This window comes from Aptenodytes patagonicus, chromosome 1, assembly GCF_965638725.1.
Source record: "Aptenodytes patagonicus chromosome 1, bAptPat1.pri.cur, whole genome shotgun sequence".
Classification (NCBI taxonomy): Eukaryota; Metazoa; Chordata; class Aves; order Sphenisciformes; family Spheniscidae; genus Aptenodytes; species Aptenodytes patagonicus.
In genome coordinates this window covers 35,638,988-35,783,166 of record NC_134949.1, presented here as the reverse complement: position 1 = coordinate 35,783,166, position 144,179 = coordinate 35,638,988, and the positions used below count along the sequence as shown (strand labels likewise).

At 40.2% G+C, this 144,179-nt stretch overlaps 1 protein-coding gene across 1 annotated transcript; it reads left to right on the top strand.

Annotated features, from left to right (window-relative positions):
* The first annotated feature begins 93,484 nt into the window (after window positions 1-93,484).
* On the top strand, window positions 93,485-136,997 carry LRIG3 (leucine rich repeats and immunoglobulin like domains 3). Its single transcript, XM_076331911.1, has 19 exons — window positions 93,485-93,735; window positions 101,147-101,218; window positions 101,478-101,552; window positions 115,591-115,725; window positions 116,410-116,553; window positions 118,941-119,084; window positions 119,411-119,554; window positions 119,975-120,118; window positions 121,482-121,562; window positions 122,232-122,303; window positions 122,673-122,744; window positions 125,349-125,512; window positions 129,116-129,436; window positions 129,976-130,257; window positions 130,830-131,282; window positions 131,494-131,652; window positions 132,741-132,884; window positions 132,979-133,254; window positions 136,584-136,997. Exons 1-19 carry the CDS (start codon window positions 93,542-93,544, stop codon window positions 136,826-136,828), a joined length of 3,321 nt encoding a protein of 1,106 aa, XP_076188026.1. The 5' UTR covers window positions 93,485-93,541; the 3' UTR covers window positions 136,829-136,997.
* The last annotated feature ends 7,182 nt before the right edge of the window (window positions 136,998-144,179 follow it).

The following is a 144,179-nucleotide window of genomic DNA, read 5'->3' as shown; positions in this document are numbered from 1 at the left end:
GTCAACCTGGAGGTTGACAGTCTAATGTAATGAGGGAGTGAGGCGCTGAGCATTTGTTGTGGTCATACAGATGTGGTGTTCTGAGAGCAGCAGCCAATATCCACGGACTTGCGTGTTGTCTGGTTACCAAGAAAAAGAAATAATGTATAAGCATTATAGACATCAGGCTCCTCCCTTTCAGTGAAGTCAGTGATTTAGATAATTAAAAAAAATTCCAAATCTCTGAGCCAGCATATCCCTGTTCTCCAATGGGCTGTGAATATTTGATTTTTATGCATTTCCAATTGATATGAATAGTGGTGAGAGACAAAGAAAGGAAATGAAAATCATCCATTGTTCCTTTTCCAGCGTGGCTATGCTTCAAACAATTGGGAGCTCAGACTGTATTTATGAATCCTATTTGAAAACACTTAATCTGCTGCAAAAAGATAGATCTCCCCAAATGCCACATTCAAAAAGAGGTCTCTCTGAAAACTTATCTAGTAAAGGGGCAATGGCATTTGCAGGCATAAAAAACACTCAGAAGCATTTAAGAAAGTAATTTTTTTAAAGCCATACATACATTGCTGACTTTTCAGAAAGGTTAGAACTTTATGAGATTCAGAATCAAAAACTGATGTGACCTACATAAAAGAATCACTCTGATTTCTTAATTAAACCAAGCTGTAACTGCACACTCAGTTAACAGCCGCCAAAGAAATTATGCAATAAATCTTCTGACTGTCCTCCAAGAATGTGGAGAGGAAGGCAGTGATGAAGAGGACGGTGGTGAGGAAGAACAAGATGAGAATGTTCCATGTTATCCTCTTTAACATCCCCTTGCAGAGGGTCTGAAGCTTCCAGCACATAAGCTAAACAACTGAAATGATCACATCTGTAGCACTAGGTTGGGGGAAGAGCCCAAATATTTTAACAGCTGCTTTTTTCTTTTTTTTTTTTTTTTCCCCTTTACCTCGTTTGCTTCAGGATCTGATTTCTTTCTGAAGGGGTGGGCTTAGTGCCTGCCAGGAGCCCAGCAGGGAATGTTTACTCTGAGACACACAGAGACGTTTCCCTTTCTTCTCAAGTGATTCTTTTTTTTTTTTTTTTTTTTTTAAGGAGGGAGGGTGGGGAATTCTCTCAAGAAAGGTTCTCTTAAAACAAACACACCTTATGAAAATGTGTTAATTCGAAGGTTCTTCTTCTGTCTTATGAAAAATCCATATGAAAAATAAATCAAGGAAAACCACATCACACATTACTGCTGCATAGCTGCCTTTTCTGCCTACTGGACCAGCCTTTGCAAAATGCTTGTCATTTGCAGTGTCTCAGGCAAGGACTTTAACTGCACTGTGGATTTCCTGTGATTTCAGCCTTTGCTTGCTCTTCACCAGGACGGCTGTATCACTGCCAGCCTCTAGCAGAGCCAGACAAAGCTGCTCTGAGCTGTGATTTGCACCAGTACAGCTTACTCCAGTTCCATGCAGATTTCTATTACTAAAACTGGTTTACTCAATATACACCAGATGCAGCTGCACCTATGGTGAATTTACTGAATGGACAAACTCTCCCATACCAAAGTCTAAAATACTGAATGTGGTTCATAGAGATAATAAGCAATGCCAAGACCCTGACAGTGTTTCTATTTTCTTCTCCTCATCCCATAAACAGAGCTTCACTCTTATACTTGAGAGATTTCAAGCCAGTGGATAGACACACAGCATACAGGGAGCAAGTATGTTCAAGTCGTTGATGATAAATGAACAGTGTGACAAGAACAATAGCCTTCGTTCCTTCCCCCAGCCTCCACACAGGCCCACCGTTCACAGCCACATGGGAGAACAAAAATACTTTTTAAAGACAAAAATAAGACTGTCAGCTTAATGCAGTTACCCACAAGGGCATGCTAGGAGTAAAAGAAACAAACAAAAAAACCCAACAACAGCGAAACCTGGCTGACAGTAAGATTTATTAGTCGGGTGGTGATTCCAGTGTAATTTTGCCTTGTCGCTTTGAGATGGCAGAGCTACATGTTCATGTGTGGTCCCAGCATTCAGGGTGTGGTCAGATCTTGAGCTCTGGGAAGGGGTTTTGAAACAGAAATATTATGAACTCCTGGTATTTACTGTTCTCAGTGTCTGCCGGTCCTCACTGCAGTCATCAGTACAGAACAATTATGTTTGCAATGCCCTACTTGTCAGGGATGAAGTCAGATCTTTTCCTGGTTTATTGAATGATAGGTCTCTGATGACAAGTTTTCTTCCCTGTCTGTCTCCAGTTGGGAGTATGGAGAGAAATCTCTTCTCTTTATTCCCTGGTGGCACTTCAAGTCTAGACTATCTTTAGAAAATGTCTCTGCTTACAGAGACCCATTTGCTTGACTTTACTGGATGGAATTTGAGAAATGGCAATCCAAGTAAACTCGTGACTTGCTTCTTGGAGGTTACTACCAAAAGGACAGAGGGAACAAAAGGGACACCAGTCATTTGACAACTGCACCAACTTCCTCACTTCCACATGCTCTACAAAGTGTTGGCTTTGATCTAAAAAACTCTTAGATGTTGCCAACCAGGATTTCGGACAGGTGTCCATTCATCCCATGAACTGAGGCAGCTCAGCATAGTAGACTCTAATCACCTGCGGTGTTAGTCTAGCGTTCACTTCCCTAGGTGCTCTGTAACAGACCCAGTTTGTTGCTTGTAGGCTGAGTCAGTGTAGCCAGACTTAAATCCATGCTGCTGACATGAAGGGCAGTCTTGTCCCTGTTGTTACCTCTGCTGATCCATTCCTGTCCTCCTTCTTCTATCCCAATTGTGACTGGAAACTGTGTAACTATTATAACAACTCTCATCTGAAAACGGAACCTAACAATTCCTGGTGTGCACATATAGGAGGAGGTGGGGCTGCTTTTTTGGATGATAACAATGCCCGGGGTTAGAATCATAGAATCATGTAAGTTGTAAGGGACCTCAGGAGGTCCTACAGTATCAACCCCTGAGCAGTGCCACTTGTAACCAGTTGCCACTTTGACTTTGAACCATTGGCAGCTACCCTTTGAGCCCAAAAAACACAGTCAGCTTTTTCCACCCATCTAAGCCATATTTCCCTAATTTGGCTACAAAGATACTATGGCAGACCTTGTCACAAACTTGGCTAATGTCAAGGTAAATGATAACGTTAAGTCAGTCACAGAACTGCACCTTTGAGCTGTAGCTTACCAAATGCTTTAAGTTAATACGAACTAGCACTGGCACTGAAAGGTCTTCTCCTCCTACCACCACCTGACCAGCATAAATCTGTGTGGTGAGAATCAAATCAGGGTAGCTGCTCTGGCTGGCAATGAATAAAAGACTAAATCTCTACCGTACCGTTTCCTGATTTGATTCCCTGTGAAGCTGCAGAAATGCTTGTGTTAGAACAAAAGATGGAAAGGCAAAAAGCAGAGAAGAGAGGGGCTAAGAACTTAGTGGAGGGGAAACTGCTTCTACACAAGGCAGTATTAGTGCAAGCTGAATTAAAGCGTCTGTCCAGTTGTAAACTTAAGTACTGTGTGAGGGTCACAGTTTTCGGGCAGTTACTTGTTGTTTGCTCTGAATAATAGTGATAGCTTTGTTACATGTTTATATTTCTAAATTGTGTGCCCTAGTTTACTAATAGGGGACATCAAATGAAAGAAAGGTGTAGGAAAATCAGATAATCTCAGTGACACCATTGCAGTCAGTTATGTTCATCTTGCAACAGTAGTAGTGACCAAAGAGCCAAAAATAATGCATGGGCTGAAAGCCTTTTTAGGCAATCTGCAAAGTGGCTTTTGACGTCAGACATCACCAATCAGCTCCTTGCCAACTTTGCAGCAGCTACCACGTCTTTTCCACCTGACAGAGGCCAGCATGAGTAATGGGTACTTGGGATACCTTCTCAGTTGTTGGTCAGCCAAAGCCTGCATAAGGCACGTACAGGTGAGCTCCCACCAGAGACTGCCTGGAGTACCCTCTGCTTGGGATATTTAGTCTCCAGTTCTGCTCCAGCCCTTTGTATGGCAGCTAAAACAGACAAGGGCATGGCTTGACTCAGGCTATCTTCTCTTTCAAGGACAGTGAGACAGACAACACACAGCTTAATATATAGTCCTTGACCTATGGACGGCTGAGAAGAAATGGGGATGGGGAGATCCCCTCTTGACCTGGGGTAAAGGGACCCAAAAACCCAGAAGAGCAGAGGAAATTCTACTCAGTGTGGTGTTAATGGCTTCTCCCATCCTCCCTGCCTTGAACGGAGCCCCAGGGAAGGAGTTTCCTTCCCAGCCTTCTCACACAACCTGAGCTCTTAACCAGTGAAGAGCTCTCTGAAGACAGACCTCCAGAAGCTCTGGACCTTCACCTCACTCTTAGGTTTACACCCACCTCGACTTCCTCAGCTGTCCGGGGTACCATACCTGCAGGCAAAGCAATGGGGCACAGTGAGGGCTGGCTGCTCCCTCAGGGCCAGGAAGTCAGGAGCTGTGGGCAACCCTGGCACCAGCCGTGCCCTCACCCAGGGTTTCCATCCGTCAAGGGCTGACCACAGCAGGCAGAGACAGGGACTGCTAATGGGATCCATTGACAGCCCCAGGTGGGGCAAGCAATAAACCAGGGCTGGGGTCCAGCCAGGAGGTCCAGCCAGAAGGTGGAGATGGGGCAGGAGACAAGCGTCCCTCCAAGGGGTCTGTCCCAGAAAGCAGGTGCCTACCTACCTACCACAAGTGCTGAGGTCCATCTGGGAGGCAGGGCTGGAGATGGGGACAAGAAATAGGGATTCCCTGGGTGGCTGGTCAAGGCCAGACAGGCCTGTGGGTGCCCTCAGCCCCCTCCCCAACACACAGGAAGAAAGAGCCTTAAAATAAACCTCACAGTCAGGGCAGGTAAAGGACACACTGGAGTCTGGAAATAGCTCAGAGTTGTAATGAAAGCAACATCAATGGAACTGCAGTTGCTCAAGAAGCAATTAAATATATCCCTAATGAGAATATTATATGGAAACAACATCTAATGCACATGGTTTGATGAGGAGATCCGAGGTGGTTTTATTAATTGCTCACTCTTATCTTCTCAAGGAAGTGGAGCTGTTGTTAGAAAGCAGTAAGAGCCAGGCTGCTCCCTAAGGAGAAGTGAGCTGGGAGCGGCAGGGGCTGCCCATGGGGGCAGCAGGGCAGGGCCCCGCAGCCAGGGCTTGTCCCATCACCACAGCCAGGAGCAGAGCTACTGAGGGGCACTGGGGTAGCCCCAGCCACTGGGCACCTTCCTGGGGCTAGGGACAGGCTGAGCTCTGCAGGGTCCAGGACAGGGCCGTGGGGAGCTGGAGACCAGCACTGCTGCAGCAGGGACTGATGGCTCAGCGGGGGCTGAAGTGGGGCCCTGGGCCATTGGCAGGGTGGGGGGAGGTGGTCAGGACCAGATAGGTCTGTGGGTGCCCCCGGGGCCCCAGCCGCAGCTTCCCTTCCAGCAAGGTGCCCCCTGCACCTGACAGACCTGAACTCAGAAGGGCCCTGCGGTATAGTGATTTGACTGCAGTGGGGCACCCATGGGCTACTTCAGGGGACAGAGCCAAAGCAGAGACAGCGAACCGGAAAGGGACACGGCATGAGAGACTTAGGGTTGAGTGGGGAGGTTCAGGCCACCATTGACAAAACCCAGAGGGAAGAAGGGGGTCTAAGCTTGCTTTCATAAGCCCTAGAGCATTCTCCTAGAGAAGCTGGCAACTCACGGCTTAGACAGGCGTACTCTTCGCTGGGTCAAAAACTGGCTGGACGGCCGGGCCCAGAGAGTTGTGGTGAATGGAGTTCAATCCAGTGGGTGGCCAGTCATGAGCGGTGTTCCCCAGGGCTCAGTTTTGGGGCCGGTCTTGTTCAATATCTTTATCAATGATCTGGATGAGGGGATTGAGTGCACCCTCAGTGAGTTTGCAGACGACACCAAGTTGGGTGGGAGCGTTGATCTGCTCGAGGGTAGGAAGGCTCTGCAGAGGGACCTGGACAGGCTGGATCGATGGGCCCAGGCCAACTGTATGAGGTTCAACAAGGCCAAGTGCCGGGTCCTGCACTTTGGCCACAACAACCCCATGCAGCGTTACAGGCTTGGGGAAGAGTGGCTGGAAAGCTGCCTGGCGGAAAAGGTCCTGGGGGTGCTGGTTGACAGCCGGCTGAACATGAGCCGGCTGTGTGCCCAGGCGGCCAAGAAGGCCAATGGCATCCTGGCCTGTATCAGAAATAGTGTGGCCAGCAGGAGTAGGGAAGTGATCGTGCCCCTGTACTCGGCACTGGTGAGGCCGCACAGGCTCGAATCCTGTGTTCAGTTTTGGGCCCCTCACTACAAGAAGGACGTTGAGGTGCTGGAGCGTGTGCAGAGAAGGGCAACGAGGCTGGTGAGGGGTCTGGAGAACAAGTCTCATGAGGAGCGGCTGAGGGAACTGGGGTTGTTTAGCCTGGAGAAAAGGAGGCTGAGGGGAGACCTCATCGCTCTCTACAACTACCTGACAGGAGGTTGTAGCGAGGTGGGGGTCGGTCTCTTCTCCCAAGTAACAAGCGATAGGACAAGAGGAAATGGCCTCAAGTTGCGCCAGGGGAGGTTTAGATTGGACACGAGGAAAAATTTCTTTACTGAAAGAGTGGTGAAACATTGGACCAGGCTGCCCAGGGAAGTGGTTGAGTCCCCATCCCTGGAAGTATTTAAAAGACGTGTAGATGTGACGCTTAGGGACATGATTTAGTGGGCATGGTGGTGTTGGGTTGACAGTTGGACTCGATGATCTTAGAGGTCTTTTCCCACCTTAATGATTCTATTCTAGAGGCTGGGCTGGCTAGGCAGGAGAAGAACTCATCTAGGAGCCTAGGACAGGTAAAGGATCAGCACTGTGAGGAGATGAGAGCCCAGGGAAAAACTAGTCCCTCAGGAAGGTTTGTAGGGTCAAGGCCACGCATGGCCAGAAACCAGGCTCCACGGTGCTCAGCTCAGGGCTTGGGGAAGCCTGAGGTAACTTGTTAGGAAGCAGCAAGAGCAAGGCTAGTCCCTAATGGTGGCAGTCACAGAGCTACAGGGGACCCCCAGGCCAGGGTACACAGCAGTCAGGGCACATCCCACAGCTCCTGAGTGAGGAAACAGGACAGACCAGAGGACAGCAGCCAAGTCCAACCAGGAGTCCCGATCATAAGGCAGTATCACACTGATGAGGCAGGTCTGAGGTCAAGCTGGGAAGCCAATTTATAGGTCAGTGTCAGGATCAAGTCCAGGCCAGACAGAGCCATAGCAACAAGACAGGGCCAAAGGCAAACCAGGCAGTCAGTCCATATGCTGAGACACCAATCAGCTAGACCCTACAGCTTAGCAATCACCCAGCATGGCTTATGCTAGTGGTGAAAGCCTTGGGCTGAGCTTAAATAGAGCTCCTGGGCTCATGGGTGTGGGTGCAGGATCCAGATGATGCTGGTCAGGGCCATCAAGACTAATTAGTGCCCTCAGGTCCCTGAAAAATGTATGCAAGTGAAACAGATAATCGCTGGTCATCACATTGTTACTAACTTCATCCTTTATATACTTTAGGTATTAAAGTAGTAAAATCCTGTTTAACCTGTGGTAAAATTATTGTAAATCAGCTGCAAATCATTCTAATATTTATATATTTTTGCCATACAGCAGAGTCCTCAATGGGTGTCATTCTTTGCTAGTCTGAACAAAATAAACCAATTTTTGCTTATTTGTGCATTCATGTTTGGTTTTGTTGCATGACTTTATTCTCCACGGCAATATCTCTACATAAAGTTTGGGATCCAGAAATAAGGGTGAAATACACTCATAGGTTGAAAAAAACATAAAACCATGGGTTTGTCTTAGTATAAATCAAGGTGTCATTTCAAACAGATATGATATATGTGACATACACCATCATCTAGACATCAGAATTCCATGTAAATGGTGGTTTAACTGAAATCTCTTTCCACATAACATGGACAAAACAGGAAGAAAGCAAAGCAAGAAAGTAAACATCTATATTTTCCAAATGTGTGTTCCTTCAGGGCAGAGGGAGAACTTCTTTATCTTAAAGACATATCTTTTTCAACCTACGTTGAAAAAAGCTTTCTATATAGAGGGGACACAAGTATGAATCACCCCCTCTTAAAGAGGAAGAATGCATTTGGATTCAGCAGACTTCAAGGTTAGAAATTTACTGTAGAGTTTACTGTAGTTCAGATGAAAAGCTCACTTTCACATCTTGAGTGAAGGTAATTAAATTTTACTTACCAGTCTGACTCAGCAATAAATGTGTCAGTAATAAAACTGGAATTCAATCAAAGAGCAGCAAACAGGAACAGGTGATCTCATGGTCTATGCCTCACCTACAAGACCTGGGAAGGCTTCTTTACTCTCAGGTCCAGTCAAAGACACGTGATCTGTGTCAGGGGAAGACCTGTATGTGCACGGTCTTTTGCTTTTGCTTTTCCAGAAAAGGAATATTAAATGCATGGATGGGAAGAGAATCACGGCAAACCTTAGCCTGGTCTGAAGCCTGGTTGTGGAGGAAAATCTGATATAGATTAGCATGCAGATTTAGTGCAGTGGTAGTGACTGGCCCATATTTCTTCATCTTCGTACTGCTTTCCTTCAAAAATTCCAGAAATATCTTTAATTTTTTAATTATTTTTTAGAAAAAAGGGAAAAAAAATCACAGAAAATAATGATTGCTTTTTGCCAGCTGTATTCTTAACAAGCCTCTCCTTTCTCAGTGATGCTGTGTGACTTCTTAAACTGAGTGTTGAAAGGCAGTAGAGAACATCCCCTGTGTTATCCAGAAACCAACTGTTGTACTACCTGCAATGCAAACCACTTAGCAGAGTCTCCTGTCCAAATTCTCAGGTTGAGTTTTGAGGACATTCTTAAAGAATATTTTTATTCTCAAAGAAAAATCTGTAAACACTTTCTTCATTAAGCAGGAGTTAGATCACATTCCAGTTCAAATGGAGTAACTTCCACTGGAATGAATGGTGCAGGACTGGTGTAGACCAGAGAAGGAAAATACCTTGAATGCTGTTAGCAGGACACACTAAAGGTGTGCACCATCTTTCCCACTTAGATAAAGCTGACTCATAGTAAAGTACTTTGGAAACATTCTCAATTTTGTAATTTTATTTCATTGCTGTCATTCTTCTGATGAAGATAATCTGACATTTCAATGAAGGAACATCAGCAATAAAAAATTAAGGTTATTTAATAGCTTAGTAATGTTGGTTCCAAATTTACCATAGGATTTACACCCTAACGTCTTTCAAAAAGATAGCTGCTTGACATACAAGGACAGAAATAAGAAAACTCCCCTCCCTTACTCTGGTACTAAAGTGCTCTTTATGTACTCCCATGGCCTAAACATAACAGTTCTATCTGAGCATCTCCCAACATTTGAACTGACATAACACTCACAGTCTCTCACTTTTGTTTCTTTTCAGCCTGGAGAAGATTTATAATCTTCTCTGTCTGGGAGGTGTGTGACTAAGAACGGATGAAGATGCACAAGTGAACCTCTGTGAGTAGTGTACTGAGGAAAATGAAAACAAAAGGATAACACAAGATGTCATCCCATCATCTCAAAGTCAAAAGATTGGATCTTAAGTGACACACAAACTTCATGTGGGGAATTTAGCCACAGGGAAGAAAATGAAGCCTGAGTTGTTATAAATGAGCTTTTGAAAATATTGATACCAGACTATGGAGTCAAGGTATGAGCCTGAAGTGCAATATGCAAGCCACAGCAATCTGTACTTTGAGGAAGAGAATGTATTGCATGTAGAACCTTCATTTCCATATGAGGTTATGGGATTGAATTGAATTTTTGAAAGGTAAACAAACCAAAACAAATGAGAAAGCGTATTGCTTGGACTTGAGTGAGGGAAAAAAATAATTTCAGGTTGATACCTATTCTTTGAACTTTTCTCAATTTCTTGTTTCAATCTTTGTCCAAAAAAACTTTCTCTGCACAATTCCTGGGAATAATTTACTCTGTGAAGGAAGAAGAAGGCAGGAGGAGCTAAGCTCTCCCTATAGACCTCCCTTTCACATCAGTGTCAAATAACAGGGGAGAGGCTGAAGCAGAGCACAGCCCCAGCAGCATGCAGTCATGAATGTGATAGCCAAAACTGCCAAGCATTTCACTGGAACAGGCAAGAAAATCTGTAGTAGGATCTAGAGGATAATTTACTCTCAAGGAGTTTCTTTGTGATACAGTCCTTCCCGTCATCATTATGAGAAGCTGTCCTGCACCTTGATCACTCATAGACTCTTTAAAAGAGTCTTCATTCTTTTTTTTTTAATGTATATATAAACATTTAATTACCATGAGAAACTTGCTATGTTTTTGCTCCATGGAATTTGAGTTTCAAGTTCCACAGACAAAATATGGAAAATCATTTAGATCAGGTTAGGGTCTTAGTATAAGTTATTCAGTCTTCTTTAATAATTAGTAGAGGAATGGGCACCTCCAGGAGGCATTTCATCTCATATTTATATATGTTAAAATGAAAGGAGTAAAATAGCTTCAAGAGGTTCTTCTCTTTCTCTTCTCAAGTTTCTCTCTGCTAAGGAAAAGTTTAGGTGGCTAGTTTGAACTAAAACTGTAACATCAGCCTAGGCGCACATCTTGTCTCCAGTAGCAGATAGCAAAACAGCATGGGAATCAGTACACAGAGACTGATTCTTCCTCCTCTGCCTATAGTGTGATCCCTTCCTGTCAACATCTGGCAGCCAGTGGTTTTGAGACTGCCTGGGCCACAGGCAATACCTGGATCATCCTTCCCAGTAAGCTTGGAAACCTATCCTGAATGTTTGTCTAACTCCTTCTTGAGCCCATGCTCATACACAGTTCATAAGTGATAACCTGTGACAATGAGTTCCACCAGGTAATTATACCTTGTGTTCTTTAAACACAAGACCTGATAACAACAAGGAATGAAGCAAAAGGCTTTCTTTCATATTCACCCAAGCTGTTCCTAGATTTAAGTTTAAATAGGAATATAACTGGGTTTTAGATATTATGAGGAATTCCGTTGCCTGCAGGGGCAACCTATTCTGAATTAAGGTCTCTGCCCCAGATCCCAGTGAACAGCTGGGTAACCATAATGTTTTCAAAGACCATGCTCTTTGCTTCAGTTCAGGTGAATCAGAGCCCATAGACATTATGCACGAGAGAAGCTCTCCTTTATTTCTAATGGCAGAGTTACTCAAAAAGAAAAAAAGAAAGAAAAAAAATAAAAAAGAAAAAAGAAAAAAAAGAGAAAAAGCCCATCCACCCCCAAAAAGGCAGTTTTATCACTGCTGTTGCTGTGTATTTTATCACTGCCACTGATACAAATTTGAGTGAGTGTGATACATGCCATAGTGACAACTATTAAATCTTTAGATGGACAGAGATTTGTTACAATGTATTTCTAGCTTAGTGATCTTTTGGGATACTATTTAATCGTATGTGAATCTCTTTTGTGGTCATTACAATTCTTTGAAATTGCTAAATAGCATTCTAATTTCATGCTAAAATGTTCACATGATGCTGTGCAAATCTATCATTTTTCATGTTTTTGCTATAAATATATATTCTTTGACTACTAGAACTTCAGGAACTCTTCTTGTGATTGTGAATCTTAAAAGTTGGACTGGCTGTAAACAGTTCATTTTCATAAACACCTGAACAACACAGAAGCACAGGTTCCACTAATATCAAAAAGATATGTGCTCCTAGCCCTCATAGATGCTAGGGAGGATGATAGCCAGCAGTTTAGCATAGCTCTACGCAAGACTGTAATGTCTTTTTCAGTGTAATTTATAGCCTCTTTGAACATAATTTTAAGCAGAAAAAAAGAACTAAATTAATTTTGGAAGATTAAAAAGCAAAATGTTTTATTAGATGGATGAAAAATATATTGGTAGATAATTGATTAGGCATAAATTATACAGTCTTAATGCACTTCCTAGTTAAAAAAAAAAAAAAAAAAAAAAAAGGCATGGTGTCTGCAAGCCCAATCCTACTTCTGGTCTACAAACAGAGTTTGGTCACTTCAGCCAGTTCTGTGTGTGCACAGGAACTTCATCTAACATTTGTCAATTTAAGATATACAGTGTAGCATTCACTAAATCACCATGTCATTACTGTAACTTATCAAAGAACAAAACTATACAGTAATTCTGGTTTTGAGGAAGGAAAGAACTCCACTACTGTCTCATTAACAGATACATTCTTCATTCTCACCTGTTGATAAAGAGCATATATATTCAGAACTGCTGCCACTTGTAATTAAGCTGAATAACTTCAAACCATTCAACTTGTAAGAAAATGCCTTTTTAAAATGGCTGCATCTTTAGGAAAATGCTGAAAACTAAGTTCAAACTAAGTGTGATCATCTTGTATTAAAAGAAGGATTGTAGTATTAAAAAGTTCAATCATTTTATTTATACTTATTTACAAGTGTTACTGTGAAGAAAAGCCACACCGGTAATAGATATCTAAAAGCCTGTCTTATACCAGGGAGAATCTGGTGTTAGCGTTGTCTGCTATAACTGTGTAGCCTGGGACCTTGAGTGCATGTGCATGCATGCACACACACACAGGGGAATTTCAATCCCACAAATACCAAAGTGTGTAAAATGGCCACAGGTGGTGTACAACTAAGACCAGTCTTCCTGAAAAAAAAAAAAAAAAAAAAAACAAACCAAAAAACCATAGATAATCAGGATTATATTCTTTCCCAAGATATACATGGTATAATTTTATCTCCCCCAGATACTAACTGAAGAGCTGTGTATGCAGCTATGCAGATATGCTGTCAGTGATCAGCATTTAGGCTTCAGTTTTGATTACTTGGACAAATCTGAAGTCAGTTATACGCTGGTTTTATAGCTCATCATACTCAGTTTGCATCAAAAAGGAAAATTTGGGGCCAAAGCTGAATGAAGCAAAATGAAATTTCTGCACTGCTATAGCCACCCTAGTCATGTCTGCACATACCAAAGTCTGATTTCTGTAATGTGGAAGCTGGACCTTTGAGTGCTTAACAGTTTGCAAACAATGAAAATAGTATGTTTCACAATACATTGTTGTGGAATGATATAATTTTATTAGTTAAGTGTCCCTTTATGGGGGGGGGGGGGGGGGGGGGAAGAGATCCTGCGGTAGTAAGCTACCAAATCTGCATTCCTGAAAACAATGCCTGTGAACAGTTTAATTATTTTGTTCTTTCTTAAATCTTCTTGCTAAGAATCTTTACTGGATTAAGTATTCAACACCAAGAGATTAAAGATGCATATCCCTGTAGCTACCACTGCACATATCTCCACATAATCACCAGGATTAGCTTTCTAAGGAAGTAGATCAAAGCTTTATTTCCTTGTGGGTATCCGATAATAAAGGCTAAGGATAAACCGAACTTTCATCACTTTTGCATCTATCTCTCCACTACTAGATCAAGACTAAATAAGAATGTGAATAAAGATAAAGTCAACGTAGAAAGCTGCAGTACTCTACAACAGCTATAATAATAGGAACACAGAAGAGTAATAAAAAGCAACTAGAAGGATGGCAAGTTACATAAAATCTTTAAGGGTACATAAAGGAAGGCAATTAATAAACTGCAGAGCCTTTTGAAAGTAACTGAATAAATATTCACAAGCAAGTATTACTTGTGCACATATCAGTGGAGCATGTGTCCATGAACTACAAAATCCTGTACTTCATTATGATTTGCACTTTGAAAGCAAGATTTTATAAAAACTATCCATACCTGCTAGAGAACAAAGTGCTCATTCTAAGCAACAGCACCAGGGAGCTCCATTGTTAAATACACAGTAACCACACAGTAATTCAAGTTGGCACATTGCAAAAAGGCCGGTGCATATTTGGTTATTTTCCTGTACAGTTCTGGGCAGTCATGGACCAATAAAAAGACCTGTATTTGTACATAAGATCACTAATTTCTGCAGTGATGTCTGAAAACAGATACTTTGTCTAAAGGCCAAAAGCAAGGCATTCAGGGGAGACTACTAAATTTTCCTCCTTCTTCTGCCTGGCTTATCTGAAAATAAGCCCTCAGTGACTTTGTGTTAAGTTAGAAGAAAGGTAGGACTATTACAAAAACGTGCATGGTACTTGCTTGTTTTTAAGTGTTAGCATAAATAAGGCAGTTGTAGTTTTTACTGCCAGTTAGCTAAGGAAGTTTATGCACACTCTGCCTTGCTCGTGGCCAGTCTGGCACTTGAAGCCAACAGGTGTTTGCTGTGCTTCTGCCATCTTTAGTTATCCTGTGATAAAAACATCCCTTTTTGTCAGCAAAACCACTGAAAGTCAAGGCTTCTTGTGACTTTGACAAATCACTTAGTCACTCTGGTCCTCATTTTACCCAAAAATACCTACATCAGAGAAGTGTTGTGAAGCTCAATTAATGGTTACAAAGCATTCCGAGGTCCCTGAGGGATGACGCTATGGAAAAATATTCTAGTATTTTCTTCTGCCAAAAAGGATGCATTTGAAATTCAGTATTTTTGGTAAAGTACATAAACTATAACACATTCATGTTGTGCAATTCCTGATTAAAATAATTTGTACCCTACAAATTGAGGACTAGTTTTGTTATTCTACCACTTAAGTTTCTTTGCTTGTATTATCCTTTATCCTACAAGTCTGTGAACACTACCACAATACACAAATCTTTTTACAGACTGTTACATTCTCAGCTTGTGAACAAATACATGCACACACACACACATGCACATGTGCGCGTGCACACACACACACTTCCTCCTGTGTCTATTTAAAGATTTTTTCGTAAGCTATGTAATAAAAATATCAAAAATTTTTATTTCATAGGAAGTAATTTCTTCTTATAAAATTGGGTAAAAAACTCAATTTAAAATATACATTGATACAGATTTTATAATGTCCTGCTTTAAAGAACAGGCTAAACTCCTGAATCATTTTTTCCTACATTTGCAAGCACGTTAATCTAAATTTAATTAAAAGATAGTACCACTGAATGAGCAGAAACAACATATTGTTTCCCTGGTGCTTTATTAGCACTTTGAATTTTAATATGCGTTTCATTGATAGACTGGGTATAAAGATTGCTATTTGTTTAATTCTCTTACTCCTTCAGCAAACCAAACCATTTTATTTTGTCTTTGACTCTAAAACCAGTCAATTTTAACATGCTTTTTATCCTCAATTCTGTCTTAGACACAGCTTATTTATTTTATAGACTTGTTCTTATAATTATTACTGTGCTAAATGTGTTTTTTCCCTTCTTGTTCCTCTGCCTCAATCCAGATGCTGATGTATAGCTCTTGTATAAGAACTATACAGTAAAAGTGAACCTTTCCATTTTTCAGGCTTGCATCTGGCCCTCCCTGTCACAGAAGGGACAAGTTAGACGTTCCCAGCACAGCACCGTAGCTTCTCTCCAGCTCTCCAGTGCCACATGTGGGGTGCAGGGAGCCTCAGGACAGGACCGTGGGGGTGCACAGTGGCCAGGAACATCCCTCTGTTCTCAGTTTTGTGCTGTGCCCTCCTCACATGGCCTGTGCCGGGAAGGATGGGACATCACAGGGCTCCACTCAGGTGCAGAGTGCCCATCCGTGAGTAGTGTCTTCAGCACTGGCAATGCTTTAACCTTCTGTGTAGGGTTTCTTTCCTGGAGCCTTTGGTTGACTTCAGCACCTGAGGTGTCCTTGGAAGATGCTCAGATGAAGGAGTAAGGCTGAGGAGGATTTTTAGTCATTCAGCAGCGTACATGTGCCAGACATCACACATCCAGCATTCCTCCTTTCTGTCCTTGTCCAGAGATGATTTTCTAACACATCACCATTTGCACAATCTTACTTAGAAAAAAAAAAAAGATAATTTCTATTTTGAAAAGCATTACTAGAATATAATATTACAGAAAGCAATGAGAAGGTGCCATGTGTCAGATGATCGGTCTGAACCTGGGGACATGCATGCAGCTGCATACAAAACTTAGAATTCAAAGTTACACTCAGGGCTTCCTTTTAAGCTACTGTTAGACACCTGCATGCCATCTTTGAATAAACATTTCTTTAACTGCCACTTACGATGCCTAGACATCTTAATTGGATGTTATATATTAGTTTGGCGTTGGAGGTAGTAAGGTAGAAATCTCAGACTTCTCCAAACTGCATCTTTTCAAGGTTATAAAGAGAAACTACAAAAGAGGCCCAGTTAAAATACTTCAAACTGAATACATCCAGTACATTTAATCTGTTTCTGTTCTGAAGACAAATTGCCCTTCAGAAACATTATTATATAAGAAATTGTTAAGTGCCTGTGTGGTGTTTATTTTTTTGCTTATTTTTGTGAAGGATTAAGCCTTTGTGATTGGAATTGCTGACACTAGCTTGCATAGGTAGATTTATTTTTGTAAATTAAAAGAAAATATTTTTTTGTCAAGTAAGTAAAATGCTGGTACTTTATATGTTTATGTTTACAGTTGAAAGATTGCAATACTTCCAAAATAACTAGTGATACAAAAGTCAAATGTGGTTTTTACTTTGTTTCAATTATAAAAACAATACATTTATTTCTTACCAGGTAAAAGGTCCATTAAACACCAGATAGAGTTTGCTACCTAATCAAAATGGTACAGCCAAGTAACAACAGTAAAATGACTGTGGGGATGGCAAATTTGTTTTTCATCTTTGGTGCATTGCTTCAAGGCATGTTATGCACTGTTTTGTTTTTCCAACTTTTGCTTTTATTTGTTTGTACACAGAAATTCACAGCCTAATATTCTAAAATTCTAACTATGCTTTTCCTACATTAATAATGAAAACCATTACCTTAATAAAATGAAAGCCACTTAATTTATTTTTATGCCCTGACAAACTTAATAGTCAGAAGTATTTTTAAGTTCATGAGATTTTTTCTGAACAGCGTGAGTGAATGTGAAAAAAAAGATGCAGAAACAAGTAACAAGTAGAAGAGCAATGCACAGAAAACTACTGCTGAGATGTTAAGCCTGACCTGCTGCCACTGACTGTGGCACAAATTTTGTCTTACAATTACTCACCAAAAGTTAACAAACTTGCAACAATTAACTTTCTGGGGGCTGATTATAGAATTTCCTTGGAGTAACAGTGGTATTTGATTAGATATGACATGTGAGTGGATTTCTTATCTTCATGAGAACGCAAAAATTCATACTAAAATAGCAATCCAGACATTTGTGATCCACTGGGACCCTGTCATCTAGTGAGACAAACACAGAGGATGAGCCACTGACATCTGCAGTTAGTCAAAAGTGTTTCTTGCTGAATATTATTATCCAGAGATGACTCCAGCACTAGCAAAATCAAGATTAGACTGTTGTAATTTATTGTATCTAAAATCAGAAACCACCATTACTGCAAAACCAGATGAAAATGAAGCTAATTAACTGACTCAGACTTAAAACACTCCAAAGAGAGTGTATCCTCACAGTTCTTCCTCCTCAGTGTTGTTCCCAGCCATTACAGAGTCCAGTCCAGATAAAGGTAATCACAGATCCTATTAACTCCATCGCTAAATTAATCTTCACTTGTCCTCCAGAATTTAATATACCTTGCTCGTTCGATTTTTATAGCTTTGAGACCCTCTTGCAAAGAGGTCCTAGCGTAGTCATACTTACCAGCAAGATCAGTTTGCACAGAGCAAACATAATGATGTGAACTTTAACATCTCCTGTGATACAAAAGAAACAGAAAACAGATGTATAAAATACCAAGAAGATTTTCATCCTCATGGAAGAAGGAATGCAGAAAGCACTGCAGTGATTCCACATAGGATTTGTAGAAATTCTCATTTGGAATAAAATACGATGGGATAAATTGCTGAATTAGTTCCTGTGAGTTTCTCCCCATTCTCATGCCAACTACTGCCACTTGTCATTCCTATACTACTTCACGTATTACCGAATGACTTTTGATGCTAATGAGCATATGAAAAGAGGAGGACACATTAGCACCGTGTGATTATCTAGGTCTACAGACAGTGACAAGATGCACTACATACCACCAGCAACAAAGAACTACAGTCTGAAAACAGATCTGCCATCTGAAATTGATCTTTCCTTTAATCACTAATGCTCATTTCACGAGAGGTATACAGATAATCCATTTTTAACATGTAGCACATCAGAAGTTCCTATATTGCTTTCATATAGCCTGTTCATGCCAATAAAATGTCAGCTTAGGCAATTTGGGTCTGATTTTCAAGGACTTTTGAGTATTTGCAATCTATATTGATTCCAGCTGGAGTCCTAGGTGTTCAGCTCTCTTCCTGCAGCTCCATCAGTGCTAGCAACAATGGGAGTTCTAATGTAGACAAGATATTTGTCTTTTTATCGCCAGTGTTTACTATACAGCAATAAATCTATACGGTGAAGTAGAGCAGCTGCCAAGAGGTTTTGCATGCTCGAGCTGAAGTCACCACTAACAAGAGTGGAGCTGCGCTCGTGTTAGTGTAATGGTGGGAAATTCTGCTAAAAGGCTCGTTGTAGACACGCTTCTCCGTACTGTACCTCTGCTCAATAGATCATTCATGAGCACCCAGCCCCCCCTCCAGAGAGCAAGTAGAGTCGGTCATGAGCAGGAAGGGATGGAGACAAGGCCGAGTTTCTTACTTACAGCTCAGGCTCAGAGCTGGTTTATTGTTGTCATGGCTACGGGCTCCACATGCCTCCAGCCCCTGCTTTATGAAAAGAATGATGCAGTGTCTAGCCTTACAGCTGAATATATAAACCAAATTAGTCTACCATGCCTCTACCTGTTTTGTGGCTCACAATGAAAGAAGTAATATATCATGCAATCAGTCTTGTAGCAGTTATATTCTGTAAACACTAAGTCATTACACCCAGACTTTTTTATTTGCTCTTTAGAGTCCCTTCTCAGTATAATAAACTGCAGATTTCAATAAGAAAGCTAATTCAGAAGAGTCCTCTGTGACTTCCTAGAATTTCTGTAACATATAAGTTAAAAAGTGCATTTCAAATCCCTTTTCACACTCCATTTTTGCATAATCCCACTCACTAAACAAGAAGCAGAAAGACATGATGAATGTCTTTTCCAGAGCTGCAGTGCCAGGGTATTACTAGAATCAAACTATTCCTAATATAAGTAAAGAAGAGTTATATAGTCCTGCAGGAAACCATTAACTTTTCCTGAATAGAGCAAGAGCCTCATATGGCCTCATCTCTACTATGAGATTAAATAAACCTTCAATGGCACTGGGGTAAAGCAGTGAGGGAAGACACGTCCTGTGATACTGCCGTTGTCAGTGTCATTTAGAAGAGGGGGAAGGAAAGAAAGCTTTAAAGGTGTGGTCTTGATTGAAAGATAAATGTATAAGAGGGGGAAAATGGGTATCAGAATAAAAAAGTGTAAATCTCAGCATATGATGGTGTAGCCTGCATACCAAGGGTTTGGAAGAGAAGTTGGTAACAGGAAAAATAACTAGCATGAGGGGTAGGGAAGGTGTAAATTGGCTTTAATTTCCACCTCCTTACACACTCTTCTTTTTTTCCCAGCTTGTAAATTCCACCAGTTTTGATTCTCTGTAGGCTCATTTAGACTATGCATGTCAGTAAGTGGAGGTGTGTGGTCGCATAGTTCACCATCATTTTACACTCTATCTCCATGTTTAGCAAAATGGGCCTTATCCTCACTTACCTCCAAAATCCATTAAAACCCTTTGGCAGTGCGGGCTGTAAATGATGTTTATAGCCAAGGAAGTGTAAAGGGATCTCAGTGCAGATAAAGAACAGAAGAAAGTGTTATGTTTTTACAGATCTGAAGTATTTCTTAAAAAAATAAAGACAGCTTTATTATCTATCAGGGAAGGAACAATGTAGAAAGCATAAATTGAACGTAGTCCCCCAACTTAAATTGACCTTGGCTACAGCAGATTGAATGTTTTGACTCATGAGTATATCGCCAGTATTTCATGCTACACAAAGTCTCCCATGCTGATATTTTCTATTTCTTGCTGTTGTAGAGAATTGAAAAGAAAGGAGTGTGTTCAAAATAATATACCTGTGTGTTGTAGAATAGTACTCAATCTCATCAAGGCTGCTACATACTCTTCAATCTCTCACTTGAAGGGTTTTAATGACTTGGCCATTTCAGAAAACATCAAGACTGAAAAAGTAAAATAAAACCCAAAGCATGTTTTTGCTGTAATTATGCAACTTTTTCAATTTCAAAAAAGAAAAGTTTTTTTGCATTCTGCTTTTCTACTACCTGACTCTGAAGTGATATGAAAGAAAAAATGGATTTGTTTTTTTGTTCGCTTTTTGAGAAGTTTTGGTTACAAAAATTGTTCAAAATAAAATAGTCACTCAAGGAAGCACATTTAACTAAGACCCTTTATGGCTATGTGCAGCTGCGGCATATTTGCTTCTTTAAAAGAGATGCCTACAGCGCTGAAAGAAATTATAAACCCAATGGGAAAATATCTGTTATTACCATGAGTTACATATATATGTGTGTTTGAACAGATATGAATATTCTGTATATAGAATATAGATACTGACACCTTTTGCAGCAATTAAATTAAATAAAATTAATATTATTTCTGTATTTATTGAGTGCACAATTTCACATTTTGCTTGGAGAAACACATTCAGTTCATTGTTTCTTAACCAGTGTTTTGTGTGTCATATAGGTGGGAACTATATAGAATCATAGAATCATAGGATCATTGAGGTTGGAAAAGACCTCTAAGATCATCGAGTCCAACTGTCAACCCAACACCACCATGCCCACTAAACCATGTTCCTAAGCGCCTCATCTACATGTCTTTTAAATACCTCCAGGGATGGGGACTCCACCACTTCCCTGGGCAGCCTGTTCCAACATTTAACCACTCAAGTACTTTCTGTGCAGCCCGTAGAAGACAAAAATTACTGTGTATAATTTAATCAGTGCTTTTATTTTTTATTTAAATGACATGAAACTTTACCAAGACACTTTTAATTATTTCAAACTGTCCAACCTTATTTACACAAAATGTATGGTATTGGGGAAAGCGCTTAATAAATATGGGCAAAACCAGCCTACTGCACAAACTTCTACCTGTAAGGGGTATGAATCCTGATATTTTGGCCTTGGAGCAGGAAGCAGTTTAGACTCCTAAACAGGTAGCGAGCCTCCTGTTAAAGTCTCTCTTCTTTTGTATATGTTTATTTTTTTTTTTAAGATGTGTTATTGTTTTTTCATGCTACATATTAAATGATAGTAACAAATTTAGTAACACACATTTGCCAGCTAAATTTAATATAAATAGGAGACTGTAAGTAACCAATGAGGGAAACAGATTGTATAAATATTACATTTTAGGGTTACATAGTACAAATATTTTATAATGCATGTGTTGTATGGGACAACATAATGTGAAAGCAGGATGGCTATTAAGTTGCTGACAGATTTAGTCTGTGTCTTAAAGAATGAATGAAACAAGTTCTTTGAAACTCTTTGTATTACCTATATTTTCAGAGCTTTCACATGCAGTGTATTACACTATTTTTCTTCCTTTTACCAAAATAATTGGGGTACGACATAAATACAGAAAAAAGAGGTATTTCTAAGAGAAACTACACATATAACTGCTAATGGCTTTCCTAGTCTGTAAGTTCTAAGACCAGTTAAGACCTTTAGAACATGTATTCCAACCTCCTGTATTCACAACCTCCCGTATTCACAACCCATTTCACCCAGATAACTCATACTAAGGCCAACAAATTGACTTAAACAAAAACATTTCAACTTTTGAGAGCTGAAACAACTGTTCTATCCCAGCAGCAACCAGGAAGGACCCAGGTTCCACCGGAGCCTCAGGCTTCTGAGCAGCGAGAAGCTCGTTAAGTAAGAGATGTTCCAATGATCTGAGCAAGAGGAATCGTATCCCATGCCACAAAGGAAAGGAAAATCACAAGTAAATAAACAACCTCTCCTCCTCAATAACAAACACAAAACAGTGAAACAACAATAACAAAAACCCCACAGGCCAATCTGGTCTGCAAAAAGAGAACATATTTTTTATTTGAGACCCAACAAGTAGTTTGAGCTCTGGCATATGGATGGATACCAACCCTGGCCAGCCAAATAAGTTTCCTTGTACCTTCTCTGAATTTTAATCTGACCTATCTTGTACGAACTCTCCATTTACTGCAGCTTCAAACTAAGATCTGGCCAAACAAACTCAAAAATACATGTGTCACTTGTAAAGGGAGATAAAAAATGATTAATTTCCTCTAGCATATAACTGCCTGAAACTCTAAGCATGCTGTGTTTGATCATAGTCATTGCCATGTGTTTCTGAGGGCAATGCAAAATGTATGTTCTCTTTTGACTCATAGAAGAATGGAAAACAGAGGAGAGTTCGCTGAAATGCAGAATTAGATGTCAAGGCCAAAAGGACAATTGTGACCACATCACTCCTCTGTCCTCTCTGATTTTCCCACTCATAGATTTTCTTCTGGGAGTTTGACTTCTTGTCCTTAAGAAAACACTGCAATCTTGTTCTAACAATTCCAAGTGATCTTGCATCTGCTGCCTTTCCGCTGTAAGCTATTTCCACATTTAACTATGAAAGCACCTTCCTTTAACATTCAGTTTGCCTGATTTGAGCCTCACTTGTTAGGCCTTGTAACATTTTTCTTCTCATTCAGTATCAAAGCTTTCCTCAGTATCACCTGAACACAGGGACTGTCTTCTATGAACAAAGAAGTTCACAGAAACTGAGCTCCTTTCAACTTACATTATAAGCTTTATATTCTGAAGTTCATCTTCAGGACTGTTTGAAATTTTTAATATATCTGCATTCTTTTCAAGTATAGATGATAGCTTTGATGTGCTAATCTAGTATAGCAGTGCTATGTATAGAAGTAATATTGCTTGTCTCCTTCAACCTGGTATCTTGGTTATCTCTCAAATAACCAAGATTCACATGGATCCTTTTTGCCATAGTCTTTCATTTATAATTCACTCATACTGAGAGGCATTAATTGCTCTGAACTCTCTAATTCTTATGTGCTTCATTGCTTTCCAAGACAGGGTTTCCAGTCCTCTTATGCTCATCTTCATTCTTGGTTCCCAGCTACAATCTTGCATTTGGATACTGAGAAAAGCTTTTGGCTGAAGGACACCCATTTAAATCATATATAATTCTCTGTAATAGTAACCTGCTCTCCCTCCTCATTATGTCTCCTCCCACAAACTCTTTTGCACCTACAAAGCTTGCCATGAAAAATATTGTCTTCTTGATAACAAAAAAAAGTGCTGCATGGCCTTTACAGCAAAAGCTGATCCCTGCAAGACCTACTATTGATCTCATTCAGTGAAATGCTTTTGTGGTAACCAGAGTTCGGATCTAATTGACTCCTTATTCTGCCTAAAAACATTCTAAAATCAGTATCTCAGCCAGAATTTTGCAAAGGCTTCCGTCTTCAAAGTTAACCTTGGGATTTAAATGGGGAAAATACCCTGGCTATTTACAATCTGAATCCAAATGTGTATCACCACCCATAGCCTGGAGTGATCTATAATTTCTGGTTCTGAATCATTTTTGTATAAATCCAGCATAACTTTACAGACATCAGTGACAAGTATGAGAGCAGAATTTGGCACAAAGTATGTACATGGGCCTAACTGTAACAATAAAACTTTGGGTGGAATCCAATCCACCTAAATTAGATGTCTAAACTTGTGTTGCCTCACTGAAAGAGTAGCTGTCTACTATGGATGAGTGTGTGTGATAAGGGGTGGTAAAATGACCTAGTCCAACTAAAGTAATTACCTAAGTTACCCATAAAGTCAACAGACATATTTCTGAAAACATACAGAGTGAAATCAAGGCAACCTAATTTAGGCCTGTCCAGATAGCAATCCAGTCTGGTTAAGTGATACATTTGAATTTTCCAAGGACAGCAGAAGGGAGAAATAGGAAAATATAGGCAGGGACCCCTATTTGGAGTCTAGTCTTCAGATACTGAATGCCTACTGCAAATAGCATGGTAGAGGCGCTATCCAGCCACTGCGTACTGTGTGCTCAAAGCACCCCACTCGTGGAAATGGGAGTCTGCAGTTCTTTTCAGACTGTATATGCAGGATCTTGGACACATGTCAAGGAGACAATCAGGCCATGGGATGCTCCTAGTCAGCGTGACTTTCAGAGATTCATAGAATCATAGAATATCCTGAGTTGGAAGACACCCAAGAGGATCATCGAGTCCAACTCCTGACTCCACACAGGGCAACCTGAAAGTTAAACCATATATCTAAGAGCATTGCCCAAATGCTTCTTGAACACTGACAGGCTCGGGGACATGACCATTTCCCTGGGGAGCTTGTTACAGTGCTTGACCACCCTTTCAGTGAAGAAACAAGTGAACTTGGAGTAAACCAAGAAGTAATTAAGACTGTGAGAATCAGAAGGTGAGCCTCAGTCATGAAATTCAGCTCAGGTTCCTTCCCCATTTCCTTCTGTTACATAAGAATGGATAGACATAGCTACAACCTAAGTATCCATTTAGCTAGGAGTAATAGTAATCCCCCACGGTGTGAGTTAAAAACCCAACAGCCTACGCAGAGCCTAGAGCTTATCTCCTCTGTGAGTGGGCTGATCTCTGCAGCATTTGCAGTACTTACTGCTAGTAATCGAATAAGGCAGTGGTGGACAGTAAGCGGACTAGATTTCTGGCTGGACCTTAGTTGGGTTGGATCCCTAATACTTTAAGGAGACTGTAAATTTAATACATTTTAGCTCTGAAATCACATTTGACTCAAAACCAAGAGAATGTTCTACACCACTTTACAAATACTCCACTCCTCCACAGACAGATTATGTTAGTGCCATGAGCATCTTACCATCTAAGCCATCCCTAGTAATTAGATTCTGCATAGCTATAACTTGATAGCCTACACTAGCTTGCACTTACCTACATTTGGTATGACTATCACTCTAAAATTTTCAGTGCTCAGGCTCACATCCTTCGTATCTTTAAAATAATGTTGTTCTTTTTTAACTGTGTAGATAAACCAAATATTATATTGAGTTCTCTACAGTTTAAGATATAAGCATGAAGGTGCTTTAGTACCACAGCAAATGTGAAATTACTAAACCATTGTGTTATAAGAAAAATAAGAAACATTTAAAGCAGTTAAATCATGCACTTTTTTTCCTGCATAAAGTGGATCAACAGACAGAAGGTAAATGCAAGGCCAGAAACTTGTGCTTTCTCCAGCATAATCTAGTCTTCATGTGGACTTGGTATTAGACAGCACAGAACTATATAAACAAATACTTAAGTCTTGAGATTCAGAAATAGAAAGGGAACTGTAAAGAGGGAAAGGAAAGCAAATCCATGAAGTTTATTCAGGATCCCAATGCCACATTGTATCTGAATTTCACAGTAAAGATTATGAACTCAAATATTCTGAATATGCACTCATGGATCCTGAAGATCCTCACACTTTTTGACAGAGTATTTTTCAAAAATTGCCATCTGGATTTGCCATTTTAAGATCCTCTTTGTGGTAATAGAGAAAATTATAGTAAAATTATGGTAAAATTTATTTCATATGCTGCCCATGCTGTTTGTTTTGGCTTATTTTAGAAATGTTTATGTATGTTTCATCTCTTCAAAAAGGGAATGTGAAGATTTGATGAGTGTGCCTTGAACCCAACCGTCTCCTGGTAGAATGAAATATGTTGCCTAGGTTTCCTGGGAATACACCACAGGAACAGATGAAGATAATGTGGTTGCGTATTATGTGATAATGATTATTCTGACTGAAGTATTCACCCCAAGGTATACTTGAGCATCTGTTGTTTATTTAGGCATGACTCGTCACTCTTATTTTTAAGATATTTAAGTGGGTGAACATATTTCTCCTTAAAGACTATCAAATGGGGAAAAAACTGACAAGAGGCACATAGGATTATGTACCAGTGATGACACAGAATGTGAATCCAGGTGGGAGATGTACTTGATTTCTAACACTGTTCATTGCCTTAGGAACTTAGGGTCTATATTTGAGGAAGAAGTTAGTTTGGCTTGTATTGACTTTACAAAGTAATGAAGCCACACTAAAAGCAAGTGTTGTGGCTGTAAAGCCTTACTCAGTACTGTACATCTCTAACAATAAGGTTGATAAATCACTAGTAAAATACAGTAGAGTATGGGGTGGTATCCTCTCTGTCATATGAAACCTTAAAATCTGATTTTGATGATTTTCTAAGATACTGTACCTTGACAAGAAATTATATGCTATATGAAGTAAATTACATGGTGAAAGTTTCTGTTCTGTGTTATACAGAAAGTCAGACTAAGTGACATAATGGTCCTTTTTTATCTGAAAGTGTAGGATGTCTGAATCATTTAGAAGGGCTTCCATAGGTAGAAGGGCTTCTACAGAAAAAGGTCAAAAAAAGTGTACCCTCCCTGATGAACATGACTGGCAAACTGGTAACAACGGACGAGGAGAAGGCTGAGGTACTCAACAACTTTTTTGCCTCAGTTTTCACTGGCAACCTCTCTTCCCACACCTCTCAAGTGGGTGGACCGCAAGACGGGGACTGGGGGAGCAAAGTCATTCCCACTGTTACAGAAGATCAGGTTCGTGACCACCTGAGGAACCTGAACATACATAAGTCTATGGGACCTGACGAGATGCATCCCACAGTCCTGAGGGAATTGGCTGATGTAGTTGCCAAGCCACTTTCCATCATATTTGAAAAGAAATGGCAGTCAGGCGAAGTCCCCACTGACTGGAAAAAGGGAAACATTGCACCCATTTTTAGAAAGGGTAGAAAGGAGGACCCCAGGAACTACCAACCTGTCAGCCTCACCTCCGGGCCTAGGAAGGTCATGGAACAGATCCTCCTAGAAGCTATGCTAAGGCACATGGAGGACAAGGAGGTGATTTGAGACAGCCAGCATGGTTTCACCAAGGGCAAGTCCTGCCTGACCAAGCTAGTGGCCTTCTATAATGGCGTGACTACATCAGTGGACAAGAGAAGAGCTATGGATGTCGTCTAGCTGGACTTCTGTAAGGCCTTTGACACAGTCCCCTACAACATCCTTCCCTCTAAATTGGAGAGATATGGATTTGATAGATGGACTGTTCCGTGGATGAGGAATTGGTTGGATGGTTGCATCCAGAGGGTAGTGGTCAACAGCTCAATGTCCAGATGGAGATCAGTGACGAGTCATGTCCAACAGGGGTCTGTATTGGGACCGGCACTGTTTAATAATTTCATCAATGACATAGACAGTGCGATCGAGTGCACCCTCAGCAAGTTTGCAGATGAGACCAAGCTGAGTGGCGCGGTTGACACGCCTGAGGGATGGAATGCCGTCCAGAGGGCAAGCTCAAGAAGTGGGCCCATGTGAACCTCATGAGGTTCAACAAGGCCAAGTGCAAGGTCCTGCACCTGGGTCGGGGCAACCCCTGGTATCAATACAGGCTGGGGGATGAAGGGATTGAGAGCAGCCCTGCCGAGAAGGACTTGGGGGTACTGGTGGATGAAAAGCTGGACATGAGCCAGCGATGTGCACTCGCAGCCCAGAAGGCCAATCGTATCCTGGGCTGCATCACAGGCAGTGTGGCCAGCAGGTCGAGGGAGGTGATTCTGCCCCTCTACTCCGCTCCGGTGAGATCCCACCTGGAGTACTGCATCCAGCTCTGAAGTCCTCAGCACAGGAAAGATGTGGACCTGTTGGAGCAGGTCCAGAAGAGGGCCACGAAAATGATCAGGGGGATGAAACACCTCTCCTATGAGGACAGGCTGGGATTGTTCAGCCTGGAGAAGAGAAGGCTCCAGGGAGACCCTATTGCGGCCTTTCAGTACTCAAAGGGGACTTATAAAAAAGATGGGGACAGACTTTTTAGCAGGGCCTGTTGTGATAGGATAAGGGATAATTGTTCTAAACTAAAGGGGGGTAGATTTAGACTAGATATAAGGAAGAAATTTTCTACACTGAGGGTGGTGAAACACTGGCACAGGTTGCCCAGAGAGGTGGTGGATGCCCCATCCCTGGAAACATTCCAGGTCAGGTTGGACGGGGCTCTGAGCAACGTGATCTAGTTGAAGATGTGCCTGCTTATTGCTGGGCGGGTTGGACGAGATGACCTTTAAAAGTCCCTTCCAACCCAAACTATTCTATGATTCTATGATTTATGAGTGCAAGTCTACCTACTATACTAAACATAAATACAAAACTGGTAGGTTGAAGAAGTAGCACACGTGACAGTGTGAATGGTTTCCTCTTATTCTGTGAATGACTCCAAATGTAAACATTGTATTACACAAGCATCACATTATCATCTAACTCCGATTTCTGAATACTAGTATCCTCAAAACTGTTCACCCACCAGTGGGAAGAGATAGAATTTTCTATGTCAGTCTAGCTTCACTTCAGTCTTTTTTTGGATTTTAGTAAAGCCCTTCAAAGTAAACATTAGGAAAAATTGCAGACACACTGGCTACACTAATTATTTTTCTTATTTTATTTTCCTTGCTAGTTTTATCATTGCCAATGGACATTCACACCACAAAAAACAAACAAACAAACAAAAAAAAAACCCAACAACCCAAAGACTTAAGCACAATGTAGCCAGGTCAGGTAGAGTACTTATGCCTTTCACCACATATAAGTTTCATAAGTATTGATCTAACCTTACGGATGAACTATATATAAAACATCCTGAGCAGAAAGTGGCATAGTCTGTCTTTAAGGATCTCCAGTGATGAAGAGTTCACAACACCTCCAGACAATCTACTCCTGTACCACAAGATAAAGTGTCCCATCCCCATCCTCCGCCTCTATTCTAAATAGTTCTTGCTAAAATGTAAGCCCGTTGCCTCTCCATGCCTATGCAGGTATGCAGAGAACTGTTGATTTCCTTCCTTCTTGAAGCTATGTTTAAAAATTTTCAAACATACACATGGCTCCCTCCTGATTTTATCAAGCTAGAAAACTCTTACTTTGTTCAAGTTTTCTGCATATTTTGGGAAAACCTCTCTTTTCTACATCTCTGATTATTCTCATTAGTTTCTTCTCAGTTGTGTCCAGCTGATATACATTTTTGCCCAAAGACTGCACACAGAGGTGGAATAGAGCTCCCCACATTATCCGTGCTGGGTTATAGTTACTTCCACTGCAATTCTTCACATGTGTTAGGGCTTTGACCAATGATTGCAGGTGGTGCTGTTCTCTGATTTAAGGTGTTACTGTTCCTGGTTGCCAGTTCCACTCTTTTTCCAGCAGTAACACTGTTATAGCAGAATTGGCAGGTGAGGATATGTCTGTGTCAACTACTCTTCAAACGTATACGCTGAACCAACACATTGCTTTTAAATGAGCAAAAGAGGGTCCATGCACAAAAGCTCCCTCCCATTACGAGAAATGTTTCAAAAAAATCTGTGCAACTTAGATGTATAAACAAGTTTTATAAACAACTTTTTCAGAAGAATGGACATAATAAATCATACCTAAACTCGATCTAACCTGCAGTGCTGTGTCCATCAAAGGTCAGTTGGGCTCCTGTGGTCTAACAAAAATGGTCTGATTGATGTTGCTCCCCCATGAATCTACAAGCCTCTCTTTCATCCTACTTTGTATTTAGCTGTCTGCCATATTCATTTTCATTTTCAGTTCTGTGGCCTTTCCTCTGACCCTTGGGAAAACTTACAGTATTTTCAGATAGATGTAGTTTTTATTTCCTTTTTCTGATGCTTCAGCTAATAGGAGATACCAAGGGAAGACTACAATAAAAAGGGAAATATACAGTGATTTTTTATCACAAGGAGGGTATAAATCCCTTTAGAATGACAGTGGTTTGCACTTAGAATCTCTATAACTTCATTCACACATTAGTTGTTAAAAGTTTTCTTGACACTTGCTCACAAGTTGTTTCACTTCCCCTCTTTCCTTCCATGATGCTCAAAGTAGCCCCAGGCATGGTCATTTGATTGCAGACAGCTGGTGTCTACAGCTAAGAGAGGAAGCTGAGAAAGGTGTTTTCAGAATCCTTGCAAATAGTAAGTATGTGTATGGAGGACGAGAGCAATAAACTCCAAAGAGTCTAGGGTAGTGAAGACTGCTTGGGAAGCTGGAGATCATGAAGAACTGTGAGGAGGTTTGCAGCTGGATGGAAAGACTTCCTTGCATACTTATTTAAGGGAAGTACAAAAATTGCTTATGACCCCTACAGAGTAAATTCTCAAAACCCAACTGTAAGATCAGCGCCGACAGTTTATGCAGGCTGCACCATTCACAGTGAAAAGAAAGGTACTTTGAGATCACTTTGCTGCTACGGGCAATAAGAATTACATCAGACTGAAGCCCAGCTGAGAGACAGCCTATTTATTGTGTTGCTTCCACCATTGTTCTTATTCAGCATATTTTGTCACATTATAAACCATGCACGGATGAAAGCTGTTCAGTGGTGCCTGGCAAAACCTCAAGCATCCACACATCCAGAGCACTAAACACCTGACTCCTAGTATTTGCTGACACATTGGGTTTTAATACCTTGGAGCATTTTGACTGTGTTTACGGATAGGTAGACAGGCCAAGCACTTAATGCAGGCCTGAATACACAGAAGCAAATGTTTCTTAAACAGTCTTCTTTCCCCTCCCGCCCCCCCCCCCCTTGTTTTTTCAGGCTTAGCTTTTCACTATGTTATTTTTCAAGAAAATGAAGATTGCTTAAGAGGATATGGGAAAAGTTTGTGGGTATTTTAGTTTGTATCATTATATTTTGGAAAACACAGAGATGTCATTTGCTTAGACTTTGTAAAAACAGCAGAACTCCTTAAAACCTGAATGGTATTTTTAGAGCCTTTTTTTTTTTTGACTGAATTTCTATCCTAAAATCCTTTTTAAATTATGCTTCAGAGTAATTAAAGGTGACTAATCCTTTACTATTTACAGCACTAAAAGATAAGCATAATAAGGGTATAATGATTATTGGTTAAATCAGAGCAAACTCTTCTAGAGGTCATTACCATGATCTGTAATGTCACTGCAACAAACCACAGTTGGTGAGTTTGGTTAAGTCTCCCTACATTCCTCTTTCATATGAAGGTAGTAATAGAAATCATGTCTCTGCTAGCCCAGTTTAATATACCACTTGGAAAAACAAACTACATGCAATATACAAGCAGGATAATAGGACCTAAATGAATACAATAAAACCCAGTCCGGATAAATAAAAACAGAATTGCCAAGGCTTAGCATGCCTAGGCATAGAAACTATACACTTATGCCTCTAGAGAATAGCTAAGAAATTATTTTCAAGTTAAAATTTCAGTTCATGCCAAGACATGGAAGTAAGCCTAGTATTCAAAGTCAAGACTTATTCTTAATGAACAAATTTCCCCCTGTTGTCAGAGAAATCTTGGAGGTCAACATATTTATGAAACTTGTAATACTTAGAATCATACACTCAAGATAAGCTCAACCTGTGTTTCGGATCAGATTAAGTGACCATTATATGAAAAGTTTAGACCTGGGCAAGTATCTTTGACAGCCTGGTACCCAGGTCAGTCAGAGTTTCTTGTATCTTAGCACTGTTCAAAATCTTATCTTTAGTTAAGGTTATGCAAGAACTGAGCTCTTCTGAAAAGCTGGTCTGAAGCGATTGAGAACTGCCTGTTAACCATTCTGAGGATCTTAGGCGCTTGCTGTTGACAGTATTCAGAACTTTGCTGCACATTCAACATTTGATTAATTTCTAAAGGACCAAGAACATGGCACTGTGCACAGCCCCTCTCATGCCTGCAGGCAAGGACAGAGGCAGTTGGGGAAAACTGAAGTAATATATGAATACCAGAAGCTGAGCCTCATTTTTATTTGTTTGTCCATGAAAGCAAAACTGACAACATTGTACAAGGGGGGGGGGGGTTGTTTGTTGGGGGGGGGGGGGTGGTGTTCCCCCACAAGCAGGTGATTCTTGCCTTCTAAAAGCTGAACACTAAAAGCTAAAATCTCTGACTTACATGACCCTGACAGTTAACTTCAGCCTCTGGCCCAAGCTGAAATTAGTCTAAACCCTTAATAAAGCAAAATTGGGTAGAAGTCTTGTGGCATCATTAATTAATTTCATAATTTTCAAAGTGGTTTGTGTTCATTAAGGGGAAAGAGGCAGAGGAATGTAAGAATTAACAGTAGTTTCTGTAGCCAAAATAAGTGAGGGGCTGTAGCCAACAGTCTGCACCATGCATTCCCAGGCATGTTGATCATGCTTTCAGAGTGGAAAACCAAGGACACTGTAATCAAAGAGGAGGAGGTTAAACAGAAGTGTTTTAGTGAGAACAGGGGAAGATGGGTGACAAGGGGAAGAAAGAGGAGAGTGAAGATCCCACACATTTTGCAGTAAAGAGTAGAAAGGGAAAGAGTCCTCCTGTATAACTCTTTTACTGTTCATTCCTTTCTCAACACCTTCTTCAAATATGTTTGTGTTGTATCAGTTGCAACACACTTCTCCAGCTCATTTGCCACATTATTAAGCTCTCTTTCATTTGGCCTTGATCAGCCAAGCTCCCTAGTCATAAACTTTCTGACCCACTTTCACACATCAGCCTAGTTTCTATAGTGTAGGAACACCAAAGAACAAAAGCCGAAGGTGATAATCCCTCCTCTTCACACTCCTCCATGAAACAAATTCCCTCAGCTCTGAGCCTTCTTATGCCTTCTGACATATACAAACGTCTATTTAAAATCATCACATATATATGACCTTCTTGACCTAAGGAATCCCACCCTAATGTCAGAAACACCTGATCACTGGCTATTTACCACTAACAGCCTCAGAAGATTTAACATGCTGGATGAGAAAAAGCAGGAATAGAGAATGCCGCTGCTCTTCTGTGCACTGGAGTGAAAGAACTTCATATTAGTGTAAGTTTCTTGCTCTGATGCCTACACATATTAATAGGAGAAAACAAAATTTTTATGAATTCTCAGCTGGTGCTCCTTGTGGTCTCAGCATCAAAGGAAGAAAAGAGCACAAGGGGCAATCAGATCAAATGCATCTCCAGGGACTAAGGCCTCTATAGCATCATCCGTATTCCTCTGTGAAGATATACACTGCCACACTAGCTGCACTGCATATTGATTACAGCATTTGTAGCCATCATTTGTAAGACTCATGTTTCCTCTGGACTTTCTGAGTCATCAAAATAACTCTGACAAGCCTCAGCCCTGTCCTTGTGATCAACCAACAACTTGTGATGTTAATGGCTGGTTATCACGGAAGTAACAATCAAAACAGTTTCATATATAAAGCGGTTTCAGCTTTATATAATCTCTTTTATGTAATTAGATACTTGTTTTCAACCATGGGCAAAGATTAATCTCCTTCCGATGATCTAAAGTAACTGGCATAAATAAGCCTAAGAGATCAATGAAACTTTGGGCAATTTTGTCTTTATTTTCATTTCTTTGCAGATGAATCATTTAAATTACTGATAACAGAACACTTCCACTGAATGACTTGGCTAAATAAAACTTCAAAATCAGACTGGCTTGTCCCAGCATGAATGGTGGAACAGTGTCTATGGTAAGGGTTCAGAAGTATTAGGGAGGATATGGAACACAAAGAGATATGTACTAGAAAAGAGTCAGAATATTTTTTTCTTTACTGACAAACTCTTCAAAACTCTTTCAGGTAATCCTAGAGTTTCAACAAGCTCTATTGATTTAAGGAATGATTCACACTTGGACTGGAAATGAAGGAGCTTTTAAAGTGCAATCACCAAACCCATATGGTTTATTTCACAACATCTCACCACTCAACTTTAAAACAAATATAACTCGAATCACAATACAATGATGATTGATGTTTTTCATCAGCGCCCAATTATCATTCCATCATGGCACAAGACTTTAAAGCAGAGTTGTCTGAGCCAAGTAAAACACAAAGTGAGCATCTGAAAATCCAGATCTGTGCTCTCACAAAATGACTTACCGCATTTATTGTTTTCTAACATGTTAGGTCATGTTAGTTGTATATGGGTATACAAGATGAGGCATTTATTTTAATCTTATGCTCAGGTAGCTTGTTTCACTAATTTCTGAGTAAGAATCATATCTGCCAAGAGATTTTGGTTTTGTTTTAAACAGGGCTTGAACTGGAATTCTTCTCAGCATTTGTGGGATCAGTTCTCAAGTTCTTTTCGATTTCACTGGACTTCTCTAATACTTGATACTGAGCATTCACAGGGCTACCCACAGATGTTGCTGGGTATTGCATGGGCATTTCATGATCAAATAATTACGAGGCCACTAAACTTCCCCTTTTGTGTGCAGAATATGTTAGAATATATATTTTACATTTATATATATATATATAATATATATGGATAACATTTGACAGAGAAAGAGGTATCTCTTGCTGTTTCTCTGCACCATCTGACATGACCTGACATGATTTTAGTTGGAAATTAAGTTCCATAATTCAGAAAGCAGGTTGTTTGGGGTTGGGTTTTTTCAGCATTGCACAGTAACAGCAACAAAACGGTGGGAGGTTATGGGAACAGGAGGAAGTGGTTTAAACATGCAAATACTTTTAAAAATGTAGGTGTTACAAGACATACTAGTAATCTATGTAAATTGTTACAATATCATAGGTTCTACATTTCTTTTAACCAGGATAAGTATTACCTTATTTCCATACTATATATTATTCATAAACTTTACTTGGAGCACAGTATACATTTTGTCCTCAAGGACTGTAAAATAACTAATATACAGTTTACTTAATAAACACTTCATATTTTGCTGAAATGCAGTCACCTCAGGTGGGCATTAAAAGCAACTATTTAATAAAGTTCAAAAAAAATACATACCGATTAAGAAAAAAGTAAGAGAATGTTATATTCATTTTAAAAAACCCTCTAGTGCATCTTAGCTAAGTGCAAAATAATAACCAAAGATGGAATTTATCTGATACACTTTGCCTGGCGCAGCTACCTCAAAAAGATAACATTTTTTATTTTCTTCGGTGGAAAGGATTTTCGTTTTATCCTGCAGCTCAAATTATGGTATCTCCTATACTGTACTTCCTAATTCTGAATTGGTGCTATGATTCAGTGTTACAGCTGTTTGATGATTTACAGATTTTTGTGGGAAGAAACAAGAGAATCATTCTAATGGGGGGGGGTATCATTTTAATTCACTGGATCTTTTGCAGCAATGAAAAATCTGAAATAAAATGTTTGCTTTTCAAAGGTGTCTTTCATTTTTCTTTAAAAAAAACCTAACAAGATCCAAAAAACATTCAATTTTTTACTTAGTTTACCACATAAACCAAATTTGAGTGATTTGGTAGTTATATTGGTTTTTCAAAAAGCAGACTTACTTGCTTCTCATTTTCATTGGAGGAGAAAGGAGAAATGTGTTTCAACACATTTTCATTTTCTAATCAAGCCTTTCTGAAAGAAATAATTTTGTCTCTTGATCTACTAGAAACCTTTATTATAAGATTGAATGAAATCATATACTCAGATAAAATGCCTTCAGGTACATGCTCGGTAATCATTAGAACATGTCATTACAGCATCACACCAGACATGTGACACATACCTTCTGCATTTAGTTGCCTGTTCTTTTCAGATAACCATTTAGAGCAAAAAAAGCAAACACACTTTCACGCAGAGGTTAACGACAACGTCCTTGACTAACTTCTTGGGTGACATTTTGATTCCAAATCCATTTTGCTTTTGATTTTTGTTTGCGTTGTACTTCCTATATTTTACCTTGGGGAAGAAAAGATTAAAGATAATGCCCATTAAGTTTGGCTTCATATCTTATGAAAACCAATGCGAATACAATATATTTTCCCTTAACAACTTTGACAATTTCTTCAAAGATTCCCAAAGGCCCCTTTATACCAGTCTGACAGTATAAAGCAGACTTAAGGTGCATGCAAATAGAATATTCATTCCCTTTAAAGACAATTTGCATTGCTTACACATAGTGTAAACAAGAGCCATGTCCCAAACAGCTTGTTTCCAACAGGACTGATTTTTGTTATTTGTTCAAAATTGAATTCAAACAAAATTATCTCTAGGAAAGGGAATTTGTTGACCTGAAAGAATCCTATAACTTAACACTCTAATTTTTATGACTCCATTTCACTTATACATGCACACTACCAGATGTCTGCTCACACTATAACCCTGTGGAAAATAACTTCATTATGTGCAGGTAACAATGCATCATTAGCCACCAATTAGAAATTCATGAGAGAGTGTGAAAACACTCTACATTCAGTCTGGTTGCTTACAGTGCGTGAGGCCTATCTTAAAAAGAACAGTTCAGTGTCAGACTGAGTTTTGTGTTGTGCTGCAGTCCCGAATGACAATAGTACCACATGCAGGTCCCCATTCTTCTGTTGCAAATACTTATTCTCCTCTTTTGACATATCATCACCCTAAAGTATTTCAGTTGGTGGTCCCCAAACTGAAGGTCGTGGCACTTAGAAGTGGAGCTTGAGACACTAATAGGAATTCTTTTTTTCTTTTGCTCTTATCTGGTATCATGAGTCTAGTAAATCATATGTTTGCTGGCCTGTCTGTGCCTGGGTTGATATCAACACAGGAGGTAGCACCCCCTAGGCAAAGCTCATAACCATAACTAAAAGTGACATGGTATCTTTAAAAAAGTGTAATCTGCTAATTAACAGTAAAACAGATAAAGAGCGAGTAGTGAGTAGGAACAATTACATGGCATTAAATTCCTTGCAGGAAAATTGCTTTCCCTGCAACCAAGAAAATATGCAATATGGCCTCTTCAGACATAAGTACAGTTCTTCTCAATCTATGGTCAATGAACCATAGGTGCTGATACTGCCTCTTCTTTTTGTCAAAAGTTAAGTGATGCATTGACTAAAAATGCTGATAATTGTTTGGACTAATCTCTTATGCATGTACCAAGGAACAAGGTTAATCACTCACCTCTCCTTCCATGCTAAACAGTGACAGGAATCAAGCGTTGCAGAAGAACGCAGACACCACTTATGCGCCATGTGTATTCAGATGGGATACAGTTCATCCAGAGCCCACCTCATTCCTAGGCAACAGTTGTGCCTGCTTCCTTTCTAGGATTATTTGTCCTGTAGGCAGCTCACTTCATGTTCCTGGCCATATGGTTTCAGCTGCCATACGTACCCAGACCAATGCCCTATTTAGGGAGGACAGGCACCCATCTCCTATCCAAAATTATCATTACCAAAAATGATGTAAATTTCTAAAATTATCCTGCAGTCTAGGATTAGGCAAGTGCTAAATTATGCCAAGAAAGTATATGAATGCAAAATAATCTAGCAAATTTTCAGATATGTCCTTCCTCCAGCAGGTTGAATGTTGTGGCCAGGCAGACGCCGATTTGCAACTGGTAGGTGAAGGGAAATTTGAGTGGTGTCATCCATACACACAGATGGCTCCTGGTGCCACAATCACAGGTCGTCCTTGATCTGCTCTTTTGAAGCTGCTGCACTGTCTTGTAGGCACATCTGCACTACGTGGAGCTCTGTGGACACTGCACTAGCAGCTGCTTGGACTGCACCTACATAGGACTCAAATAAAGACCTATGTGAATGGTATAGGCTGTTAAAAATGTGTTTTATACCTAAGCCACCGTAGTCTAAACCAGGTGCTTCAGCCAATGTCAGGCAGATATCTCCCTTCTCTAATTTTATACGAACTGGTAAAGCAGGAGAATCTCTTGGTTCTCATGTAGGTCTAAAGATATCTTCACTTAGGATATTTTCAGGGCTAGTTTGAGTGCTAAATTTTCAGCAAATACTGATGTACACCTTGATATTTGTTTCACCACTGCTTGGGCTAACTTTTTAAGAAGGGATTACATTCAAAGATCAAGACAATGAATACAAGTGATAGCAAGATTACTATATAGAAATGTGTAAGATAGATAGCCTAAATGCAGTCAGGATGTGTTCAGGATACGGCAGGTAACCCTAAGCAATGCAAATTTCAACACTGGATTGTGAATAGTTGCTGTACAGTATGAGAAGGAGCCATAGTCTACCTCCATGCTGCCCACTGCATACCACTGTTTATACAGTACACGATCTGAGGTGAGACGTCAGCATATTAACACACTTTATGTTCTAGGACACATTTACAAAAAACCACAACGTAAGATGGAGAACTTTCAAACTGCTCAGGTGCCTATCTTGGCCACAATTTCCTAAGATTATTCAGTTCATAATTGCACATGATAATCAACACAAAATTAAATATCCATATTGCCTAATTTCATGTATATACTCTAGTGGCATAATTAAGATACCCAATTTTGCAATTAGAATGTGGCATTACTTAGTAAACAGCTTTTCAAAGCTTTGTTTCACTCATTTTAAATTACTTCCAGAAAACACAAATTCACATGCAATGTATGGTACACTATAAGAACATTAAAAATTGTTTACTAATGCAAATTCACAAGGGGCCAAAATTAAGACTTAATAGGCATATTTGACTACCTGTGTCTTGATTTTTTAAAACTTAGCAGTACAACTGTAACGTTCTGTTATTATGGGTTATATCTGGTTGCTTGAAATAGAGCTTTTGGTTTTGGCTTTTCTAGAGAAAATAAATCCATGCTTTAGAATGGTGTAACCAGTCAGCAAATGTTTGCACATTTCATGAGTGAAAACAATATTATTTTTCATTATATTAAAAATATTTTTTGCAGGAAGCCTATGGACTGACCTGAGAATTGTCACTTCTACTTCTAAGCAGATGTGAATTCATAAGTACGCAAACACCTATCTTGTATATTGTTCATTATTGTGTTCAGTGGTTCAGTGGATACTTTCAAAGATGAATGATTTTGCAACAGCCTTTGTCCAATGCCTTTTTTGGTTTTGGAAATCTTGCCATTAGCTTCACCAATATTTGTTTTTTATAGGAAGTATCAACAGCAGTCATCTACAATAAAAAGTATCAGCGTGCAACACAAGTTTCTTTTGCTTCCAGATGCCAACAGGGTGTAAAAAGCTGTTCTCACAGGATTCTGCCTTACAAAGAAATATTTGCAATGCTCACAACATAGCCATATTGAAAGCTACACTCAATCTTTGTCATCAATGTCTGTTCTATATTAATTTTTTCAGTATCTAAGATAATTAATAATTCCAGAAATAATTATATTGTAGAAAACATTAATTTTTCGAGCCTTCTCTTGGAAGTGGCTGAATGTTTTAAAATTAAAGAAAATAAATAATACGTTAGGGGAAAAAAGGTCTGGAAAGTGTTATATAAAAATAATAGATGTTTCAAACAAACCGTGAGACTGACACAAGCACAGAACCCAACATATAGATGCCACTACTGGATAAACTGCCAATAGAAGATTAATAAGATGTGTCTTTCCTCCTGCATAGCTCTTTGGTCTGATTCCCACTAGATGACTTAGCTGAACTACCACATTTATTTTAGAAAAATACCAAGTACTGATTTTAAAATATTGGTTGAAGAGGCGTCCACTGTGCGCTTGGGGAGCTGATTCCGGTGACTAATTGTCCTCGTTCTCAACTATTGTGTCTACAGATCTAATTTGATTTTACTTGGATTTAGCTTGCATCCACTGGATTGTACCATAACATTTTTCCTGAGCTCACACAGTGTGCAAGTGACTCCAGGCCTAGGTAAGTGTCTAGTAAGAACTGGGTCATATAAGGCCAAGTTGTGACTCCTGAGGGAACTTGCTTCAGTAGAGACTGACAAAGAACAACTTCATGTTGCACATACTGTTTTAATCCATACCTTGTATTTATCTTTTGTCATTCAAGTTTTTTGACTGAAATGTGACACTATGTGATACCAAGTGATATATTAGAGAAGTCTAATACATTGTAACGCTGATTTTGATCAAAATTATAATCTCATTAAAACAAGTGGATTAAGTTATTTTGACAAGATCATATTAAATGATCCTCTTGACACTCTTTTGATTGTTTACTGAGCATTATTCAGCATTGAGCATATTATTTACCCTGTCAGATGTCTAGCTGTTTATTTAAGAATTAAGAAAACATACCTAGAATAAGATGTCTTCCCTTTCTCTTTTTAAAATTATCATCAGAAACAGTAATTTTATTGCAATTTTGAAAATTTTCATGGTTCCTCAGACTTATTGGAAAGCAACACAAGCAGATGATAGGTATGACTTTAAAAGATCTAAGATCCAAATTATCCGTAACACTCTAATTTACAGATAAAAAGCTATAATAGGACCTGTTTAATAATGCATCTAGGTACAGTTGGAAATTAAAAAAAAAAAAAAATTATCATATGGAAGAAATATATAATCTGTGTTTTTCTCCAAATGCAGAAAAGGAGTATTTGTCAAACACATACTTTTCTGCTTATCAATTGCATAGTAAACAAAACAAAAAAAATTCTTCCTCTCCCTTATCAAGTGAATTTAGCCATTATAGTCCAAGCGAAAATGATATCTCAGTATATGTCAGCAATGGCAAAGTCCTATTATTCTTCATCTGAAGACCTATATATTATGTATCTTCCAACTGCTTTCAATACGAAATGTAACTAGATGGATAACCACTGACTTTCAGTCCTGTTTTGCATCCTAAGTTTAATAGATAAACATAAGTAGTGATTTTTCTGGATTTATCATACAGAATTCAGAAATGCTAGAGATGATAGAATTGCTGATTAGTTTCTAGCAGTAACTGAAGCTTGCAGAGAAAGGCAGCTCTCCATAGGGCTGACAGACTGTTACCATTTTCCTTCAATAACTGGGGGGGTGGAATGCAAATTCAGAATTGGGCAAGGGAAAAAAACCCAAACCAAACTATCAGTCTTCTTGTTTGGAGATGTATGATTTCTCCTTCCTTCATGTTCAGACAAGCCCTTGCTAGCTTCAGACTTACTTTAAATTCCTTGGAAATTATGTAATAATGGGTTTAGTTCCCATAATTGCAGCACAGTTTTAACTAGGTGATCATCTTGGCAGAACTGTTAAAATGACGGTACAAAATTTGTTGGATTTGCCCCTAAGTGACTGGACTTCACAGCTTTCTGTAATTATTATCATCACATTGTGACATGAAGTTCCTGCAGTGACAAACGCCAGTAGGCTTATACATGATCTTAAACAGTGTTGTAATGGTTTGGTTTTTTTCTGAAGAAAGAATTTCCATTGGCTGTGCTTCAGCCGTCCTCTGTACCCCCAGCTGCTCAATACAGAAGTGTGAAAGGAGTTAAGATACCTTATAAAGATTGTCACATAGGACATCAGTAAGGTAAATAGGTTGCTTGGAAGGTCTTCTCTCTCCAACTGCCATCATGCCCAAAATGGAAGAAATCATCTGAAGAGGCTTGGCAGAAGTGTCAGCCACCCACACTGTGGGTATCTGTGTATAGCCATATGCCTGCACGGACACAAAAAGTGTCCTGGCATACCAGCACACCCAAATTGATTATTTACCTGTTTGCTTTTTATGTTGCTGCTTGATTTTCTGTTGATCTTTTGCATACATTATTTGTTATTTTGTTATTATTGTTATACCAGAAATACACAATACTCTGAAAGGAAATTGTAGAAGGGTGTATTTCAGAATGAGGGCAAGCAATACTATGTCAACATATGTATTTCCTGTTTTTAAGGTGAAGGACAATGGGTATGTTAGAAAAGAATAAGACTTTTATTTACTATCTAACAAATGAGGAATAAACTGCTTGTGAAAAGCAAACAAAATTTAGGCATTCTGGTCATTACAGGGTCTTTAGGTCTTTGAGACTAAAGATGGAGTAACTCCATATGGTGTGATTCATTATTCCAGATGATGAGTTCACTTGGATACCATGCTAGAATACATAAAATGTCCCATTCTCCATGCTGTAACTGCTTAAGTAGCAGTGGATTACATTTCAGAGTGTAAGTTGCATCCCTGCTCACATTTGAATCATCTCCTGTTGATAAAAAAAGTGATCACTGAAGTAACCAGCCCTTCTTCTGGAGTAGCCTGGCTACAGTCTGCTCATTGCTCTAAAGCAGAGGAGTTTTCAATGCCAATATTATACTATGCTTTGCCTTATGAACAACTATAAAACAGCTAAGTCCTGCCAGCTTATTGCCAGCAGATACGCTGTAGAAATAGATCAGGCTATCAATCCCAGCACTGGCCTGATCACAGGACAGAAAGAGAAGCTTCACTCACTGCAGCATTTCACTGCAGGGACAGCCGTTGAACTTTGCACCACACGAATTCTACTTTCTTCAAAACACTTCGATGGCAGGTTCTCTGTCTTCTGCCTCTGTCTGTCTCTTTTCAGCTGCTCATAACTGTCCCTTCCTTACTGCAGGAGGTTCCTGTACATCCACTCTTTCTAGCCCTGATTTTTATCCCACTCCAGTCAGGAAGAGCTAGGTTAGTTTGAGCAGGTTATATAGGGACTTTTAGACAACATGGTTCATTTTGACAGAGGATGTGGTGAGCGCTGGGAACAGTAAACTGTGGAAAAGCACATGTGGTCCAGCCATAACCAGTGTTGTCTCTGTTGTGTGCTGGCCCAGAGTTCTCAAAATGGAATTTAACCCATGGCTTTTATAAGCAAGGACAGGCTTTTCAACCGGCTCCCTAATTATAAATACACTGAGAAGGCAAAGAAGGGATAAAAGATATGCGTGCAGTCAGACAAATTCTGGTTACAGCACGGAAACTAGCACCTCACATACAGTTGGGGGGGGGGGGTGTTAAAAAAGAAAGAAAATAACAACAGAGATTAAAGTAGCAAACAGTTGAGTTACAGATTCATAACTAAAAAAAGAAGTGATACCCATGACTACAAGATGTCACATTCCACTATTGAAATACTGCTCCACCATTGTATTTACTTTAGTACATAATACAGGCCTTGTGAGCCATCTGAAACCTGGAATAAAATTAGTAAGAACGGTAAATTCTCTTTTATCTTTTTATCCCCTTAACTCATACATACTTATCCAGGTTTTTTTCAGAGCAATCCAGTTAGTAGGTGGAACAGCCCACCTTTTTTTTTCCAAGGAGAATTAAGTTTTCCCAAGTGATCCAAGCTCAAGAGTCTTAAGTCATGTACACAGCTAGTGAGAGTTATGTTTTTGGGTTCAAATGAAACAAAGTTCTTCAGGGTGGTTGTTGGGGTTTCTTGGGTTTGGGTTTTTTTGGCTTGTTTTTTTTTTTCTTTTTGTCATAGGCCTGATAATGCTACAGAAAACAAAACAAAACACTCTTCTTTTGTTAAAATGATTATGCAAAATTCAAAGCTTCTTGCAGAAAAAAATATCTCTTCTGACAGTTGCACACATTCATCCAAGGGCAGAACATATCCCTTTGGGAAGGTATATGTTTTCAGTAAGACAAATTTCTTCTGGAGAGAGAAAAAAGAATAAAAGCAGCCAAACTCCTAAGTGACAACTTACTAGTGGGGAAAATTTGGTTAGAGAATATTTGCAATTCAAGATCCCTGGCCTGGCTACTGCTGTGTTGGTCTGACCTGAAAAGGAATGAAACCCGTCTCTGAAGTGCTACTTACATTCTTTAAAACAGAGGATTTGGGGAGAAGTACAAGCATGTTGAAAATTTCAGGACATGCAGTAAACTGGACACGCAATTACATTGAGAAAGGCATCATTACTGTGTTAAAATGCTAGAAAAGGACATATCCTCTTCCTGTCCTACCTAGTGGTTTGCATTTATGTTTTTAAGAAATAAAACTGATGTTAAAATAATAGGAGATGCTCAAAGACTGTAAAGGACACAACTGGAAAAACAGAAAGTGACCTCAAATGTAAGTTCCACGAATCCTCTCATTGAGCTGTTCAAATTTTACCTTAGCTGCTAATGGGAAAAACTGATAACTCTAGGGTTGGGGTTTTTTTGTTTGTTTTTTTTTTTATGTTTAAAGATATAAAAGGGCAAATACATAAAATATAGTCTGGAAATTAGACTATCAGTTCCTCATAGGGGTTGCATTTTCATGCTTCTGTGAAGTGACCTGGCTACTGGCTAGTCCAGCGTAATAGCAATACTGATTATTAATAATCAGAATCAAATTACCATGCCACGTATTCATCCTCTTATCTCAAACATCAACAAAATATTATTCCCTCATTTCAGGATTGTTTCATCTAATTGCCAGTTATGTTAATTAAGGCAATGTGTGGTTATTTTCTTGAGCACGGAAGCCTTTGAAATAGCTCTGACTTCCTTGTCTCATTCTTGGTGTTCTTAATGGAAGAGCAGCACTTTTAGTCCCAAAATTTTCAGTTATAAAACCAGCAGCACTGTACTTAGAGGTAGACTTACATATGGATTTAGTAATTGAAAAGTGTGGGGTGAGCATACCTAATGGGATTTTCAATGCTAAACCCTTTTCCCATCAGCTTGCTCCAGCAAGCGGACACTAAAAATGCATATAGGGGTATTTTATAGCTGGCGGAAAGAGAGATTTCTGTGGTCTTGCTAATACTCTCCGTTGACCGTATCATGAGCTTGGACACCTCACCCAATCTTGTTAAGCTCCTACTTTTAAAAAAGGCCTGAACACGTTTCAAGACCATCGTCTCATGTAAATATACTGGGAAGTCTGGGCCCAAGTTAGTTCTGTAAGTGTCTCTCAGTGGTTGTCTGCATCTTTAGACAGCTGAATACTTCTCAGTCTCAGCATGTTTGTTTGAAAAGTTTGTAAATGTATTTAGAAATGTATTACATAAAAATTAATTTGGAAATCATTTGATATTGGTTAACAGGGTTGGTTTTTTTCTTTTTTTTTTCCTCAGATCTTTTGCCAGCAGACCTTTTTTACTGAAATATATAATAGTGTGAGTGTGTGGATTCACAGCAAGCACTCCAGGGCACCTGCACCCTTGTACGCACTGACACTCCCACTGCTAACCATCCTCACGCGTCCAGGTATCAAATCACCCCGTGGCTTCTGTATGTTCCAGCACATTTTCAGGTGTGAGACGCTTGATGAGTTACTGACCTGGATGTTCTATCTTTCAATTCCAGCCTCTGTTGTTCTCTTGATGAATTGCCCACTTAGCGTCTAGAAAAAATAAAGCCATCAATATCAATGATAGTGCCCATGAACTGTGGCAAACTAAAGGATACAGCAGATTAACAATCATTGCATGTCAGAGGCTTATGATATGATGATGATGATTATTGGCATAAATATTTACCTCTACAAAAAATAATACTGTAAATAATTAGAATAAAGGACAACTTTAAATTATGTATAGCCTGCTTTTTCCTTAGCAGAGAATTAATGATAAAGTTATAGAGGAAAAAACAAGCTATTTTAATTGTTTATGTCACACAGATGCAAGGCAAAACCTAACTTAAACCTCACTGTGATATTCATAGGGAATATGTATTTTAAGTTACAATATATTTGATGTTTAATGTTATAAGACTTTTAGATTCAACCCTGATTAAAACAAAGTTCATCCAACTAATGTTTAAAAAATATCAAGTTAAAGAAAATTCCATATTTTACCAGCAAGATTATTTCTTTAATTTGGGAATTAATGTTATCTGTACCCTACCAGAAAGTTTTTAGAGGTAGACATGTAATACAGTCTTCTTTAAATCTAAAGAAATTAGACCCATTGATGTGATAAATACATTTTTATTTCTGCTGCTGATATGAAGAGGGAAGCTGTCTTTTTGCCAACTTCCACTTATTCAGTATACAAAAGATATTAAATTATTTAAAACTCTGTTCACGTGGTTGTATAGTCACTTTTCAGTCAAATGAAACCAAAGTCTAAAGCATGTGTTAGCTCTCTCTTCTGCCACACAGTAATTGGTCTAACCTCCCAAATGAAATTAAATTTAACTTTCTTTTGATGACTCAAGTTTGAAAGGAAATAAGCATATCCATATTTAAAGCTCCTATTTACCTTTCCCTTTGTCTTCTTAACAGAGATAATCTGGAGCTTTGTCCTAGCAATATAGATGCTAATTTTACTATCTGGGAAAATCACAGCCTGTGACTCTATCAGACCACACAGAAAACTCCACTCCTACTTTCCCACTGTTGGCATCTAAGATAAATTTTTGTGAATAATTTTCTTTTTTCTCTCTTTCTTTCTGACTTTTATACAATTCATATTAGTAATGTCTTTCCTTCTTAGCACAGAGTAGAGAAAAATATATGAAGGTTGAAAAGACAGTAGGAATCTGGAAAAGCTGCTTTATCGCTACAAAATAAATATATATTAGGTGACCCCTAGTAAACATGCTAAAAGTTTTTATCAAGAAATCTGTAACCTGGAGCTTACAACCCCAAAAATACACCCTTAGAATTTACTCCAGGATGATACCTTCTTCTGAAATCGCTTAATATTAGTGAGATGTAGTGCCATGTCGGCAATGACCTTGCTGGCACACAGAACTGACGTTGCACTTTCCCTTCTGGCCAAAGTTAAGCCTGGTCATAATTTATAGGCACCTATTGCTCATTTTACCCCAAGCTCCACCTCCTCTTTTCATTACACCGTTCAGATACGCCAGGATAAAGTGCTAATGCAATTCATTTCTAACCCAGTTTGGTCAAAACAATCCGAGTTACGTGTCATTTAATCTGTTGAAACTGAAGTCTGTCTGACTGAACTGGGTTAAGGAGCAATTACACAAGCAGTTGTGGCAATGGATCTGGGCTGCAGTTCCTTAACTGGCTAACTGCTGGCTGCTGTAGTCCTGATACATCCCAACCCATCCCCGTTCCTCTGTCGTCCCTTCCCCAGGCTCCTCTGGCCCTGACAGAACCTGTCAAAACTCTGAAGTCTGCAGAAAATGGCCCAGCGCAGGATCAGCCAAAGACCAGAGCTGGTAAAAGGGAGGTGACAAGAAAAAGTAACCAAGAAGGAACACGAGGGAGAGGAGGTGAGGTTTAAGGAGGGAGCCAGGTTCTGGGAGCATTAGAGTTTGCTGGGGACAGGGACTTCCTCAGCCTTCCTGAAGGCATCCAGGACAGCAGAGGTGACTGACTGCAGAGCACCTGTCCCCGCATTCCCTAATCTTGTTCCTGCCACATTAAGGGGCATCTTGGCCATAGTTTCAAGGAGGCCAGAACTGGACACCAAGTAAGCAAGAAACAGGGCATACTTGGAGAAAGACATGATGAGGTAGTGGACCGTGCCAAAGAGGGATTTAGGTGCATCCAGAGCTTTTAAACCCATTTTGCCAGAGATTTCAGCATGGAGTTCTGCAATAAAAGGAGGAACCTCCTGCATGAGGTATTTTTAGCTTTGAACTCCCTCCTAAAGTTAGGGCAGGAGCAGATGTTTTCTCTTTTCCCCAGCTGGAGTTTCCTGCCCCAGCCCACCTGTGACTGACTCAGTCTGAGGGGCAACTCCCTACCTCACCCCAAGGAAATTCAGCTAGGTTCATGCCAACAATCTGCACTGTTTGAGCTGATCTCCTTTTTTGTGCCTAGAGCAAATTAGGGCGTGCATGTGTTAACAGCCTGAAGAAGGGGAGGGATGAGCAGCTGCTGTGAACCAGAACTGGCACCCCTGGACCCAGCAGAAAGAATCTGTCCTTGACTGCGGATCCCTAAACCAACCCCTTCTCACAAAACACAGTAGGAGGAATGTATTATCCCTCTCACAATGATTTTTATCCCACTCCAGTCAGGAAGAGCTAGGGGAGACAGAGTTTTAATACTTTTTCTGCACAGGAGAACTTGCATCCACGTGCTCTGGATGCCCGGTTTTCAGCTTACTGAGCATTTCAGAGCAGGATACTTTGTCCTTCCTTCTGCAATGAAATCTAAAGCAGGGTACAGAAACCCTTACCATCTAGTGAAACTCTTGTAATCTAGAGCTTGGCATATTCATCCAGGATGGGAAAGATCAAGAGCCCAGGCCCTCTCCACCTCTCCAGGGAGCACTCACCGTTTAACCGAAACACAAGTCTCTTCCTACTGACTATCCCAAAACATGCCCCCAGACAGCGGCTGTTTGACACAGCTCTCTGTCAGAACGGACACCTCATCGTCCACTTGCTGAGATAAGCACTCAGGCAGAGAAGGAAATTAACTGCAGGATAATGCTGTAACCACAAAAGTAAAAGGGGTATTATACTGTCTGGTCTTACTTTAAATGAAGAGCAGAAATTAAGATTTGATCTGAGTCTGCTGACTGGATTAGGCCCTGCCAGCCAGCCACGCGGAACGATGTCTAATTTATATACCTCAAATATGTTTGAAACCTAAGCTAAAGATGCTCACGTGATGATGTTTTGGCAACTCCAGGGTATGAACAGTTGCAAACACTTAGACGTGGAAGAAATTTAAGTGATAGAAACTTCAGTACTTATAATAATCAACCTCTGCAGAGTTAAGTGACAGCCAAGTAGGCAATTTGAGGCTATGTATTTTAGACTTAGCAAACTCGAAAGGCACTCAGATACCCGAATCTATTTTGTGTATCAAGGATAAAATCCAAAGAGTAGCCTCTGGCCTGAAGCATGGTTTCACCACCTTAGAGGACGGTGGTTGTACGACAGCTACCCTCTAGCGCAGGGTTTCAGGGAGGGCAGGGGTAAGGAGAGATCTGGGAGACCTCGCTGGTGCAGTCCATCCCACAGGAGCACTGACTGCACAGCTCCTGTCTGCCTTGGTCCTTTCCCCCTTCATGGCCAGCACTTGAAGTTGCAGTGACCAACACTAATCCCACCCTTCGGAGCTGGGGTTGTGTGTGAGCAGCTTGTTTACTAAATCTCCAGTCCTGGCTTACTTTCTACTGCCAGGAGTTTGGGGCCTGTTTTCCACCAGCATTCATTAACTTTAAGTTATCATGCAGTGTGCCAAGTTTCCATCAGCCCAGCAAAAACATTCTCAATTCCAAACCCTGTTTTCCCGATGGCAGCGCTCTACGCTGTAGACTTACTGAGCTGTCTTGGCCAGAGAAATCTGTTTATGCAGTTAAATTTTCCTAAGAAGCTGATGGAAGCATACACACTTTAATAAGGCAGAAGATTATAGCAGCTACTGGGGCTAGTGCTTTCTAAAATCAAAACAATGGGGGGGGGAAACCCCAAACTTAAAAACACAGCCACAGAAAAAACAAGTTGTAAACATGTATAGAATTTTGGTCAGAAATGCCCAAGGCTTCCTGTCCTATAAATCCAAATCCTAATCCTAACACTGTGATCCTGAAATTAGTTTGCTTTTCGTGAGAATCAGTGAAGCAAACCTCTTCAGGTCTTACTCAGAGATGAAACAGGAATCAGTGGCAATAAACATCGCAAATAAAAATCTTGCCTGGCTGAAGACTGGAGATTTATTTTGACAAACTTCAATCCTTCTCAGCATATTCTGTGGGTATGCAGGTATCCAACTCCCAGTACAATTAAGTGAGTCCTTAATTCCTGTCCACTGAAGTAAACAGAGGTGAAGCCATCAATTCAGCTAGGTTCTCAGCTTGCCTCGGTCTACAGATTGCAAGGATGTGACCGTAATGACTATCTGCATTACTAATACGTGGTTGTTTCATTCGTGAAGGAAAAACTGCTCAGTGGCTGTTCAGTGGGACAAGGTAACTGTTCTAAATAAAGCAGAATTTCATGATTGTTTTTACTACACAGAGCAGATCTAGAAATCTGCATCCTGTTTTGAATTACACAGCACACTTAAAGACACATCCGTGTTTTTGCAAAGGGAGCTGGAATCCTTTTGTCAAATAGGAAGAGCTAACATTTGAAATGGTCTCAACAACAGAGTAATGAGAAATGATCAATGTGACAAAGATTTTTAAAAATCTTCCAAAAGGGATGTAAGGAACTGCAGACTAGGAAATCTTACGTTCATATTAGGAAAACTGGTAGAAGCTTGTAATAAAAATATCCCATCATCAATCAAAAAGTGATGAACATTTTATAACAGGGAAAAGCGGACACTACTTTTGCATAAGGAAGTCATACCTCACAAATTTACCAGAGGTTTTGAAAGGTGCTCAAGAGCAGGCAGATGTGGGAAATCCAGGTTATGTAGTGAGTGTAGATTTTCAAACAGTTTTACAGTATTCATCTCCAAGAAACTAAGCTGGCATTGTAGCACGGAAGATCCCCTCAGAACTTCATATCTGATCAAAGTATAGAAACAAAGAATAGAAATAATGAGCTGATTTTACAGGAAAAGGAGATCACCAGGATCTGTGCTGAGGCTTGTGTTGTTCAATATAATAATAAATGATCTAGAAAAGGGAGAAGATTGTAAGGCAATGACATTTGTTGGTAATTCAAGGTTTTAAAAATGAATATTCCTGTTACTTGCTGGCTGGGTAATGAACTGTCAGGGGAAATGTAATGTTTATAAATGCAGGATCATAAACAAAACCCGTCCTAACTAGATCTATACAGTGGTGGGCTCTAAACTAAATATTACTACTATAGAAAGAGATCTTGGAGTTAGTGAATATGTCTGTAAAAATCTGCTCAGTGCTCAGTACTGGTTACAAAGGTAAATAGAGTAAGTCTTAGAATAGAGAACAAAAGCAAAATCATTATTATGCTATTATTATAAATCTATGATAGGTCATCATTTTGATTATTATTTGCTGTTCTGATGACATTTATGTCAAAAGAATACAGTGGCATAAGAACAGGTACAGAGGCAACAATTATAATCAAAGGTCCAGATTTCCTTCTGCATCAGTAGAGGTTAAGTAGACTAGAACTTGTAAGTTTGGAAGAGAGAAGACTCAAAGGATTATGCTAGAAGTCACTGGTGATAATCGTAAGTGGCAGAAGATGAACAGGATGCAATTATTCAGAAGTTTATAGACAAAACTAAGGGGCAACAAGTGAAGTTATCAGACACTAGTCTGGAAGCAAAAAGAAAGAGGCGTGCATTCACTGTGTGTAACTAATTAAGTCATAGAATTCACTATGAAGAATGGTATAGAAGCCAAAATCTGGAACGGTTAAAAAGCAATAGAAAAAATTATAGGAAAACAATGCATCTGTGGCCTTAAATTACAAAGATACAAGTGGTAGTTCAGGAAATCTATGGACTGCGGAAGGTTGGAAGAAAAGGCAGAGGAAATATCACAGCATGATGCCTTTTCCCATGGCATCCACCGCTCTCCCCAGGGAGAGACAAGGTGCTTCACTCTGGCCCACTACTGGTTGTCCTAACATTATGTGCTTACCTGTATCACGTCAAATCTCTGAGCTTCTGTGGGAATCCCATTAAAAATTATGTCTTCCTAACAACAAAACCAAACTTTGAAATCACAGGAAGTGCCTCAAGTTTGAACATTTTTTCTTGAACTTCTAATTCAGGCCACATTCAGATAAGTTTCTTTCCACTGAAGGCAGCTGAAATACTTCTAGTGATTCCAATGCAGATGTCATAATTCTCCCGTTATTATTTCTATCACACATATGTCCCCAATGCTTTAAATAATACTGAACATTTTGAAGATACAAAGCATCATATATCTGTTTGCAGATAATGTAGCAATAATGAAAACTGTAGCTATATGTCACACAAAAGAGAAGGTGGGAATTGCTTTTAATTGCATACAAATACTGAAATAGTCTAACAAGAGACTGACCTCTGAATTGGGTGGTCAAATATGGGTGATCCTTCATAACAGTGTAAGAAGAAAAGACAAACTGAGCTATAGGAAATACTAGCTGTAATAAGGTCTCTTAAACCTTTTAAACACTATTCTCAGAATCTTTTGATGTTCATCAGATTTCTTGGGCTGGAGGAGCCAGATGGTACTGCTGAAAGGACAGACATGCCTAGGAAGGCTCTCCTTGGGGCTCTTTACAAGTCAGTGACAAAATTTTCATTGAATGATGTGAGGCCAAACATTGTTAACTCATTAGGAAGGGATGGGCTTTTTGACAATTGATTTAAAGACAGGGAACTGGAATATGCAGGTGCTTATATTCCACTGCTAGTTCTGAGCAGCTATTACCATAACATTTTACTACATTGCTTTCTTATTACTAAGTGTGGGCAGAACTACAGTGTGCCTCAAATGGTACAACGTTTTCCCACAAAAAATTAGCATCGCTCTTTTTCTTATCTGGGAGCTTTGCCACTGGTTACTGAGCTGACTACTCCGCTGAGCACATTCTGTACACTGCTCTTATTAACCAAGGAGTAACATTTAAGCTAGGTGGTTTACTAGAATTATTGCTTCAGTCATACCACCAGATATATCAGGTCTATAAAGAGGCCACCCCATACGGATTCATTCTCACGAAGTCTAGATAGGCGAGGCGACTACAGCATTTCAATGTTAGCTTTCTGTTAGAAGAATCAGACTTGAAGAGATTATACTAAATAACCTCTATTCTACTTCCTACCTAACCAAGACTTAATAGTAAAGGAAAATCACACAAAATGAAACCCCCTTTCCTATCATTGGCGTGACAACTGCTTACTTTCTGGGGCAGGCTAATACCTTTCACGCTGACAGCTGTGGTGAGAAACCTCAACCCGGTCTTGTATCCAAGCCCTATGACTGAGTGCCCATTGTGGACTGGACTTTTCCTAGCACCCCATGAGCCCACCACCACTGCACAAGACTTTTTCGTGAACCTTGGAATCTCATGCCCCAACCACTAAAGCACTGCACATAGCAACATCTGAATCAGCTGAAATCAGTAAGGGTAGTTAGTGTCTGTTCACCAAGGTATTGCTGTAAGGACTTCATGGATGGTGTTGAAGGAGCTGATCCTTTGAGTTCACAGAAGAAACTTTGCAAGGATTTTGGAAAAGATTTGTTATCTTGTAAAGTCATCTGTGTCCCATTAAAAAAAAGATGACTGGCTGAAAATAATAGTCCCTGTGACTTCATTTATATTCTCATGATACAGAAGATTTAGTAACAGTATACTATACTGATCAGTGGTTTTAGATTCAATAGACTTTACTTAGGTCCTCCACAGAAGAGAGAGAATTATCCTATGCAAAATTATAAAGGCCATGTGAATTGGATGGGAGCTGCTAATATTACTGTATAGTGAACGTAGCCACTACCTTATAACCTCACAATATTTCTTTAAAGAGATACAAAAGCTTCAACTGAATGCATCATAATTAACAAAATGCATTCCAAACTAGGTAGGAAAATACTTTATGGCACCAGAAAAGACACCTAATTCATCAAAAGTCCTTCTTTGTAGAATCTTATTAAACATAAAACTATTTACAAAGTACTCAATCATACATATTATACAAAGGCATGGTGATTTAGAAGACACTGAGGAATGCTCAGCTAAGACAGTAATTCTCATTTGGCAAAAGTAATGGGGAATTCAGATCAGGATTTTTCAAACATTATTTCTGCAGACAGGCCAGACTGTGAATACTATGTATCATATAAGCTAGCGGGTATCCAAAAGCCATATGAATTGCAGAAGGGCAAACAGAGAAAGAGTGGGCTTGTGTTAGGGGGCTGATCAACAGCTTCTAGCAGCTCTTACTGCAGCTGGATAAATTGTGGTTCCCGTCAGTCTTCTCCACCCCTCTGCTGCATGTTAAAATGGCTGTGTCTGTTCAAACCAGATTCTCACTCCAAACTCTCGGAGCTCTTTGTGTTTATAATATAGCAGATCAGACCAAGTTCAGCAGAATTACTCCTGTTCTCTCCCAGGGACCTTGACATAGTGGATTGGCCACGATGCAGCTTTCATGACGGAGAGTATCTCTTATTTTAAGACAAAGAGGTACAGAGAAAACAAGACGTAAAACAGTCAACAGCCTGCACACATCTTCAGTTTACTGTTAGGTGTGCCAGTAGCTATAAACACAAATTCATGAAATTGTTCTAGTCTGTCTCTTTGCCTGTCCTCTCCATTTCTCTCCAGGCTGGTGTCCTGTCTCCAGCCTGTCTCTTTAAAAAAAGTCTGTGTTTATCTGGCTTTGTGAACTAGGGCAACTTTCCCAGAGGGTGGTGCTTTCCCAGACTTGTTTACCTGTCTGGGGAATTTGCATTAATCTCTCTCTCCAGTGAACTGGGAATATAATACATAGCACAGCACTAGAAAGATAACTCTCTTTTTTCTTTCTTTTTTTTAGCATTTGCTGTTGTTCTAGCATCTAAGACATCTCAGTATAATTGTTTTTGAAGTTTCCGGGCTTCCAAGTCCACCCATCTGACACAAGTTATTACTATTTAATATAGATAGTATAGAACACTTAAAGGCTGAGGACAATTTTAGAGTTCCTGTCTCACTACCCACTAGTATCTGCTCTTTGGTGAGGAAGCAAGTGATGCAGCCAGTGGGCTAAACCCATACACGTATGAAGACCTAAAGCATAGCAGAAATCTGAAGAAGGAACAATATTAAGAGAGATCATATTATTATAGCTAACATACATTTGTAAATCTTGGGGAAAAAATATTATATTGTTAATTTTTCCACTGATTCTCTTAGTCAGATCCAGTCTGAACAAGTTCTGTCTAAAATGTGAAATGGGTGCCCAAACTTTGCCACAGTCTCAGAGAGAAATAGAGTCTGTCCTACTTTCCAGGATTGTCTCACGTATAGCTACATGAATTCATTAGGTGCCTCCCTTCTTAGCTTGAAAACTTCTGAGGTATTTACCTTTAGTCTCCCACATATACTCAGAAGTGGAAAAATGGATGCATATCTCCTACCTACACCTCTCATTTAATAGGTTCATTGGATTGGTATTTGAACTCAGTTAAAAGTCCCTGGAGAAGCCTGAAATGTTAATTGTGGCCAGGACTACAACTAACCACATCTGATACTATGGTAGCACTGGGTGCATAATCGTTTAGTTGCTAGAATATTCACCCAGGAAGTGAGAGAACTGAAATTTAGTTCTTAATTAGCCCAAGGGATTAAACATGCATCTCCAGCACACCAGTGGCTAGGTACCAAGCAACAGGATAACTTGGAGAAGATCACATCCCCTGGGGAAGTTAACCCACTGGGCAGGCAGGAATGCCAGGTCTAGAAGAAGAGTAGATCGGAGGTGTCCCTGCTGCAGCCCATGTGTCCACACCCTCAGTTTGGAGGGGCAGGGCTGGGCATCTAGACCCCACTTCCAGCGCTGCTTTTGTTCACTAGGCAGTGACAGTTTAATATAAAACTCCTACACATTTCAAGACACAGCTGCATAATACCAGTTCTGCCCTGACCACTGTTTTAGCATCAGGCACAATCATTTCTCATCTGTTCTTGATAATATGGAAGCAAGGAAATGAAATGACTAAAGGCCTAAGTTATCTCCATTGAATTCAGTGGCAGAGTTCCAGTTCCAGTGAGATCAGCAATTAAACTTACATGACAAACTCAAGCCCACAACATAAATTAATGGCAAGAGTGAGATTAGAATAGAGGAACTGCTGGCACGATTTACACATAGACAAACCAGTCATGCTTCTGAGACATAACTCTGCTTAAGTAAAACTTTGATCAATTAAAATGACACAGAACAACTAGGACCATTACAGCCATATTTCTAAAGTTTCTAAAAAAATACTTCCTGAATTTGGTAAAGGCCACAGTCTTGAAACACAGGTAGGATGCTTTTAAAATGCCAAAGGATCAATTAATCATTAATCAATTAATGTCATCAGAATCCCATTTCTTTTGTTTTGCCTATCATGTCTGAATGCAGCCATCTCCCCCCACTAATTTGACCGCTTTAGATTTCTCCTCAGACAGGGCGCAGCATAACCTTGATTTTTTTTACTGTGTCACAGGCACCTTCTATGCTATGTAAATGGCAAAAAAATTAGATGGAATCCTCTTACCTGCTTTTATATTTATATTTTATATTTAATATAAATATGAACAGTCCTACACTCATTATTACCACTGCATTTCACAGAGAGTGTTTTTCAGACCTGGATCCAAGCACATAAAGAACTTATGCACCTAAAGAAATATCAGGGAAGAACAGGGCATGTAAATCCAAAGCTCTGGATCCCAGAACCTGCTGCAGCAGCATCCTCTACAGAAGTCAGGCAACTGATGTACTTGAGGGGGAAAATTCACAAGACGAGCATCCTTGTGAATTCCCAGGACAGGGGGAAAGTAGGACTATGCTACTCTAGATGAAACAGTTTTGCAGCTGGGTATCTTTGAGGGTCCTCGAAGGTCCAGTGAAGCATAAGTTGAGCTGCAGAGTCATGGCTCCTGTATGGATGCAGGACTCCATGCAACAAGCACACACCTTCAGTGGAAATGAAGCTGCAGCACTGGTGCTGGCACTGACCTGTGAATATCTCAGCCATCAGCACTGTGGCTGGGAAGTGGGGAGGCAGGGGTGGATGCACAAATCCTCATACAGGCAGTATAAATCCTGTTATTTAGTATGAAATAGAGGAGTCAAAACCCAGGATGCCTCTTTTCCATATGAGTGACTAACCACCGGGCTCTAAAGCCAGGTTTGCGTGGCTCACTGACTTGTGAAATTGCACGGTCCAGCTCCAACCAAAGAGTCGGTGAGCACTTTGTGTGCCTTCTCGCGGCTCCCCTCGTCATCCTCTGCCAGTGTATGGCTGGGGGGGCTCACATTTCCCTGGGAGGTGGCAGATATGCGCGTGAATTCTTTGAGACTGCGAAGCAAAACTAAGTAAGTGCTTCCTTTGCAAGTGCTATAATCCCCAAGCTGTTATGTAAAAAGGTCCTTGTCCAGTCAATAACTTTCAGAAGAAAAGCATGAACCCTGCTCCATTACTTAAGGGAATGGTTTCAAGTTTCCACCGCAGGGGGAAGGGGAGCAAGCAGCAGATCTCAAATAGACAGATGCACTTTTTGGCAGACATGCATTGAGCACCTCAGAGTATGTCAGCTTAATATATATATCTGACTTGTCTAATGATGCTGAGCAGGTCTCTGCACAGCCTACAGGATTTGGGGTTCCATGTGAAGTATCTGTTTCCCCAGGCCCGTACAGGAAGGACAAGAAATTAACTGAGACTTTTGGATTTCACTCTAAACTTTGGACTCAGAACAGTTAAGTGCTGTGGTGCCTCATTTATAAATAACTACCTACTTTTTTCAACTGAGCTCTATCTTCTTCTAGTGGATATCAAACACAGTGTTTGAAACACTGATATTTTAGACAATCAAGACAGAGATAAGAATATAATTCCTGGCAATTTATGTGATGAAGTTTGCCACATTTTCACTTTGTGAGAGAGAGGGAGGGAGAAGATAAAGCCAAATGACATGAACTGGCAGTGCTGTTTTCCATGTAATGTCCTCCAACAGAGAGGCCAGTTCAAGGAAGCAGGATGTGCCACAGTGATTCAGTCGTTTGTAGGTATAAAGTCATGCTTGGACACTGTTTGTGAACAGCATATTTTAAAGGCAGGTAGCCTTAAATAATGCTCAATAAATAGTAGGCTGCTTTTTGAATCAGGAAGCCACAACCCGCAATTTTCTGCTCTTCCAGCAGGCTCTTGAGAGCCACTAATCACAACTGAAAAACTGATACGAGAATCATGTTTTCCAAATGACTTTGCACTATTGACTTGGAATACATTGTCTCAACAACCCTTCTTCACATTAAACTCAGGCTGTTGTTTGATTATACAGTAAATCCAGATTAAGGATTTTAGTACCTTGTTCTAAAAATATCTTGGCCACAGAATAAAAAAACCCTCTAATATAGCCCGAACTCAATCCACTGCAAATTTGTTTAAAAAAAAAAAAAAAATCCCAGGGTTCTTTTTGTGCTGTCAGGCTTTACACAGAATAAGGTATTGTCTGTCACCCCATTCTAACTTTGTGCCAGATCAGGTAGCATCTTGCAGCACCTGCAGCTGCCAGAAAGGCAGCATAGAAGCAGAAAGTCAACATAATTTGTTTGTTGTGCACTCTGGCTAATTCAGCATAGATGTGATCATTTGCCCATACCTAATCTGTATCCTATTTGTACTGCTGGGTCACCTGGTAAAACAGACTCTGTAAGAGTTATCACTAAAGCAAAATCTTATTTGCCCAGCAAGGGAATGAAAAGGAAATACAACAGAGTGCAAGCAAAACAGAAATTAACTATAAAACCCACAGGAGCTTAGGAATGCTAGAGACATCTTTACGAGTACGTGCACTAAATGAGATTGCACTTAATATACATCTCGTGCACACACTCATAGCCACTACCTATAGGCAGAGAAGGTCCAAAGAGTCAGTCTTGCCATGCGTGGATGCCACGATTGCCTGACACACCATGTCTGGCATGGGACCGACCACATGCTGACTCTGAGGACCTTCTCGGAATAGGAGCCCAGGCCTTTGCCCCCAGGATTTACCACTTGGAGAGCACCGTGTGAAATACCTGCATGATTTGTCCTTTGCATGTGCATATATGTGCAGAGAGACATGCTATTTCACTAATTCCAATTTGGAAGAACAATACCCTCATCCTCCCTTAAAAAAGAGGGCATAAATTGAGTGAAAAAAAAAAAAAACATTTTCATAGTTATAAACTTTTTAATATTGACCGTGCACTGGTAGAATGAACGTGGTTTTCCTTATTCTACGTAGCTGGTTTTTTTTTTTTTTTGTAAATGCTTTGGAGTCTTGGTCTATTTGTTCAGAAAATCCCTTTATTTTCTCAGCAGGCTTCTCACAGTGGTAGGACAGCATCTCATCCTCTTCATCTTTTTCCTCCTCTCTCTCTACACAAACACATCCTAGGACCTTTCCTATGATTATGGAAGCCAATGCATTACTCCAGTGCTCTGGTGTAGTTTCTAGTGTGCACAACGTGGAAAGTGCCTTAGGCTGGCACGCTACTGAATCTGTTCCCTTCTAGATGAAGCTAATCGAAGTGAGACAAACTTCAATGCCCTGCTGTGGCTTCTGATCACTCCTGTATTCACAGAAAAAAATAAATCTGCCAAAAGTTGCTTGTGGGTAAACTGAGCAGAGAATATATATTGAAGGGCATTAGTGAAGCCAGTAAAAGTAACCCGCTCAAAGAAACTAGTTAGATTTTTTTCCAATGTGCTGTATTCATTTGAGGTTAGTGGTTAAATACAGAAGATTTATATCAGAGTTTCCACTTAATAAAAGTATTTGTGTGGATGATCTCTGTTTAGTTACTGTTAGTAGGGATTTTGCAAAATGTAATTTTCCAAAAAGCAGCAGGCTGTCTTATTGAGACTATTATCAAAAGTTCATTAATTCAGGGGGTGTTGATTGTGATACAGCATAAATGGCATTCTTGATTTCTTATGTTTTTGTAGACTGGAAGAGGAATGCATTACTGGAGAAACTGATACATCTGCTGTTCCAAGAGCACAAATTGAGTGTATGACCTGAATATGCTGTACATGTCGAAAATAAGCAACTACATAATCCCATCACATGGCAGATGTGATAACTTACAGGAAATATGAAGCTGAAGAAATCTTTATGGTTCTGCTGTAATACATTTATTATGGAGCCATTAGAGGAGGCCAGACTGAACACAGGAGAGAAAGGTGAGGAGTCACAGAAACATCTCTTTTAGATTCATAGGAGTTAGTCACAGATACTAACATCTGCAGATGTTCATCCCTGCCTGTCAGGTGGAGTTGCTGCCTCCACACTCCTCTCTTGCGCTTCCCATGGGGCCAGGCTGTTAACTTGGGCCCCTGTTTAAAGCGTTCCTTTTAAAGCCCTCCATTGCCCATACTGCCCTCAGTCACATCCTCTGCCTTGTATCTTTCCCGGGTCCCCGCCTTGTCACAGCTCTTGGCTGTCACCTCTGCTTTCCCTCCTCTCTACAGAAAAAATGCCAAGAGGCAATTTGTCTGCAACGGCAATTAATTATTTAATAGCAAGTGAAATTATGGAATTGATAAAAGTAACGATGTAAATAAATCAAATATCTTTTGGCAGGACACCACACAATATTATGAACAATAAACTAGAATGCTGTAAAGTCAACGGGGCACACAGTAAATGAATTAGAAACCAGCAGGTCTTGAAATGCAACTATAAACACGGAGGTATTGTTGAGTAAAGTCCCACGGGGATAATCTTTGACCTTAATTTTAATTTACATTTTAATTAATGATTAAAGGAGGGGGGGGGAAAAAACAAACAAAAAAAAACCAACAGGTATCACCACAGCTTGCTTTTGGCACAAATGTGAGCAGAGTGGTGAAAAAAAATATGCAATGGCTCGTTTGCTGACATCGTTTTATTTAGCTTCCTTAGGTAATGACTTTTGTCATGATCAAAAGTAAAATCATGTACTTAATCACAGGCTAAAGACCGTTCTCCCAGGACTGGGGGAGGGGAACCAAGAGGAGGGGACTTTTGCTGGATCTCAGAGTCGCTGGTGGATTAGACTTCCCAAAGTGACGGTGGTACAGAAAAGGATAATGGAGCTCATTGACGTATAAACAAGGGGATAATGATTTGAAGTGGGAAGATTTCTCTGTGGTATGCTGCAGTTGAATCAGAGCTATCTGACTTGAAGCAGGAATTAATATACAGCAAATCAGTTGCCTTTGTTATGTATGAGGTCAGATGAACAGTCCCTTCTGGTCTTAAAATATATTAATTTATGTGTGGAGGGGAAAAATTACCCTCACTAAAGCTTTATCCATCCCGAGAGGATCAGTGGAGCATACAATGAATGGTAATTAAGTTTCTAGTTATTATTTTAACAAGAAAAATGCAAATATCAACAATTTTTCAGATAATTAAAGGTTTTCCAAACGGGACATTTCAAAATGTCAACTGTTTAAAACTTTGCATTCCCGTGTTTTCCCTTCCCCCCTCCCCTTCACCAGTGAATGAATGATGCTCAGGGGCTTCCCTCCATTTCTAGTCCTTTTTTTTTTTTTTTCCTTCCCCTCTTCTCTCTCTGTTATTCTCAGAAATTCCTCAGTTTTGAAAATGTTACAGAGTAGTTCAAGGAAAACTGAAGGTCTCCACTCTGGCAGGCCCTGGCTGTTTTCCCCAAGCACCACTCCAAGCAGCCCCGTCTCTCACCAGCTGCCAAGACCCACACGGGATAATGGCAGGCAGGCAGCAGTCCGTCACCCACAGCCCCAGCAACACCTCCTCCCTCCCCTCCGCACCCTCTCCGCTGGTGGCCAGGGGAAGCTTAGCTTAGGAGCAACTCCTGTAAGCCACCACCACCTGCACTTTTCCCCAAGGAAGAGGGATCTGGAAGTTTTATGGGGTGATTCAAAGTGGCCAGAGCAGTTTGGAAAATCTGGGCATTTGCATTGCTCCCCTTTTCCCCGTCTTCAATGAAGTGTTACATTGCAAATGTAAATTGTCTTGAACAGAAAAAAAAAAATTAGGAACCTTGCACATGTCTGTAGAGTGAAATCCAGACTGCCCAATGAAAGGACCAACAATTAATTAAATGATTGTTATAAACCAGGACTTAATCATGCTCTCACGGGTAACAAAAAAATCTCAGTGTTGTCTTTACACAGTTTGCTGATATTTAGTATGGAAAGTTTTCTTTAGAGTTGTGCCGGGGAAGGGGGTGGGGGGAATGCAGAGCCTACCATTCAAGACACTTAGGAGCAGTTTTATCAACAGCTGGATTACGAATCTGTGACAGAAAAATCACTCTAAACCTTTCAAATTGCTGTGTGCTTAATAAAAGGCCAAGCATATGAAGGGAGAAAAGATACAGAAAGAGTTTTCTTAAACCAGTACAATCTGGGTGTCGTGGTTTAACCCGGCAGGCAGCTAAACATCACACAGCCATTCGCTCACTCCCTGCCCCAGTGGGATGGGGGAGGGAATCTGGAAAAAGGTAAAACTTGTGGGTTGAGATAAAGAAAATTTAATAGGACAGAAAAGGAGGGGAAAATAATAATAATGATAAAAGAATATACAAAACAAGTGATGCACAATGCAATTGCTCACCACCTGCTGACCGATGCCCAGTCAGTTCCCAAGTAGTGGCTGTGCCCCCCCCGGCCAACTCCCCCCAGTTTTTTGTTCAGCATGACGTCATATGGTATGGAATATTCCTTTGGCCAGTTTGGGTCAGCTGTCCCGGCTGTGTCCCCTCCCAGATTTCCATGCACCTCCAGCTTCCTCGCTGGCAGGGCAGTATGAGAAGCTGAAAAGTCCTTGACTTAGTGTAAGCACTGCTCAGCAACAACTAAAACATCAGTATGTTAACAATATTATTCTCATCCTAAATCCAAACCACAGCACTATACCAGCTACTAGGAAGAAAATTAACTCCATCCCAGCCGAAACCAGGACAGTATCCACCCCTTATTCTATACCATCTATGTCATGCCCAGGTCCCACACTTTCCAATACATCCCCATTAATCACCACCACCTTTCCTGTCTTTTGATATATATACACACAGATATCATTCCCTAAGTCTACGGGCCATCCCTCTAAAATGTCCATTGTGTTCATTTAGTCCATGACTTTGGGCTCCATCTGTCATAACAGTCCTTCAGGGCAGGAGAGATGGTGTGTGGTGTTGGATTGTTGCATGCTGAAGCCAGTTCTGGTTCCATCACCACTGCACTTGTTCAGTTCTATCATAGCTGCACTTTGCTCAGCTTCACCAAAATTCATTCTTCATTAATTTGGGTGATTCTTACTGTAATACCATTGATATGGCATACAGCCACCATAGAAGTGATGACATACGGTATTATATAGCAATTAACATCATACAATTCAAATCATTGGCTATTCTCACCCAAAATCAAATCCCCTTGAGGTACACATTGGACTTCCCCATCCTACCACATCACCCACCAAGGGCACCCAGATCCTTGAGCAAAAGCAATCCCACAGATGGGTTTGCCTCTGCCCGAGGCAGGAACAACCCAGACTGTCTTCCCCAGCATATTTTTTATGTGCACTGCAGGGACTTTATTCCCATCTACAGTACGTAAAAGTTCTGACTGGGCAGGGCCTGCTCGATTGGCAGATCCCCGAGTGTTGACTAACCAGGTGGCCTTTGCTAAATGTGTATCCCAATGTTTGAACGTCCCAGCACCCATTGCTCTCAGCGTAGTCTTTAACAGTCCATTGTATCGTCTGATTTTCCTGGAGGCTGGTGCATGATAGGGGATGTGACATACCCACTCAATGCCGTGCTCTTTGGCCCAGGTGTCTATGAGGTTGTTTCGGAAATGAGTCCCGTTGTCTGACTCAATTCTTTCTGGGGTGCCATGTCGCCATAGGACTTGCTTTTCAAGGCCCAGGATAGTGTTCGAGGCAGTGGCATGGGGCACGGGATATGTTTCCAGCCATCCGGTGGTTGCCTCCACCATTGTAAGCACGTGGCGCTTGCCTTGGTGGGTTTGTGGGAGTGTGATATAATCGATCTGTCAGGCCTCCCCATATTTATATTTCAGCCATCGTCCTCCATACCAGAGAGGCTTTAACCGCTTGGCTTGCTTGATCGCAGCGCATGTTTCGCATTCATGGACAACCTGTGCTATAGTGTCCATGGTCAAGTCCACCCCTCGATCACAAGCCCATCTGTATGTTGCATCTCTTCCTTGGTGGCCTGAGGTGTCATGGGCCCACCGAGCTAGAAATAATTCACCCTTATGTTGCCAGTCCAGATCCACCTGAGCCACTTCAATCTTAGCAGCCTGATCCACCTGCTGGTTGTTTTGATGTTCTTCAGTGGCCTGACTCTTGGGTATGTGAGCATCTACGTGACGGACTTTTACAACCAGGTTCTCCACCCGGGCAGCAATATCTTGCCACAATGCGGCAGCCCAGATGGGTTTGCCTCTGCGCTGCCAGTTGCTCTGCTTCCATTGCTGCAACCACCCCCACAGGGCATTTGCCACCATCCATGAGTCAGTATAGAGATAGAGCACTGGCCACTTTTCTCGGTCAGCAATGTCTAAAGCCAGCTGGATGGCCTTCACTTCTGCAAATTGGCTCGATTCACCTTCTCCTTCAGCAGTTTCTACAACTTGTCGCATAGGACTCCACACAGCAGCTTTCCACCTCCGATGCTTTCCCACAAGACGACAGGACCCATCAGTGAACAGGGCATATTGCTTCTCATTTTATGGCAGTTTATTATACAGTGGGGCCTCTTCAGCACGTGTGACCTCCTCCTCTGGCGATACTCCAAAATCTTTGCCTTCTGGCCAGTCCATGATCACTTCCAAGATTCCTGGGCAACTGGGGTTTCCTATTCAAGCCTGTTGTATGATCAGCGCGACCCACTTACTCCACGTAACATCAGTTGCATGATGTGTAGAGGGGATCCTCCCTTTGAACATCCAGTCCAGGACCAGCAGTCAGTGGTCGACCCTAGGGGTCAACCTCAAGTCTCCCCAGGTACTTTCTGCCAGAGGCTCCAGGTAGGGCCATTCTCCCCGGCTGCGGTGTAGAGCACATTTTTTATATCTAGTCCTGCCCAGACTGGCCCAAGGGCTACTGCGTGAACTATCTCCTCTTTAATTTGTTCAAAGGCTTGTAGTTGCTCAGGGCCCCATTTGACATCGTTCTTCTTCTGGGTCACTTGGTAGAGAGGGTTTACAATCAGACTGTAATTTGGAATGTGCATTCTCCAAAAACCCACGACGCCTAAGAAAGCTTGTGTTTCCTTTTTGCTAGTTGGTGGAGACATGGCTGTTATTTTGTTGATCTGACAATGTCCTTCTTGCCATTTTATCCCTAAAAACTGGGTCTCCTGTGCAGGTCCCTTGACCTTACTTTGGTTTATGGCAAAACCGGCTTTCAGAAGGATTTGGACTATTTTCTTACCTTCTCAAAAACCTCTTCTGCTGTGTTGCCCCATACAATGATGTCATCAATGTATTGCAGCTGTTCTGGAGCCTCACCCTGTTCTAGTGCAGTCTGGATCAGTCCATGGCAAATGGTAGGGCTGTGTTTTCACCCCTGGGGCAGTCGATTCCAGCTGTACTGGACGCCCCTCCAAGTGAAAGCAAACTGTGGCATGTGCTCTGCTGCCAAAGGGATTGAGAAAAATGCATTAGCAATATCAACTGTGGCATACCACTTGGCTGCCTTTGACTCCAGTTCGTATTCAAGTTCTAGCATGTCCAGCACAGCAGTGCTCAGCGGTGGCATGACTTCGTTCAGGCTGTGATAGTCTACTGTTAGTCTCCATTCTCCATTAGACTTTTGCACTGGCCATATGGGACTGTTAAAGGGTGAGCGAGTCTTGCTGATCACTCCTTGGCTCTCCAGTCGATGAATCAGCTCATGGATGGGAATCAGGGAGTCTGGGCTGGTGCGATATTGCCATCATTGTGATACTGATCGGCACCCGTTGTTCTTTGACCCTCAGCAAGCCCACAACAGAAGGGTCCTTCAAGAGACCAGGCAAGGTGGACAGCTGTTTAATTTCTTCCGTCCCCAAGGCAGCTATACCAAAAGCCCACCGGTACCCTTTTGGGTCCTTGGAATACCCTCTCCTGAGGTAGTCTATGCCAAGGATGCACGGAGCATCTGGGCCAGTCACAATGGGGTGCTTTTGCCACTCATTCCCAGTTAGGCTCACTTCGGCCTCCAATACAGTTAGCTGTTGGGATCCCCCCGTCACTCCAGAAATACAAATGGGTTCTGCCCCTTTATAACTTGATGGCATTAGGGTACACTGTGCACTGGTGTCCACTAGAGCCTTACACTCCTGTGGGTCCAATGTGCCAGGCCATCAAATCCACACAGTCCAATAAACCCGGTTGTCCCTTTCCTCCACCTGGCTGGAGGCAGGGCCCCTCTAGTCCTCGTCACAGTATTCGTTACTCACTTCTTGTAAATGCAAATCAAAAGCCCCTTTATTAAGATCGGAAGTAGGATCAGTTCTTCTGCTCTGTCTGGGGAACTGCCCACTGGAAACTGGAGCAGCAATTTTCCTGGAAAAAAACCCTTTTGTGATTGTTTTTCCTTGTAACTCACGTACCCGTCCCTCTAGGGCTGAGGTAGATTTTCCATCCCACTTCCTCATGTCCTCTCCGTGGTCATGCAGGTAAAACCACAGGGTGGCCCATGGTGTGTACCCACTATATCCTCTCTCTTGAGCAGAGGGACACTTACTCCTAATGGCTGAGATACTGGTCCGTACAGGTCGGGAGTAGGACATATCCTCTTTGAATTGCTGGAACTCTTGGCACAGTTTCTCCACAGCCGAGATGCAGGCCCATAGGGAGGAAGAGAGACTTTCTTCATATTGCTGGAGTTGGCCAGGCAATTCATCCACCGTTTGTCCCTCTCTGTCTTTCCAGGTCATTACTGCCAACGAGTTGGGAGACGATGATGCGCTCCGTACAAAATTCCGCCACATGGGTCGTATGCACTTGACTTCGTCTGGACCTTTGGATAACTGCTCATTGTCCAGGTCATCATAAATCACCTCCAGCACAGCTAATTCCCTCAGGTACTGGATACCTCTCTCCATGGTGGCCCACTTGCCTGGGTGACATATAACTTCTTCCTTGAAGGGATACATTTCCTTCACGCCTGACAGGAGTTGCCTCCAGAGGTTGAGGGCTTGTGCCCCTTTTCCAATTGCTTTGTCAATGCCCTCTTCCCTAGAAAGGGATGCTTGGCTTCCCTACCCTCTAATCCCAGGCTACTGGCCCCGTTATCCCAGCACCAGAGCAGCCAGGTGACAACATGCTCACCTGGACGATGGCTGAAATCTTTTCGCTTATCTCACAGCTCACTCAGGGATAGGGATCGGGTGGTTACGGCCTCATTTATGAGTTCTTCCTCTTCCTTCTCCTGTTCTCGTGATGGCCCTGCTTCAGAGTAGCCTGCCTCATCCACTTCTTCCTCCTTCCCCTTCTTAGTAGGAGTTTCTTCCCTTACTAAACGAGCGGACTTCCACATCCAATATTTCTTCTTGTGTATAGGGACAACTGATACCAGCACAGGCTGGTTCTCTGGTTCAGCCACAGTGCCTGGCACGGGGGTTGGAGTAGCCGCAGTGCCTGTTGCTGGGGTTGGAGTAGCCGCAGTGCCTGTTGCCGGGGTTGGAGTAGCCGCAGTGCCCATTGCCGGGGTTGGAGTAGACGAGGAATTTGGAAGGTGTTTTATATGGATTTTTGTGGTTTTTAGCTGGGTGGCCAAAGTATACTACATTAATTTTAAGTCTGCACTTACAGGCTGCAGCAGAGTGGAGAGTAAACAATTAGGTTTGTTTGCTCTCTGAATTGTGATACTCTGGGTCTTTCATTGATTTAAAGGTATGTTGATCATATTTTATGCTTTGACAGCACCTGCCAGTCCAAGACCTCAAATGCTTTACAGTAATTAATCAGTGAAACCCACAGACCCTTCCTCCCTCTTTAAGCCAGATACAGTAATGCTGAAAATGCAAATACTTGATACATACTAATGAAAAAAATACATAATAATGAAAAAATCTTACAAAATAAAAATCTTTTGCTGTGATAGGTAAGTGTTAGGAATCTTATTTTGTATACGGAGGAATAAAACAGTAGAGAAGTTGATAGTCATGGTCAGTTAGCAGCAATGCAACACATAAAAGCTACAACCATTGAAACAGTAACCACAACTGGGACCGGAATTTTGAGAGGTGCCCAGTACCCAGCAACTCCTGTGCTTCTTCAGGTAAATGCCCAAATAAAAACTGGCGTTGTAGTTCATATAAAAAGCTGTCTGCCAGTTCCCTTCTTTAGCTTCCAAACAAGGTTCCTCCCAGTCAGAGATTACAGGATATGAAAGGCTTGTTTCTGCTGTGATGGCAATGGGAAAATGTGGGAAGGAAAGGCTGAGAGAGAGCATATGCTGCTCCAGGCAATGCTAATGAGGGGGCCACTCATTAGCACAGTAGCCTTCCCTGTCATAAATCTGCCCCTGATTTCTTAATGTTTGCTAATATGTAGTTTACCGTAATAAATTAGAATAAATTGTACTAGCTAAATTGCCTGTGAAGCTGCAGTTTCCCTTTGCAAGACTGGAGCTGCCTATTTGGTTCATTTGCTTGTTCCGTTCAGTACTGCTCCGCTTTGCGTGGCTCCCTGCGCCGCCGGCCCCAGCTCCCGCTTACAGACCCACACGCACCCAGGAGTGCTAAGCAAAACAAAATCGCAACCATTGAGTTTCACTTGGTTTCATGCTGGAATCATGCAAAACCAGACACATTATTTTTAGAGAAGGTAATGAATGAAGTTACCCAAATGAGGTTTCTAAGAAGATTCCAGCCAACCTGGGCTGAGATTTGGAGTACATAGGTCCAGATTGAGACATTAAGGCAAGACAGTACTGATCACAAGTATCTCATGGTCTTTTACCAGTGGGTACAGTAAAATGCTGACACCCGTTTGCTAGATCCATATGCTGCCATCAGCACTGTTGACCACACAGAATGTAGTTGGATGCACATAAAAATTATAGAGTTGCTCCTTAAACTGTTCCTTTTGTTAGGAGTAAGTTTGACATTGCAGACAATAGCAAAAGGAAGAGAACCACTTTCTGCCATTGGCTGTGAATTCCCTTACACCGCTGACATTTAAGTGATGCACATGAGCTGGTTCAAGAAGCTAAACAAGAAGAAATTTTTTTTTATTTTTCCACAGGTTTAACATGCTCCTGACCCAGAAAGCTGAGCCAGTTCATTTAAGAGACAAACAACTCACTAAAGTCAGCCAAATCACCAGTGATTATGCAAGAGGAGCAGAAGGAACATAAGTTGAGGGATAACAGGATTTTCTGTAAAGCAAAATTGCACCCTCAAAAATCCTACATATTATTTAAATAGCCTGAAATTAGCAACATCTTTATTTAAATATAATTAACAGAATCCAGATGTAGTGTCACAGAATGGTTGAGGTTGGAAAGGACCTCTGAAACTCATCTGGTCCAACCCTCCCGCTCAAGCAGGGCCACCTAGAACCAGTTGCACAGGACCATGTCTCCAAGGATGGAGACTCCACAACCTCCCTGGGCAACCTCTGTCAGTGCTCTGTCACCCTCACAGTAAAAAAGTGTTTCCTGATGTTCAGAGAGAATGTCTTATGCTTCAGTTTGTGCCCATTGCCTCTTGTCCTGTCACTGGCACCACTGAAAAGAGTCAGTCTCCCTCTTCTTTGTACTCTCCCTTCAGATATTTGTACAAATCGATGAGACCCCCCCGAGCCTTCTGTTCTCCACGCTGAACAGTCCCAGCTCTCTCAGCCTTTACCCATGTGAGAGACGCTCATAAAATTCTGTCAGGAAATTTTTTTATATTCCTTCTCCTGCGAGGTCAGGTAATGGAAGACAGGATGCGGTGTGCGTTAAAATCTATCATTTGCTCATACTGAGGTGTCTATGGGACATCTATATGTTTAAGCTCCCTTTATAATAATTTGAAATCTTGTCTATATAATCAATGGAGTCTAAAGAGTGATTCATCCCATCCTAAAGTAACTGTCTAAAACAGGCGAGATGAACCATGCTCTAAAATTGCCTATTTCAATAAAGGAAGCATAGTGCAGTTATTTACAGTGAAGGAGGCTAAATTTGGACAAAATTAGTGTGTCCTGTAAGTTACATAGAACTCTAAAATGGAATTTGTTAAAACATAAAATAAAAATACAACCCACGTGCTTATTCTGCACAGAAGGTATGCAAGGGGTATTCTAAGGTGCTAAGTTAGTGTTGTGGTCCCTAAAAATAACTTTAAAACAATTTTTCAAAAAATCTGTTCTCAACTGCAGAAATTTCATGCCTTTGGCGTAACAAGATTTGAAGGTGTTGGTCTTTGAAAACAGGCCTCATAAAAAAGATTTCTCTGGCAAGCAAATTTACTACAAATGCATTATTATTTGGTTAATGATAAAATATTACAAATGTTGGCCTAGACCATAAAGATATTTATATCACCTGCTGTTTCTGGGGTCATTTATGAAGTAGGATAGAACACAGGATAGTTGTCATTGCAAGGAAGATATTTACTGTATTGGATAGTGATCACCTAGCAAGGTACTGCAGAGATTTAGCTTTGGTACACTACTGTATTCTTTTTTGTTTAATGAATAGTCTCTGGTTTGTCTGAAACTTTTGTAACTTTCTGCACATGAAAGAAGTATATATATAGCGGGAGAAAGGAGAAGTTATGGATGAGCTTCAGAGGGGCTTTGATAGGATACAGATTCAGCTTCCTTTTAATCATCTGGATATCATCTGGACAATCATCTGCTTCTTCACAAAAGAAAACAAACACTAGACATTTTTGGCACAAGATTTAAGTTGGCTGGTATTAAACAGCAGCTGTAGATCAAGTCCCTCCGTAGTAACTCTCCCCCTCAATAGAGATTCTAATTTTAAATATTTGGGTTTCCATGTAGATGAGACTGTGTACTTCTGGAGACACACTCATGCATTTGTTTATAGAAAAGAGGTTGAGATGAAATTAGGTGTGTTTTATTATTTGAAGACTTGTTATACTTTGCCTGTCAGGAGAAGTTTAGCACTGTAATTAATGTTTTCATGAATTAAACACAGGAATCTAGTATTTTAAGTAAAATATATGGTTGGTCTATCATCTGTTTAACAGACTTTGCCAGTTCATATTTCATGTTCATTTTGAATATTCGTGAATCTCTGGTTGTTTTTCCTTTAAAATATCATTGTTGCATTGCATGGGAAAGAAATGTAAATGTATATTACTACAAAGAACAAGAAAGTCTTTTCAATATTCTCCAAGTACTCAGAATATTTGACATGGAGCCTAGGCTCTGATATGAATCTGGGGTTGCACCTCTAAGTATGCCTTTTTGGTCCTGGAAATAATTCCGAACATTGAAAACATTGAGCGTTGAAACATTGCTTTACACATTCTCTTTCCCTTCAAAATACCACAAAAAATATTTAAAATATTTTTGCCAGTTTACAAGGATGTAAGCCAATAGCCATGTGGACAAATATGCTTTACTGGAAGATCTGACTTCAGATTTTCAAAATCTTAAGGCTCTGAAAGGAAAAGAAACAGTTATCAAGATAGGCCAGTGCCTACCCGCTCTCATTATTGTCAGCAAGGTCTTTGGCATGTGGGAAATCTTTAAAAATCCAGGTACTTCTGTACACAATGAAATGAGAAGTGCTAGATGTTGTGAAAATCCATCCGATAAAGTGAATGATTTTTCGATCCAGTTTCTTATGTCAGTGCATACTAATCAAAAGGATAAATCCAGCCCGTTTTACTCTCACTTGGTGTTCCATTAAGTGCCTGCGAACTGGATATTTGGGTCTTCAAGAGTTTGTGACTTACATGCTTCTCTGACATTGGATCTGGAGTAACCAGGAAACCGCGAGTGAAGAGGGCTGGAATCAGACATTATCTTTCAATATTCTGAAAGAAAACAGTGCAGTAGCTGAAACCAAAAAGAATGAAGAGGAGCCCACAAGCAGCATCCAGTACGAAATGCATACAGATGATGTCTTAAGAGGTTCTACCCTTCAGAAGCTAACCACAATGTTATTTTTTTGATAGAAGATAAGTAAAGAAGCATGGTAATGACATGCAGGGAGATAGGCCCATGCTGACAGGGGGACATGGATTTTAGGAGAGTCAAGGGCAGGAGAAATACGGTAGATTACAGACTAGAAATTGAGGTGGAAAGACAATACAGAATATGGGGAGAGTTATTTTATTTTACTTTTTCAACATTTTTTTGGATGTTTTAAGTCCTTTATTCCAGTTCACAATGCAGAGTCCAGAAACAGTTTCAATGACAGAGCTGACTCCATCTCATCACAACTGTACCACCACCTGAGATGGAGAATACAGGAACAGCTTCACAGACCACTTTCTTAGGGTTGTACCAAACAGGATGTTCAGAGATGAAGATTAAGTCTATTTTATTCAGGCAGAAGGAACTACTATGTTTTGGGGTTTTTTAAGGCTTTCATTTTCAGAGAAAATGACCTGAGTGACACAACAACAATTTCAGTTACGAGGTACTCCACGTTTCCAAAGCCAGTTTCCAAAAGTATTCGTGGCTTCACGTTAACCAGTTTTGCAACGTATATTTATCTCTTTTTTACTATGGAAGCTATTAACTGACTAAAACCACATTAAATTAAAAAGCTATAAAAGATTAACACATCATTTATTTCGAAATGCAAGCTTAATTGAACATATGTTTTGACCTAGAGAGGAGCTTGTTTGTTTACCTGTAACCACACAATGAGCATGTGGTGAGATTGCCACATAAATGGATGGGGCAAGTGAAGCGAACAGTCTAAATTATTAATTTGGTCTTCAATATTTCCGACTTTTTATTGTATCAAGAGCAATATAGGCTCATCAGAGGTATACATACAGTCAAGTGAACTTACTCCAGGAAAAAAGTAGTAATGAAAACCGGAAAATAATAGAGAAATAGATGAAGTTTTCAGAACAGATAATACAAATAATTTATTTTCATAACTTTCTCCCTAAATTCTTTTTCATTCTACATTCTAATTACTTTTCAAGGTGATTTAACCCTCCCCATTTTAATCAGGAGAAACAGAAAAGGCCTATAATGAAAAAAAATTAATTGGGTACTTATTTACCTCTTTGTCATTCTTACCAGTGGATCTTCTATGTCAAAATAATGTGTTGCTTGAATTGCTGACTAGTTTTCCTTAACTAGCCCATGGGGGTATGTGGTATATGTAGAACATTACTCACACTGTATGTAACATAATCGTAAATGCAACAGACTTTTCCAAACAACAGTTTATAAACACGAGCCATTCTGTTATTACTCCAAGGGCAAAGAAAGATATTTTGCTCTAAATTGCATTGGCAACTCTTGTCCTCTTTTGAAATGTGTGGAGTCATTATAAATTTGCACCAGAGAACCTGAAAGTAGGGTTTTTCCCACTGCACAGCATAAATCAAGCTGTAGTATGGACATGATCCATGAGTCACACATGTTGAAGTTATCATGCATGCAGGCACAGCGCACAGAGCTGCCACTGCTACGTGTGATATACCCTGACATCACGCTGCCAGTGGCAGTAGCTAACAAGAAAATCTTTGGTGACCCATGACTGGATCGTACAAGACTTGCGGATATATACACAGAGAATATTCATCTGCATCTCTTTCATAGAAAGAAGAGAAAGTTCAGGTCACCGTTTTCTCAAGAGCCTAAACATTCAACTCTATGAAAATTTATTTCAGGACTCGGAAACTAGGGACTGTAAATCTATGTTCAGCTGTGTGCAAGGGAATGGACTCTATGAGCCAGTCAGTCCTTCCCCGTCATATGTTCCTTTAAGAATGGAGTCTAATATAAGTGATTTGAATAATTCTTTTAAGATATTAACTGCAATAAATTTAGGCTTCTACTTTAGTGTGTAGTTTTGAATCACACCCAAGCTAGATACTTCAAACAGTCAAAAATCAGCTCTGCAAAACCCCCAAGGTCTCTTTTTGGATGAAGAAGATAACAAATCTCAGACTTTTTATGGTGGAAAAGTCTCCTCCACACCATAAGCAAAGACTGTTGACACTAGAATAATTTGGTTTTATTCTGTTACAGTAGCAATAGTGGAAGAGTTATAATAAATCGACCTCAAATTTGTTACCATTAAATTCATTTAGACACAAGAATGTAGTTAAAATCTTTTTCATTGAACATCTTTAACATACCCTCTCTTGCTCTAGCAATTGCAGCAGAGCAAGGGAAAATGGGAAAACACCCCAATACTGAGAGTTTAACTGTAATTGATTTGCCTGATGCTAGGTAGAAAGAACACAGCAGAACCCTATTACACATTGCTCATAAATTGACACGATCGAGCCACAAAGAGAGCACAAAAAGGATGCCTTTGTAATCATTTATTAAAGAAAAACCTGTTTTCTACATTCACACTACAGAGCAAGTCATGTGGACCAGTAGATGCAAGCTGGTGCTGTACGTATTTGAGAGGTGTTTATTTTGGACTTCTTCTAGTCTGGTCCTGTGGACCAAATGCCCATTAAACAACTGGACCCTCCCGAGCGCATTCCTGGAATCCATCTGTAATGTGAACTATCGCAGGGAAAGTGGGGGCAAAAGTGTACTTCTTATGATTAGTGGAGATCTAGTCAACAAAATCAATGGAGTCTAGCTCCATGCGTGCTTATTTTTCCCTGTTCACTGCAGTGAGAGTTTGACATGATGAGCATATTCTAACTTTCTAAACTGAGGAAGGCAAATGCCATGTTCTCCATCTCAGAATACGAGGATGCTGTCTAACAGTGCCTAACAGCATTGCTCCATGTGAATTCTTCCATATCACTAAATGTAAACTGCTCCCTCAACCCGTTTCTTCATTCCATTCAGAATGGTCCCTCTCCTCTTTTTCTGTCTATTTTCTGGAAACTTAGTGGCATATAAACTGCTGGTCCTCTGTCTCCGTTAAAACTGGCATCACGTTCAAAAATGATAGGGGATGATCTGACAGACAAGAATGCAGGACTGCTCAATCCTCTAAACTTCATTTCTTTAGGAAAACAAAGGCTAAAGCACCAAAAACATTACCAAAATCACAGCAGAAGGCTCATAAAAGTAACTACTTTAAACAAGAAATACCCAATGCTTTATAAGCTTTGCCGTCAAACTTGGGCTGCCTCACCCAGCGTGTGAGAGCCATGGGGGACTGCAGATTTTTTTAGCTGGAGCCACTAGCTGTTAAGCAAATATCTTTCTTTCAAACCATTCACTTCCATTTTGGTTTTAAGTTACACGGGCAAACAGAGCCAAAAGAACAGAGTTGAAGCAAAGAGGCACTGAAATTCTACAAAGGAACAAGCCAGAAAAAGGCATTCCTTCATTTTCTCATATTCGCACAATGGAAATCTGAAAAGTGAAAATACTAATGGTACTTTGAAAGTATTGAGCATCTTGGGCAATTTAAATCCTTAAAGATTACTGCAGAGAGAAAGATATTTCCACAGAGTTATTCTCTGCCAGCATCAGAAATTCCCCTTTATTAAACAAGTTCAAATAACCGCTCAGTGTTTCCAAACTTAAAGAAAATTTGAAGTGTTATGTTTTCCACAGAGAAAAAGAGACAATATTTTCTTTTCTGGAATAAGTCATTTTACATTAAGTGAAACAACAAAACCGGAAAAATATAAAAAATGTAAAATTGCCAGTTCCATCTCAGAACTGCAGCTACCCCCGGAGAGAGCAAAGTCCTGGAAGCATATCCTGCATGGAAAACAGAATTGTTACTGCTGTATGTTACAGCTTCGTATACCACAGTAAAGGCACTTCTGCCACTTTCCTCTGGAATTAGAAAATATTTTACTGCATGATTCAAAAGTTTCACTGTATCTGGTTTTCCTGAGCTTCTGTGAGCAGCAGTTCATATGCTAGAAGATGATAGAGAAAGTACCTCTTATAAATACATCATTTATGTAAGAATAAAGTATTATGGATCAGTCTGGAAGTGATGACATTAACAAATATTATTGTTATAGAATGAGATGATTTCTTGATCTATCTGTGAAAATAACACAAGTTCTTTCAATCAAAGAGCAAACTTTCCTTCCTCAATTTCCAGTTTGAAGCTATTCCTAGTGAAGAAGCAAGGATAAAGGAACGCAAGACACAGACTGACTGCAAATGTCTTGGCTAGGATGGTATAATTCCATATTGTGGAAAGCAAAACAAAGACAGAAAAAAAATGACCTATACTAAAACTATGAAAACCAGAACTCCATTATATCTTAATGCCATATTAAGAGTTTAGAAAGCGGCAACACATCCAGTGATGAGGGTATTGATATATTTCATCTGGGATTTTTAGATCTTTAGATTTTTACATGATTTTTCAGAAAATATCATGCAGTTTCTGATCTTTCTTGAGATAGAAAATGAAGTTTTAATGAAAAGCTTTTAAAGGGGAGATTTTCAGCATGGAGTTTTTGATCAAAACAAGCACAAAGAAGATAGCAGAGCAGCCAGTAGCTGTGAGAGGTAAGTACAGCATAAGAGCTCTGGATTTAAGTTCCTGAACTGCTTATACAAATTTGAGCAGCTGCACCATGAGGGCCTGAGAGGTGTGACTGAGTACTCAGTGATCCTGTGGTTAAGACATCCACAGGGTTGCGCAAAGAATTAGTTGTGCAAAGCATGGGTATGAATGATATTCTCCTACATCGCTGCGTTACCGGCCAGACTATTCTGTGGTGAGTCTCTCGGCCTTCGGTTTTCACCAGACGTGCCACCTGGTCGATACATACCAGTTTCTATATTTTCCAATAAAGCAAGTTTCACTGGAAAATTCCCAATCAGCTCTCATCAAGAATGGGCTCTTGTTTGTCAGGCCAGATGAGCCACCCCACCACCTGACAATGTTTCCCACACTTTTTGGCAGGTAGCACTTGGTATAAACGCCAATGGGCATCATCCCAACCCCAGAAGGTGTTCACTGTAAACTGAAGCAGGCATCAAGGGGACTCCCACGAATTGAAACAGCAGCTGGGAACATTCTTATTACTGGAGGAGAGAGGTCTGGAGAGAAGCAGCCCATGATCATGACAACAAGCTTCAGCAGATGCCTACACAGGTGCTAAGGTAGAAATATCGGGCTGAAAGCAAACTGGGGGAAAATTGTGTTCAGATTCCAGTTAGACAGTGAGACACGGAAAGCCATGAGTGCAGTGCTCAGAAGAAAAAAATGAAAACAGACTGTGGTGATGTACCTTTTCAGATACTGAAATTACCTATGAGAAATCAATGTATCCTTCAGGCAACTAATTATGCAGTGTAAAAGCAGACAGAGACACAAGAACAGAACATAAGCAAAGTGTTAGTCCCGAGGTATACGATCCCTACAGGACAGCTAGAACTGCACTGCCCGGAGCAGCATTAGCACCGCATGAAAACCCGAGGCCATGTTCTCTGGAAACGGATGAGTTAGTGGGATGCATGGTCTCATCACCAGTAACCATCACAAAGAAAACACCGCATGCTGCAAGACTGAGCACAATTCACGTTACCGTGACGCTAGAGTTACGCTGCAAGCATAAGGAACAACTCACTCACAGCATTACTAATGACAGAGATACACATCAAAGCATGCCTTCTGGAGACAAGTATTCTTCCAGCTCTATAAAACAGAAAATATATGCAAAATGCAATACCTTTGTTTCTCTTTTGCGAGTGTTGAGAATGGCAGACAGTAGAAAAGTTTGTACACCAGAGCTAGCCATGTCTCAAGGAGCAAATGCCTCAGGAAGTTAGTCAAAGCTACAAGGTGGAGTTTTGTTTAAAAAGGCAGGGATAAAGCAGTAGTTCCAGAGGATTTGGAAGTCGGCACAGATGCATTCGTCACATGTGGAGAAAGAGACATGTCTGAGATGAGCTGGGGGAACAGCTACTTCACAAGCAGAAATGCTAAATCAGTAGCATACGTAGACCTATGAAAAAATATTCATAGTCCAGCAATCAACAGAACCAGGAGATCTGTAATAGATCTTTTCATTATTAAAAGTTACAGAAATTACAAGATAGTAACAGATTAGTACTGCATTTTCTAGGAAGTGGGCTGAATGGAGGGCAAAACTACAGTCACAGGCAAAAACGTCTGTGATGCTTATAAAGCCTCTCAACCGGTTGCTCTGATTTTGTTGAGACCACTAACACCACACTGACCAAGAGTTTTTTATTGCTTCTTTGCACTTCCCTATCATCATTTCTACTTGTGTGCACTGATTCTCAGCTTACACACAAATTCAGGCAGAGACTCTCTTTTTGATCTTTGAAAGATGTGTAGCAAACATGACTTGTTGAGGCAACAGGCCTCCATGCCCCGCAGTAGAACACAAATCAGTCAGTGTCAATTGGGAACTTAAGCACAAATTATCATCTAATAGGTGCTTTGAAAGCAAATGAAGACAGAGTTGCAAGACATCCTAGAGTGTCACAGTAGTTATCAACCATACAAGGAGGGACCTCAGAAAAGGATGTATCAAAGAACAATGTTTTTCTTTCACACTCTAGCAGAAGAACGAGTGACAGGGGATAGGGGACAATAATGTTCCAAATAATTGTTCCAATAACAATAATGTTCCAAAGATCCAAGGCCAATGTACTCAGGTCAGCAGATCCAGGTACAGCCCTCAAGGAATGGGAAAATGCAAAAGCCCGAGCTGCACGGGAACAGAGAACATGGGAGACACGTGGCAGATTGCCCTGCAGTAGACAAGGCAAGCAATGAAGAGTTATCAGTGATCGGTCTTCTCACACGTAGTTAGTCCAAGGCCAGGAGCTGAACTTAACAAGAATCTCAATGATCAGTGACACCCAACAATTCTGATTTTTCTGCAAGACTTGCAGACAACATCAGATAATAGCAAACAACATCAGGAGCAAGCCGGAGGCTACATTAAATACAACCCAAACAAGCACGTAGAAAAGACTAGTAAAACCATGATGGCATGAAGGGAAAGGATGGCTTCCCAGAACATCCACACACTGCTAATGTCTGGCCCCAGCAAGTCAAGAAAGGCTTTCACAGAGAACACACAATAGTGACTAAATGAACTTGTATGTACAACTCAAAGGGAGGGATATGGCCTGGAACTATTCATTAGCTGCTGCTTAAACTTCGGAGAGAGGTTCCCTTATGGCAAAGCTGTTCAAGAAGTATATGCTGACCTCATACTAACTCAGTGGGGATAAATTATAAACAGCATGCAATGAGGACTGCTTATATTTTCTCTGAAAAAGGATCAGTATTAAGATGTGCATTCTCCAAAACCAGCATCTCGGAAACACCTCCAATCCAGACCTCACACTCCGCGTTGGTGCTAAGAGAGGATTTTCTCTGTGTCTGTCCATGAAATTCTCCAGACAGTTCTGATGGTCATGTTGGAGGCAGCTAGCACTTTTCCTTCTTCATCCAGAAGTGAAAACAAATAGTGTGAGAGCATCCCTTATTAAAACAGAGTAAATTATTTATATATGTGTTAGGATTTACATTACACTGATGCAGATTTACAGCAACCAAATGAGGAAATCAATGAAGGGAGTGCTGCAGTGTGCACTAGAGAACTCCAGCAATCAAAACCTAGGCAGGATTTTGATAACAGTAGTCTTGGGATTAGGTTAATTTTAACTTATGGTACCTGACTGCTTCTGTGGGCCTAAGTCACTTATTCAAAGGTGTTTTTGAAGTCAATGGCAGAGTTAGAAACTGAGTTTTGACTTACATACTAGAACTCTGTGCTGAGGCCATTCTTATAGTGACTGAATGGAAACTGAAATTACCAGGTTCATAATCTAGAAAATGTATGTGGAACAGTGTCCTTGCTTATTTTAAAGCAGAGATAAACTCCCTTTGCCTTTTTTTCTAAGAGTGACTTTGTTTTATATATCACTTTTAAGTATATGTGCTTTTTTTCAGGTTTTTGGGGGAGAGAGAGAGGGAGGGAGGGAGAAAGGAGGAGGAGGAGGCCATCAGTAGTTCCCTTTCAAAATTATTTTGCAACTACAGATTTTACTTTTCTGTACATAACATTTTGATCAACTTGTAAAATCCATTTTGCCTGAGGCTAAGACAGTCTTTTCTGCTTATGTAAGGGAGACAACTGAGACCTATTGGAGCTGTCTACAGATATCTATAGTCTCTCCATGACCTTATGTCTCTTCACTCTGTGGAAGCTCCTGCCTTTGGATAACACAAAGTTTTAGAGACGGAAACCAGAAGGAGAGGGAGCCCATCTGCTAGCCAGAGGAGCTTCCCCTGCTGACCCCACATATTTCCACTTGGAAATCCAAGGAAGAGTTAGTGCCTGCTTCAAAGCCTGAGGCACAAATAACTTCTATTCCACTATACCTGGCTGCAACCCAGAGCTGCCGGGGGTCTTAGCATGTGGCAGCCGGCTTGTGTGGCCACGCTGCAGGGACTACACTGGGCATGGTGAAGAACAGGCTCTAAACCGGACCCTAGCTTTCCTCATTCCTGTGAAAGAATCACAAAATACCTACCTACGTCTAAACGCAAACAAAGCACAACTTTCTGTTGTTATTGAAATCTGACAAAATTATTCCAGAAATGAACTTACACCTCCACAGGCTACGTGATTCCCAGACAGCACCATCAGTCACTGCACTGAAATACCTGATTTATTATACATAGGTATGAGGTAATTACTACATATTTATTACTTATTATTTTATTATGTGTTTATTTTGGAGAGGCAATAGACTACCTGTAATTAGGTTTGCATCCATTACGAAGCCCTTTTTTAAGCTGTTTTACACCTTTGACTTGCCTTGGCTTGAAAATTACCACATTTATTCTGCAGGCAATGGGGAATGGGTCTTGTTTAGTTTGAAAAAAATATGTCCTAGTACTTCAGTTACCGAATCTTAACTCAGAAACAGCAAAGGAAGTTACTTTTCTTGCTTCTTTCATTAAGAAGGCTTAAAATATGTTTGACGGAGGAATTACATCTATCTTGTTCAGCTTTGACAAATTGCCTATGAAATCGCTGGCTCTAAAGCACATGGGCCTTAGTCCTGCCATGAGTTCCATCCTTTCAAGTCTGAGCATTCACAAAACCTGCATGAAGCAAATGGGCATCTGCCTATTCACAATTCATCCTCCAGACTCAGGGTTTTATGATCTGTTTTCCATTTGTTTCCCAGGCACCATCCTCTGTCAGATCAATAGGATATTTGATCATGAAACAAAGAAATAAAATAATTTGAACTGAAGCACTACAAGTTCCTTACTGGTACCCATTGTTACATTTGAATTGGTGGGGTTTTTTAATAATAGATTTTATTACCAAAAGTCTGTGTGCTCTTTTCTCATTATTTAAATGCAAAACCTTGTTGCCCTAAGCAAGGTCCTCCCCTTTCAGCAGGAGAATGGTGGAAAGTAAAACACTTGATTAATACATTCCTTAGCAATTTCCCACCAGCACAACCGGAGATAGGATTGTTTTTCATAAGAATAATCTTTTCCCTCAATAACTCTTACTTGAGGTTCCCTTTAAACCTGTCAGGGTCAAGCTCTTGCAATCCTCAAGTGCAATTGGTTTTATCATGCCTCCCTTCAGTACATAAATGCAGTTGGTTTTATTCCATTTTGCTCTATTCCTTAAGGAGAAAAAAGTGTTTTACAAGTTTACAATTTTTAAAATTCTTAACAGCGATAATCATCCTATTGACTTCCAAATTTTTCTGGGTCTAATTTCCTCATTCTATTTCCTTTCAATATTTTATAGTTATCCTAAATTAATTTAAAATTGAAATAACATCTAAAGAGAAGTGTTAAAAGACTTTTTTTTTTTTTAGGCAATAAACATCTTGAGACTTCACAACAGGTCTCTCATTTGTTTAGATAAAACACATCTTTATTACCTCTTTCAGGTGACACAAAAAGGTGCAAATATTTTGCCATACTAAAGGTTTTTTGGTGTGCCGAGCTGAGAGGAATAAACATACTTGAAGCTGCCAGCGATGGTCTGAAAAAGTAATTACCAAGGGACTTTCTAGAAGGATTAGCGTCCTTTAATGAGCTGATTAACCACCTTTTAAATAGTGAAGATCCTTGAGTAAGTCTTTCCAAGTAGAAGGAATGTCTTTACTTGCTGGTATATGATAATGGTATTTGAAAAATCGAAAGTGATTAATACCTGGTGTGTGTAATTGTACAAATATCATTATTTTCAGGAAGGAAAAAGTGCTTAGTAACACATTTATTGTCCACCCGTACTGTCTGGCTGAACACTTTCTTTAGCGGTTTTCTTACTCTCCCAGGAGCAGGCAACAAACATCCCATGGCCTCAACGAGAGCGCGGTCGGGAGCCTGTCGCCCCCGACGACATCCACACGGGTCGTGACAGCCGCTTTGTACCTGCGCTCGGATCCTCGTAACCCCACCCGCTCCATCATGCCCCTAAACGACAAGTCGTTGAGGGCATTCAGCATCTCAAATTGCCTCGCACTTTGCGAGAGTAAGTGCTAATAGGCGTGCTCTTTCGAGCTCTAATTAGTACTATGCATTGGAAATGGCTCCTGAAAGCTTCTTGTGATCTCTCAGTCGAAGGCAACCCCAGAAAGCAAATAAATAGCAGATAAATACCTCTTATTATTATTCAATGTAACACAGGAATACTCTGCCTCTTTCTCACAAGTCAACATAATTATTTGCCAAGGCTTCTTAACTTTTAAGTGGCTTGTCACACCCACGTCTTTATACGAATTTAATGAAAGGAAAATGTCAAATGTCCCGTTGGATGAAACAGGATTGAGCCTTTCGTCTGTGCTGCGTGGCAAGCTCAGAAGTGTAACTTCCCTGATCTTTCACTCGTACACCTACTTTTGTGTTAATTTTCTTGCCTTCTAAGTATTCTCCTTTATTGCAATCTAAATTTCAGAGTGCAATTCACTATATATATTGATTTAACTTTTTATACGATTAATCTCCTTCAGAAAACATACCCACAGCTCTTATGTCTTTGTGTGACTTCAGATATGGGAGTAGTCTGCTGGAATTAAAAGGCCATTCACACTTCTAAAATTAAGCACGTATGTAATTGTTTGCAGAACAGAAGCGTAAATTACCTCGTCTCTATTTCTAATTACTCCAGGTTGCATTTATTATTTGCTGTCCTTTGTTGTGTTTATATTCTTTACCAATTACACATATACAAAAAATGCTTTTTGCCCATTCCTTGAGACCACAAATGAAAACGAATACAAGCCTTGATGTCCTACAGGACATTTCTCTCCAGTGTCTCTCCAGATCCTTTGTTGGTCTTTCCCGAAGTTTCCAGCTGGTGTGACAGATCAATAACTAAATAAATAAATAAATAAATAAGATTTAATGATGCAGTGTATTGAGTGCTCTACTTCAGTCCCTGGAATGGACCAAATACGTTCCCAGAATAATTTGCCAAACCCATGGCAGCTGTACGACTGTGTTTAAGGTCAGTGTTAGACACTATGAGATAGCACTGTACTATTAATTATGGGGCAGAACAGCATCTTTCTGATGGGGAGAAATGTCCCGCCTTTTCTTTCATGAGGAGAAATGCCAGCCTCTTTAAAGTCATGCAATAAAACTCCCATTAGCTCCACTGTTCACCCCCTTACTTCATGCTTATTTACTGTATGAGTGGCAATAACACATATTCCAAGTTTAGCATCAAAGAGACTCAAAATTGCAGTTGTATAGCAATTTGGTGAGTTTGAAAGAGTGAAGCAAAGGCTCCTTATTTGGGAACTTCTAACGCCTCAGCAGAGGGGATGTTTCTATCAGCACTGCAAGTCACAGAAACCTGTGGGGTGCAACAGGATTTGCAGGTTTTCCTGCCCGGCTGTTGAGCCTGAGGCTGCCATAGATAGTCTCACCTGAAGGCTGTACTAGCTGTGCTTGGAACCTACTGCACTCCTCCTGACAAAAATGCATGCAGTACATGAAGTTAAATATCATGTGCACAGAAAGTTAAAGTACATAGAAAACATATTTGTATGTATACGTGTGTGTGTGTATATGAATTTACATGTACAATAAAAAATGGGGGGTGTGAGCATTAACTGCACATAATTCAAATTCAGAAAGCAGGATAAAAAATGTGCATTAAAGAACTGTAGCACACATGCAAACTTTGTGGCTTTAGACAAGCTTCTACAGCACTAGAAATGGAAGAACATAAAGTACAAGCACTGATGCATGCTGTCTGGTTTGCTTTCAACTATTTTTCAGTTTTTGAGCCCCTATACATTTTTTACTGGCAGTATGAACGTCTGTCAGACTTATGAAAATGAACTTGTTTTTCTTGTACTGCAGGTTCCATGATCCATACCAGACCCACACATTACTGTAGTAAATGGAAGTGGAGCCAGATCAGGTGTGAATACGCAATTACATTCTGATAAACTGGACAGTATGATGTTTAATGCCATCTGTAGTATCTTACACTAGTTTTGTTTGAGCTACAGATGATACATCAGATCTGATCCAGCATAAAGTTAAACCAGTGGAGACAGGCAACATTTGAGCCAGCACAGTTTCAAGGACAAAGATACCTATGGAAAAAAAACCTGAATTCATTTGAAGAGGCAGAGTGAGGTTTTGTAATTTCAAGGGACTGTGCTGTTTCTAATCTCAGACTCAGTGCCCAAAACCTGGACTTGCCACCACATTAAATGAGATTCTTCAAGCCACAATTTTTTTTTATATGCTGTTTTCATTGGTAACAACAGCTTAAGGTGCACCCAGGACCCCTAATGCCTTGCCACTTGTTCCATATTATGATACCGGGCATTGTTTGTGGGGCCAAATGACAAACCAAACGAATGAACAGAGCCATGTTAAAAATAACTCCAACCAAAAATCATGATCTGGCTTCCTGTAAGGCACCACAAGCAGCTGTGCTCACGCCGTGGAAAGGGTGGTAGGGGCAGGTCTGAGCAGGCAACGTACTGGATGGGAAAACCTGGAGCCACCGCTGCTTGAGAAAACGGTATGAGGAACTGTTCACAGGGATACTCTGTTTGCACTGCACTCCCTCATCCTCCCCACTTGAAAACTTGTCCGCGGGTATGGAAAGGTACTCAGGCCACAGACTAGAGACTCTTCAGGCACATCTGATTTGCTGAAGTAGTGCTAGAGACAGCTTTGAGCTACTCATGGTTACCGAACACTTGCAGTTCATGAAGGGGTCCTGGTCAGGAAGGGTTCTCACCATCCACCCCACCAGGCTTTCCCTTTCGTGTCCAAACCTTCTTCTTAAATACATGCTCCAGTGCTCTTCTCAATCAGGGCTTTTTACAATAGTCTGTTACAGCTCTGGAGATCAGTGTATGCCACTAAATAACGACAACAACAAAGGGCTGTTTGCACTTGCAAAGTAGTCAGTAGTAGCTTCTTTGATAGAATTATTCATTTGTGTGAGCTGCTCTAACATATTTTATAATTAAATATATACTTAATTTAAAAACATCCGTTTAATAGAATAAAATTAGAGAATGAAGTACTTGGAAAGCATTAGAGTAAGAGACTTGAAATGCAAAAGAAGTCAGGCAGCTATACTTAAAAATTTAAAAAAATCCTACCACTTCATATTTAATTGTTGCCATTTTTTAGACAACATACGTTCAAAAGCCATGTAAGAGATTATGGTTTTAGTTTTAACTCTGAATGCCCTTTTCTTGTTGATTTTATTTTAACATTCTTTATGGTTTATTTTTATGACACGCAGCCATATATATGTGTAAAAAGCACATTTATTTATAATTTAAGAGATTAATTTATATACAAACTGAAATATACACAAGGCTAAATTTCTTGGCTAGACCTCTTTTGATACTATTTTTAAATTGTATTATTTTACTAATAAGATGCAAGTCCAAGGGTTTAACATTGCCCCGGGAGAATTACAGTCTCCGAGGAACACATTGCTCACAGCTGCGGTGAAATATCCATCACTGAAAATTTCAGCACTTTTAATTCCATCTCAGTGACATCAGTGGGATAACTGAAATATTACTCACATGTGGTACTCGGTGAGTGTGTGTATGATTTTATCAAAATTCTAGGAAAGTTTGTGTTTATCATTAGCAGGTTTTTTTCTAACAAAAAATCAGAATGAAAAATATTAATGTGGATAACATGGTGTATTAGTGGTGGATTTTTTTTTTCATTATGATTAAAATAAGATGTAATTTTCCCAAAGTTTAAAATGATCAGCAAACCTCTTCCTGTTTACTTTAGTTTCTAGCTCCCCCCCCCCAAATTGGGAAATTCATACTGTAGAAGTAGCTTAGCCAACCTTACGGAAACTTTCCTGATTATAAATCACTCAAAGAATCACTCAATTATCTAGTGCCTGCAATTCAGTGAAAGCCATGGTTTCTTAATCACTGCTGCCAGACTTGTGCCCAGCCTGATCATGTATGTGGTAGTACTGCTTTGATTTTGACACTGCACCTGTGGGCCAAGGCACCTAATGACCCACATTGTGGCACTGTGTCTTCTTATCCACCTAGGATGTGGTAGGGTGCTGACACCATTGTTGGCGTCTCTCTAGAAGGTTTTTTCTACTGCTGAGGTCAGTACAGTCCAAAGAGAACTGTACGCTGAGCTATTTGCCTTGTAGCAATGCTAAAGCATTGCACCCTTTTATGCTATTTATTTTCTCTCCATATAAGCTGCAACAGCAATAGAGAACAAAGGAGAGTCCCTGAACCAGAAGTTTCTTGTTTGGAGATGACAGCATACAACCAGAAAAGTATTTCAAGATTCAACACGTGCAAAACTCTGCGCTGCTAAATATTTCCTTTGATAGATCGGAAAGTGTAGAGGGGCCTGTGAGAGGGAGCAGTGACTGAGAGGAGATGACTAAGCTGCAGACCTGGGAGGGAAAATAACAAAGGAGAAACTTCACAAGGGACAACATTCATGGAAATGTGTGCTGATGGTTCTCTTAGCTTACCCTAGCAGAAAGAAGTGCCATGGCCATTAGGAAATGGACAAACCTCAGCCTCCTAGTGTTAGCTGGCAGCTAACAGGGCTATTTGGAAGGTGACACCTGCATTTCAGAGGCTTCCCAAACCATGCTGCCTGCATGTGAGAGATGCAAAAGAGGCCATAGAAAGTTTTGCTTGTGCAAGATTCCCCAAAAGTGTCAGAGCCATGAACAGGATTCATACCGGTATCCCTTGCCGTTTCTCCCAATTCCGTATTGACAAGATCAATACAAAGAACGTGTTGCAGACCATTGTTCACCAATCTGGCCAGCTGGTGTACAGTGCCGGTGTTTGTTGCAACTCCTGCTGGGCTGTAGCTGGCGCCCAGCCCATCCAGATCAGCAGGCTGTGTTTGCTGCTGTCTGATCCAGCCTGCTCTTTGATGCTCCGGCTCAGAAAGTCAGACTTTATTGGCAAACATAGCTATTGCAAGTAACCACTTCAGCAGCTGTGAAAGTGGTGCGATGTGTGTTTGGCCAACTTCTTACCGGGACAGTGCTTGCTTATTTTGTTTTATATAATAATTGGGAAAGCAACAGGCAGCAGACAGCAGAAAGGGGGGAGCAAGTCCAGACGATACTACAGTCTGCTATGAGACTCTGGTTTCCCAATGATGGCAATGGGATAGCTTTGTGCAAAATCTCAAGTGCTGCTTGCTGCGCTGCAACACTGCGTATTCATTTTGCGAGAGCTGTAAACTGTGTCCTCCTGAGCCTGTTACCCACCTTCTGTAGCCCTCTCCTCCCCACTCCATTCCTCTCCACTCCTCTCCTTTTATATCTGACCCCCAAATGGGATATAGTACTTCATCTCAGCCCTCAACAGAACATTACTTCTTTCTCTCACATAGAAAACTCTGATATATCCCAAAATGCCTTCTTTGATGTTTCATTGTTGACACATACTTATTTAGTTCGTGATGCACTACTACGTCTTTTTCCACAGGGTCCTCATTTTCTATTTGTACATGACACTTCACTTAAGCATAGCACTTCCCCTTTGTTTTACTAAATCTTACAAGATTTAAATCTGTTCGTAAGTCCTTAATACAACTTCTTACATCAGCAGACAACAAAGCAGGGTTATAATAAAATTAAAAACTACACTTCAGATTTGTGAGAAATTTTGCTTATTGCTGTTACAACAACATTTCAGGTACCAATAATTGAAAAAGTTTGAGAAATATGTATACATATTAGTCTATTTAGCTATTTAATGTCTGTGTTTGAAGGCACAGAGTGGGAATCGTCTAAAAATCCAGGGTCTAGTCTAAACTAGTCATAAGGCTCTGTCTAGTCAATGGAGCGGGAGAAAAACCTCCAGAGGCTGATTCATTCCAAATGCCTTGATTGCTTATTTTAGAAAGGTAGTAATCACTCTCTGGATGTGTCTTTCTCCACTGACTACAGAAGAAGCCAAGATAACTGCTTTAGAACAGATACCAAACTTCCAAATTGCTAAAATTACACAAGATGAGCCCCAGCTGCAGCTCGTTCCGCCCCTCCCCCCCAACAGACAATCAGACCTAAATTCTTCAAAGATTTAGGCCCAAACTCCCATTGATTTCTCACTGTGAGATTCTTTTAGCCACTGACTTCAATGAGAGTTACACACCTAAATGTGGTGAATACTTAACATTGGGGGGCCACAAAACACTGATAAAAATCTTACCAAATCTGCCTGTGATGATTTAAGCAAATACAGCCATCAAGCACCCATGCCTCTCCTCTGGCAGAAATTTCCATTCCCGTTGCAGAAGGGAACATGTGTTTGTGCTTTGTGTGCTGTAACCCCCCACCTCAAGGAAGGGGAGCAGGGAAGAGCCGGAGGTATTACTATCTGGGAGAGCTACTGCTAGATTCGACAGAGCATCTCTTTTGGATTCCCTTTTTGGCCACTGCTTGATCTTTCTTACCACAAAACGTTTACTTATTTTAAAAGATTATTTTAAAAAACCCAACAAACTAAAACAACGAGTAGAACAGACCTGGCAGGTGTTTTATTACAGTAGCACCATCCTGAAATTACATCTAGTTATTTTTATTCAAATTGACAACATTTCAACTTGAGTGTTCCTTAATGACATAAAACTAACTCTTCTTTTTTCCTCTTTGAAGTTACATCATTGTAGATGTTGATTGTTTAATTGTCCTTCCAATCATGCACTTAACTTCCCACTTAGCCCCATGCAGGACATGACTTGAAGACATTAACAATCGTCACTAATGTGGATTGCCTTAGGATGTTTAAGTTTATTTGTAATGGAGGCAAACACTCAGTGTTTGGATGAATTCTGTAAAAGCTGAACATTTTCTGCCCTAGGCAAAGTTTTCAGAAAGAGTTCATATGGTTTTTCTGGTTGTAACCAGAGCATTCAAATTATGCATAATTTGGTTTTCATGGTTTCAGTGTTGGATCACATAAAGTCAAGTATAATTACTACCAAAAATAAATTTCTGTATGCACCTTGGGATATTCACCATGGACTTACGACACACGAGTAGGAGATTCACAATTACTAGGAAATTATTTAAGGCCATTTTATTGTTTTCCTCAAATGCAAGTGAAATTGCAACGGTTAATCACAGGAATTGAAATAAATCATCATGAAGTCTTAGTGTTATTATAAACTTAAAGTAATATCAATTGCTATACCCAATGGGCAGAAGAAAAGGAGGGTGAGAAACCTTTGCATTTAGAGTCATTTCCATGAAAAATATTCCATGATATTGGATGAGATTCCTGTTGACACACACAAAGGGAAGAAGTGAAAAGAGCCTTCTGCATCCAATAGGGAGCTTTTGTGGGACTTTAGTAACTTCCCGACAGGTGCCTGAGGCAAAACCTTCTATTGCTTATTGCAAGCTATTTCGTGTATGCAAGCAGTCTCCACAAATGTGTCCTGCTCCACTTTTGTTTTTTAAGCAGGATGGGTCTCACTGGTTCACCTCTCTCCAGTTGTGGCTTTAGAAACAGTTTTGTTAGCGGTTTTTTTTTTTTTAAACGGATTAAATTGGGGAACCTGTATTAGGGAGTGATAATCTTGAGAGGATAAACTCTTCATTTCCTTCTCCCAGATAGTCCTAAACGTCTTCTTTGACTAGAAAGAAAATGGAACTAGGAAGGTTTAGGAATAAATAGACAAGACATTAATTCTGCCAGTACTCCTACAGGGCCATTTACTGATAGGAAAGTGGAGAGATGGGCCACTGATTTGTATCTCACTCTATCAGAACTGAGATGTGTCAGAGCATAAGCAATGTTGTTCTGCTTTGCTTCTGCTTTTTGCTGCTGAACTACCTAAATCACTTTATTTACCCAGGAAAAGCAGAAAATCCGAAACGAATACTAGACACAGATTTGGATTACCTGGTGATCCAGGAGTACATGGGGAGACTCTTAATTCCCAGGGTGGCCTTAATGGACATAATTATTTAGCAGATGTAACTGTTCACTCCTCTTGACCTTCTGACATAAATCCTGCAGATTTAACTATACATAACTACATACACCTATATGTAATCGTCTCTTGTAGTGGCTTGAGACTCCTTTGAAAACTGACTAAAAAACCTGAATTTAATCAAACTGTTACAAGTTACTAATGTTATAAAAAATGTTCTAAATTTAACTCAGAACAGAAAATATGGTATCTTAATTTGGTTTTGCTTAATTTAGCAATAGGTAAATTACTTTTAGTAATCTGCTAAAACCAGCCTGATTTGAGGTTGACCTTTTCTGGAGGTAGGTTACTTGAAAGCAGTGCCTGATTTCAATGTGTTAATGATATGTAAAAAAATCATACTTAGACAGCTTCTGGGTGTGTCTTTTGCCTGAAGTGAGCGCATATTTTAAACAACATAAGTTTGGACTTGAATCTGTAAACCCATGTTTATCTGATTTAAAATAATCAGGGACTGAAAAAGACACCATTAGAGTCAACCCGTAACATCCCAAAGAAGGGTCTACAGTTCACTATGCAACCTCCTTTCCGCCACTCCCAACTCACCCAGACTACTACGCTCGGTAGTCTGGTGGAGGAAACTGATCTTGTAAACCAGAGAGCTTGAGGGTCTAGTTTTACAAGAACTTTTCTCTGCAGCTGTGCTTCCCCCTCCTCAACATCATCCCTTCAGGCTGACCTATATTCAGGCTGCCATGGAAAGGGCCTGTCTTTGCGCAACCACCATGAATAAGCCCTCTTCCTTGTGTAGCTACATAGAAAACTGGAGAAGGGAATTATTCCAACTCAGAACTAAAGGGGGTGTGTGTTATTATTTTTGATGGGGTTTCAGTCAAATCAGTCCCTTAATCCTGTTGAATATGTATGATGCCAAACAAGGGTCAGCAGAAATCCCTTGCTACATGTGGAGGTAACAGGGTAGAGGAACGTGAGACCTCTCATTTTGATATAAGCTTACTTAGGGCAGATATAGTCCAGCCAGACCTGTGAAGGAGACATTTGTATTTGCTTACGTACAATCATGGTGCGCTCTCAGCCTAAAACTAATGATGAAAAGACCCCTGGGACTGGGGGCTGCCAGCTCTTGCAGCATTCGCATCAGGTGCAGAATTGGTCCCTGAGAGTTCTGAAGAAAGCAAATCTCCCTGTGGGAAGACCTTCTGTCATGGGCTCTGAAGCATTTTAGAATTCATAGTATCTTCAGTTTATTGAGTATCCTGAGAAAAGAAGCTGCAACAACAAATGGATTAATTTTCTGAATTGATTTACCTTGCTTAATTTAAAACAGCTTCATATATTAGCACTAAATATGCATTAGGTTTTTCTAAGGGGACAGTATTCCATGACTGCGTGAGTGGTTTTCAAACATACAAAACAGAAGTTCTTGCCCTTTTCAACTTTTTCATCTTTTTTTTTTCTGCTTTTCTCAGATTCCCTCTTGTTCCATAGTTCACACATGCACCATGTGTATTATTGACTGCTATGATAAAATAAGTTCAAAATGCTTTGTTTCTACTCTTTCATTCTCTTGGATGTTAAAACTGACAGCTCAATGACTGTTGCCACTTACCAGTGAATCACTGCCCTTGCCGACACTCAAGATAAGACAAGCTCACTTTTCCCAAATAAGAGGCCCTTTGCTGTGCACTCTGGGAACTGTAGTACAAGGCTTAGTTACGTTAAATCCATTTTAATTTTAGTAAGGTGCTCAATAATTCTCTGGAGCAACATAAACATGAAGGTCTTCGTCTTGAATTTTTGATTACTTTGCAAAAGTAGTAAGTACTAAATATGAATACAACACGTTAAAGTGTCTCTATCTTAGTATAATGGTGTGAAACAACTGGACAGCCAGAACAAATGCTGGTACTTTTGAAACAGAAGGCAGCTTTCCCACTGACTTCAGTGGGAACAGGCACAGGCTAATGATGGATAGTTTTGAAAATCTGAATTTGGCACTGTCCTACTGGATATTTAGAGCAGCTCAGTGTTTCACAGGCTTTGTTAATCTAATGTCAACTTAACGTTTTTGAAAGGAAAAAGGCGTCTGCAAAGAAAGTGAACGACTACGACACACCAATGCTGCCCAGATAGTTTTCATTTACAACAAATAAATGAGAGTAACTTGTAAATATATACTAATTAATTTTTATCCTGTATTTTGTTTGTTTGCTTGCTTGCTCTTACGTGTAGGAAAAAAGTGTGTTCCTGCAGTGTTTGTTTTCCTGCAGTAATTTCCTTAAGGAACACCAGTGGTCAATGGAGCACAAGCTGACAAAACACCACACAGCTCTGCACACCCTATGCACCTGGAACAGTCATGCTGACAGTGGCACGTGACTGTGTAGTTACTCAGGACTTGCCTGCTTGGCTTGCAAATTCAGGATTCCTGATCTAAAATAAAACGTAGTTTCGTTTCTTTAATTTAACCTGCGTCCTGAGATACACACGGGAACGATAAAAACAGGAACAAAGTTTCAGCCTTACAAATCTTAATATCGGACCTGTCAGGCTTTTGAGGCTCCAGGTCCCCAGCGTCTAAGCTGCCTACAATCTTTGAGGTGAAACGCATAGATATAAAGGTGGGAGAGAAAGCACAACGTCCGTGAGCAGTCTGACGTCTGCTGCTGCCGAGTAGGGGTGTGTGAAGCCTAAGATAATTGAATCCATCGCAGGGTCCGGGCTTACATATGGAACTTGAACAATAGGTTTTTACTTAAATTACATAGATTACCTCAGAGATGTGGAATCTGTACGCCCTGCCCACTTCCCTGAACCTCTGGAGCTGGGATCCTGTGGGGAACATAATGGGCTTAATTACGGTGTCTGGACTAGCCGCGCAGGACCCGGAAGGCAGGAGTTAACCTCACCTCACCTTTTACATGCCAGTGACCCCAGGCTTGGCTGGGAACCTGTTGGAGCCTCTGGAGCAGCTTCTGGATTGCCCCGACTTGTGCTAACCAGCGCAACGGCGAAGGGAAATCCCGCACGGGCAGGGCCTGGGCACCCTTGCCATCACGCCTGGGCCCGCTGGTGGTGGGCGACGCTCAGGGCACTCGGGGCCCGCTGCCCGCTCACGCCCGCTCCCGGAGAGGCCGGGGAAGGCAGTGAGGGCCCGCACGTGCTGCGAGGCTGGCCGGCCGCTGACCCCCGGGGCGGGCAGCGGGCCCGGGGTGCCGCCGCCGCGGCCGGGCCGCGGCGGCGGCACCCCGGGCCCGCTGCCCGCCGTCCTACCCCCCCCCCCCCCCCCGAGCCCCGCGGGCGCAGGCCGGCCACCCCCGGCCGCGGCGGGGCGGGCGGGGGTTGCGGCTGTCACATGGCAGGGGGAGGGGGCTGCGGCGGGGCGGGCCGCGCTCGGGGCTCCCCCGGCCACGCGGAGGCGGGCTGAGGCGGCGGAAAGTTTGCGGAGTGGCTGGCGGCGGGCGGCGCTGCGGGCCCCCCTCCCGCTTTCTCCCTTTACTTTTTTTCTACACACACACCCCCCTCCTCGCCGCCTTCCCCCCTTGGCGGCGGCTGCGGGGCATGAGCGGGAGCCGCCACCCGCGCTGAGAGGCGGGAGGTCGCGCCGCGCCCGGCTCTGTCAGTGAGGGAGCGCCAGGGACAGGAGCGCGGGCAGCGGCTCCGAGCCCGCCATGCCCCGCCGGCCCCGCGCGGCGCACGCCGCCCTCCTGGCGCTTCTGCTGCTGCTGCTGCCGCCGCTGCTGGGGGGCCGCGCCGCCGCCGCCCGCTGCCCCGCGCCCTGCCGCTGCGCCGGGCACCTCGTCGCCTGCAGCCGCCTGGAGCTGAGCCGGCTGCCCGAGCGGCTGCCGCGGGGGGCGGTGCAGCTGTGAGTATCGGGGCGGTGGGCACCGCGGGGGGCTGGGGGTGCCGGCCCGCGCCCGTCCGCCATCTTCTGCCCCGGGGGGCCGGGGTGCCCGCGGGGGCCGCGGTCCCGTCCGCGGGCGGGTTTTGGGGAGGGAAGCGCGGGTTTCGTGGCGATAGCGAAGCGGGAGGTGCCGGCAGCGCGGTGCGCGGGGCAGGCGTGGGGCGGGAGGGGGCAGCGCCTGGGGCCGGCGGCCGAGCTGTCAGCGGCGGGGGCGGCGGCGGCGGCCGCAGCCGCAGCGGGACAGCGTCCCTCGGGCGGGCTGCGGCCCCGGGAGGGGGCGGCGATAAGCGCCCGGGGTGAAATCGGGCCCGGGAGCGCTGCTCAGTGTTTTGAGAGGGGGAGGAAAAAAGTTCTGATGACTTTCTTGGAAAACGTGCAATGACCATCAAGTTAATATTGATTATTTCCCAGATCGGGAAAACTGGTCTCAGTTTTATTTGTGCAGTTCTTCATCTTTATTCCCCGATAGTTTTGGGTTTGATGATTTTATGAACACCGGAGCTTGCCCCGCTCGGTCCGGTGGCACGGCTTCACTGAATCTGCAGTAAGGCGAACCGAAGTGCCATCTGTAGAAAATTTACTTTCAGTGACAAACTTTCATGCACAAAGCATAAATTTATGGGAGCTTTCGAAAAGCCTGAAAATAGCTGAGGGACTTTTCACATTTGTTTTTAATCTCTTGTCACTCAAAGATCTTCTATATTAGTCGTATTAATTTTCTATTACATTTCCAAAGCAGATTGAGATAAGGACTTTAAAGTAAACAGGAAGACTTTCAATTAGTTGTGGCTAATTCTGTTCAATTGCCTCGTCTGGAGGTCATGCTGCTTTACTCATGAAATGTGGATGGCTGTATTGACACCATATGGAACTGAACATAGGAATGGCTCTGGGAGATGAATATTTCCAGGAGTGGTATAGGAAAGTGTGAGGAGAAAGAAACTTTTTTTTTTCTTTTGGCTTATGTGATTGAAGCATACGAATCAAATACCAGATCTGCTTTACATTCAACAACTGGCTTTGCTTTCTATTAAATTTCATCCCTCCCGTTCTTTTGAACTATTTCAATACGCTAACATAAGTTTTCTGACAAAACCTAAGGCTTTTTTGATGCTAAGCTAAGCTTCATAGCTTAGTTTCTTAGCTTAGATTCCTTTAGTGCTGTTAAGTTAAAATTCAGGTGTGACAGCATGCTAAACAAAAAACAAGCAGAAAAAAAATCACAGAACTTTCATTTTTAGAGTTGCTTTAAAAAGCATTTTGCATTAGCAGTAATCCAAATTTGTCTTTTCCACTTAATGTTACTGAGAGACAATAAAACACATTGCAGGGCTTTTTTGTTAGCACAAGGGAGGTTTTTCTAATTAGAATTCCCTTGGTAGTGTAAATTGTCCTTATGTAAGTTCACATTCCTTTAAAAGTGTGAGAAAATAAGTTCCACTTGTATAAATAAGCTTTGGTCTGTTGTAAGAAACCCTGCTGTGATTACTCATTGGACAGCTGTGTCACTCGCTCTTAAACTCACAGGAGTACATCTTTGTAGGTGTCACCAAACCATGTGGTCTGGCCGCTTTTGTGTAAATATTTCTTTTGTTTGTGTCAAATGCCTTAGAAGTGCCCTGCTCTTTCTTCCTTCCCCTCTTAATAAGAGAGCAAGGAAGAGTGCATCGTTGTTACCTCCAGCTACTCCAGTACTTGGAGCTGGGATTGCGCAATTTAAGATTATAATGCGTTTCAGTTTTACATAAGCAAAAAAGTTTTGAATAGCCTGAATTATTGTTGCAACAAACTGTGCATTTACAAATTGTAAAAGACTGTTTATGAATTTTATTGGTATACGTTTACTGTGTTTTCCATCGAAGTCCGTAGCGGGTATAGCCAAAGGCTAGTAGTTTAATTGCAGGCTTTCCAACCCTCTTTGGAAAACAACAACTATTACACCATGTTCTCAACATACGCGAGCGAGATCTCCCAAGCAGGAGAGGGAAAGCTCTTGTGCCTGAGAAGGTCTAGGCCCGTGTTAGGCTTTACACCTTCCTCTGCCCATCTGTCTACTCGCCCAGATGGAGAGCGGGTCGGATGAAGTTGGTTTTCTGAAGTGCTGTTTGACTCTTTCATTCCTTTTGTGTTCAAATCCCCCGGTGAAATAAAATGAGTGTCTAATGTGGGAAGGTTGCGTGACCTCAGAGTGGACAAGGAGGGAAATAAGAAAATGAGCCTGAATACTGAGTTGCGTCCCCTTCTTTTTGGTGGCAAGTGTGAGGCTACTGCTTTGTACGGAAAAGGTTTCATGAATTGGGGTGAATAGGGTAGAATTGCCAGCTTTACCGTGATTTTAGCCCAAGATGCCATCTTCTGTGACGCTGCCTTCACGGAAGGTAACAGTCTGCCGAGAACTGATAAACATTTGTAATGGTTTTGTGTACAAATAGTTCTGAAGTTAGATTTCAATTTACTTCCAGCATGCGTGTCCTGAGATTGCAAGAATGTGGCTTTGTTAGAGCTGGTGTAGCAGAGCTGGAGGCGGAGGGAGGGAGGGAGGAAGAGTGTTGAGCGTTGGCCGGTGTCCTCCATGTGTGCAAACTCCCGGTGGCACTGCCGTACCCCTCACCAGGTTCACCGAGGAATGCGAAAACTGCCAGTGGGGCAGGAGGGAAAGTCTGAAAGATGGTTTTCACTTGTGTTTGTATTACATCTTTAGTATTTACATTTTATAAATCCTCTAGTTCTCTACCAGAATTGCCAGAAAAAAGGGACGTATGGTTTTCACAGCTGTTTTTCAATATTTTCCAGACTAAAACTTGAACATAGCAAGCTGATTTATGAGTCACTTTGGATCAGTGTCTTAAAACAGCTACAGCCTGGCTTTTTGTTTTTCAGCTCTCCTGATTTCTGCTGAATTAGCAGCTCTATAGGCCCCAGTGGGACTGATTAAGAAGCTGTTGCTGGATTTGCATTTTAAAATTTGACTTGGGGCTCAGGTTTCCGAGTTCTCTAAGGAAGAAGATGATAATTGTGACTAAGTGTTGTAAATTAAGTTAGAGTCTAAAAGTTATATTTATAAAATGTGTGAAGAAACACTCACCCTCTGCCTTTATGCATTAAGCCTTCCTTTCAAGTTTTTATCACACAAACATTGATGTTCAGAGTTATGTTTCAGTTTTCTAATGCAGAGACTTGTGAGTTACGAAAGATGGTCATACAAACGTAATGGAATATAGAAAATAGTTTCTTTCATAAAACAGGTTCTTGAAGGGCCTCAAAAACTATGGCATGCTTTTTCAAGTGGAGGCAATTCTACTTAAATGCTCAATCACTTTTATTAGAAATCTGAGGTGAAGAACAGGTATATATACTTTTTATTGTTATAAAGAATTTCTTAATAGAAATCTGGTTTCTGAAGTTTCTGAGTGCATTCACTGTTATATCTTTCATGGCTTTTGAAATTCTAGTAGCAAAAGTAATCACAGAGGAGACTTTCTCCCCACTTGTAGTGTGGTTTTAACAGAAAAGGAAAATTCAGACATGGAAAATGCATAGTAATAATCTTAGTGTTTTAACGTTGTCAGTTCCATTTCTGTGGAGGAAAAATACTGATTCGTTTTCAAACCTTTTCTTCAAACCTTTAAGATATGTTGAGAAATGCATTGGACTGAAATGTACTTGCAGCTTTGCGACAGGGATGATAGATTTTTGTATTTAAAAAATGCCTCAGATCCAGTGCTTATAAATTTCAGAAACTTCTATAGGCTTAAGCTTCACTTAGAATATTTGTAAAAGACAAATATTTTAACTCTTGGTTCACTTCCAACCACTCTGATTTAACTTAAAAATGTAACTTGCAAGGCTGTTTTTGGTGAAGTTTCTCATGCCAGTAGCACTGAAATAGTGTTTAATAAAATATTTATAATTAATATTTTATCCAACAATTGGTAGACAAGCATGTATACAGCTGTGTGAAACAGGCGATTCAGTATTGTCTGTGGGGTTTTTTTGTGGTTGGTTAGCTTAGGGTATTTTGCAACTTGTGTTTGACAACCTGCTGTAAGTAAACCAGAAATGAGGATTTTGTATGTATGTATTTTTTTAAAGTAGGTGCTACATGGAAAATCTGAGGGTATATTTAGTGTTAAAAAACAAACACAAAAAAAATAGTTTGAAACCTAGTGTAAGTTGTTACGCTCATGGTTGCCTTGATAGACTCCAGATGGATGTGAGCTTGAGCTATGAGTGAAAGTGTCTGGCTCCAGTGTGGTGATCATGCACAGCAGTGGTTGTAATTGCAGGATTTTTATAGTTTAAGGACTCTGCCAGATTTTTTTTTTTTTTTAACATGTTATAACTCCAGCAGAACAAATCTACTCACGTCTGTTACTGTCTGGTAGGTCCTTTAGGCAAACGTTTTAAGTAAACCTTTTGCAGGGTTTTTAGATGAAATGAAGAAATGCAGGTTTTTAGCACTAATGTTGAAAGCTCTTTGTTGAAATAATTACTGATTCCTAAGTCTTGTCTGAAGCATGAAGAATAGTAACATATTAGTCGCTAACAGCCATAACTTCACTGAATTTTGGCTGTTTATTTGCATAGTTCTTAGAATCCCTGCAGACTAAAGCCAAATATTGAATTAAGTTTAAGGGTAAAAATTGTCTCTACTCTGTCTGCTTTAAAGGACCAAGTTAGATTCCCATCTAGGTCTTTGTAACAGCATACTTTTTCAGTCTTTACATTTAAGAATGCAGTATGAGAATTTCAAATCTATGCAGCTAATGTCTTCAGGTGTTAAACAAAGGGATTTTTCTTCAGTCTATGGCCAGATGAATGTTTGCACTAGATTTTTAAGCAGTGAATGATGCAGTCCTCTAACTCAAGTGTGGTTAACCTCATTTACAGGAGAACTCAAAATCATAATGATGAAACTAACATTTGTGGGTTTTTGAAAATGTTAACACTGTATTGGTTTTCCATCTTTAAGAGGAAAATCTGTAGGGGTTTAGACACCTGGAAAAAGGCGCAGATATGTATTAGGCGCTTGAGTCCAGAGCTGAGTCTCAGAAAACATACCCTCCGTGGCTATCTGAAGGTGGTGGAGGGTGTTCCCCTTCTCTAGGTAGCTCCCCCCAGACCTCACCCCCCTTTTTTTGTGCTGGAAAATGCCTTTTGCACCTGTGGGTCTGCCCTGTGCACGCTCCTGCACAGCCGCGGCTTGGGAAACGTGGCGCATATCTCCTCCCTGCCCGTGGCCGTGAGCCAGGTGCCGGTGCGACAGCTCCTCAGCCCTCTGGGCCTGATACAGTTGGCTGGCTCGGAGCACACCTCGTAACCGAGTACTGATGGTACCCCTCATAATACTCATACGTGCCTGGGATTATTTTTAATGTTTGATTTTTTTAAAATTTTTTTTTTTTTTTTTTTTTTTTTAAATCTCTGACTCCGTGGGAGGACAAAAGGGACGATGGAATTGTCCTGGCAACATTAAACAAGTGCTGCGTAAAGCACCAAACAGTTGGGGGAGTCTAAAACATGGTTTTACTGTCCACATGTGCTGTTGAAGAAGCCTAGGTGCCTGGCTGGGTTGCAAGTGTTACGCCTGTGTCCAAGGATCTGCAACGGTGGGTGCAGAGAAACCGGAGTTCTCTGGATCTGCAGTTGTTCAGGGCTTAGTCACAGAGCAGAACACCTAGCACAGGCCCTGAACCTGGCCTGATTGAAGCCGGTTCTGGTCTGTGTGCAGCAAGGATATGCTGATCATCAGGTTTCTTCACTTCCAGAACTGTAGATGGAGAGTAGACATGTCCATGGCAGTCAGGCCTGTGTTTGGCATGCTCAGTATGGGTGACTGTACTGAGTCATCCAGAAAAAGTAAGGAATCCCGGAGTTTCCTCATAGATTCAACTTGAAATACACTTTGTGCCCGCATGGCTTGATGAGGACCCCAGGCGTGTTGGATGACTGTTCAGTGCTTAATTAGCATGGGGAAAAGTGTCATGAAGTGTGAGAAGTTTCTTTGCCTTTACCTGATGCTACCGCAGCTCACTGCTGAAGCGTGCTGATGCAATTCTTTATGCGTCTGCGTTGCAAACTCTCACTGGACTGAGTTTAAGAACTCTTTAAAAAAAGTGCCGTTTTTCTTTGCTGGCTTGGATAAACTCCGTGTTATAACGTCCAGCGAGCGCTTCGTGGGTGGCTGAATCGGTGTAGGTGAGGTAGTGACAGGCGGTAGCATGGGACCAGGGAAGGTGCATGTTGTGGTGGATGAGTGACTAAGAAGGGGGAGGTCTTCAACAGGGTTAGCCATGATTACAAGATCAGTTGTGAATCTGTGCCACTTGTGCAGATCTTTATAGACGTGCGAGTTTGAGTTTCTGTAATTAGCTTCTCTGCCTTCTATTATGTGGTCATTCTTTTATTTCTGTGATGTTTTCAGTACTTCTGAGGCTACAGCAAAAGTTTCTTAGGACTCTATTTTATGGTGTTGTCAAATGTTCCAGAGGACATATGGTAAAGATGCATGGTGTCTGTTGACAGTGGTCAAGAAACATGACCACCATGTTGACAGTGGTCAAGAAAATGTGTTGCATTCTTAGTACCCTGGCTTGTTTTGTAGCAAACGCTGCAAAGACGTTAACAAGATTTCTTATAAACTACATCAATATATATTTGGGATCTTCAGTACAGAGTGGCACATGCTAAGTGCTTGAGCTACTTCTTCAAGTGCGATTAAGTGCAGTATTAATGTGACTAGTATATAGACATCTTAAAACTCAGAATAGAATTAGGCCTTCCTGTGTCTGTTGTCTTCTGATACTGCTTGTTTAAGATCCCCATTAATTTTGGTTATGTAGGAATGGAGTCCTGAATTGTGTGAAAGCATGAAAATAGAATTGATATATATGGACAGTCCTCATTGTGTACTTAGGGTCTGTGTGTTGCTTTAGAGAAGTAAGAAGAGTAAATGATACAAATATTATGATTGATGCAAGGAATGAGACTGCCATGAGTCTTGGTTTATGAATTTTAAACCTCTTTGCTTTAGCCAGATCTTTTGTTGTGAAGGGATGGGGAAGAGGGGTTGGTGGTGGTGTATATGAGTCAACGTCTTAAGATGTTTTTCATGGGTCACACCCCAATGAACAGTTCTAAATTCTTCAGAGGTATAGGAAATTCTTTGACACTGCTGGCAGCAGTCAAGGTATTTACACTTATTTATACCTTGTATACTCAAATGGGTTTCTATTCTAATTTTACTAATATAAAAAAACCACTTTTTATGTACTTGGAAACAAATGGTAGTATATTTTGGATTGAAATTATATTGCTTTACCCAATATTTCATGGCAAAACTGACAGGCTGTTTATTTTTGTAACCTCATAGGGACTTAAGTCACAACAAATTATCTTCAATCAAGACCAGTCTCTTGGATCACCTTCATAGTCTTCGGGAAGTGTAAGTTAATTTGTCTTAATTTAAAAAAAAACAACCAAAAAAAAAACCCAATCAGTGTTTGTGTATGCTAATTGTATAGCTGTTTCTCTAGGGATAATTGGTTGAACAACAAAGATGTTTGCTGTTCTGATATTTTACATTAAATGAAACTGGAATTATTTTTTAATTTTGGGGTGACGCTGTTCATCAATTTAGCAAATCTAATGTACGTACTTCTGATTAACATCAAAGCTGAGTCTCCCTTTTCTAATATTAATAGGAAGTTGAACAACAATGCACTGGAGATCATTCCAGATCTGGGGCCAGTCTCTGCAAATATAACTCTTCTGTCTTTGTAAGTAGATCTTACTCTTGTCCCTAGTTAGTGGAACTAACACTACAGGGTTTGTGGAAATATGTGCATTACAGAGATTAAAGTGAAATAATTGGAAATAGAGCAACTTGTGGTTAGGAAGTTGATTATGTCATATTATTTAGCAGGTCGTTTAAAATGTGTATAATTGAGCTTAATCCTTGTAGTTTTTATGCTTCCCTCAGATACAAAGACTGCATTAGAATTAATTTATGTTGTGGTAGTGCCCAGAAGCCTCAGCCCTGTTGTGCTAGGCACTGTACAAACATTAGTAAATGTTATACAAACTTGTACAATGCAGACTTTAAAACAAGAGTTATACTCTATCATTATGCATCTTGGCTGAAATCCCACTTGCGTTAAATCATGGCAGAATTCCATTAATTTCAGTGGGCAACATGGGGAAATCCCCTCAAGATGCAGTTTCAGGACAAGTATCTAGGTTAGAAGGTTATTTGCCAATATTTTTGAGCCCATTTTAATGTGTGGCATAATTTTTTTATGGCTGCAGTTAATACATATAATTGTGACACAAGATTATGTCTGTGTTCATTGTTTTGTTTGAAAGAAATTAGTAGGTTACTTGATGTGGCACCTGTAATATGGGTATAAAGTTCTAAAAGGCAAACAGGGCCCATAACCAAAACAGTTGATTTTAAAGGAAATTTTATTCCTGAGGATTTCACTTGAAATCAGTTTCATTTTTTTACCTGTTATCTAATTTCTCTAAAATATTCAAGGAACTGCTAACAAAAATAGTTACTATCATACTATTAATTGGAAAAAAGAAAAGACGCGTTTTTCATGTGTGGGATTTGGGTTTTATCAATGGGAATCTAAAGTGTCTAAAGCTGGTAATATGTAGCCCTCTGGCCAAATTCTGTCCTTGAATACAAATTGCAAGTTACCTTTCTTGAAGAAGCCTGAAGGGCTAAAACAATACAGTAAACTTTGGAAAGCTGTTCAGTTAATTAAATTGATCACTATTCAATTGCTTACATCTGGTGATTTATAGGGGTTTGTTTTTACTCTGGGCCCAGGTCAGCTAAGTCAGCTGGTGCAGCCGCTATGTCTGGACTGCTCTGTTTGAATAAGAACTAAGTGACATTTGATACTGATGTGGTTTCTTACAGATCAGAATCAGAAAAGAATGAAAGAAAAAGCAGATGGTGTCTGACAAATAACTGTTGAATTTAAGCAAATCTTCTATTTTGCGTTAGTGTTGATGTTATTTTTACACTGGCATAGCATTCTGTAGTTTAAGCATCTAATTGATCTAAAGAATATATTTCTTCTTTTTTGTTTTTGTTTTTTAACCTTGCTGAGGTTCTTTTTATCAGAAGGTTGGAAATGTTGACATAATAAAGTGGTTTATATCCTCCTACCATACTTCTGATGAATATAAAGTTGAGAATTTGTCTTAGCATCTCCTCTAGTCCTTCTCATGGAAACGTAACTAGTTTAGATGAACCTAAAATCATCCTTCTGCAGCTGTGCAAAGATTTTTGTATTCCTTTGGGAGAATACATGAAAATCAGTCACTGCTGGATTGGTTGTTCCATATCCTTAGGTCACTAGCTTGGTTCATTTACTCAGGTGGTCAAACATGAAAAAACCTTTGTTAGATCGGCGCTCTGCACTATATATACTGACACTTAAAGGAAAAAAAAAAAGTATTTCTAAAAGCTGTTATCATACTACCAGTGCAGTTAAAGTTGGTCTGGTTGGGTGCTAGGTTGTTCTTGTTCTAATTTCCATTACTTCTGTGTGGTGTCAGGAGATTACTGAATATGTGTGCTCCAGCTGAGATTTAATACCTACTCTATGACCACAGCAGAGATTCCTTGAGATTAATATGGTAGAAATAATTCCTTAAGTAATTTAAAGGTTTTATGTTAACTCATGAATGTCAGTGTATAATAGTTAAGGCAATTGTTTGTTCTGTATCAAAACAGATGTACATAGAACATAAAATTAGAAAGTGGTATTACATTGTTCAAAAAATAAAGCATCTTGTTTCTTTTGCAAAGGTTTCTCTTTAAAACATCTTACAGGTTGGAAGTTATTTATGTAAAGATGTTAAATCTCATTTTACAGAAAAGAATATAAATAAAAAGGAATAAACATACAGCAGTTGTCTGGCACAAAAATTGTATGTAATATAGTGATATCATAGATGGACAAATATTAAATGTAATGATATATTTTTTCTGGAAGTGAAAAAATGTTCACTTATTTTTTCTGTGTTGGATGTTATTTGGAGGGGTTGAATTAAACTGAGTTAATACGATAGCTAAGTCATGCAAGGAGAACACATATGGAACAATTAGAATATAATTTTTAGAACCACTCTTCAAAGAAAAACTGTACTTGAAACATCTGATGACTTTCTTCAGGATTTTAAACTTTTATATGAAAGAAGCTTGTCGAGCCTTTCCAAAACAAACCACTGTTTCCTTGTTGAGTCTTCGTTCTGACTTTCAAATAATAGCAGAAAAGAGGGTGCTAGTCTTCTGAAACTTGATTTGATTACATTTCTTAAGAGATGCATATATGTTGGTTCATTACTGTCAGTTGAAAAGCCAGTTGTTTTTTCCAAGGAGTCTTCAAGCAGTGGTGTGGAAGTGGTGCCCTCCTTTCTTGCCAAAATCTTCATTGCTGAAGAAACTCTCTTCTTGCAAGAATTTTTTTTCATTTTTTAGTACTTGTCACTCAGCTGTGAAGGCTTAGAATTTTACCTGTTCTGCAAGAATTTCCTTGCCCTGCAAAGGAAATTACACTGTTGGTACGTCTACAGTGAATAATAGTGCAGGTATCTCCATACAGTACTGTATGTCTAAATCCTTCGAGCAGTATAAACAAGCATGGGTGGATTATCATGTTAGTGTAGTTTCCATTTCTGGAGCTACCTATTTTCTAGTTATCTAATTGATATTTATCTAGCTTAGATATTTACATACTGTTGAATTATGCAGGGTAAACATACCCAGAGCAGTAGATGTTCCCAGTCTCATGGTCACTGTTTGTCTGTAACATGAAACAACGATGCCAACGTTTTGTTTTTATGGATGCCAGTTGAGAGTTGAACATCATGGGAGAGAAAAGTGTCAGGCAGGCACACGCGCCCCCCCCCCGCACTCTAGAAAGACCGTATGTCTGTGTGAAGGAGTATACAAGCACATGCAGGCACACTCTCATTACGTGGCTGGAGATGCATGATTTTATTCATGTGATGAGTACATTTCTTGTCACATGGCAAAGGACAGCTGCTCAGCCTCCTGGGAATCTGGAAACTGCTGTGAACTAAATGGGTGGTACTTTGGGCTAAATCTGTTCAGGAGGCCCTTAGTTTGTGAAGCTGTGATGGCTTGCCTGATACTAACAGGTATAATATGTTCCGGACAGAGCAAAAAGTAAGGTTAATCTTCCCTACCCTAAATTCTTGAAAGTTTGACATCATGAGTATGAGTTACTAACTGTAGATCCTCTTAAGAATGAGTGGAGAAGAAAAGGCTCTCTCTGAAGTGATTTGTCCTCCCTAAGATAGTTCAGATGACTTTCCTACTGAAGACCATCTAGATACCTATTTTAAACTAACTTTTAGATGTCTAAAGTTAGACATCTAAGGTTCCTTCTGAAACGTCTAGCCGATGTACTTGGGCATGCCTGTCTTACAGTGAAGTTACTTGCAGTTACTTACAGTGAAGTCTGATTGCATCTTTCAGCATGTTTGACCATTTAAGTAAATTATTTGAAATTGAAATTGCAGGGTGTTCTTTTTGGTCAGCCACCCAGCCCTTTTCTCTGTCTTCTGTGAGAGGAGGCAGGAAGAGAGAGGCTTATCAAGGCAGAAAGAGAGAAGTTCAGCCATTTGCCAGAGATTGCCAGCTCTCCAGTCAGCAGAGTGGCTCTAGCCAGGAGGCCAGGTCACACCGAGTCCTTGACAACACAAGCTTTTGAGGACAGGACTGTTTACCACAAATACGTAATGTACAGACACCATACACAGTAATACTGTATTTATCTATTCCTAGAACTAAAATAAGTTAGTTGTTTCCTAATTTGCATTCCTGAAGTGCTTGTAAAAGCAGTTAAATTAATGTAGAATTGCTTAAAACGGTTGTGGTAGTTTTATATTGGAAAATTCTGCAGGTCTGGGAGAATAAACAGATTAGTTTTCATTGTTTCTAGACAGATGGATCACTTTTGTGTCAGTTAGAGAAATAGGCACTAATGCCCTCGTTCCAGGAGAACAAGCAAAGGTTCTGAAGTTGGTTCCAATTCTAATGGCATTCCTTATCCAAGATGTACCAGTCCTGTCCTATTTATCTGAAAATCTGCTAGAATCTGTGATGTTGGTACAGGAGAAGAAAACTAGTATTGTCTTTTACGTCTGTCATTGCTGTAAAGTTTTGTACCTAGGCTGAATCCAGAAATAGATTGAAACCAAGTAATGTAAGTACAATAGCCTTGTATAGAAGTCCTACATGGTGTTTAACTACCAATTACCATTTGCATAGGGGTTTTACTTTAAAACTCTTCAGTAAATGTTAAGTACTTTTAGTGTGATTAGTGCTTTGTGAGGAAGAAAGACTGATATGCAAATGTTGCAACATTGTTTAAGGTTTTGTTTAAGGATATACAGTTTAAATAAGAAACCCATACTACTTTACTTGCAGAATTTTTAGAAATACATCATCAGTGCACTGTATCCTTGAGTACTGTGGAAAACAGAAGACAGCAGTGACTTTAGAGAGAGAGAACAACTTTGAGCATTAAAGCATCCTGCCTCTCAAACTAAATTTTACTGTTCTTATCAAAATGTATATATAGAACTGGAATTAATATGAAAAACATGTTTCTTATTACCCACATCCAGGATATGTTATACAGCAATCATCTTGCTGTCTGTAGGGACTAGAAAAGCTGTACATGCCAAAGTCTCTAATGCATATAGTGAAATTCTGATGTTAGACTAGCTTTAAATGATGGAGTGTTTTAAATAAATTTGTGATTTTACATTTTATTGAATGGAAATTATTTTATTTAAAACCACTAGTACTTATGGTGCAGGTGATTTAGATGGAAATATCCTTGTAGCTTATGTTGTAAAGACTGATCATGTTAGTCTAGAACACAAACATATTCAGTCTTACTAAAGCCAGAGTGGAAAATACGAAGTTCATGATGCAGAAATAAAAGGAGCATGGATGATTCACAATTCAGTAATGTTTTTGAAGTTTTACGTTAATACGTGGTTTGTATTAGGTTCCCACTTTACTTTTTTCAGAATGTGAAATCTTCTTTTCATAAGAGACATACCGAATATGCAACATGGTACAGGTTTTCCTCTGCTACCCTGAGAGGATCCTCCAACCCCATCTGCTCAGGAAGTCTTTAACACAGTTAAAACAAGGAGTGCATGGCCATTCAGTTTTGAGTTGAGATGGTGAAAAATGTTGCCAGTATTGAGGAGGTTTCTTGAAATGTGCCCACGTGTTTGTTAGGTGCTGGACTGAATCCACAAGTCACTTTTCTGAAGGCTTTCTACAGCCTTCGATTTGTAATGTCTTTCTGTTGGTATATGCTGAGTTTAAATGCGGTGGCTTTGAAGACACTTGTCTTGTGTCCTGGATGTTTAAAAAGGTAAATGAACAAAAAATATTAACAAAAAAGATTGGTCAGGAGATAAAACAGGACAAAAGGACTGGAAAGTAGGCAGTTTTAATTGACTGAAGGGGTTGCAAGTTCTCACAGTAAGCAAAATTGTTCTAGTTTTAAATGTAGCATTCTGATCAGCCACTCTAAAATGACTCTGATTACTTCATTATTCATCTCAGGCCTTTGGTGTTCAATGAGCGCTTCTGAGAAGCAAACTGAAAAGTTAGAAGTGAATTGCTGTACTGAAAAAGTGCAAAGTCATTCTCTTCAAAGGAAACAAAAAACCCCCTAACAAAACAACAAAAAAATTATCTAAGCCATCGACAATGATTTGCTTAAAGACAAAAATATTGTTTTGGTCACTGAAAACAAAGAAAAACCCAGGCAATGCCTAAAAAGTTTTTTTCAGGTCCAGATGGTAGTGTGTGCTCTCAATGGGAGGTTCTACTTGTTGCTCATCAACCCACACAGCTACAGCAGGGAATTTACTGGAGAAGAAGATCTGCAAGTTTTAATGTATACCAGGCTTCATAAATAAGCTCTGTAACTTTAAAATTAAGTTATCAGAAGAGCCCAGGTTTAGCTTTGTGTCTTCTTATATTAGCTCCTTCCTGCTACCTTGCTTAGTTGCTCATTAATCCTGATTTCAGTCATCAGTAAAATTTCTCCAGTGGACAGCACTCTTTGCTCCAATCTGAATAAACTCCTGTTGATGAAAGACCTGGTTACAACATGGTTGTTTCTTGAGATTGGTAAAGCATTGTGCTATCAGGCAGTGGAGACAGAGCTAACTCCGATGTGATACAAACCTTTAGTATGTGGAGTTTACGATACCGCAGTGTCAGTATCTTTACTTATAGGGCTTTCAGGATGAATGGGATTGTTCACGCTACCTAACTTAAAACTGTAATCTGAAAAAGGCTTTTTCTTTATGGCTCTTAAAACTAAGTGAACTAACTCTTAAGTTGAAGTGGCTTCTCATAGATTTTTGCTGAACAAGATGCTGAGCTTGTGACTAGAGATTTGTAAATTCATCTGTATTTTAGGCAGCTTTGTGCTTGCTTCCATTCTCCTTACCAGGAAGAATAAAATACTGTTTCCTTCTTCATTTGGTGGGCAATAATAAAGCATATACTGGTCACTGATTTTCATTCTTGGTTAAAAAAATATATCTTGGTTGCCAAAAAGATACTTTTCCAAAATTTGAGAGTGCGCTGTCACATCCTAGCTTTGATTAATCAACATACAGCTTAAATACCTATCTAACTTTATGCACAAACGTAGTTACTGAAGAGGAGTGGTGATTAATCCCTTATACCATTTAGGAGGGATTTTATTTTTGTATTATGTGTCCATTGTGTGGTTCATTTCCGTAATGGGTATCCCAGATCACGCTTCAGTCATCTTGAGAAGTAAAATTCAGTTAATTGAAGGAAACATGCAAAATAGATTATACATTTGCCCCAGCTGGCAATGTAGAAATAAGAGTGATAGTTTGCACTGTGTGGCAGTATCTTAATAAGGAAAACTCCTGCAAAGGGCCTTCTGTAAAGGTAGAAGGTTTTTTCATAATCTTTGTTTGCAAGATTATTTGGAATAGGGGTAGGTATGAGAAGTCTGCCTCTTTGTCATCTCACAGTAGGCTGGGAGTGGAAGCTATGTGTAAAATCCAGAACGCTGTCTCAGTTTGCATTTAGAAAGCTACAGTAACAAGAAAGAAATTTAGACGCAACTCCAGAAAATGAAAGCTTACATTCAGTAGGAGTGGATGCCTTTCCCTTCTACGCTTGCCAGAGAAAGTGGTATTGTATGTTTATAAAGCTAGCATACTAAACTGAAGTCTGGCTCCCAATATTAAGAAAATGTTGGTCAAATATTTTACATCCTTGTCATCTCTTCAGCTACCACTTTATTATGGGAAGGATTAAGATTTGGATGCTGCCTGGAAGAGTTTGTTTTGAAGAAGGATTGAAAGAAAGGATAGAGGAATGCCAGACTGGGCTTCAGGCATAAGGCTACTTGGAGAAAATCCCAAAAATGAGAGTGGTGGTAAACCATGTGTGACTTGGGCTGAAGTTGCGAGCAAAAAGCTAGAGCGAAGAAACTTAACTGGAATTACTTCTTGCAGTCTTTGACATTTGGTGTGGAGACTAAGAGGAAATAAATGTAAGAATTTGAAAAGGAACCTGTCTTAGTCAGACTTGCAGACATGGAAACTAGATTTTTATGGCAGCAATTTAGGCTGAATGATGGGAAAGGGAAGAAGTATGTAGAAACCCAGAGTTAGTTGTAGCAAAAATATAAAGTAGTGAGAGCCTAGATGAATGCTTTTGCAATGAGAATGGAAAAGAATGCAAATTTTATGAGCTATTTGCAGTGGAAAAAACCTGGCATGATTTTCTGATCAACAGTGTTAAAGAAAAAGATGAATTAAAAAGAATAATAATGGATCAGAAAAAAAGAGAACACTGTTCCTGTGTGACAAAATGGAAGAATGGTAGGAAATTTTACCAAGGAGGAGGTGCTAAGTTGTAGGACATACAGTACATATATATATGTGTATATATATATATATATATATACTTGCCTCATAGAATGAGGCAAGTCAGAATGAAGTTAAGAGGTCAGGCATAAGTATTGGAGTTGTATCTTAGAGAAGTGGTAGGTGGTTATTGCAATAGAGCAGTGAAATGTCATGACTCAGTGCCTTGAGTGAAATAGAGGTGGACAGGAGGACATCCCTCAGCTTGTACTGACAGTTGAGATAAGGAGTAGATCTAGAAGGGTGTGTAGTCTAAAGTGCCTAGACTTCGATCTGCACCCTCCAAAAGGGGAGGGTTGGCTCTAACAATAAAGGATAGGTGTTTTTACTTAACGAGTCCATACATCAGATTAGAAATACGATTTATAATATTGGAGGACATTATGCTGGGTTTAATCTAGGTCATACTTATAATTGTCCAAGATTTTAGCATTAACTAACAGTCACAGAGTGCACCGTCTGCAGTGGGTTATAATTCCTGTTTTCAGCTCATGCTGAAATAGCTATGCCTGCATTGCTTCTGTTTACCTTCTTTAAAATAATGAACTTACACATTCACTTGGCTATCACATGCTAAGTAACTTGTGATTATTTTGGAAAGGCCAGAAAGTGTAGTGGGAAACAGACTCCAGGGTATCAAGAAGAGAGTTTGGAAGGAAAGTATAATTAAATACATATTGGTACTATGATTGGAATCAGGAGAGAATTGCTATGGAAGTATCACGTGTTTGGAAGTTTGGATTTGCCTCTGTGTTCTTTTTGATGATGAAAACATCTCTGATCCCCGAGTTGTTTCATTCCGTATCTTTCTCTTCCCCTTTTCCCAGTTTATGTTTGGTTTAGGAATCTATAAACCTTTGGTCTCAAGTTTTGGGCAGGGTATCAGTAGCCTACAGAGTTCTGAGTTTTCATTTTCTACTTTATGCCTGTATACCACAAAAAGCACAAAAAATAAGAGCATAGGCTTGCTGACATCTGCCTTGAAAGAGCAATGACAGGCATGGATCATGGAATGAAGGAGACCTTCAAAAGAAAGAACAACTGCTTTCCACAAGGAACGTGAGAAGCCTGTGTGTGAAGGAGGCATCAGACTTGTAGACCCACCAGTAGGACTGGAAGTGAGCCAGAATCCCGGCTCTATTTCTGGCATCTACATCTTGGAGAAAAACAGTTTCACTTGAAATATTTCTGCATTGAACAGTTGCAAAGATTCAAAAAAATGGAGGTTCTTAATTCAGTGCAGTTGGGTGTCTAATGGTGAGTAGAGCACATAGTCCCATTCATATCAGGGGATTTTTGTAAGCGTAGCGTTCAGCTTGAAACCATAATTACAATATTTTAAATGATGTAATTGTTCATTACAGTCTGGCTAATTTTAGTATTCAAATGAGTAGAAATTGGAGGAAAAAAAAAAAAAGATACTTTTTCTCCCTTTCTTCTTGCAGGAGTTCCTGAGACTCTTTCTTCTGTTATGTGCTCCTTAAAGTTGTACAGCCTTATCCTAAAAGCCACAAAACATGAGTCTTCCAGCACTTTCAGTGGAAGTTTATTACAGTATTGATCTTTAGTCTTTACTATCAATTATATTTTTTTTTATTTTTGCTTAAATTTTCTTTCACTCAGTGTCTTGACATCATTGTTTCTTACAAGAGCTCTAAAAGTCCAAAGGAGTTTGGGCAGGCAGGAGGGGGAGTGCAAGAAACAATAGATGATATGCCAGGAGTCGTATGATGTCAGTAGGTGAGTGGAGGGAAGAACAGGTGAAGCAACCACAAAGATTTGAAGAAATGTGAAAAAGGAGGCTGTGAGCTGTAGAGAGAGACCACCCGGTACGTGCTCAGATGTGGACAGTCACGTCTGCTTTGCCTGTGCTCTGACATGGCTGCCTCCAAGCCAGCTCTAATCTGGAAGCCATGTAAACAGAAGGCAGTCAAACTAAACATCTATGAACCCTAGTGTCTTGGCTTCAGTGCTGCTCAGAAAGATATATCTAGCCCTAGCAGAGTGCTTTTTTCTCTTTACATATCCTCTTAGTCTCTAGCAAGAGACTCTACTATGATTTCATTTGCCTGTTTGTAAGGCAAATTCAGTATATCCTGCCTCTCAGGGCTTAGCTGAGGGACAGGAGATACTGTCTTAGTCCAGAATCACACAGATGTTAAAACAGTTATTTTACATCTAGCAACTTTGGAGAACAGGCTGCACAGACACAGGTCTCCAAAATTGTCTTTCTAGAAAACTTGTTTTTTACCAGGTTGCTCCACCTCTAGACTCCTACACATGCTCCTTGTCAGGATCATGGTGTAAGATAAGACATAAGAGGTTCTCAAAACACAGCAGATCAAGATCTACCTGGAAGAAAGAGTTATGCTGGAAAAGGAAGTGCAAGAGTATATTTTTGTGCTGAGATTTTGAATAGAAACAAAAGATAGGACTTTAGGTCTTAATCTATTTCAGAGTTGGGGTTTCCATGTTACAGGATCAGAGTAGTGAAGCTTGCATAGATATTTCTTTTTCTTAGAAAACATTACATATTGACATCTTTATCAAGAGATACTTAGTCATACTATCTCAGATCTTTAAAAATTGGGTTTTTTTCAGCACATAAGAATTATTATGTCTAAATGGTGTTAACTAGATCCTTAACAAAATGCATACGGAAGTTGCTGTCCTGCTTTATATTTCCTCAAAAGGCGAGGAAAGTACAAGTCGATATGTCAGATATATTGTAGCTGTTGTTTATATAGAGTGAATCTTGAGATCATGATTGATAGGGCTGTTATAGATGTTTTGGCCTAGTAGTGTGGTTAAAGTCATGAATACTGAGACGGAAAGCTAAGGTTTCTCATACCCGTAATGAAAAACTGATATTCTGTCTTAAGCTGGTATTTACACAGGCTTATGTAAAAATAATTAAATCAGTCTGCATGCACTCTTGGATTGTTGGGTTTTTTTTTTTTTTGCTTCAAGTCAGGGTGTAGGCACTCAAATTGTAAAAGGCATGTTCAAATTTATGCAGGTATTTTTGGTGGTTTTATCTGTGTTCCTCGGTACTCCTGCTGTTTTAGCTGTAGCAGGAGAAGTTCCAAGGAAGCTGCAGCGTGTTGCTGTTCCTTGCACGTGAAGAAATTGTGATCAGATTGCTGCAGGTCTGCTTCTGTGAGAACTTGATGCGCTGGTTCTCTTGGTGCAGGGGATCTCTGTTGCCCTGATCTCCCCTTGAGGGTCTGTGAAATGAAACCAATGCGGTGTGTGCAGCTCCTTTTGTTTGAGCATAGTAATAACAGCCCTTTGCTGGAAAGTTGGGTTTGGGTTTTGTTGTTGTTTTTTTTTTTTTCCCCACAGTGAACAAACTTGCATGCCATTGTGCCAACACAGAGGATACTGCTTGGTTCTGCCTTGGCAATTAGATAGGCTTGCATTTTCAAACACGTCCTTCTTGACTAATTTTGATGGCAATTTGGCAGTTATGAGGAAGCCGATACATTGTTTTTATTTGATTTACTTAAGTGATGATTGTGAAGAAAAATCAAATTAGAATTGAACTTTCTCATTTTAACTCAAGTTGGGCCTTAAAGTAGAGCTATTTGGATATGTTCAGTGCTGGATAATCTCCTCCTAGGTGTGAATTATGGCACTCGAAGTTTTTTTGAAGAGAAAACTGGACTAGGAGGTTGGGGCAATAAGGAGTTAACCATTCAGAACTTTTGCGTTTGAGTAGCTTCTACAAATATGAGTAAGCAGGAAGGTGCAGTGAAGGCTGGTTTGATTTTCATTGTGAGATGGACTAGGACTTTGATGTGTAGCTCTTTTTCAGTGAAGAAAAGAAGTTACTTTCTCCCCACAGTATGACCTTACCATCACCAAAAAAGAAGAATGTTCCTTGAAACAAACAAGCTGGGGTTTTTTGTTTGTTTGTTTTTTGTTGTAACCTGGTCTGTGTCAGGTAATTTGCCAGTTAGTTTTAAGTGCTAATCTGAAGGCTGTATAAGCGTTTTATTCGGTTCCATTAGGTCCAACTAAACTTTGTAATACAGGGGCTATTATCCTGCCAGTTGTGAGGAATTTCTGTTTTATGGAGCAGTGCTGACACAAAGACAGCACTGTGCAAGCTGTCTCTATAACTGAACACTTTCACACTGCAATTTAGGAGGCGTGCAGTTCAGGAAATTGCTGGCTTCTGCTGGAGCACACTTTTACTGCAAGGAAAATTTTATTCGTCACTCAAGTAATTGGCAGTTTTAATACCTTGTTAGTAATTACCTTATAAACAAACTAATGCATAAAGGCAAGGCTCTATGACCTGTTATCTAACTCGCAGTGTTATTTGGCCAATGGAACTGACACATGGTGGTGGTGTTTGTTGTTGTTTTTTATTAAAGTAATTTGTTTCCATTTATTATAAATACTTTCAGCTAAGAGTTAAAAAAATGCAGTGTACCTCTACCAGACAGCCTGAGGAATGAAACACGATACAAGCGCAGCATTGGAGGGGCTGCAAGATCACTTACCCATTCCCACATGTGGTCAGAACGCCCATTAATCTAACCTCTGGTTCAGTTTTTGAGTCAGGACTTTTTTGTCTTGAGCAGTAATCCCCCCACACCCTTGAATATGTGAGAGTTGTCCATGCTATCCTAAATGTGTGGCTTACTATTTGATCCAGAGCAAGTATTTCCAATAAAGGCAAACACCTTCCAGAATCAACATTCTTGTTGATAGTTTTACTGAAATTGCCTTTGCCTGCAATCTTTGGGAGCTGGGGAGTGCTCCTAAATTTTGATCATTCATCATACTAGGTACAGAATGTACCCCAGCCAGAACTGACTTGAACTTCCCAAGGTAACAAGGATCACTTTGGGTTAAGTTCATTTAATTGGTCGTGATCTGTTTTCCCCTATGTACCATTAGCCCCAAACGAATAACCCCATTAATGTTGCTGATGTGCGTGTATGATTCTGTACATGATGCAGCTGGGATGGGAAAACTGGTGGGTTGCTGGGTATAAACATGAAATATGATCGCTGGAAAAATTATATTTCATTGGAAGTGAAAGAAGGGGTATTCCTTATAGTAGATGAGGATACCCATGTCTTTAAACAGTTGCAGAATTTTTGTTGTGGAACTGGGTGTGATGCTTAGCTGAAGTTTGACCAGACATGAAGTCCAGAACCTCTGTAATGAGCTGTAATAAGCACAAATTTTATTCTTTGCAAACTCACTAGAAAAATCCATAGATGAAATACTAGGTCTAATTGCACAGTTATAGAATGTCTTTCTGAGGGGCGTGCTGTCATCCATCTCCTCTAATCTAGCTCTGTTTTTATGGAAATTCAGTCTGATTTTCATGCTATAAGAGTTTAAAAAACAAAACAAAACACAATGTTTAGCTACTATGATGTTAATTTGGTTAAAATAGAAAACAACTCTAATCTGATTTCATTACAATACCGTGACATACCGTTCAATGCAAATACTAGATATTTCTACCATTCAGAAATAGATGATCATAGAGTTTTATGTCTTGTTTTAAAAGCCATGAATTGCAGTAACTGGATTATAATGCAATTTTTTCCATCTTGTTTGCTGGGAATATGTTTTAAGAAATGAACACATTTATTTTAGAGTGTTCCAATTTGTGATTTGGGATGGATAGAAATGAATGTTATGTCTAGAGAACATACTTTATTGGTTTTCTTAACTAGAATTTATTTTCAAGTGGGGGAATTAAGAACTAACTTTCGTCAGAGTCATATGTACTTAACAAGTGTTTACTCTGGAAATGACAGTCTTTTGACTACTGTCCTTAAATTTCAGGACCAGTAACAAGATTGCCAACATCTTGTCTGAACATCTGAAGGCGTTTCAGAGTCTAGAAACTTTGGACTTGAGCAACAATAACATAACAGAGCTAAAAATATCATCATTTCCATCGTTACAGCTCAAGTATCTGTAAGTAAAACTTAGTATTACTTTTTTTTCTTTCTTTTACTTTTAAAAACTTGTTGGAAAACTTATATTGGCAGCTGTTTGTTAAGATACTAAATCTTCTTTCAATTAGACACGCATTAAATATTAAATATATTCAAGGGGTATAGGGGGATTACTGCTCAAGACAAATACTAAATATTTATTCCTACTTTCACCTGTTGAGCTGCTAACTTGAATACATGAGTTGTTACAATGAGATGTTTTAGTTCATAAAAAGTGAAGGTCATTATCTTGAGATGAAACAAATAGATGTGTCTCTTGAGAGAAATAATTATGTAACAAAATGAACTTAAGTTCCCCACAGTTGGGCTAGTCTTGAGTTACATGCAGTTTGGTGGCCTTTTTTTGAATCTACCTTAATCCTTATTCAGTAATACTGCAATGCCAGAGTTATACTGAGTGAAAATAAATGGGGTTGCAACATGCTATCTTCTGCCAATAATACACTCCTGCAGAGTAGGGCAAAATGTTGGTGGTGAAATACTATTTGACCATAGACTGAGCTGTCAAGAGCTCTAATTAATACGATAAATGAAATTCCATTTATCAAGGAGTAGGCAGCGCAAGAGCTTTGTGTTTCACTTCTTGGAATTAAGAATTTATTAAATAACTGTAAATTTAACCTTCTAGACATTGTTTCAACAGGTACATTAACAGTAACCGAATAACCTCCATGGAGCCTGGTACCTTTGACAATTTGTCTACCACACTTCAAGTATTGAAACTGAACAGGAACAAAATTTCAGCAATCCCTCAAAAGATGTTTAAACTCTCCCATCTGCAGCACCTGTAAGTGCAACCCACAATTGACTAATTGTTTTCAGGTTTTCCAAAGCACTGGCAGTGCTTGAACTTTAGCCTTTAATTTAATCAGAGGCAGACTGAGACAGACACAGAAAACATATTACTACAACCCTTACTAACTGCAGCTTTGTACTGAACAAAACTAGTCTTATATATTGGTGAGATGTGAATAGTCTTTGTGTTTAAAATCGTGTTTGCCTATTAAAAGAAAAAAAAGGAAAGTCTGGAGAAGGGGTAATAGCAGTATTCCTGTAAGAAAGCATTGGAAACATACTAAGTGAATAAACTTATGTAGTTCACTACAGCAGTCTCTTATTTATTTTGTGTTTTCACGGTGAAATGAAGGGAATTAATTTGCTTTCAGAAGGTATGACAATAAGCAATATGCTTGAGTAAATAGACCTCCATCAGCTTCACTGATACAGTGCTGTCTATAAACATTTTACCTAATAAATAATAAAGTTATTTAATATGGAAGAGGATGGGGAAATATCTTTTTCCTGTTTTTTGTTTTGGTTTTTGGGGTTTTTTTTAAAACTTAAAAAGTGCACGAAGTTGACAAGAGGATGAGCTAGGGCTGCACTTTGTCAAATCCTGAATAATTATTTTCTATATGAGATAGTTGAGTTAAAAATGATGAACTCTCTTAAGTTAACCTTGAAAGTGAAAGGTCATAAGAACAGTGAAGTGTTAGGATGCTTGACACATCTGGAAACAGTGACTGTGTCTTTTCTGTATACAAATGCAGGAAGAGTTTCATAAAATCACAGAATAGTTTGGGTTGGAAGGGACCTTTAAAGGTCATCTAGTCCAACCCCCCTGCTGTGGGCAGGGACATCTTCAACTAGATCAGGTTGCTGATCTAGTTTGACTCAAGCCTCAGTAGAAGAGTGTGAGAACAGTCCTGCAAAGCTCAGGACTTGTTAACAATCTTAGTAGACTTTCTGATCTTCAGATTCAGCTGAAATTTTGAAAGTTGGTGATACTCTTGCCTAAAAAAGTTCTACTCATTCACAATTTAATTGGTAGGCTGACCTAGTTACGTTAGGTGGCTAATCTGCAATGAAGGTCAAAAATTTGTGTTATCACCTGAAAGAAGTGTTTAGAGGAGGAGTGGGGAAGAACTGAAGGCTGTTCTTACTCAGTGTTCTTCTCTGCTTATGCACATATAAACACAGGAGGATGAGTAGGGTTCTCTGTCAGGTATCTGTTATCAGGTAGGGTTCATATCAGGATACCAGAGAGGAAAGCTGAATTCTTACAAGACTGAGACTCTGAAAAATAATTGTGGTATAACTATGGAGAGAGAATTATTTAGGCCTTTGTTTCCCATGGGAAAGTAAGTTTTGGAAGGAGAGGATTCTTCTTAGTTTGGTAGGAGGAAGGTTGATAGATTTAAGATCTTCCTGAAAGGGGCAGATGATCTCTCATTGTTGTATGAGGACCTTTTCTTAGTATTGTCTAATCCTGTCTCTTTATACTATATATCAATTGTTGCTTATAAATACATCTATTAATTTAGCAAATGATAGCTAGTTTAAAATTCACCTCTATAAAAACAGTGAACATTGTGTTCTTTGTGCCTGTGTGAGGCTGGACTTCCCTTTTCACATAGCTCAGAAAGTTGGAAAGTTGCTTGGGGTTGGTGCAGGGTTCAGAGTTAAAAAGGACCAAAACCAAGAAAGTGTTGTGGAATGCAGGAGAATAGAAAATATGGAGTACTACTGTCACTGCAGCTTGCCCTCCAGCTAGTTATGCCTTGTAACTCCTTTTCAGGATACACACGGGTCTAGCTTCGGACCTACAAGGTGTGTGTGTAGTGGCAGAAGGATGAGTGCCAAGACCACTTGAGAAAGAGGGAAGTACCTATTTGTAATTAGTTGTGGAGAATGAGGGAGGAATGAGTTATGAATGCTTGACTCCAGATTAAGAAAGAGAGGGATCACCCAGGATATTTAATTTTGCCTAGTTATCACAACTAAAAGTTTTAACTTTTTCTTTCTGACTGATTATTGATTGCAATTACAAGCTAACCTTAACGGCTCTACTGCTCGATAAACACCAGGAACTTGCTTTCGCTTTTGAATTTGCGAACAGGACTAACCGTGACATTCTAGGTCTACAAGGATTCTTCAAATCTGAAAATCAAGGAACTACCAAGTACTTGTCCTCAGTATCAGAAAGGCAGAACAGTATTAGCATGGTTAAACATAATGTATTACAGTAAAATGTTTGATTTTTATTACATTTTGTCTCTGTTGTTTTATGTGCAAGAAAAGCATTTAAATAAGGCTTGTTTCCAGAGAGGGAAGAAAGGTTGTTGGCATGCAGGTAAACCTACTCTGCTGTAACTGTAAATTTTATTGATGCAGGGAACTGAATCGCAACAAAATTAAAAAAATAGATGGTCTTACTTTCCAAGGACTTCCAGCTTTGAAATCATTAAAACTGCAGAGAAACGGGGTTACTAGGCTCATGGATGGTGCTTTCTGGGGATTAACCAACATGGAAGTCTTGTAAGTATCAACATTCTGCTGATAGGTTCTGCTGATAACATGTTAAGTAGAATTGCACAAAATGAATAGAATTGCTTGATAAAACTTAAAGATGTTTTTGAATTAAATTGTTCTAGTATGGTTTGAAAAGCAGCAAGCAGTCATTGGTGAATGTGTAGGACAGCACATTCTGAATGCATGCATACAACTCTAAATGTAAATAGAGGCTGCAGCTACCTAGCCAGTATCATGAAGTCAGATGTGGACCCATGGCAAAGCACACACGCCACTGAGTTTCTGAACCTTATGTCTTTTATCTATTTGTATGTGTTTGTGTGTGTTTGTAGGCAGCTGGACCATAACAACTTAACAGAGGTAACCAAAGGCTGGCTTTATGGCTTGCTGATGCTGCAGCAACTCCATCTCAGCCAAAATGCCATCAGCAGGATCAGTCCTGATGCTTGGGAATTTTGCCAAAAACTCAGTGAGCTGTGAGTAGCTTTTATTCTATTCCAGTTTTGAAAGCCGGGTACATGCCAAAGCATGAGCTTCTTACCACTGATCTGTGAATTTTTCATAACAAAGTTTCCAAGGTGACAACAACTTTTTTGTATATGAGACAGTTATATTTTGTTGAAAGAAGTTGAAGCCAGCCGTGACTGCTTCATTTCACTGTGGCAGTTTTACTAAAACTGTAACGCAGTCATTTTCAAATGGAAGAAATTCATTCTGCAGTAATTTGTGAATTATCGGAAACGATACAAGCTGTGTGATCAAAAATGATGTAGTAGGTTTTGTGATAGTTGTAAGGGAGAAAACTTTCTCTTCTCCTGAGAATTCACCTAGGTTGAACTGAGTAATAAGCACTGCAGCATAAACATTAAAATACATTTTTTTCCTTGAATATGCAGGGATTTGACGTTCAATCACTTAGCAAGGTTAGATGATTCAAGCTTCGTTGGTTTAAGCGTGCTGGTTGGACTGTACATTGGAAACAACAAAGTAAATTACATTGCCGATTGTGCCTTCCGGGGACTTTCCAGTCTACAGACTTTGTAAGTTGATAAACTCATTTTTTAAGGTCAAAAACCTTAAGAAAAACCCTCAGTGTTTATAGATTTTTCTTATGAAATATACAAGAACCTTTTGTTAACTTTCCCAGATCAGCATATGTTTTTCTTACAGTAGGATTTTTTTTCAGAACAGTTGGAAGAGGGAGGACTTCCTCTTTTGTTAAGGCTGTGCACAATGGATGGTGGTAATTACGATACGAACTTTCAGTAGCATTATTATGGGAAAGGCTTGTCTCCATTCGAAAGCAGCAAGCAGCACTGCTACCCACAGCTTTGCGGATCTGGATCATTGTTGTGGCTTAACTGAATCAAAATTTTCCCTCATAGTAGAAATAAGAAGACAAAACTCAAAACTGTGTAGTGCTATGGATGCTGATGCTTGTCGTGACTGAGAAATTGCTTTAAGCATTTGAGCATTTTTTGAAACAGCATTTCTTAATGGAAGGGGAAGAAAGAAGTAAACTAATCTAAATATATTTCGCTTCATTAAAATCTTCCAATTGTGTACCATTGACCCATCTGTTAGGCAGATGAATGAAATGGTTGCCTTTCCCTCTAGGCTTTGAAAAGGGTGCTAACATTTTACTTTCAGGGGTTTGCTCACGTACTCACAGTTCGGGCATCTAGCAAAGATGCAATTCAGAGGGGTGTACGCTATGTTTTTTAAGTATACAGAGAGATATAGATCATAAAGAGAGGAAGTCAGAGACTTGCGAGGTGTCTAGGAATTGTGTTAGACTTTGCCTCCTAGATTTTTTTTTTCTCCTCTAGCCTAACCCTGTTGATTCTTTGCTGACACGCTGTTCTTTTCACAAATCTCTGATGTCTTTATGCTTCACAGATAATCAAGCTAGTGTTGTGGATGTTGTAGGATGTAAAAATGATTCACTTATTAATAAATCTCTGTGTCTTCTCTGTGTTAATATTACGAACTTACAAAGGCATGAGTGTATTTTGTTTCGAAGGGGCAACAGTTGATCCCTTCCCTTCCTGTGATGCTCCTTCTCTTATGATAGTCCTGTATATGAATACCCTTGTAGGGGAATGTGGGTTTGTTTTCTAACAATTCTTAAAATTGTTGGGTTTGTGATCTTTTTTAGTTATCAGTGGAAAAAGTACTAATAGTCTTCAAAGTCTCTCAGTAAAAATTGAAATGAAATAGCTAATCAGGAAACACTTCTCTTAAAAAACAAACACCCACACACACCCCAAAAACAAACAAAAAACAACCTACCAGAAAGCTATTTTAGAAATTGTTTTAAATAATACATGCTCTTGAAGAAGTATGTACCTTGTTCTTTTTAATAGCTCTTGTGGTTTGATTTCCCCTCTCCCCCTTAAACAGGGATCTGAAAAACAATGAAATATCATGGACTATTGAAGATATGAATGGTGCCTTCTCTGGCCTAGATAAACTTAGGAAGCTGTAAGTATTGCTACAATATTTATATCTCATCATTCCTTAAAAAATTTAGCTTAGATTATGTGTTTCAAGGGACAAGCCCAACAGTTAATGATGTTATATTTTCCATAGCTGAGATTTTTTTTTTTTTTTGTCCCTTACCATTTTGTTCTCAATAAAATGTTCCTTTTCTATAAAAGAAATTCCAGATTTTTCAAGTCAAACTAATCTGAAATATTTTAAATATTACTACTATTTATGGAAACATTTCTCAAAGAATGAGGGTTTCCCATAATAGGAAGTAATAAGTGCATTATATGACAAAGGCATAGTGACAAGGATAGTCTTTGATAAAGTAATGCAGCATCCAATGGAAGTGGCTTCATTGTATTGAAATTTTCAAATGCGCGTCTATGAAATAAAAAGGTGCTTATGTGTATACATTTAGAATAATCTGTATAATGCACTGTACACATTAAACATCATCTAAAATCATTGTAAAATCTAGATGTTTACTCAAGGGGAATAAATGAGTATCTTTTAGAGGTGAGACATTTTGCTGCATTGGGGAAGGTTGAATGGTGAATATTAGTCACAGTTTAGAAATAAATGCCAAAAATGCAATTGTTCAGCTCAAAAAAAATGCTTCCATTTTATTGCATCTTTTTTGCATCATGTACTTATATTTTTCAGGATACTCCAAGGAAACAGGATTAGATCCATTACAAAGAAAGCATTTTCTGGTTTGGATGCACTTGAACACCTGTAAGTAGTAGAAATTCACATTTAACTCAACATTGGAAAAAATGAATTTTTATACTAATTGAAATAAAAGTAGGACTAACAAGCTTTTCTTATGACTTTGAATGAAATACGCTTACCCTGGTTGCTATTGTGATCTTGAGAAGGTTCTTTTATTTTGGAGTTACGCTGAATATGAATTTTGGAATTAATGCAGAAAGTGTTATGTATTAAGCATGCTATAAAACTCCTTAATCCTGTCTCTGTAGTTTTTGAGCTAGGGGATCCTTTGTATATCACTAAGGTAGCAAACTATTCCTTGAGTCTTAAATACATTCAGTTTAATAAATTACTCTTTCCTCCTCTAATGTTGTTTTTCTTTTTTTTTCCTAGAGATCTAAGTAACAATGCAATAATGTCAGTTCAAGGAAATGCATTTTCACAAATGAAGAAACTCAAAGAATTGTAAGTTTCTATCAAAAGACATCACCTCTATTAAATATATATATATCTCCATATAAATGTATAAATAAGCCGTGTAAGATATTGCCTGATGCAGTGATGAACTCCCACTGTAATCTCTTGAAGTCACGTAAAAAGGGTATGTCAGTGTTTTGGGTTTTTTATGTGATTACTGTGTTTAAGTGAGATAGTGTAGGATAGGAGGCGTTCATTTTCTGCTACATTTGGTGTCTAGAGTCCTTATTTTAAATGGGCTGATCTCTAATAGGTATTAGATAAGGGAGACTTTGATGTAATGTGCTATAAGATCAGCAGTGCTATCACTGAGCTAAAGCTTACTGGACCAGTGAAATGCAGTGCTGTAATTCTTTTGTAAAAACCTGGTTGTCAGTGCTTGTAATTGGGTCCTTCTATCCTGTAGTAGCAAAGGGGCAGATATTCGGAGAAGTCATGAAGCGGTCACTGGGAAGAATGTATTCTTCTAGTGAGTTTTGGGGTTTTTTTTTGTCCTCTTACCCTCTTTTTCCATTGATCAATGCAGAAAAACTCTGTCACTGTTCCCTGTGTTTTGAGCACAGCTAATTCTTCCTCTTGCATATATCTTATGTCTCCTCTATTCATATCAGCCTTCTCTAGTCAGATCTGTTGTCCTGAGCTGCTCTGTGGATAATCTGTCAACAAACTAAAGAATAACAAAAAGATGCTGCTCTCATTATGAGTAGAAACTGCCTGAAGCTTGTCTGGAGCTTTTCATTTGTGTTCTCCAGACTCCTATCAAGTATCACCCTAGCAGCTGGCTCTCTGCTTCATCTTACAGTATTACTCCATGTTGGGGGCCATAGAGAAAGTAACGAGGAGCCTTGCGTATTTCGTAGAATCATAGAACAGACTAGGTTGGAAGGGACCTCAAAAGGTCATCTGGTCCAACCTTTTGTGGAAAAGGGAGCCTAGATGAGATTATCTAGCATGCTCCCTGTCCAGTTGTGTCTTGAAAACCTCCAGTGCTGGGGACTCTACCATGTCCCTGAGGAGGTTGTTCCAGTGTATGATTGTTCACACTGTAAAATATTTCTTTCTTGTATCTAGACTATATTTGGTTCATTTGAAGTTCAGTTTGATGTTACCCACATCCTGGTGTAGCTGCAGCTGCTCTAGAAAGCAGCAGCCGTGCTTCTACCCATAGCCAGGAGTTTTCTGCCTTTCCTCTTCCTTGAGTTGGATCTGGTTGTATTGCTTGATTAGTTTCCTGAACTCACTCAGCCAGCTGCAGGGCAATTGCTAGATTTGGCACAAGACAAGCGGTGGGAGCACAGTGCTGACAGTTAGGGATTGATATAGGTGATTTGAAGAATGATCAAATGTGATGAAATGACAGGCTAACACTGCTCCAGAAAGGTGTAAGATGTTACAAGATACCAGACTTTGAACACTTCAATGAAATAACTATTCAAGATTTGTTGGGGTTTTTTAATGTACTTTCCTTGAAACACCTGGTAGACATCCATTATGTCTGAGGAAGATGTAGACAGATGGTAGAAAGTACCTTCCCAGAAGTAAGATTATTTAGTATAAATTCCCATCTAGTAATTTTATTCTGAGGCCCCTAGAGAGTAAATCCAAAAATAATATGACAGATACTCACTGCATCAGGGTAGCAAAAAATGCTGTGGTTTCTCTGCCTCCTAAGAATAACAAGAATGCCCCTAGAACTTCAGCGAAAGATGACCTCTTTCATCTCAATGTGAACTGGTGAGCTGGCAGCCCTAGGTTTTATCCATGCAGCGTTCGTGTGAAAAAAGAGCACAGAGACGCTCTTCCTTTTCTTCACGAAAAAATTAAAGAATTGGTATGTCTTCATTTATCTTTAAAGCTGTTTCTCTCCTTGGATCCATAAATTATTTTTGCTTTTCCTCCAAGAACAGGTAAGATTTGAAGAGAGGAATTTTATTACTGACTCTGTTTTTTAATACTTTTTTTTTAAGGGTGATTCTGAGTTTTCAGCCAAAACTGAGAACTCTTCCTACTTCAACTCCTGATTCTAGATGCTTCACAGAATATCCCTTTGCTTTCTTTTTTTTTTCCTCTGTGAATGTAGCTATTTGCATAGGTTAGGTAAGCCGATAACCAGTTCTGCACTTGTTATTTCAATACTTTGACTATTCTTCGTCTCCCCACTCTCCTTTTTAAGTATCTTCCCCAAGATAAGTTCTGACTGAAATGGAAATGAGGGGATGAAATTGTCTCAGAATTGTTTTATGTTAGTTTCCAGAGCACCTCCCCTCTGGACTGTTCTCCTTCGTGTCCATTCTGTGTGTCCTACTGCTGACTGTAGTTTTGTACCCAAGACACTACAGACATGCCTAACTGCCTGGACTCATATTCGTAGCAGAAGCTGAGAGTTCAGGATATCACATCTGCTTTGTAGAATGTAGGAGTCATGACAACGGTGTCACCACATCTGAGCTAAATAATATTGCTGTCTTTCTCTTGTGATTTATGTATTTAGCCTAAAAATTTAGTTTTGTTAGTGACGTGTGCTCATACAGGTCTGTATTACAAACAGAAAACCCAAGCAAACAGGCTTTGAATGCAATTGCTTTTTCTTAGGCACTTAAACACGTCGAGTCTCTTGTGTGACTGCCAGTTAAAATGGCTACCACAGTGGATGTCAGAGAACAACTTTCAGAGCTTTGTAAATGCCAGTTGTGCCCATCCTCAGCTGCTAAAAGGGAGAAGTATTTTTGCTGTCAGCCTGGATGGGTTTGTCTGTGGTGAGTATAGCCTCTATTCCTCATTCCACAGAACAAATTTTGCTGAATGCATTGATTTTTGTTGTGGTTTCTTTGATATGTTTTGATTTCTCTAATAAAATGGACAGGATTTAATATTTGTTAACTTTTCCTTCTCTGTTCCTGAACTGTGATGTAGATGCTCAAAGCTTGTGGCTTTGTACAAGATGGGGGGTGATGGTTTTCTGACTTTTGTTTCATGTACAGCTTGCTTACATAGTACGTAGCATAGCGTGCAAGGGAAAGCCCAATAGTTTTTGGTGGTAAATGTATATGCCTCTAGATTTAAAAGTTGGATATTGTTTAGATAACTATCATTTTTAAGTGAGACATATTTTGGCAAACTTAAGATGCAATTTTTGATTTTGTTTATTTGTAAATTATTTTCCTACTTCATCAGTCTTGAGGTTATTCCAGAGCTGAGAAAATTTGAAGGTAAAATAACCATACTGGCCTCAGCTCTGACCTTTTTTACGCGTGCTTGTTGTCTACTTAAAAAATCATTTGGACTGTGTAAGTTATTGCCTTACACAGGCAATAGTGTAAAGTGTATTTTAAAACATCCGATTACCACAGTTATGCTACTGATATTTTGTATTTCAGTACGCCAGATAGTAAATGCTAGTAAAATATTTTTGCCTTTAAGACTGGAGAATTTGAGGTGATAGCATCTGCCTTAAAAATTAAATTTCTCTATGTGCGTTTAGTAACATTCATTATCACCTATGTGTTATGTTCTCTATTTAAAGCAAAGTGAAGCTAAGCATTCAGAGTAAAGATGTGTGTTTGAGTACTCTGATACATTAAGTGGGAACTTTGAAAATATAAAGAAATTAAAAGCTAACTGGATTTCATGTGGTTTTGTTGTATACATTTTATTTTTCTTACTAAAGAAAAGTCAAACTTTATGTTCTTTGGAGACAAAACAGTAACCATATTTGTCTTCTCAATAACTTTCCTCTCATAGCAAATATGACTGCTTAATTTTTACTGTTGCCACTCGTACCCTTTTTTCAGTGGGAAAGCAGGCACAGAATATAAAATAGTGTACAAAATTGTTGTTTTCTCCCTTCCTATTAGCAGTCAAATGTTTAATATATTAATGTTAAATAATGAGTAGATAGTGCATGACCTAGCTACTGCTGAAAAGGCGAAGTTGACATAGTGCAGGAAATTACAGATTACTCGATAGCTAATGGAGTATATATGAAGTAGACATCCTTATTTATGAGAAACTCATTCTGGCAAGAAATTAAATTGGGGGATTTAAACATATATCTCTTATTTGTTAAACCACGGGGGATCATGATCTTTCTTTTAGCTGCTGAATGCCATTTTTAATGAATTAATTTCAAACCCTTTAAGATACATTAGCAGAAAGGGATGTACTAAGAGTAAGTTGTTACATTTAATACGTAAAGTAATTGTCATGCAGAAGTAACTAGAATCTCTTGATAGAATCAATGAGTGTTTCACTGTTTATTAAATCTTTAAAGTGTGCTGTCACTAGACGTTTGGGTGTACACACCTTGCCTTATAAGTTTACAATGGCCACTTTTGCTTTTACAGAATTTTCAGGAGGAGTGTGTTAAGTCCTGTCTGAAATTAAAGTAAATAATCTATTACGTATAATTTATGAGTGTATAAATCCTCCAAATCGTGCCAAGTTACATTTTTGAAAACAACTAGGAGATAGGGGGGAGTCATCCTAAATTTGTTAAAGGAAAGCACGTGTTAGGCAAGGGTTCCATATCTGTGAAACTAAAAAAAAAAAAGAAAATCTGTGTAATATGTGCTTCCTAAGATCATGTATTTCAAGCTGAAACAAATCATGAGACATTTCTGTAGTAAAGATAACTGTGGAAGAAAAATAGAACAGATGCTTTTTGACCTGTATTAATTACTTTAGTTTAACACAGTGATGCTAAAAGAGTACCATCTAGGTGATGAATAGCTTGTTTTCTGTTACATAGTGGTCAAGTGACTTCTATATGTAGTAGTCAAGTGGCTTCTATAAAATGAGAAACACATTTCTCAGAGTGTGTGTCTGTATATGTGTTTATGTATCTGTATATATATGCGTGTGTGCGTTTCTGTGATACATGTATACAAATAACACTCTCAAATTATTCTGTTCTGACAAAACACATTGCCAGTCTTATCCTAGAGTGTTGTTCTGTGTTCTGTAGCATCTGCTTATTTGAGTGACCTTTTCATCCTGCCTTCCTGCCAAATAATTAAGATTTTAAAATACTTTATTATTCTATTGCCAGTATAACTGAAACAAAATGAAATATGTTCTCCTGTCCTTTCACAAGGCTAACTTAAGTATTTACAATGTGTTACTTACTTTCACTGACTTTGCACAGGGATAACTATCAACTCAATTTGCAAATGTTATAGTTTGTCACGGAGGACTTAAGGCATTGGGTATGAAGCATGACAACCAAATGGCCTGGGAGATTCTTAAGGCCCATGCGTAGGGTCCCAGATTGGGGGATCCATGTTGCCCTGTCGCTGGAGCGCAGCTCCAGACTTGCAGGTGTTCTGCAGGCAGCTCAAGTTCAGGCTATCTGCACGTCTCATGTTCTTTTGTAACATGCAGCGGGGAGGTTCTTCAAGGAAATTACGCTTTGACCCTGGTATGATGTTCCCAAACTGATGAGACATAAGGAGGCGAAGGGGCTAGGTGAAACCTGACTCTCTGCAGTGCAGGCAGGGTCTGCAGTAAGGAATAGTTGGGGCCCAGGGCTTTTCCTGCAGTGCCTGTGAAGTTTGGGCTTGTGTCTTTGTCAGGAGGTAGGAGATATCCTGAAAGTTGGGAATAAGCTAAGGCTTTTGCTTTTGGGAGACCAAGCATTTAATTGCCCACTCCTTTTGTACGTGCAATGTCGACACAATTGACAGAGTGAATAATTCAGAAGGCCACTAATTCTGTAAACTCACAAAATAGCACTTTTAAGGTAACTTTCCAATAGTAAAGGGACCTCCAGAAACTAATCTCTTGAGATTCTTGTGTGCTGCCCTGCTTAAGGGATTTTCAGCACTGCTGTGTTTGTAAGGTGGACCAAACAGCCACAAATCACTGGAACAATGACTTTTGCACATGGTTGTTTTTTGTGGGTTTGGGCAAAACCCTCGCCTTTAACTTGCAGTTTCTGATGGCAGAACTATGCTTTCAACAAAGAAAAACTCACAGCAGCCTGAGGTGTTGTAAAGATGAAGGGTGGGCTTCATGACTGACATTTAGAATAGTTCTTAGGGATGTCAGGGTAGTTCTCTCCTCTTTAGTGCTGCTGTTGAACAAACTGTACACGCAGTCTGCTTTTAAATGTGCTTTGTCTTCAATAAGAGGTGACGTGGCACAATAAGCTCATAAATATGGCATCTTTAAATGCCCTAAGGCTAACGAAATTTAAAATGAAAGCATTGTGTATCCATTTTATAAATACTTCCCTGACTCTTCTCTCAAACCTATAAAACAAGGTTTACAAACTCTTTCTAAAAAGAGTCCTCAGGCCTCACATATTTTTTTTTTTTTCCTCTTCCTCTGTGTTGCTTTTTCTTTTTCTCCCTTCTGTGCAGATGATTTCCCTAAACCACAGATCACTGTCCAGCCAGAAACCCAGTCAGCAATCAAAGGCTCCAATCTGAGTTTTGTATGTTCGGCAGCCAGCAGCAGTGATTCCCCGATGACATTTGCATGGAAGAAAGACAATGAATTACTGCAAGATGCTGAAATGGAGAATTATGCACACCTCCGGGCACAGGGCGGTGAAGTGATGGAGTATACTACCATCCTTCGACTGCGCAATGTTGAATTCAGCAATGAAGGGAAATACCAGTGTGTTATTTCAAATCATTTTGGTTCATCCTACTCTGTCAAAGCCAAACTTACAGTAAACAGTAAGTATGTTACTTTTTGCTTGTGGACTTAAAGTAGAATGACTTTAATCAAGATATGTAAACATATTTTTTTCCATTCTCATCATCTGCTTTTTTTAGAAGATCCCTTAATAAGCTGAGATTATTTCTTAAAATGTATCTAGTTCCAAGGTCACCGTTCAATTTTACATCTGGCCCCATTGTGCTGAACCATAGTATAGGAAAAAACAAATAACAGACCCAGTTCGTAGTAAATCTGACAAAATCTATGTAACAAGATTGTAAAACATTAATCTTTTCTTCACAGGAGGTAAGTTTATACTCTGTTTCAAGGTACTATGGAAAGGTCATGTAGGAGGCTGTTAGCAGAAATGAGATTTTGATCTAGATCGTCTCACATACTTCACAGCTCCCTCCCTTTCTCTTTGCTGGCTACTGATAAATTTAGGTTGTATGCTTCTCAAAACGTTTAGGTCCAAGAAGGGTGTTAAGAATATGCTGTGCAAAAAAGGAAAAGTATCTTTCACTTATTCATTTTGGTATCACTAACTTTTCTTTAGTGCTGCCTTCATTTACAAAGATCCCCATGGACTTAACCATTCGTGCTGGGGCAATGGCACGCTTGGAATGTGCTGCAGTTGGGCATCCTGTCCCGCAGATTGCATGGCAGAAAGATGGTGGAACAGATTTTCCTGCGGCGCGCAAGAGGCGCATGCATGTCATGCCTGAAGATGATGTGTTCTTTATTGTTGATGTAAAGATCGAGGACACAGGCGTTTATAGCTGTACAGCTCAAAACACTGCTGGAAGCATTTCAGCTAACGCAACGTTAACAGTACTGGGTAAGACATTGGCAATCCTTAATGGCATAATCTCCTTGAAGAACAGAACTGAGCACTTTTAAAATTGTCAGCTGATTAAAAATAGCATTGTTATGAAAGTGCTGTATAGAAATGAAAATATTCTGAAATAATTTGTATTGACACATAGATTAGAAATAATGTACTCCAGCACACAATCACTATTGTGATGCAAAATAATAAAAGTTAGTTATGTTTCTCAGTGTGTACACAATGTCTGATATTTTTGTTTAGAGACGGGAGATTTTGTTTAACTTAATTTCCTGATGTTTTGTTAACCATTTTTAATCTAGTTCTCTGCAATCTTGAGCATGTATGATTTGGCCTTTTTACCTTCTAAGGTAATCAAGCATCTAGGTCTGATCAATTGACAAGTAAACTGTAGGCACTAAGTTCAAATTCCTTGAATGTGTTTTTTCTGAGAATGAGAGTAAGCTTCATTAGGCCTTACTGATGCATTTAATTTAGCTTTTCCTCTTGAGCTGTGAAGGAAAGGCACATGTTCCCATTCTTGCAAGGTCATTTAGAATATAAGGCTTATGCTTTCTTTTCAGAAACACCATCATTTTTGCGGCCTTTGCTGGATCGAACTGTAACAAAAGGTGAAACTGCAGTCTTGCAGTGTATTGCTGGTGGTAGCCCTCCACCCCGACTGAACTGGACTAAGGATGACAGCCCTCTCATGGTAACGGAAAGACATTTCTTTGCTGCAGGCAATCAGTTACTAATTATTGTGGATACAGATGTAGAAGATGCTGGGAAATACACTTGTGAAATGTCTAATACTCTTGGAACGGAACGAGGCAACATCCGTCTTAATGTAATTCCTACTCCCACCTGTGATTCTCCTCAAAACATTGCCCCATCACTCGATGATGATGGATGGGCCACGGTTGGCATTGTGATCATAGCTGTGGTTTGCTGTGTGGTGGGCACTTCCTTGGTGTGGGTGGTCATCATCTACCACACCAGAAGGAGAAATGAAGATTGCAGCATCACAAATACAGGTGTGTAAACTGAAGATTTGCCGTGGAAGGGAAAAAAAATGTTTGTGGTTGCTTTGCAATGACTTTATTGTAGGAACATTTGTGTGCTTTGACTCAGAGTCAGAAGAGTGAATTACTTACTACCTTCAGCCCTTTGCTGACAAGTTTAAAAATGTTTCTGCAAACTCTGAAGTATGCTGATGGCTTTTGTGTATGTTTTGCTTCCCCACAGATGAAACAAATTTGCCTGCTGACATTCCAAGTTACCTGTCGTCCCAGGGGACACTGGCTGAAAGGCAGGATGGTTATGGTTCATCTGAAAATGGCAGTCATCATCAGTTCCTCGCATCTTCTGTGGGAGGGTATTTCTTGCAGCAGAGGGACAGTAATGGTAGGTGTAAAATGTTAAGCAGATTTTCCATGTTGCTTGAGTAGCTGCAGTTTGGCTATTGTCTTTCTAACTAATAGAAATAACACTAAAGAAACATCTTCACTGAAGTTTAAGAGAAGATGTGAAATTTATTGCTTGGGATTGCTTTAACGAATAATAACAGAAACTTGGTTCTGTTCATCCAAATGACGTTATGGCTTTGCTTAAATCATGAAGTTTTTCTCTAGTCTCAAGGGTAAATTTAAAAAGATGATCACATTTCCAAAACAAGAGTGTCCAAAAGGAATTACAACAGCATGTCTTCCTCTGTTATAGCTTGAAGAGGATGCTTTTAATAGAATGCAGTCATGGGTGGTAATACCAGTGTAACTTTAGTATAATATAACTGATTAAACTTTCCTGTTAGAGAAGTCATTAGGGTCAGAGTCAATAAAGGCTTTAAGGTGACTGCAAGTTAAAAGCTGCGGTACGTAATATTTATACATCTGGCCCCTGAGAATCCAGAACCTGAGAAAAAGGCACCTTGCAGGGAAGGGGTTGGGGTTGAGATACAGTCAGGAGTTGGGGCGGGAGGGAATGGAGCAGTGGTGAGATAGTTCTGCAGTCGTAGGGTAGTGAGAGGAGCAGCCTCTTTGTGGAGCACAGACCATGTACACAGCTTTCAGGAACCATTGAGCTGAAAGTCAGTATAGCTCTTAAAGCAGCCAGTGATTCCCTCAGATTCTTCCACCTGGGACTTTCTCATTAGCACTCTGTGCTCCAAAAGGTGGGTGTGTGACAGAGCACGAGCCTGGCTTCCAGTGCTTTAGAGGAAGGAAGTCCCTGATTCCGATCCCTGTGATTGGGTTTGTTTTGTAATCCAGGGACTGTATAATGATGCAAAGTGTGACACGTTCTCTGTTGAGCTAATTAATTGAACACTTGCTAGAATTAGAGTTCTCATCAAAAGGTTAGGTTAAACTTAAGCAAGCTCTAAACACACTATGAAATTTAGTTGAATAGATGGGGTCCTTAAAAGAACAAAACTTAAGAAACTATAAACTGAAGCTTAAAAGACCATACACTGACAGGTCAATTTTATTTTTAAGGCATTTGCCATCTAGATAATGGCAGCGAAACAGACTTGGAGGGTGTTGCAGATCCGTTCCTGTGCCACTATCTGGGGACTTCAGGGACTTTGTATTTAAAAGGAAACACATACGGCTCTGAGGCCTTTGAAGCATACAGTGCAAGTAAGTGGGGGGGGCAGGGAAAGGGGGGTTTTAGTCCTAATTACATCTTGTGCTATGATGAATCTATATAAAAACAATTTTTCATTTTCTTTAGGTTGCATCCCTGACCAAAGAACAGCGTGCCTGGACGCTTACGAGTCTGGATATTTAAAGAAAAAGGAATGCTATCAGTACTCGCCTCCACTGGAAGATCCCTTTGAGCAGTGTGTTGGCATTATCGGGATGCAGGCTACAAGTAGTAAATTGATTAACTCCATTTATACTCAAAATGAAGGAACTGGACTAAACAGCAAAAGTCTGAACTCAGATACGTTTGATTTAAACAGAAGTTTGGAACCCTCATCTATTATCAGTAACAGCACTTTCATGGGTATGCTCTACCTATTGGTTTTTATTCAAGCTGCTGGTATCCTTGCTGTCTCGTTTCTTACTTCCAACACTAAGCAAAACTGATTTCTCAGCTTTTTCTTTCCCCCTCCTACACTAGATAATTCTGTAGTAGTGTTTAGATGCTCATATAGCTAGTGTTGTGAAAAAACTAATTTTGTGCAGTTTTGCGTGGGCTTCTTTTTGCAGGTGTCCGTGAATTTAGTAAGATAATACAGCATGTGGAATATAAATACTTCAGAAAGGAGGAAGGAGAGACAGGAAATAGCTGAGGAAAGGCAGTTCGAGAGCTGTCCTTGATGTTTTGCATGTGTTCTTGTCTTTTTGTTATCTTTCTCCCTTTTCCTCCCCGAGTAACTTGTGATGCTGCATTACTATTTTTTAAGTCTTGCACAACTGAACTGTACACGTAGGCTCGTTCTCTCTCCACTGCAGTGCATGAGGACAGTTGGATGCCCCAGAACTCAGGGTGCCTTCTGGATCCTACCGGGAGTTAGCCAGGAGATGGGCCCTATCCTGTGTTACAAAGGGAGCAGCTTGAGGCTTGGTCAGAAGCAGAACTGACATACGTCAAAGCAGTCCTCAGGTCAAATGTGGTCCAGTGAGGTGGTTCACCTCTGTGTGTAACTGTGAGCCCTCTTCTGCTTCTCAGGAAACCTGACTTCTAAGGACCATTAGATACAACATCCCAAATTTTTGAAGTTCAGGAACAGAAAAATTATTACAGTAAAACTGCGTAATGAGCATATTTAGGTTACCAGGAGATCTTAATAGCTCACGCTTACATAAAAATCTCATCAGTGGTGTGATTCTTATCTTTTGCCTTAATATAGCTGGCAGATTTCCATAAACGTTAGGATACTTACTTAAATACACCCTAACAAATTTCAGGCAAACCAGAAATTTTTCCAGACAGGCAAAAGGTGGGCAAGGGGGCTCAGAGCAGGTGGGGAGACGAACTCCAGTGTAGGAGGATATTTTGTTTAACACAGTGAGCCAGAACTATTCACCCTTCAAAGTAAGGAACTGAGGAAAAATGCCCTTTCTACCCCTCCTTTGTCATCTTTTCTCATGGTGTGTATGACAAAAGAGTTCCTGAAGCTTAATTCAAGGTTTACAGTTTTAATCCAGATTGCAGGGAGAGGTGGGGGGGAAGGAGAAAAGCATTGCTTTACCTTTGAAGCTCCCTAAATTTTGGGTGTTGGTTTGGTTGGTTGGTTTAAAATGCATATAAACCCACATACTGCTTTCACCCCTGTGATATCTGAGCGCCAAGTGCAGCCCTGGTACTGTGGATTGTCTCCCAGCCGGTGTGTCAGCATGGTTGATCAAGGCCTGGGTCTGCTGGCTCTGCAAGGGGAGCTGGGGGAATGTGCATCACTGGGCTCTTTGTTCTCAGGGGGTGGGGAGGGAGGTACAAGCTCTGAAGTTTCCCCCCTTCGAAAGCCAGATGTTTGGACTGTAAAACATTGCAGATGCCATGACATCTGGCAGAGGCCCTGGGACTACACACGTTCTCCTGGCTGCCTGCCACTATTGCTGTGGTGGGACTGTGCAGATAAGGCTTTACCACATGTCTCCTGTAGAAAGTAGTTCTACTGTATGTGGGTATACCCAGGAGTTACTGCAACCTCAAGGGCTCATATTCCCTTTTCTGCCCTAAAAATCGATACAGAGCTACTTTTTTTTTTGTCAGTTCTCTGAGCTACTGCCCCACCCAAGTTGCATCATTGTTGCCTTGGATGCTTCATAATCATTAGCACTCTTCACTCAAAGAGCCTATGGTTAGATCTTGGAGGTGGTGGCTGTGGAAGAAGTCTTGATAGATTTCTTGTCTTTAGTTGTGGATTCACTTCTTCAGCATTGTTGTCTTCAAATTCAGCTCCCCTTTTGCCTCTGCAATCACAATGAAGGCGACAGCTGGCATTAACATCGCTGCTGATGCCTGAGCCAGAAAGTTCACAGCTTGGATTTTTTTTTTTTTTTTTTAAGACAGGATTCATTTGTAGCTTTGGTGCTGTGAGGCACATCCTTTCATGTTGTGTTAGGGGGAAAATAGCTCTGCAAGTCATTGATGCAAATACGGACGTTGTCCAAATCCATTTTTAGTAACTTCTCAGATTACAGTTTTACTTGTACTGTACTTCTAGCAGCTAAGCAAAACTAGAAGTATGGCTTTTTGGGTGCAAAATTTATTAATGATCGCAGTGTTAAGTTATTAATAAAACCTGAGTTCTTCAACATCAGCCTGTGGCACGTTGTGCTCTGAAAATAAGTCTTTTGAGTGTCACTTACAGGCACTATGACTTGCGATGGCCGTATCTTTCTTCAGTAAAAAAAGAGAAGGCCCTTCTTGCAGAGGTGTTGACACTAACACCTTCCCAATGGTGAAGAGTGACAGGCACACTAATTTTTTTCTGGCTAGTGAATCCAGGTAATTATTAATAAAGATTCAACTGAAATGCCAAACTCTCTTTGGGCTATGTCTGTTCTAGCCAGTTGTGGGCAAAGAGATGAACAGGTGTGAATGGAGAATTTGGCTGGTGGGACCTTTATTATTAATAGGAGATGCTAGCCAGAAAAAGATTGTTTTAGCATTCAGATTGCACAGTGGGAGGATGTTGTATAACCCCATACATGTTGTTTTTTCCTTCTTTCCTTCTTTCCTTCTTTCCTTCTTTCCTTCTTTCCTTCTTTCCTTCTTTCCTTCTTTCCTTCTTTCCTTCTTTCCTTCTTTCCTTCTTTCCTTCTTTCCTTCTTTCCTTCTTTCCTTCTTTCCTTCTTTCCTTCTTTCCTTCTTTCCTTCTTTCCTTCTTTCCTTCTTTCCTTCTTTCCTTCTTTCCTTCTTTCCTTCTTTCCTTCTTTCCTTCTTTTTTGCTGAACTGCATGGCAGATTTCATGTGCCATTCGTTCAGTGAAGAACAAAACAGGGAGACTGTTGTGACTTCTGCACTAGAACATGTCTTGTGATATGTTTGCAGTTTGGTCTGTGTGCCCACCTCCCCCCTCACCACCCTCCCCAAAGAAAAACGGGCATGGGAGTAGTCATGAAAACAAAAGTAATGAAGTTGTGTGTGGCTATACATTTACTTTGGAAATGTTTTTAATGTCTCAGGTGGCAGAATCTTGCCTTATGCATGTGATCACACAGATGTTTTCTTTTAAGGGATAAAATAACAGTTAAGTAAAATCTCACTTCGGTGAACTTTTGCTTGTGTTGATCCTTGGCTTGCATTCTAACGTGCAGCCCTTAGTGAGACACAAAACTGTTAGCATCAGTATTTCTGTACTTACTCATTTACTGTCTTTCAGGAACATTTGGGAAGCCTTTATGGAGGCCTCAGCTGGACTCTCTCTCAAATTGTAGACAGCCAGCAAATTGCCAACCAAAAACCTCCCATAATAATCCTCATGCCTCACTGGACTGCGATGCAGAGGCAGATGAAGACGGAAAGGAAAGGACAGTTTCTAAAGGAGAAAATAGCATTTATACTTACAAACAGTCCTTTGAAAACTTTAGGACTTCTACTTTCCAATCCTGTGATTTGGATACATAGCTCCTTTTGGACCTGCCATTGATTTCTGGAACCAAAGAAATACTTTGACATACTACTACCTCAGTGTGGAATTTTATTTAAAAAGGGAATAAGGAAAGGAAGAAGGGAAGAAAGAAACCACATGATGCTATGAATTCAGAACAAATAAATGCATTTTTATTCAAATAAAGCATAATTGCCAAAATGCTCTACGTTTTTATACAGGGGAAACATTCCTTATAAAAATACTATATTTCTAATTATTTTATAGCTTTGTTTTATGCAAATAATATCTTTTGTAAATTAATGGTGTAAATAATACAGCGTATGTATTTCTATGTCAGACTTCATTTTATTGAAATGAGTAGTAAGCATTCTAATTTTGTACTGTTACTTGTACCTTTTTACAAATGGAAACTCCATGCTGTTTGCAGGTATCATGCATCTTATTTGCACATTACTTTTAATAAAACATGCTGCCATGTGGTCTCTGACCCACTTTAGTGTATGAAGAATGAAAAGTGTGAATTATGTTTGTAGATAGAGGAGTATTGCATATGTAGGTGCCTTCTGTTGCATGTCTGCGCCTTTATTTGACTAAAACTTGTATCTCTGGATTTACTGTGTTAAATATGTTTGTCTTCTAAGAGTGGGTGCGGTCCTGCCACAACTACTGGTGGCTGGTAAGGTGGGTTGAGGCTCTCTGTACCAAAATAAGTATGCAAATCTTCCATTTTGTGAATTCCCACTATCAGATGTGTGTGCACACGTTCTCGGTTTTCATGCACAGAAGGCTGTAGTACCAACAGTCTGCCCATGCCTGTGTGCAAATAGTGTGCATGCACCTGGTGGAGGATATGCACAGTGGATGCACAAATCCGTATCAAGCTGTTTAGTAAAAGGAGAAGAATGGTGCTGCGTGTCTGCCTGGTAGCATCACTTTTTTCTAAGCGGCTTGAGTGTTAAGCGTCTGCCAAATATGCAGCGCATGCCCGAGTCTTTGCTTTCCCATACCCTTTCTCCCTCATTTTTGCTTCTGCAACCACTTCCACGCTCATCATGAGAAGGTAATCCAAGTACAAGATAATGTTTTCCTTGGTTTAACTCATGCTTCTGTTCCTTATTCAGCTGCCCTTTTCTGGTTATAGATGAGATCTGTGCTTTATTCAGTTGCTCAGTCAAGTTGAGCAATTGCTGGATTAAATTTGCAGTAATGAACCCAATGCCTTTAACTATACGAAGTCAGAGAAGGAGGATTGCTTACTATAAAATGGTAATTAAAACTAAGTGAAAACACTATTTTGTTTTTCTATGTACAGATGCCTACTATTTTAAAAAGCTGTGAATCCTGCTGTCATCACTGCATTAAAACAGCGAGACTCCAAAATGGTTAATATTACAGGACATTGGCGTTTTACATCTGTCTACTTTGAAGGTGCAAACTTACATGGTTGCCAAATAACTTCTTTTAAACTAAATTAAAAGCAGCTGTTAGAGTAGGCCATCACAGACGTCATGGCTAAACCTAGAGCAAAGGTTTCACTGCCTGGTGTAGCTGAGCTAAGGGCTTTTTGTTGTTTGTAGCCAGAAACCTGGTACCCAGATTGCGATGCAATTTCCCTTTAATTTAGGCGCCAGTATTAGAGGCAGGAAGTTAATCCATCCTTAGTCACTGGTGGTCTAAGTGTAGAGAATGGATTTTGCATGCTTTGGTTGATCATATTGCCAGATTTTCTGACTCTTATTGTTAATTTGTCTTCATTGCTGCCAGATGTGCTGATGTGGTGACAGACATTGATATGGGTATTTGATTATAATTAAGTGCATTTTGAAAGAGATTAATTTTTCCTGAGTTAAGCACATGCTATAAGTCAATAAGGCAAGAAATCTTAAATTTGATTCACTGAATAACTCTCCTTTTTCTCCCCCCCCCCCCCCCCCCCCCCTTGCTTTTTTAGGGGGAGGGAACCTGGGGGCCATGATAGCTTGTGTTTGTAACCAGACATTGCTTTTTGACATATAAAAAAACAAAACTAAAAACAGTAAGTATGTCTTTCATTCCAGAATTAATGTTTATGCCTAAGACTCCATGTTAAAGGTCCATCATGAAAAACAAGCTTTAAATTTGTTTTCTGTAGCAGGGGAAGGTTGGGAACGGTGGGAATGTAATTTTATTCCATTTTAATCTTCTCCCTTAAATACTTTTTTTTGGACTCGCTGTTGGAGAGTATAAAGATACTAATCTTCCAAGGACATGGATCTCTGTACCCAAATAAACGTTCAAGGTCAGTGACTGGATTTAGATGCTTCCCGTCAAGTTTCATTTAGCATCCTAAAAATACGAATGACTAGAATTTTATTTGATGCCTTAAATACCCAGAAATAGAAATGAATGCTCCTAAGTCCTCTTTTTTGCCAGTATGAGTTTTCACGTTTAGTAAGTTTTGTGCTTAAATACAGTGGCAATCTGTAAATTGCAGGATACTTGCAATGTCTTAATAACTCTAAGACCAACAATGTAACCAAACATCTGTTTTAAAGGCATGCAAGTGTTTCCTTCATTCTCTTTTTTTCTTTTCTTTTTTTCTTTTTAAATTTATTTTTTTTCCTTTCCCCCTCTGAAGATCCAGGCATTAGGGAGCTGGTAGTTTGATATTTACACAGCTGAAAGCTAAATTGGAAGTTGATGTGATGGGGAAATAAGTTGCAGCTAAGACTGAATAAAGCTTACACTGCATCTCAGAGTCTTAGAGTGAGAAACAAGTGTTGCTGAATGACGGAACAGACTTTTTGCAGTTTTATGACCAGCAGCAACTGGAATCTTGTCATGGGCTCACCTAGAACTTGCAAAATGTTCTTTAAAGGCAGTATCCTATTAATGCTTTACACAACGAATTACTTTACCCAAGGAAATACAAACACTTGATGAGGTATAGTTTCTGCAAGCCCTGAATAGTAATTTTAATAATTCTAGACAGATAAATGGAGTTATCTGCTTACCAGAATCTCTCTGGAACAAGCATTTCCTAACTGAATAACCTAAATGGTGTGTCTGAGATGGCGCTGGGGGATACCTGTGTAGTTTCTTAGCTGAAGGCTGTAGGTTACTGCTGCTATTTCAAACACGTAAAACCTTAAGGAATGCTACAGTATTTCAGGACCAGATGCTTTAATTTAGATTTTTTTTTTTTTTCTTAACTGTAAATGGATCTTGACAGTGCCACGATGGCAAAGAGTTAGGCCCAATTTTCCACTGAAGAATATTGCTACTTTTCCAACTGAGGACTCATTAGTGTCACCAAACTTCTTATTTTGGTCTCGGGGATCTCTTGAACACTTAGGTCTTATTCCTTGAACTGCTTTGAAGAAGCTTAAAAGACTTAAGATTCAAGATCCATTAAATGTTTGTGAAGATTTATCCCACAAACATTTGTGTTCCGCCAACCTTACAAGCCAGGACAATAATTGGGGATTGTATTTCTTTTCAAGTGTAAATGTAAGCAGAAATTTTACTTGCTACTTGCAAGACTTCTTGTTGCAGATGTAACAATCTCAGAGAATTATTTTGTCTCGGCGAAGTCTTCTCCCTTTTTTTCTAACTTTGTGTATTACTGTATTGTCATAGAGAAGGTGTCTGACTAGTTGGATGTTAGTTTAGCAGCTATGTGAAATTCTTACATTGAGAAAGTAAAGGGGAGGGGAGAGCCTCAGCCTGTTTAGTGAGGGGAGGAAACCAACGTATAACAAGGTGCAGTTCTTGTACATACGGTTTTACTCAGCTGAAGAGCTTGCCAGATACCTTCCTTTGTTACATTTTAGGGAAGTGTTACAGCAGGGAATAAAAGCCGTAGTGTCTTTGCTCACTTACATGTGACTAAAAGTGCTGCTCACGGTGGTTGTGCCTAAGTATTAGGGTTCCGTAGTTCCACTGAAACAACGTATGTTCACATCCTGTCACTTACCAAAAGGCACAGGAGCCCTCTCCTGTTTCCCACGCAGCTTTTTCTCTTGTAGCTCAATACTGCTCCCGTGTCCTTTGGGGACCCTCTTTGGTAACCCACACTACTCTGTTTGCAGTTTCTTTGCTTGCCCTGTCACTGTGGTTACAGGCTAGGACAAACGTACTCGGTTCAGAGAGCACAGTGTAGTTGAAGGCAGTAAGTCAGTAGTGGTTGGGTGCTGGAGGAGAGGAGGGGAAGCGTGGGAGACAGGCTAGCCGCAGCTTTAGGAAGCTCTTGGTATGAATATGCAGTAAATGCATAATTGAAGAGACATAAAATATATATAATGCAATACATGCATTCCCATGCTCTTCACAATACTTCTTGTGTATTTAATTCCACTTATCCTCTGTGCTCTAAAATGCCAAAAGCAGCTATGTACCAAAGAGCATGTCATCTGGAGAGTTATGTCTTACTGCATCTAAAATCTCCTTTTCTGGTAGACAAGAAACAAGATCCATTTGTTATTCTGTCTTTGTGTTTAAGACTAAATATTGCTGGTGCAATGCATAGTTTCCCAGAGTCGTGTGGTCCATGAGGTCTACTGTGTCAGAATGCATGTGATCAATGTGACTCAAGAATGCCATGGGACAACAGGACCTGAGAGTGAAGTTCATAGTAACTTAAGCTCACTGCTTGTAAAACAGATTTAGGCTTTGTGACTTGAGTCCAGGATTTTGTTTCCCACACAACAAAGAACAGAACCATAAATTACTCTAGATTATGGACTACTGATAGCACTTCAGCATGATCACTTTTCCTCAGCCATCAGTAAGTGCTTTCTTGTTATACCCACCCAGCTTGACTGTTGACCATGGGCTGTTCACCAAGAAATGCAATGCAGGAGTTTCCAGTTTGAGCACCTGTATATACTATGTCCTGAAACGAATTGTGACTAATTTTAAACCCTGCAAATTTCAAATCTGATGGCACTGGAAATTAAGGTTTTACTTGGTTGACTGAGGTAATAAGACAGGCTTTGAGATTTTGTAGGCTATGATGCCTTTACTTTGAAAAACTTGTATGCAGCATGGTCTAAAGACCCCCTCATTTGCCTTAGCAATGTGGATCCTACTTATAGTCAGCACTTCCTTTGTAGGTGTGCATGGGGAAGCTGAGACTTAAGATTTGGGTCCATTGCTGGATAATCAAAATTCAGGTATTGACTATACAGCCATTGGAAATAGTATCTTCTTGAACGGTGAGGCTTCAGCTTTTGAGGCAAAATTATGCAAAACCACATCAGTTCCTATTCAGTTAAAGAAACTACCTTTGGTACTGATCCTGGTGTCCGGTTTACTTACTTTGGAAATCTACTGAAAAATACTGTAATGAAGGAATTGATAATGATGTCCTTAGGTTTTGTTTATGCTGCTGTCTTCCATTTTTCGTTGCTACAACATGGAGAATTCGGGGCTCTGCCCTCTGTTCATCAACAAATGGTGGGGTTTCATGCTGATTTTCTTAGATGTGCCAGCACTTGACAGCAAAATATAATTCTGTCCTGCTGCTAACGTGCTGGCATGCCACACATAAGGGAAGGAGTCAGAGCTACTGTAAATCAGAGTTACAGCGATACTGTAAAGTGAACATAAGGGAGAAAGGCAGGAGTTCCTGTCATATCATAAAGTGGTTTTGAATAATCCTCTTGTTCCAAGGGAATAACTTGTGTGGGTCTTAACATTTACTTCCTCGTAACACAGTTCATAGAATCATAGAATAGTTTGGGTTGGAAGAGACCTTTAAAGGTCATCTAGTCCAACATACCTGCAATGAGCAGGGACATCTTCAACTAGATCAGGTTGCTCAGAGCCCCGTCCAACCTGACCTTGCATGTTTCCAGGGATGGGGCATCCACCACCTCTCTGGGCAACTTGTTCCAGTGTCTCACTACCTTCATCATAAAAAATATCCTCCTTATATCCAATCTAAATCTACCCTCTTCTAGTTTAAAACCATTCCCCCTTGTCCTATCGCTACAGGGCCTACTAAAAGTCTGTCCCCGTCTTTTTTATAAGCCCCCTTTAAGTACTGATAGGCTGCAATAAGGTCTCCCTGGAGCCTTCTCTTCTCTAGGCTGAACAACCCCAACTCCCTCAGCCTTTCCTCACAGGAGAGGTGTTCCATCCCCCTGATCATTTTTGTGGCCCTTCTCTGGACCCACTCCAGCAGGTCCGTGTCTTTCCAGTGCTGAGGGCTCCAGAGCTGGATGCAGTACTCCAGGCGGGATCTCACCAGAGCAGGGTAGAGGGGCAGAATCACCTCCCTCGACCTGCTGGCCACACTTCTTTTGATGCAGCCCAAGATACGATTGGCCTTCTGGGCTGCGAGCGCACATTGTCGGCTCATGTCCAGCTTTTCATCCACCAGTACCCCCAAGTCCTTCTCAGCAGGGCTGCTCTCCATCCCTTCATCCCCTAGCCTGTATTGATACCAGGGGTTGCCCCAACCCAGGTGCAGGACCTTGTACTTGGCCTTGTTGAACCTCATGAGGTTCACACGGGCCCACTTCTCGAGTTCAGTAAGCTTATCAAGAAGTTAGAGCTGCCACTCTATCAGCCCTTGAATGGGGCAGCTGTGCCATTTTCTGCAGGAGACAGAGTACATTTGAGCTGGAGATACATGGTGAGATACTTTCTGATGCTCAGTCCACATATGGCAGAATTGTTGCTGACAAAGAGCCTTCCAGGTGGCAGAGAGAATTGCATCTGAAGAGATGGCACATTTTCCCCAGAAATGTTAGAGGATTTTTTGAAACTGGTTTTCAATCTCATTGTGATTCTAGACTCTTAGAAATAATGAGAAAGACTTGATCCTTCATTTGGCATCAGGAGTTCCCTCACTCCGCTCATGACCCGCTTTTTTGCATGCAGAAAGTTATTGTAGACTATTGACTGACATAGTTGAAAACCAGAGAGCTCGCACAAAAAAATATTTGATCCACTGGTACCACATAATAGTTGTAACAAATGAGGCTTTTGTTCAATAGTTTTTTAACAGCTGTGGCTCACTAGCACAGCAATGAAGAAGCTACTATTTGAGTAAGTGGTAGAAGACATATATAAACAAGCCAGCTCTTATAATTGCAATTAGCTACTCTTGGCTTAAAATAAACTCTACTTGCGCTGCTACCTGCTGCGGGTGTGTACGCCAACAGAAAGCATCAGTGCTACAGCAGCCAACTGCCCAGAGCCTGGCTTCTGCCACACGCTGATCGTATTCTTTATTAGCGTAAACTTCTTTCTCTATTAACCGTCCCTCAGGAAAGGGGAAACATGGCCCCCATCGTAATTAGCTTACACAGCCTTCCATGTAAGCTAAAGAATGGAAAGTGTCAGGGGCGCTCGCAACAGCCTCGTAGGTATTTGCTG

Excerpts from the sequence above, each read along its gene's own strand:
- LRIG3 (XM_076331911.1), top strand. The coding sequence starts at position 93,542 with ATGCCCCGCCGGCCCCGCGCGGCGCACGCCGCCCTCCTGGCGCTTCTG. Across the intron at positions 93,736-101,146 it reads CCGCGGGGGGCGGTGCAGCT|GGACTTAAGTCACAACAAAT; the intron begins GTGAGTATCGGG and ends GTAACCTCATAG. Across the intron at positions 101,553-115,590 it reads AATATAACTCTTCTGTCTTT|GACCAGTAACAAGATTGCCA; the intron begins GTAAGTAGATCT and ends CTTAAATTTCAG.